General features: G+C 45.9%; 7 protein-coding genes and 1 non-coding gene across 29 annotated transcripts in view; 2 read left to right on the top strand and 6 right to left on the bottom strand.

The window, feature by feature from the left end:
- Window positions 1-1,474: 1,474 nt before the first annotated feature.
- Window positions 1,475-40,454, bottom strand: RBM23 (RNA binding motif protein 23). 14 transcript variants are annotated; one of them, XM_061590771.1, is made up of 16 exons: window positions 19,122-19,411; window positions 13,708-13,835; window positions 13,512-13,592; window positions 11,326-11,373; window positions 11,130-11,200; window positions 10,991-11,041; window positions 9,849-10,022; window positions 9,083-9,136; window positions 8,834-8,951; window positions 8,485-8,637; window positions 7,838-7,975; window positions 7,678-7,743; window positions 7,370-7,580; window positions 3,635-3,733; window positions 2,975-3,059; window positions 1,475-2,347 (listed from the first exon to the last, which is right to left on the bottom strand). In XM_061590771.1, exons 2-16 carry the CDS (start codon window positions 13,741-13,743, stop codon window positions 2,344-2,346), a joined length of 1,389 nt encoding a protein of 462 aa, XP_061446755.1. In that variant the 5' UTR covers window positions 13,744-13,835; window positions 19,122-19,411; the 3' UTR covers window positions 1,475-2,343. The 14 variants fall into 14 exon arrangements, with proteins under 14 accessions (XP_061446755.1, XP_061446753.1, XP_061446754.1 ...); XM_061590769.1 differs by lacking the exon at window positions 19,122-19,411 and adding an exon at window positions 18,601-18,779; XM_061590770.1 differs by lacking the exon at window positions 19,122-19,411 and adding an exon at window positions 18,605-18,779.
- Window positions 19,089-22,523, top strand: LOC133367072 (HAUS augmin-like complex subunit 4). The gene is made up of 2 exons (XM_061590789.1): window positions 19,089-19,666; window positions 22,284-22,523. Exons 1-2 carry the CDS (start codon window positions 19,545-19,547, stop codon window positions 22,459-22,461), a joined length of 300 nt encoding a protein of 99 aa, XP_061446773.1. The 5' UTR covers window positions 19,089-19,544; the 3' UTR covers window positions 22,462-22,523.
- TRNAR-ACG (transfer RNA arginine (anticodon ACG)) lies at window positions 24,618-24,690 on the bottom strand. The gene has a single exon. It is a non-coding gene; the product is annotated as a tRNA-Arg (tRNA).
- Window positions 25,104-48,301, top strand: PRMT5 (protein arginine methyltransferase 5). The gene is made up of 17 exons (XM_061590764.1): window positions 25,104-25,324; window positions 27,188-27,306; window positions 27,903-27,988; window positions 29,397-29,531; window positions 31,025-31,140; window positions 31,987-32,036; window positions 32,161-32,324; window positions 34,761-34,922; window positions 37,306-37,383; window positions 38,036-38,094; window positions 40,226-40,348; window positions 42,144-42,319; window positions 42,505-42,614; window positions 45,632-45,725; window positions 46,609-46,725; window positions 46,806-46,870; window positions 47,931-48,301. The coding sequence occupies exons 1-17, from the start codon at window positions 25,203-25,205 to the stop codon at window positions 48,081-48,083; spliced, it is 1,929 nt and encodes a 642-aa protein (XP_061446748.1). The 5' UTR covers window positions 25,104-25,202; the 3' UTR covers window positions 48,084-48,301.
- A 1,514-nt stretch (window positions 48,302-49,815) lies between these two features.
- LOC133367070 (protein arginine N-methyltransferase 5-like) lies at window positions 49,816-89,163 on the bottom strand. Of its 5 annotated transcripts, none has more exons than XM_061590786.1 (11): window positions 88,945-89,161; window positions 86,964-87,082; window positions 85,634-85,719; window positions 82,091-82,225; window positions 80,482-80,597; window positions 79,586-79,635; window positions 79,298-79,461; window positions 76,791-76,952; window positions 74,332-74,409; window positions 73,626-73,684; window positions 49,816-49,834 (listed from the first exon to the last, which is right to left on the bottom strand). In XM_061590786.1, coding segments are annotated over exons 1-11 (1,092 nt in total). In that variant the 5' UTR covers window positions 89,067-89,161; the 3' UTR covers window positions 49,816-49,833. The 5 variants fall into 5 exon arrangements, with proteins under 5 accessions (XP_061446770.1, XP_061446768.1, XP_061446767.1 ...); XM_061590784.1 differs by lacking the exon at window positions 49,816-49,834 and adding an exon at window positions 55,939-57,742; XM_061590783.1 differs by lacking the exon at window positions 49,816-49,834 and adding an exon at window positions 57,749-59,133.
- Window positions 89,164-91,748: 2,585 nt separating this feature from the next.
- On the bottom strand, window positions 91,749-101,924 carry LOC133366046 (HAUS augmin-like complex subunit 4). Of its 4 annotated transcripts, none has more exons than XM_061588690.1 (10): window positions 101,808-101,924; window positions 99,634-99,706; window positions 99,410-99,552; window positions 98,801-98,917; window positions 97,869-98,009; window positions 96,951-97,047; window positions 96,673-96,818; window positions 94,376-94,506; window positions 93,702-93,770; window positions 91,749-91,988 (listed from the first exon to the last, which is right to left on the bottom strand). In XM_061588690.1, exons 2-10 carry the CDS (start codon window positions 99,680-99,682, stop codon window positions 91,811-91,813), a joined length of 1,071 nt encoding a protein of 356 aa, XP_061444674.1. In that variant the 5' UTR covers window positions 99,683-99,706; window positions 101,808-101,924; the 3' UTR covers window positions 91,749-91,810. The 4 variants fall into 4 exon arrangements, with proteins under 4 accessions (XP_061444674.1, XP_061444673.1, XP_061444675.1 ...); XM_061588689.1 differs by lacking the exon at window positions 101,808-101,924 and adding an exon at window positions 101,674-101,801; XM_061588691.1 differs by lacking the exon at window positions 101,808-101,924 and adding an exon at window positions 101,593-101,681.
- Window positions 101,925-105,617: 3,693 nt separating this feature from the next.
- C11H14orf93 (chromosome 11 C14orf93 homolog) lies at window positions 105,618-116,048 on the bottom strand. 2 transcript variants are annotated; one of them, XM_061588699.1, is made up of 7 exons: window positions 115,970-116,048; window positions 112,490-113,148; window positions 111,609-111,863; window positions 111,357-111,418; window positions 109,530-109,633; window positions 109,063-109,175; window positions 105,618-107,062 (listed from the first exon to the last, which is right to left on the bottom strand). In XM_061588699.1, exons 2-7 carry the CDS (start codon window positions 113,015-113,017, stop codon window positions 106,661-106,663), a joined length of 1,464 nt encoding a protein of 487 aa, XP_061444683.1. In that variant the 5' UTR covers window positions 113,018-113,148; window positions 115,970-116,048; the 3' UTR covers window positions 105,618-106,660. The 2 variants fall into 2 exon arrangements, with proteins under 2 accessions (XP_061444683.1, XP_061444682.1); XM_061588698.1 differs by lacking the exon at window positions 115,970-116,048 and having other exon boundaries at window positions 112,490-114,265.
- A 1,282-nt stretch (window positions 116,049-117,330) lies between these two features.
- PSMB5 (proteasome 20S subunit beta 5) overlaps window positions 117,331-122,887 on the bottom strand; it is a 6,821-nt gene continuing 1,264 nt past the window's right edge. The window contains exons 2-3 of the mRNA XM_061589630.1: window positions 120,720-121,026; window positions 117,331-117,783 (exon numbers count right to left, since the gene is read on the bottom strand). Coding sequence (XP_061445614.1) covers window positions 117,485-117,783; window positions 120,720-121,026 — 606 coding nt within the window. The 3' untranslated portion in view covers window positions 117,331-117,484. The remainder of the gene's footprint in view (window positions 117,784-120,719; window positions 121,027-122,887) is intronic.

Below are 122,887 nucleotides of genomic sequence, written 5' to 3'. Positions count from 1 at the left end.
TAACCTCACCCTCTACACACCACACATTTTCTCACAAGGATGACAGAAGGGAACTGGAGTTTTGCCCCCAGCACCCACGCCAGCTGTATCGTGTCTTTCAAGCCCCAAAACAACAACGACCGAGCAAGTTAACATGGAGTCGTGCACAGGATCTAGTTTGCCTTCTGTGTCCGTGGGGCCAGAAACATCCAAGAACATCAGTGCATGCCCATCTGCATTCTCCCAAGTAGCCAATGTGTGACTTAATCCCCACCATATGCCTGTTTTTTCCAACTCTCTGAAAATTATGAAGAGGACAAGAGAAAAAGTAGGCAAGATAGATCCTGTAGCAGCTCAGGACAAACAGTGCTACCAGCAGCCATTTTCTCTTCACTAACACTCTCCTTACTAGGTAAGATAATACTGCCTGCCTAAGAAAAGCAGCAGGAAATCCTATGGGGAGGGGTAGCCCATGGTTCTAACTTTTGTCTGCCTACAGCAGGCTTAGGTGTCTGGGGCCAGGCTTAAAAGGCTCCTTTTGAGTCACTACAAGGGCGTAGGCAAGAGTGATGGTCAACTGGGATAATGAGGCCTATGGACACCCAAGCAGCCTAACCACGGATGTTGACTTGCACAGTTCAAGAGACATCCTGCCCAGAGCAGTGCGGAAAACAGTTCGTGTCTTTCTCTTTCAGTAAGTTCCGAAACTGTGAGCCATGGAAGGACTGCTGATATGCCGTCAGAAAGTAAAAATTAGGCTCCTGCAAGTCTAGAGCAGGGGAACTTAGATCAAGATCTGCAAAGTGACCAGTAAGTTCTCTGCCTCTCAGTTACTATAACAATACTAACAACAAAGTGACTTCTTCTGCCTAAATTAGGCTGCTGAAGTAAAGAAAGCTAACAAGGAGCAGACTTGTGTGTGAACGTTCTGGCACTGAAAACAAATTCAAAAGCCCAGGAGGCACCTTTACTCTTGCCTCCCAATTCCACACCAGGCTCCCTTTGGTAGCTCGTAAGAAAACAAAAGGTCTGATAAGCCTGAAAAGTCTGCCCACCCTGCTGTAGAGGGCTGCTCTTGCCTCTCTGCTTGACTCCCTTCTCTGGCCTTGCCACCCAGAGGGGAAGGATGAAATTCTGCCAAGGGCCTGGCACCAGGTTGTGAGTGGACCCATCCATCACCTCTGGTGGGAGAACTGCTTGGGGAGCCCTAAGGGGGCTTTAATTTAAGTATTTTGGTGAGCGTATATCAGACACCGGACATTCCGGAAATACAAATCTAGACTGAGAAGCACAGCATCCTTCCTCCTCCTCCTCTCCAGCCTATATAGTCTTAAGCTGATAAGACACTCCCCCCTTACACACACTTTCACCCGCTATTTTCAGTCTACCGTTGGGCATCAATTCTGCCTTTCACCCCAGGAACGAAGCCAACCTTATTCCCAGCTACCTTTTCACTATCACAGATGCTGAAAAACGCAACACACATGCACCTGGCTACATTTCGTGACTTTTATTATTCATTTATAAGCAAAAGAGAGGGAAAAAAGAAAACAAAATTAAGAGACAGATCAAAAGAAAACCAAAATACACCTCTGAAGTTTAGGAATGGGGAAAAAGTGGTGATCCAAAGGACTCTTAAGGGAAGGTGGAGCAGAAAATGGGAACACCAATAAGAGGATACAGACTCAAGAAAAAGGAGGGTTGGGGGAAAGGGAGGAACGGGACGACATCCCCACACTATATGCAACCTCAGAGAGATTGAGAGGGGATAACGAAACACTGCTTGGGAAGGGGGGTATCCCTTCAGGGCCAGGCCTCCCACCCAAATGCTGGTTCTTGACTCTCCCCCATTACCTCCCTCTCTTCTATGTACAACACACACCCATCTGCGGTAAGCCACTTCCGGAAGCCACCCAGGAAATACCCACAACACGCCATTGGAGGGGTGGGAAAAGAGGAATGGCAAATGTGACACCCCCGACATTGCAGTCCTATCTGGGCCCTGCCGGAAGGCAAAAATAAAGAGAGATGCTGCAATCCCACGTTTGTGGGGGAAATGGGTCCCTGGTCCCCCTGAGGGTTCCACGTGGGGAATAATGTACCCCATCCAATTATGATTCCAGAACCAAGGGAAAGAACACCAACACCCCCCTCCCCGCCAAACTCCTGGTGGGAAGGAAATGAGAATAAAATCAGTTCGCATTCAACTGAGAAGGTGCCCCAAGGGAAGGTGGGGTGTTCCTTCAGAGTCCATCCCTCTCTGCCGTGCATCCAATGAGGGTGGTGAGGTGGTGATGGTGAGGAGATGATCATTCCCCTCCTGGCTCCATGGGTGAGGGAGGGCAGGGGGGAAACCAGGCTGTGTTACCTGCAAAAATGCGGAGAAACAAGGGTTAGGAGGGGGCAGCACAATCCCTTTCCATTCTGCCTCCATCAGCTCTAGCTGCACCCCTTTCATACAAGCACAGGCTCTAGCCAACATAAAAAAGACGCAAGAGAGGTTCAGCATTTGTTTCGGTTTCTCAAGAGTTTTCTACTCCACAAGGTTGCACACAAAAAGGGTGGAAATCTTTTTTCACTCTCTTTCACCTCCCCTTTGCCAAGTATGTTTTCTGCTGTGCAGTCTGCAAATCTGGATGGCAAAAATTGGACAGAAATTACTTTATGTAAAAACAGAGTAAAGTTTGAGGAGAACTGTCAGAACATTGAAAGCACCATAGCATCTGGAAGAGACATAACCTTAGATGTGAGGTGGACTCACACAAGGCCTCTGGGATAAGACGGGAAGGGAGTGGGCTGGCAAGGCATTTCTGGAGCCTGGGAAAGTGTTGGGCTTGGAGGCTTGCGTTCTCGCACACCAGTTTAAAAAAGAGAGCGTCAGCCAAATGTGGCTATAGGTCTTTAGTGAGGAATGAAACGTGCTCTATTAGGTTTTCTAGCACAGAGTACAGGGCGCTTGCTCCTCTACTCCAGGCGCTGTGATCCAGCCACTCACATTGTCTGGGGAGTGAAGAGGCCCGAAAGCTGGAAGCACTGGGAGGCCAACGTCTGTGAAGCCAAGTTCAGTGCCGGGCTGAGAGCTAGGAGGGGAGAAGCACAAAGAAAACCATTAAGACTTGTTAGGAAGCCATTTGCAAGCTGAAACAATGGTAAAAGAATTGCCCTGGGATACTATGCAAACTTCTTACAGGAGACCCCAGGAAACAGGCAGGGCAAACATCTAGCCAGATTAGGGTTAGAGCAGCCTTTCCCAACCAGGGCCCCTCCAGATGTTGGACTAAAAGCTCCCCATCAGCCCCAGCCAGCACGGCCAAAACTCCTGGATGATGGGAAGTTTTAGTCCAGCAACATCTGAAGGGCAACAGGTTAGGAAAACCTGGTCCTCTAAAGAACGGCAGAATACTCTTTCTACCTGTAGTGTCTCTAGTTTAGAAGAGGTCCGGAAGCAGAGCTGGAACAGACCTCTCTTGAGACGCCAAAGTACTGCTGTCAGTCAGAGCAGATAATATTTGGGCCGGATGGAGCTAATGTGTGTCTCTTTGCTCAAGATGTTCTGACAAAAGAAACAAGGCTGGAGCTCATGTCACCAAAGTATCTCATCAGGGACACCTCCAAACAAGTCTATCCAATGCAACCCACACATTCCCTGCCTTACCTGTCAGGGCAGCCGGGTTTAGTGCTCCCAGGGGTATCGCTCCATTGAGCTGCAGGGCCGCCTGAGCCGCTGCTGTAGTCGACAATGGGATCCCAGAACCTGTGGGGGGAGAGAAGCCCCAAAGGGGACACTCAGCCACAAACACCTTCTGCATCCAACACGTATTTCCTGCACAGAAGGCATAAGTGATTTAACAACTCGTTGCCCTAGGATGTTGCCTGCACCACAAGTGTATTGAGACATGACTGAGGGCACTTTCAAAAGTTCCCCCGAGTCTAAAAAAAAGCCCAAACAGAAGTTAGAGACTGAGACGTACTCTTTTCTGTGCTTCTAGTGTAATAGGTGAAGCTGCCCCCAGTCCGTGCACCTCAACTGTGATGGCCAAACAAACTGAAGAATGCCTGACAGTTTCCCTGAAGCAAATGGAGTCTTTAAAAGGCATCGCTCTGGCAGTACGAATAAAGGTTCAAAACAACAAAGGTCCTATGTGGAAAAATAGTATTATGAAACCAATGCATTGTTTGCTCTCCTTTCCACCAGATAGCGAGTTATCTTTTGACAACTCTACACAAGCCACAAGTGTCCCCCTCTTATTCTCTCCCTCTCCCACCCTGTTGCTCTGATCTCCTTCCCACTACAAAGGCCAGGGAGGACCACGGACTGCCTTCAAGTCGATCCCGACTTATGGTGACCCTATATTCTTAGGGTTTTCATGGCAAGCGATATTCAGAGGGGCTGAGAGGCAGGGACTGGCCCCAGGTCACCCATGGCACTTCACAGACATGTGGGGATTCGAACCCTGGTCTCCCAGGTCATAGTCCAACCACTACGCCACACTGGCTCACAAGGAGGATCATACTCTCTCATTTATCCTCATAACCGTATGAGGCAGGCTCATCCGATCGCTTGCCCAAGGCAGAGAGCATCAGGGACTCTTGTCGGAAGTGAGACTCGTCTCATGCAAGACAGAGGGGTCTGAGGAAGGAGGGAAGCAGGGGCTGCTTTGGTGGCCAAAAGGGAGGCCAGAAACTGTGTTTCTGCTTCCTCCAGCATTAACTCTTCACTCCACGAAAACAGAAGCTGAAGTACATTAAAGAGAAGAGTACATTAAAGAGTACATTGCAGAGAAGCTAAATGAATTCTTTGCATCTGTCTTCACAGTGGAAGATATAGGGCAGATCCCTGAACCTGAACTAACATTTGCAGGAAGGGATTCTGAGGAACTAAGACAAATAGTGGTAACGAGAGAGGAAGTTCTAAGCTTAATGGATAATACAAAAACTGACAAATCACCGGGCCCGGATGGCATCCACCCGAGAGTTCTCAAAGAACTCAAAGGTGAAATTGCTGATCTGCTAACTAAAATATGTAACTTGTCCCTCGGGTCCTCCTCCGTGCCTGAGGACTGGAAAGTGGCAAATGTAACGCCAATCTTCAAAAAGGGATCCAGGGGGGATCCCGGAAATTACAGGCCAGTTAGCTTAACTTCTGTCCCTGGAAAACTGGTAGAAAGTATTATTAAAGCTAGATTAACTAAGCACATAGAAGAACAAGCCTTGCTGAAGCAGAGCCAGCATGGCTTCTGCAAGGGAAAGTCCTGTCTTAGTAACCTATTAGAATTCTTTGAGAGTGTCAACAAGCATATAGATAGAGGTGATCCAGTGGACATAGTGTACTTAGACTTTCAAAAAGCGTTTGACAAGGTACCTCACCAAAGGCTTCTGAGGAAGCTTAGCAGTCATGGAATAAGAGGAGAGGTCCTCTTGTGGATAAGGAATTGGTTAAGAAGCAGAAAGCAGAGAGTAGGAATCAATGGACAGTTCTCCCAATGGAGGGCTGTAGAAAGTGGAGTCCCTCAAGGATCGGTATTGGGACCTGTACTTTTCAACTTGTTCATTAATGACCTAGAATTAGGAGTGAGCAGTGAAGTGGCCAAGTTTGCTGACGACACTAAATTGTTCAGGGTTGTTAAAACAAAAAGGGATTGCGAAGAGCTCCAAAAAGACCTCTCCAAACTGAGTGAATGGGCGGAAAAATGGCAAATGCAATTCAATATAAACAAGTGTAAAATTATGCATATTGGAGCAAAAAATCTTAATTTCACATATACGCTCATGGGGTCTGAACTGGCGGTGACCGACCAGGAGAGAGACCTCGGGGTTGTGGTGGACAGCACGATGAAAATGTCGACCCAGTGTGCGGCAGCTGTGAAAAAGGCAAATTCCATGCTAGCAATAATTAGGAAAGGTATTGAAAATAAAACAGCCGATATCATAATGCCGTTGTATAATCTATGGTGCGACCGCATTTGGAATACTGTGTACAGTTCTGGTCGCCTCATCTCAGAAAGGATATTCTAGAGTTGGAAAAGGTTCAGAAGAGGGCAACCAGAATGATCAAGGGGATGGAGTGACTCCCTTACGAGGAAAGGTTGCAGCATTTGGGGCTTTTTAGTTTAGAGAAAAGGCGGGTCAGAGGAGACATGATAGAAGTGTATAAAATTATGCATGGCATTGAGAAAGTGGATAGAGAAAAGTTCTTCTCCCTCTCTCATAATACTAGAACTCGTGGACATTCAAAGAAGCTGAATGTTGGAAGATTCAGGACAGACAAAAGGAAGTACTTCTTTACTCAGCGCATAGTGAAACTATGGAATTTGCTCCCACAAGATGCAGTAATGGCCACCAGCTTGGATGGCTTTAAAAGAAGATTAGACAAATTCATGGAGGACAGGGCTATCAATGGCTACTAGCCATGATGGCTGTGCTCTGCCACCCTAGTCAGAGGCAGCATGCTTCTGAAAACCAGTTGCCGGAAGCCTCAGGAGGGGAGAGTGTTCTTGCACTCGGGTCCTGCTTGCGGGCTTCCCCCAGGCACCTGGTTGGCCACTGTGAGAACAGGATGCTGGACTAGATGGGCCACTGGCCTGATCCAGCAGGCTCTTCTTATGTTCTTATGTTCTTAAAGAGTTTTAAGTAGAAGGAACTGTTGGTGTTGACACAGACAGTGGAAGAGATACTGATTTATTCTATTCACCGCAACAGGACTAGTTCAAGAGGCAGAGGCAGCTGTAATCAGCCCATAGAACGGCAGGCAGAGATTCTCCATACCTGAACTAGAGGGGCACCTCTTTCTTTCAACATTACTCACCTTGCTCGCTACACAAATGTTAACAACACTCCAGCCTTTTACATTTTTCTTATTTCCTCATCCCTCCACCTCCATGGTTTGTGTCATCCAGCTTGATTAAGAATCCTGGGAAACTTGAAAGGTTACTCACTATTTTGTGATATCTTGGTTGGTCGGTCATAATAAGACCATTGCCCAACTATTGATTTTGGAATTTTTCCCATTTAAAAAGAGTTTAAAGATAAAAGAGCTAGATGGCCTGGGATATTTGAAGGACTGTCTTCTACTGTACAATCCCTCAAAAACCAACATCTGGAGGAGAGGTCCTACTGCGGTGGTGCTTTCCATTCTGTGAAACTTACTTCCCATCAGATCAACACCCTCAACTGTACTACCAAGACTTTTACACCGTTATCTCCAGCTATATGCATTCTATATTCTTGTCTCCATCTGATTTTTGTTATTTTTTCCAAGTGTTGTTTAAATCTTACTGCATGCCACTTTTGAGAAATGAAGAGTTAAAACGCACTTTTTAATAAATGGAAGGAATCAGTTTGTTGCTTTGATGAATGCAATGAAATCTCCAGTTTTTGTCTTTTTGCTCACCTTCTGCCAGTTTGGCCATGAGCTGCAGCTGGGAACCAGTGGTGCTGAGATTAAGGGCTGCCCGGTCAGGCTTGTCACCACCATCAGGGAAGGTGATATCGGTAGTGCCATCCAGCCGTTCAGTCACTTGCCCTACCCGCATGGGTCGGCCAGCCAGCTCAAAACCATTCAGCTGCTCCAGGGCACGCCGGGCACACTCTGCCTCTGCAAACTGAGGGGTGAAGGAGGCATGCCCTCAATATGAGCTTTAAAAGGGAACCATCAGAGGCACCCCCCTCCCCCCAAACCAGGAGAGAATAGATACATACCGTGATGAAGCCATAACCCTTGGACTGTCCAGTATCCTGGTCACGCATCAGTACAATGCTGTCAATCTGCATGCAGGACAAAAGAGCCCACAGATCAAAACTCCATGAGGTCCCCCACCAAGCTCTCCTCAACCCCTATTTCACCCCAGTTATGCCCAACCTTGCCAAAGGGCTCAAAGATCCCACGCAGCATCTCTTTGGTGATGTTACAGTGAAGGGAGCCAACATAGAGCCGCATGGGCCCCCCACTGCCTTTCTGGAGGTTGTTAGCCATGGCCGCCAGCCGGTTCTTCTCCGCCTAAAGCCAGAAACACCAGGAAGGGTGAAGGATTAAGAACAGCCACAAGCAAACTTCAATGTTTGATTTTTTTTCTTTTAAATAATCAACCGCTTTTCAAAACAATTGTGCCCACAAGGTGGCTCGTAATTTTTTTTAAAAAAAACAAGCAGCAGCATTAATGCACCCCCCTCCCACAAAAAACTCCACAGTGTAACAAACATTTAAGAAAGAAGTGGAGGAAGGCCTGCTGCAATCCAGAGGCAGATATTACCCACATGTGTGCACAAAGAAGGATATTACTAACTCTGGGCTTTAACTCCTAAGCCTTTCCTATAACTCAACCGCCAGTTCTTCAAACAGTCCTTTGCTCCACCTCCATCATCTCCTACTCCATTTCCCAACAACAACATTCTCACCTGGGCACACATACCTACCCCAATCCACATCCCTCCTCTCAGTATGTACCCACACCTTTCTTTATTCCCCCTCCCCTGCAAATCTCAATTAATTCACATCATGCCTCGCACCTGGGAGGCTTGGACAATGATGGGTACACCTAGGAGGCGCTGCCCTGTCAGCCCAATAGCCAACGGTACTGACTGGATCTCACAGAACTCCACATAGGCGATGCCCTTGGAGCGGCGAGAGTTTCGGTCAGAGATGATCCGCACATCACGCACCTGCCAGAGAAGATAAAAGATGGCAAGTGAGAGGCTGAAACTCCACAGAAGAGCAGGCCGACATGCCATTATTGAAAATGTATGTCTTGTGCTAGGTGCTGCACAGGACGCAGAAGTGGGCTCAAATTCTGCATTTGAAGGGGCAAAGGAAATAACCAGATGCCAAAGCCCAATGGGGGGAGGGAGCATCACCAACCTTGCCAACCGCAGAGAAAAAGTCTTCAAGGTCACGTGGACGAATGCGAGCAGCCAGCTGCATGCAGAAGACGGTGCGGGCATCGCGCTCCTCTGGGCTCAAGCTGCCCAAGGGCTCCCTGTGGGAGTGGGGGAGAAAGAGGGCAGACGTTGCTCAGGAGCAGCAGAGAACAAGAGCTTAGACCTGGGAGAAAGCACTACAAACAGTCTCTGGGGAAAGAGCCACCCCCTCCCCAACCAGAGCTCTCACCGGAGGGGGCTTTTCTCTCTGTACAAGGGACTCTTGCTGTGTCCAAACCGACGCCTGGACGGAAAGAAACAGGGCACAAGTAAGAGGGGCTCTGTCAACTCTGACAAAATGAATAGAGCAAGCGCTCCCAAAACACAAAAAAGCGACCTCATCTCCTTGCAACCAAAGCCAACAGAAAGCATCCCACTCCAGGTGACTGGCTACCAGGGCATGCACTTTGTACTCCAAGGTCCTTACTACCAACTGCCACACGCTGCGCAGCCACCCCCTAAATGTTGCTGCTTCTCTCTTAGGCATCTTTCGCCCAAGACACCTCCCAGGACAAAGTCAAGATAGAAAGCAGGAATCTTAGATTGATACGTTCCTGTATTGAATATCGATATAACGTATACCCATCGTCATGCTGCTTTTTATTTACTGCTTTGTACATTGCCAGGCACTTTGAGCTTCCTGTCTGAAGTTTTTAAGAAAGAGGCATATCTATTAAATGAAACCAAAAATGTTGCTGTGCTATGTGATGGGTGGAGGACGCCTCAGGTAGTCAAGTCATGGAAATGTCGCTGTGGCACGGAAGATAAGAGACCCCTAAGAATTTGTAGGTTTGTGCACAGGAGATTGAGGGGGAAGCTCGGAAGGGCCCACTGTTCTAATGTGCTTCAGCCTCCCTGGCCATTCTAGCTGCTGACCACACACATTAGTTCTGCTCTTGCCTTAAACATCTGCTCGCCCAAAGCGTTAGTGACAGAAATGCTGCCGTGTCCCTTACCCAGGGGGTGGTGGGCTACGGTAGCGCACTCTCTCGTCTCGCCGCCGCTCTCTGCTGCGAGATCTGCTGCCCCGCCGACGATCCCGGCTGCGGCTCCGATGGCGGCTTCTGCTCCGGTGACGGCGATCCCGGCTACGGCTGCGCCTGCGATGGCGCTCTCGGTCCCGACTGCGGCTAGGAAGGGTTTGAAGAATGAAAGCATTACAGGGTACAGCAGGAGTCCCCCAGGGCTGCCTTCACCGCTCCTCCCATTACAGGATTGTAAGACACTGAACTAAGCATGCGGGGGAGGGAGAAGATGCCAGGTCCCCATTCACCCTACTGGAGGAAAAACAAAGAAGGGAAGGAAAGGGCTGCCTTCATCCAACTATGCTGGAGGTCCACAACAGCAACTGTGGGACTGAGTTGCTCCACAAGTAGCCACTAACCGGTCTGCCACATCTGTTTTTTAAAAAAATTATTAAATGTTCGAAAGCAAGGGTGGGGGACCTCAGGCTCGGAGGCCAAATATAGCCCTGCAAGGCCTCTCTACCGGGCCCTCAGAACATTCCCTAAGCACACCCCTTTTCCCCAGGACACACCCCTCACTGGCCCTGCTCCACACCCTCCTTGAATGTTTCTGCCTGGCTGCAATGTGTCCTGGACCTCTGATCATGACTCTTGCTTGCCTAGATGGAGGATACAGTGGGGTGGGGTGCGTGAAGCAACATTTATTGTACATTTCTTACAATTATTGCTCCACTCACATTTGCCTCTGGCCCCACCCACCACTGGCATATGGCCTCCAGGAGGTTGCCCCAAGGGGGATGGTGGCCCTCAGGCTGCAAAACATTCCACATCCCTGTTCCACAGTAACAAAAACCAAAGAATGATACTAAAAGATCAATAAAAGCAGAGGAACACAGAGGCAACTACGACACTCATTCCCTCAAATCTTTCTGAGGCCTGGAGCAGAAGCACTCTCCCTTGCCTCTCCCTAGAAAAGGCAGCATGGAAGACAGAGGCAAAAGAGCTCCGGACAACTCCATGTATGCCAGTGGTGGCAAGTGGAGAGCAGGGGGTGTCCCTCAAGCATTGTGGCCTGCCCCAGCCTAGCCATCCAGCCACCTCCTTACGTACTGCCCAACCGTCTCCCTCCCTACCTGTGTCTGTGGTCACGGCTCCTGCTACGACTCCTGCTCTTCTTCTTTTTGCTGCGATCAAGGAGGAAAGAGATGAAAGACATACGGGAGGGAGGGACGGAGGGAAGAAAAAAACGGCAGGGGAAGCCCACCAGCTCACCTGCTGCTTTCCCCGCTGCTGCTGGGGGCGTTTTCTTTCTTTACATCTTTTCCTTGCTCCTCCTGTGGTGGCTGGAAAAAAGGTGGAAAGACAAAGACAGGAGTAGTGTGCAGCCCCCGCGCCTCCCATGCCTGTCCTGAAGCCCATCCCACTTTCCCTGCCCCCAAAGCTGCTCCCGATCGCTTTCATATGTTACCTGTGCTGTGGGGGGATCGGCTGGTGGCTTTGAGGGTCCTGGCTGGGCCTGGAGAAAATACAGGAGGGACGGGCCCAGCAGGGAAGGGTCACTGAGACACCCAAGGAGAGGAGCGCGCTCACACACTCTCCACCATTCCTCACCCCCCTCAAACCAAGAAGACACCAACCCAAAATGTGTTTCTTTCTAACTGTCTAGTCCAGAGCGGCATGTCTGAGAAAATGGGGGGAGTTATACAGTACAATCAAGCACGTTAATTATCTGAGGTATGGACAGAGGAACATTTAAATTACAGCAGCTGTATCCTCTAATTCCTTCGGAAGAAGACACTATGCTTTTAACATCTTATCTTTTTTTTTAAAAAAAAATGGAGTAAAGATGCAAGAAGGACTGCACACTTAAGCCACCCCAGCAGACTGGGAGCTAAAAGCACACAACACCTCCTCAAGATAGGCCATCCCCTTGTGAAATGACTTGTACAGGTAGAATCCATGGCTCCACGTCAGGGAGCAAGTCATTGTGAACCAAGGAGACAAGTCACTGAAAACCAGAGAGCACCCCAATGTATTAAGCTTGCAAATCTGACACGTTCCAAGTGCCTCTGCCAGGGGAAGGCTAGTGCTAGGGCTTACTACAGAGGAGCTTTCTGGACCTGCCCCACCACCACAGCCCTCGCTGAAAAAACGCTCCCCGTCGTTCTAATGCCAGAAATCGTTTCCTTTAAAAACAACAACACACTCTGCAATGCAGACTTGTCATACATGGCTTACACTGAGTTAATCAACTTTCAAAAGGGGCTTCCTCTAAGACAGAGGTGACCAAGTCTGAGCGCCTTATACCCAGTTTGAAATTGATGTAAGGTTTGTCTTCCCGAGAATCCCAACTCCTACTGTAAAGAAAAAGCAACCCTTCACCCACTGTTTAACTTGTGTGAAGTACCAGTGACAGCCACTTAACTGAGTTCTCTCCTATTCATTAGTGTAGTAGCAAATTCAGAAGTGCAGGGTCCCTTCATGTTAGTCACAGCCATGCCCCCTCCCCCTTTTTTGCTGCTGGGTTGAGTATGAGATCCTTGATCCCTTCTCCCACAACAACAGATGTCTCTAGTAGCCAATGAGCACGAAAAGGAGAAGTGTTAGCTACTGAAGAGAGTCCTCTCAGTGGCTGACTTGCCTCTTTTAATTCTGATTGGCTCCAATCAGCAGGAAATAATAAGGAAGCATCTTAGAAGACTCTTCCTTTCATGCCAATTAGCTCACAGAACAATGGAGACTTTGGGACCCTGCTGGGAGCCTCCTCCCCAAAAAGTAAAGGGTCTAAGACCCCCTCAGACCCTGGACAACTACACCCCTGCTCCTACTGCCAAAAGTCATGTTAGGTACATTTACCTGGAAAATATTCAGTTTCTTAAAAAAAAAACCAAAACCATCCTAAGCAAGATGTGTCAATTCACAATACTGTATTCCTAATTTTTTAATTAATATTGGACAGGTTCTTCTTCAACGCACAAGTGGATGAGCCAAGGCTCCATACGGATACCTTTGTAAAGTCACAACAGCAGGTGGGGCTAAGCCAATACTAAGCAAGAGCGAAAACTCCCCACTGCCAAAATTGTAGTCGTGTTTACAACCACTGATTTCAAATGGGACTTGCCTCCAAATAAGCAGAATCTAGAGCCACCTTAGACAAGTAACTGCTGGGAAAAGCACAGTGTTACACTAAAGTGCACATATTTGGCATGCTTTATGCTGCTGAAAAATTTGGGATTTTATGTGGCAAGGATGGAGAGAGAGGGAGTGGTGGTCTTAAGACTTATGGAAAAAGAACAATCAATGAATTCTAGGAAGGAGGGTGGCAAGCAACTGGCAACTCCTGATCCATGAAGCCCATTCCCAAAATCATCCTGATTTATGTCTTTAGTAGCAACTGCAGCTATAATTCTCCCTCTATGCCATTCATTTCTATGCTGCCCAAAAGTCAAGTTCTTTCTAGGGGAGTTACAGCAATAAAAACGTTAAAATACAACTACGTAGGCTAGAAATGTTGCTTTTAAAACACAAAGCTGAGGTTCTCGGGAATCTCCAGAAGGATCTGCATTATGTGCCACATTGCAATCTGGGTAGCATGGCTAAGAATCCTTTTTCACAGGGTGAGCACGCTGCTGGCTTCAAGCAGTCAACTCTTACCTCCTCTTTCTTGTATGGGGCCTCCAGCATGGCCTCTATCACAATATCAAAGTCATCCGAGGCCATGCCGTCCTCTTGGCTCTGCAAGAAGGAAGAGAGAGAAGGGGAAAGGATTAAACACAGAGCTCCCCCACAGGAAACTCCACAACACTACCTTCCCAAAGAATAAGAGAAGGGGGTGAGGGTGGGTACTCACTGGGTCCTGGGATGGATTGGGGAACGCCGGATCCATGGCTGGCCCAAATGGGGGGCTCCCCTCCACCCCGAGACACAGGAGCTGCTAGTGGAGAAGGGCTTCTAGCAGACAAAGAATTCGATCACAGCCTGGAGAAGATGGAGGCATGAGTGAAATTGAGAAGTGGGCTCTGCAGGAAGGGCGGAGGGAGGCCATGCATGTTGCTTGGATACACCACATTCTAGGGCCCAGAATAGAGCTGTATTCTAGAACCTACTGATCTGAAAACCAACTGGAGTGATCTGTGGGATTCTGGAATGTCAAGACAAACATGAAAGATCCTCTCAGGTTGCCAGCCAGTCTCCCACAAAAATGAGACCTTTACAGCAACCTGCCTCTGCCTTTTTCTATTTTAGAACAAACTCACCCCATCCAAGAAATGCCTTTACTCAGGGAACTGTAGAGGTCCATACCACCTCTACAGACCTCACATTGCAAACATGCCCCCAAAGAGTCCACAATGAAGGCACTCCACTTCTCCCATTGGATTAAGGTATGCCTCTCAGATGCACTTGCAAATAGCCACAGTTAGAAGCTGTATGCCTCTGAATACCAGTTGCTGGAAGCCACAGGAGGGGAGAGTACTTTTGTACTCGGGTCCTGTTGGCAGACTTCCCATGGGCATCTGGTTGGCCACTGTGAGAACAAGATGCTGGACTAAATAAGCCACTAGCCAGATCCAGCAGGCTGTTCTCATGTTCTTAATATTGACTGCAGTATTTTTGCTTTAGAATGAGGGGGCGGGGACATAGGGAAAGGGTAATTATGTTCTAGTTTTTTAATAAAATTAATAGACTGGGCAAAGAGGCTGAGACAACTTGGGGGGGGGGGGAAGAAAGGATACAGAAAAACTGTGACATGTATTAGCAACTTTGGAAAATGAAGCCCTGCCTTTTTACTCTAGAAAACCCTACTTGGATGTGCACTCTCATAATCTTACAAATATTCACATGCAGTTATTTCTATGAGACTGTGCATAGGATGAAGCTGTAAGTCTTTAGTAAACTGGAGAGGTGCTGTGCTTTTCTCTACAGCCACAAAGGCTTAACAGGCAATATCAGATTTCATATCAAAACAGTCAAGATTCTTGTCATAAAATTATAGCAGTACCAAGTTTTCGACTTTCCCCACAACCAAAAGACATCGTTCGTCAACCCTTTTAAACTATGGACCTCTTCTAAACTTACACTAGCTACCAGCCACCTCTTCAGTAAGTGAGCATTCAGAAACCTTGCACACATTCTCACGCACACTGACAGTATAAAGGGCCTGTGGACTGGGGCACTAATGCTACAATGACAGTAGAAGGGCCAGAAACGGGCATCCCAGACTCCCTCCTACAACCAGCCAACTCCACAGTAAGCCAGTGAACCTCCAGTAGGTTCAGACCTCCAGTAACAGCAGCCCTAAGGCTAAGAAGAACCTGCTTATTTTGGATACATGCAATATTATTTGCATATTATCGCAGACCTGACTGATAGATAGGGAGCCACATGGGAGTTTATGAGAAGCTTACTCTGGAATTCTGAAGCATACATGCGGGAAAGAACTCTTTGCATAGCTCTTCAGCAACAACACAAAGCCTACCACAACATTTCTTTCAAATTTAAGTTGTCTCAAAGCTTCTGGTCCTAGTCTGAGCAATGAGTTTTGCCACTGTTATGGAAATCTACCTCATGCCCCTGTGCTTCACACCTCTGCCCTGGAGTTTCTTGGGCTTTGTCTCCTCGGCAGAAGAACTAAAACACTAACCTTGCTCCAGAACAGTAATAATTTACTGGGATACAAAAGGAAACAACTGAGCACCCATTTTTCACCGTCCAGTGATTATTCAGGCAGAAAGACCAAGTGACAGCATCCACTAGATAATACAATGCAAGAGTTTCCCTCAACAAATGCCTGAGTTTTATTGTAGCAGCAACAGCTTTGAAAGCACACAGCCTACTGAAGAATCAGAAGCTAAAAATGGACTTCAGATGTATTCCCAATGGCCACGCATGGCCTAAAAAACTCTCCATAACTCCTACAGGCTAACAACCATAGCCTAGATTTTGGACCAGGTGGTTTTCCTTCTTGGTTTTTATCTGTCAAAATATTCTGGTAAAGCTAAAAAATGTCCCAAAAGACCATGCAAATTGAGTACATGTAGATATTTATCAAAGATATAGTTTCCCTCTGAATTTGGAATAAATCCAACCTTAGCTAAGCTATGATGGTTACAGCTGTATTCAGTTGTGACAACATACTTAGGCTTCTTGTATTACAGACAAAAGATGCAGAGGAGCAGCTCTTCCAACCACTCTCAGAAGCTTTCTGGGCTATTCTAAAGATGGCAAAATTCAGAATTGTCCAGTTCTAGTCTTCATGACACAGTATTACATTGCTATGAATATGAAGAAAGAGAGCAAGGAAAGTCCAGAACACAGGATCCAAACCACACTGGAAAAGAACACACTTGTATCCCAGGGGTTTGTGATCTTCATATTCCCTGAAAGAGGAGTAGCCGACATGGCAGCCTCCAAATACTGTTGGACTACAGCTCCCAACACTCCTGACCATAGTGACCAGGGCTGATAGGAGCTTGGAGTCCAACAACATCTGAAGGCACAATCATGTTGACTAATCAATGCTTTGATCTGGATTCCTGCATTGAGCAGGGGGTTGGACTTGACAGCCTTATAGGCCCCTTCCAACTCCTGCTCTAAAACATCAGATCAAAATAATGAAGCATTTATCAAGATTGTTATGCCCCATGTTAAAGGGTTCACTCCCCTTCCCAGAACATACTTGCTCCCATTCTCCCCAAATCCACCCTTTAACTAATGTATTATTGCCATGAAATCCAACAGTAGCTTAAAAAAAAAGATACCTGTGGCTCCAGAAACCTGCGCCCTCCAGATGTTGATGGGACACTAATTCCCATTGCCCCCAGTCAACATGGCTGGTGGTCAGAGAAGATGTGAGCTGTAGTCCAGCAATGGCCACAGGTTTCCCTCCCCGGTTCTAAAAAAGCAATTATACTATATCCATTCCATGTTAGATGCACCATTAGGGCACCTCACTTTTAAAACTACAAGTCCTCTTAACACTGAAACAAACTAAACATGAAACTCCAACTTTCTTATTTGTTTACTGGACTTTTATCAAGGAACTCACACATACATTCCAGGAGGGAGGAGGCCATGGACAAAAGTCATTTCAGAGCTTGCTCCGGCTGGACTATCCCCTCCACCACAGGGCCACCTACCATCTACTGCCCTGTGGAAAGGATTCTGGGAAGGGGAGGCAGGCAAACAGCACCAGACAGCCTGCTCAGCCTCCTCCCCTCTCCCATACGGCAACATACCATCGACTGCAATGGGGGAAGGATCCTTATGGCCTTTTATGTGCTGAGATTGCTTATTAGGGTTGGGTTTGTTTGTTTTAAAAAATACAGTTTAATGTTTCTTGTAAGATGCCTTGGAAGAATTTGTATCATGAAAGGAGAGTTTAACTAACTGTAATAAATAAATCTTATCCCAGATAAGGGGAAGCCTCCAGATGATGTTGTAGTTATCACCACTGGTCATACTGGCTGGGGCTGATGGGAGTTCTATTCCTACCTTTGATAATCCCTCAGTTTGACTTTTGCAAATGTAATCCAGAATCTTCCTTCCAGACTTCCATATATCCAAATCTAAACACGGATGAACATGGTTCAAACTGTTCCAAAGCCTTTCCCTAAATAAGATCCCCAGAGAACTCCACTCAACCACCAATACCCATCTCTTCTACAACTCCCTGCCTGTCCCATATTATCTGTTCAACTTTCAACTACCACCCCCTCCCCACAGATAAGTGATCTATCAAGCCTTCAACTCTACTGCCATCTGACAGAAAAAAGAAAAGTTGTCTGTAACGTTGAGTTGATGGAATGAGCAAAAAGGGGATCCCAAATCAGTTTGTTACCTGCAAGCACCCAACAGGAAGAATGGCTTGTGCTTTAGGACTGCAATCCTAAGCACGCTCCCCTGTAGCCAATTGAAGCTTACTTCCGAGTAAAGACGCACAGGACAATGCTCTAACTGAGCCCTGCAGGGTATGATCTTGTCTTTGCAGCATCAGGGCCTTACAGCCTCGTACTTTGCAACTATTTACTTACTTACTTACTTATAAATTTTCTACCCCACTAGATTTATATCCCGCTTTTCCACTAGAATCTGCAAAGTGGCTCACAACCTTTATTGGAAGTACAGTGGATACACCACAACGGACACCAGAGGCAGGACACCTCTCCGCTCCCAAGTCGCCTTAAAGCTTTCTGTGGCCTCCTCGAGTCCCAACTCGCTCTTAGGAATAGAATAAGCTTTACCACCACCCTCACACCCTGCCTGTAAAGAGGAAATGAGCCCCACTATCACTACCACGACCACCACGCACCCCGCCATGTTCAACAACCCGACTTACGCCTCAAAGGCACCATCTTGTTACCTGCCTTGAAACCATCAATGAGACCCGCTCCCATCAGGAGGAGACCCTATCACGCCTACCTGGAGTCTTACCCACCTCCCCTCGGCCGCAATGCGGGAGGGCATAGCTTGGAGAGGAGAGGAGAAAGAAAATAGGGAACGTACGAAGCAGGCTCCCAACAGGAAGACCACGCCCCCTCTGCCCAAAGCCCCGCCCTCTCGCCTCTCCGTATCTGCTATTCTTCGAACCGAGGTCTTCTTCTCTCTTGTAGAATCGTGGGAGCCCTAAAAACCCCTCCCGCTGATGTCACCGCCGCGGCCGTGACGTCACAGCCGTCGCCGCTTCTGCCCGTTCAGTGGCTCCGGCCCTCCCCCACCTTCACAGGCCTGTCTCGAAGTCACTCACCCACCTCCCCCTCCCCTTTGGCCGTTAGACCCCAGCGGTCTTTTTGGCCTGGGCCGGCTCCAAATCTTTCGCTCTCTCCTCAGATGCGGCCGCAACAGCAGCGGTAGCGATGCTAAAATGGCGGCGGACACTTGTCCCTCCACAGCCTTCCCCCTCCCTTCTCCTTCTCCTCGCGGAGGTCGTACAGCGCACGCGCGTGGGCTTAAACGCTATTGATTGGCTAAGAGAGAAGTCGATAATGACTCAGAACGTGTGAGGAAAGGTTTTGCTTTTCCCCGCCTCCAAGTAGAACCAATGGTTGTAAGACGGTGGTGGGCCAAAGGCGAAAACTACTCACAGATGATTGGACAAGCCGATGGAGGAACTTAAAAGACGAAGCTTGATTGGATAACAACGCGGAAAAAATAAAGTGTATTGTTCGCCACAACGATTATTGGCTAACATTATAAACGAGGGGCACGGCAATGCGCCTCAAGCTACCTTTTAATTTTACGAACACACAAGAAAGCACGGCCAATTACCTGAGCTGATTGGATGAGGCCTTCAGCTTGCAAGCGAATGCCTGATTGGTCGCTCAGTACTTGTTTATTGTCGTGAAGAGGCCTCTTTCCAGGCAGAAGTCGAAGGTCACTAAACTCCTCCGAAAAACGGGGGAGGAGGGGTGGCTGGCATGCGCTGTGCAGTTGCCATGACAACAGCAGCCGGGCCCACACCACTTCTTTGGGCTTATTGGCTGTGACAGAAACCAATCATCACCCCCTCACCGGCAACACCAGCCTCCACCTGGCTGAAAGCGAAGGCCAGCCTGTCTTGAGCCAAGATGGCTTCCACTCAGACCAACACCGCCCTTTGGACTCTGATTGGCCTGAGCGACGACGTGGGCGTGGCTGTCCGGCTCTAGCCTCTCTGTGTGGCGGGCCATAGCTGCTACTACAGCGGCGGTGATGGCGGTAGCGGCGTCTGCGGTTGGGCCGGGGGCAACTGCAGTGGCGCGTGTCTCTTGCGGGAGGGACTTGAGCTGTGTCCCGGAAGTGGCTGGCACGCTTGGTGCGGTCGCCAGGCAGGGGTGAGAGAAACCACGTGGTCCTCTGATGGCCGTTGACCGCCTTAGCCATGCCACGGTGACCCGTCACCCGTAACCATGCTGGGATGAGGGCGGCTGGGTTGCTTTTTAAAACTCAGATATTAATTATGATTGCGGTGATCTCTGACCCCAGGAGAGGTCATGCCACCACCCGACCCTTGACCTCATCTGAGGTCGCTGCTAAGGAAATAAAGACAGTATCCCTATATTTTCCGATGGCCTTGTCGTTATTTTTCTAGCAGTGTGGAAACTTCACAAGTGATGCTTTCCCCAACATAGAGATACAATGATGGGGAAAATGTGTCTCTTATATAGAGCAGGTGTGGGCAACTTTTGGCCTTCTAGGTGTTGCTGAACTGCAACTCCATCCCTAGCTACAGATCATGCTTGCTAGGTCTGATGGGAGTTGTAGTTCAGCAAATATCTGGAGAGCCAAAGATTTCCCCCCTCCCCTGTGATGTAGAGGAACTTTTTCCCAAAAGCGTGGTGGCAGCTCTGCTAGATTTCTACCCTTAACTCTCCCTCATAAAAACTGAACAACAGTGACCCTTTGCAGAAAAGCTTAGCTGTAGTTTTCTCCACTCCCTGGGCTTGGGAAGTAGCTTGAGATCAGCTGAGGCTGTACTTTAACCTGCACATGTGCTTGCCAAACACACACACACCCCATCCCTCTGATAGGCTGCCATGTGTTTTAGGCTTTGGCTGGGAACAGAAGTATCCTGGGAACTGTAGTTTACCCCTCACAGAGTTACAATTCCCAGCACACTAAAACGACAGTTCGCAGCCTTCTTTGGGGGGAAGCAACGTGCTTGAAGTGTATGGTATGCACACAGCCATCAAATTGCACAAGTGGGACCTGCAACAAAATGTTGCAGGCTGCAGTGGTGCTGTTTGTGATTTCAGCTGCTCCATTCCATTTCCCCCCTTCCCCCAGCTTTCCGTTCTGTCTGTCTCTGGCCTTCTACTTTGCATTCAGTTTACTCTCACCATTGGTTTGTGAAGCCGTGTGCACATGACGTTAACCACAATCCACATTTATTTGGTAGTTTCTTGAGAAATACTGCATTTTCGCCCAAACCAGCTTTGATCCGATTTGACAACATAAATTATGTGAAGGCACTTACCCCCTTCTCCACTGACTGGTATGGACAGACAGCGGGCAACTTGGAAACACATCCAACTGTACTGATATAAACAATAATGTGGAAAAGCTGTTTGAAATACAGCTTTTTTAAAAAACAACCTTGCTGTGTTTTCATCCAGTAATGTGTACACAGCTTCTGTCTCCTGCCCTTCCAGGTCAGTCAGCACTTTGAGCTTGCTCAGGATTTTTTTCTAAAAGACTTCATACTTCTGCAAACCTTGGGGTCCCCCCCACCTGCTGATACTTCCTCTTATGTGTGGGTGGTGACATTTTGGCTGTATAAGCAATGGCACTTGCAGCCTTAAGATTTATTTAGTTATTCATTAATTCATTCCTTTATATCCCACCTTTCCTTCAGAGAGCTCAAGGTGGGGTTTGTGACTCTCCCCCTCACCATTTTACCCTCACAACTATCCTGTGAGAGAGGCTGGGCTGACAGATAGTGACTGGCCCAAGATCACCCAGTGAACTTCATGTGACTGAGTGGGGATTTGAATCCTGGTCTCCCAGATCCAATGCTTTAACCACTATGCCACATCAGAAACGTGAGGAATGATCTTTGTTCTTGAGGCTTGGCGGGTACATGGAGATGACTGTGAAGAAGCTCCTTTCAGCTGCTATTTTGTTGTCATTGTTATGTGCCTTCAAGTCGATTACGACTTATGGCAACCCTATGAATCAGTGACCTCCAAGAGCATCTGTCATAAACTACCGGTTCAGATCTTGTAAGTTCAGGTCTGTGGCTTCCTTTATGGAATGAATCCATCTCTTGTTTGGCCTTCCTCTTTTTCTACTCCCTTCTGTTTTTCCCAGCATTATTGTCTTTTCTAGTGAATCATGTCTTCTCATGATGTGTCCAAAGTATAACCTCAGTTTCATCATTTTAGCTTCTAGTGACAGTTCTGGATTAATTTGTTCTAACACCCAATTATTTGTCCTTTTCACAGTCCATAATAATAATAATATAATTTTCACAGTCCATGGTATCCGCAAAGCTCTCCTCCAACACCACATTTCAAATGAGTTTATTTTTCTCTTATCTGCTTTTTTGACTGTCCAACCTTCACATCCATACATAGAGATCAGGAATACCATGGTCTGAATGATCCTGACTTCAGTGTTCAGTGATACATCTTTGCATTTGAGGACCTTTTCTAGTTTTCTCACAGCTGCCCTCCCTAGCCCTAGACTTCTTCTGATTTCTTGACTATTGTCTCCATTTTGGTTTATGAGCAATAGGTCAAGGGGAAAGAAATACCTGCTATGACTTTAGTATTCTTGGGTTGAAAAAGAGAGTGTGTTGAAAATAAATGGGTAAATGCCCCTTTTGCAATTTGAGAAAATCACACAGGGTAGAGATGGCTAGTGGAAATGGATAGAGGTAACAGGATAGAAAAAGCTGTCTTATACCAAAGCTTGTCCAGTATCTGGTCATTCATTCATTTCCTTTTCTAGGGATACTCTGCAGGCAGCAGTGAGCCAAGAAGAGCAACAGCTGGCTACTTCTTGCAAGATCCTCTCCAACTATGAGACACTGGGCCCTGAGTTTGAAGAACTAGTCAAGGAGTATGCCCGACTGCAGGCCATCATTGAGAATAGACGCTGGGTCCTAACTGAATTCAACAAAGACTGAGATTGCCGTGGACCTGTTTGAGTACTGAATAGACAAATAAAATTTGAAGGCAAACTAGTTAACCTCCTGTGTCTATCTTGTATTCTTTCTACTGGATAGAGATCTGGGTCCTGCCATCTTTTGCTCTATTGTGCTGAGTCAAACTCTTTTCTTGCCTACCCTGTGAATAGACTGCTGGATTTCCCACAGTATCCACTGCTATCCCATTACAACATTCTCATTTCCTAGGACAGACGCTTGCACACACAGAACTCTTAATTATTAAAAAAAAATGAAATGACTGCCTTCAAGTCCATCCCAACTTATGGCGACCCTATGAGTAGGGTTTTCATGGTAAGCGGTTTTCCGAGGGGGTTTACCACTGCCTTCCTCTGAGGCTGAGAGGCAGTGACTGGCCCAAGGTCACCCAGTAGGCTTCATGGCTGTGTGGAGATTCAAACCCTGGTCTCCCAGGTCATAGTCCAACACCTCAACCACTTGGGTCAAGTCGTCAAACCTGTTGCTAATTAGAGCAAATAAGTGGTACTGAGAGTTGTGATCATCGGGAAGACTTTCCTGGCTTGCTCTTTTACCTGAAAGAAAACAACCTGGAATCCATTTCCCAATGCTCTCTTATTTGGTGAAATATGCAGATCAGTGAAATGATTGCTTCTGTGGGTTGGCATCAGCTTATTTACCTGCAGGTTTATCTGCAGCACCTCTTCCTGGACAGAATCTGGAACATGGTATTAACTGTGTTGTTAATGTGCTGTCAAGTTGATTACGACTTATGGCGACCCTATGAATCAGTGAGCTCTAAGAGCATCTGTCATGAACCACCCTTCTGTTTTTCCCAGCATTATTGTCTTTTCTAGTGAATCATGTCTTCTCATGTGTCCAAAATATGATAACCTCAGTTTCATAGTATTAACTGTAAGGGGCCAGAAAAGACTCTGTATCCAAAGTATATTGTGTTGCTGTTTGGATTGTTGCTTTGGGAGCCAGTTGGCAGCAAAAACTGGTATAAGTCTTTCAATTGAACTGTGAATAAACATTATGGAACGATCCGTCTGATGAGGTGTGCCTGGTGCCAACACTGTTATCTTTTCAGCGCCAGGTCAAGACTTTCTTTTTCTCCCAGGCATTTTAGCATGTGTTTTTAAATTGCTTTTTAAAAATGTATTTGTAAATGTGTATATTTGTTTTTAATGTTTTTAATTGTTGTAAACCGCCTGGAGAGGTTTGGCTATGGGGCGGTATACAAATGCAATAAATAAATAAATAAATATCCAATATAGATACTGGCTTCCAGACCCACAGCATGTTAGATTTCTTGCGATATTCTGTGTGTTACTAAACAGCCGTACAGTAAGAAACTCTCCACGTACATCCCCCTTGCCCATTTTTGTGCAAACATTTAGCATGCACAAATTAAAAATAGACAGCTGTTGTATAATGGGATTGAAAGATGAAGACACTTGCTGTATCTTGAGATATATCATGGGTAACAAATTCACTGTGTAATGGTTGCTATTTATCAATTTTTTTTGTTAAATAAAATATTGAAGATTCTTTATTGCTTATTGGAGAGCCTAACTCTGATGCATTTTTTAAAATATCCCTCTGAGGAGAGAAGGAATGTTTTTTCAAAGATAATATGCTCAACTACTGCATTATTTAGGAAAAATAAATAAGGGCATTCTGCCAGCACCCGTACTTAACTGAATTCTTGTTTCATAAAAGAAAACCAGCTTAATCCCAGTGGTTGCTAAAGGTTTCTTAGGTTTGCAATCAAATATTCATTGCCTGGGAATTTGAGATTCAAATCTGATCTTGTAAGAAAATATTCAAATATTGACATTCAGTGTGAAAAAAAATGGGACTGTACTGGTTGTGTTTAAATGTTCAGTTTAATTGGTTAATATGTGAATCTTTAAAAACATACACTTAATTTTTTTTTAATGTGGACTATAAGTTAGAGTTGCTGCCTTTATCTGGCTGCTCTGTGTGCTGGGTCAGGAGAAGATTGTTTATCTTTATGTAGATTACCCTGAGGTATGAGTTGGCTTCTAGCTGTAAATAACTAGAGTACCCAAAACACAACGTTCTTCCCTAATTCTAATTTCTCACTCAAACTACTAGGGTTTGGGGGCAATAATTGAAAAAAAAGTCGTTTTCGAGCCAGCCAGGAGTCGAACCTAGAATCTTCTGATCCGTAGTCAGACGCGTTATCCATTGCGCCACTGGCCCTGGGACGTTTAGTAAGATTTACAGCGTCTTCCCTATAGGGAAGTCTGCACTGAGCGCGTAAGCACGCCGAACAATAAATGTCAGTGTTGTGATGACTGCTGGGAAATATAGTTCTTAGAGAAACAGATGACTTTCTCCCAGTCGTTTAACAGAGCAATGCATTCTGGTCTCTAGTACAAATAGGAACCAAACTGCGGAGGGAGCGCTGAGTGGAGGGACACAAATTCCGTTAAAAAATTCTGCTTCCAGGAGCATGATGGGAAACTGATTTCCCCCCCCCATATGCTTCCTCACAAAAATAGAAAGCCACTTCCCCGCCCTCAACACGGGTTTTGATTGGTTCTGATTTGACCAAGCTGGCTCCTACTCTGATGCGTGCTGGGAAAAGCCTCCCATGATTGGCTACTTTTTCTGAGGGCGGACTCTGATTGGCCTGAGCGACGACGTGGGCGTGGCTGTCCGGCTCTAGCCTCTCTGTGTGGCGGGCCATAGCTGCTACTACAGCGGCGGTGATGGCGGTAGCGGCGTCTGCGGTTGGGCCGGGGGCAACTGCAGTGGCGCGTGTCTCTTGCGGGAGGGACTTGAGCTGCGTCCCGGAAGTGGCTGGCACGCTTGGTGCGGTCGCCAGGCAGGGGTGAGAGAAACCACGTGGTCCTCTGATGGCCGTTGACCGCCTTAGGCATGCCATGGTGACCCCTGACCTCTCACGTGTGGGTCACCCGTAACCATGCTGGGATGAGGGCGGCTGGGTTGCTTTTTAAAACTCAGATATTAATTATGATTGCGGTGATCTCTGACCCCAGGAGAGGTCATGCCACCACCCGACCCTTGACCTCATCTGAGGTCGCTGCTAAGGAAATAAAGACAGTATCCCTATATTTTCCGATGCCCTTGTCGTTATTTTTCTAGCAGTGTGGAAACTTCACAAGTGATGCTTTCCCCAACATAGAGATACAATGATGGGGAAAATGTGTCCCTTATATGGAGCAGGTGTGGGCAACGTTGGGCCTTCTAGGTGTTGCTGAACTGCAACTCCATCCCTAGCTACAGATCATGCTTGCTAGGTCTGATGGGAGTTGTAGTTCAGCAAATATCTGGAGAGCCAAAGATTCACCCCCTCCCCTGTGATGTAGAGGAACTTTTTCCCAAAAGCGTGGTGGCAGCTCTGCTAGATTTCTACCCTTAACTCTCCCTCACAAAAACTGAACAACAGTGACCCTTTGCAGAAAAGCTTAGCTGTAGTTTTCTCCACTCCCTGGGCTTGGGAAGTAGCTTGAGATCAGCTGAGGCTGTACTTTAACCTGCACATGTGCTTGCCCCCACACACACACCCCGATAGGCTGCCATGAACAGAAGGCTTCATATCCAAAGTCGGTGGGATTTTGAAAGTGGAATTCTTGCCCAATCTCTAAAGTGGGTTCTTGCCTTTTGCTGTGATTTTTTCCTCCCGCTTATGTGCATTTATCTATGACTCTTTAATCTAGGTGAATTGGCTACTGGTCCAAAGGATTCAGTCCTTTGCTCAAAAAGAAAATGCGTTTTAAGTTGCTGGAAGGCAAGATGTTTTAATGTGACCATAGCTCTGGCACCGTGCTCTCTTCCCAAAATGGTGCACCAGCAGGGGTTGCTGTGTTCAGACACCATGTTCTAGTTTTGTAATTACAGCTTTCGTGGTATGCATTGTGGGTAGGTCTTAAAACTCACATTCAGTCTTCATATACTGTAAGAGGTTTTCTCCATCAAATCCCTGAAGCCAAAGAATCCTTGCGGGGGGAACTCAGGCTGTAATGTGACATAGTATCAATGGCACAAGCCCACACCAATACAGTTTTCTGGCAGTAGTCATTTGTGGCATATTAGAAGAGAAAATAATCTAAGTCTTCCAATATGTGAGAGCTTCCCAGGGTCTATCTCAAATGATAATGCTGTAGAAAAATCTCAAGAATTCATTGGAGACAGGCTTGATTATCACTGCTATGAAGATAACACCATGCTAGAAAAAGAAAAAGGAACGGAAGCCTGTATAATTGGTGGTTCTGTCTTTTGATTTTAATCTGTTAGTGATCATTTTTAATCCATTAATGAATAACGATTTTTTAAGAAAAGACTACTGGTAGCTTATCTTTTTTTTAAAGCATTTGTTATCCTGCCTTTCAATTAAAAGAAATGTCTGAGGTGCTTACATTTAAATTGGCACATTAAAACAACAAAAACATACAAATAATCAATAAAAGAGAGAAGAGACAGCAGGTAACATAGACATATCCTGTGGCCAAGTGCCTGCTGGGAAATAAATGGCCTTGCACACCAATAGGAGGCCATCAGAGAGTGTGTGTTGGGGTGCGCTTCCCTTGTCAAAGTCCAGGGGCAGCCATAGAGAAGGTCCTTTTCTGCATCCTAGCCAAACCCATCTCAGATGCTGGTGGGATGCAGTGTTGTGTGTCGTCTGCCAGCACCAGGTTCTTAACCTGTCCATTTCCTCCCTCCCCACCCATAGGTTTGATTTCCTCTGCATGCCCATTTTCCACCCTCGATACAAGAGGGAGTTTTTCCAGGAGCCAGCTAAAAACCGACCGGGACCCCAGACACGCTCTGATCTGTTGCTCTCAGGAAGAGGTGAGAACTTGGGAAGCCATATTGCTTTCATTGGCCTCCCTGTCCATGTAGGAAATGCCAAGAAGTAATGGATTTATGTGCTCCTAAAAATGTAATGTTATTCCCCTGCGCCCCCCCCCCCCCCCGGGTTTTCAAGGGCTTGGTGTGGGTAAGAACAGGAGTTTTTTTATTTTAACAAAATTCATTTATGGCTTATTCAACAGAAGACCTTTAAACAGTTTACAAAGTGTAAAAGAAAAGAAAAACATTACAGTAAGAAAAAAATAGCCAAATGAAGTATGTCTTTCTAACCTTAACCAGTTAGAAAGCCAGATCAAACAAATGATTTCCACTACAAATACCGGAATGTATTCAGTTCTGGATCTGGACAAAAATCGTTGATGGGATACTTTAGCGGTGGTGGGGAAGTAACTCACTGTTACCTGTTACTGTTTGGCACATGGGTGGTGCACTAAAAAGAAAGAAAGAAAAAATATGCTTCCGTTTGGTTTTAAAGGGCATCGCTTATTCTCAGTGTGGCTCTTGGCTCTGAACAACTGTCTGTTCTTCTCCAAATGAAATGTTTCTGATCCTCTTAATGTCTTGCTTCTTTCTAGACTGGAACACCCTGATTGTGGGCAAGTTGTCCCCATGGATCCGGGCAGACTCCAACGTGGAGAAGGTTCGCAGGAATTCTGAGGCGGTGAGTGAGCTTGGCAGAAGGCGGGTTAGAAAGCGTTTCTCTTCTAGCACATAAATGTTTCTGTGTGGTGCTGGGGAGGGGAAGAAATTGGTCACTGAGACTTAAGAAAATCCACTGCTGGGTTAGGCTCAAAAGTCCATCTCGGCCATCATTTCAGAAGTGGCCAGCAAAAAACACAAGGCGGTATGATGACTGTCTGTTAAAATCTCTTCAAATTCTGTTTTATTGTCGACGTACTAAACAAAAATTTCAACAGAGATGATGTTCTGTGTGTCCCTGAAGTTGGAGGTGTATTGCCTTTAAATGTGAAGGTCCATTCCTATTGTAGCTAATTGCCTCTGATATATAAGTTAGTAGAGGATGAGTCTTTTTTTTTCACCAGCTGCTTACACCAATGCCCAGGGCTTCTTTTGTGATGATACTCACCAGGATGGAGTGCCAACACCTCATTTTGTGCTGGCATTCATAGCACTTTTATGAAGGTATGATTACCGGCACCTCATATTTTTTTTTAAGCGAGAAAACAAAAAGCACTGCCAATATCTACCATAACATCTGTGGCAATTAATTTCATAAGTTAATTGCAGTGCATGAAAACCCAGAATATTGGTTGATGTCACCCAGCATTGTCCGCTCCGATTGGCAGAGGCTCCCTAAGGTCTCGGGCAGAGAGATATATTTTCCAGTCTAGCTACCTGAGATCCTTCATTGGAGATTCTGGGGACTGAACCTAGGACTTTCTACATGCGAAACAAGCCCTAGAGCACTAATTCTGCCCTGGGCTGCTACTGGGAGGAAGGGCAGGATATAAAACTAATAAATAAATACATAAACTCAGGGTAGCCGATGTGGTGCATCTCTAGATGATGGTCTTCATCATCGTGCCATGTAAGCATGGCCAGTGGTGGGACCTGTAGAGTTTGATTGACTAGAACTTTTCACAGTATTTCTGTACAACTTGGGACTAGGATATCTGAAAGATCGTCTCACCCTGACATACCCAGTCGATGACGGCACTCTGCAGGTGAGGGCCTCTTGCAGATATCATATCATCAGGAGGTCCATTCAACACAACATAGGAAGCAGACCTTTAGTGTGGTGACACCTACCCTTTGGAATTCCCTCCCCTTAAATATTAGACAGGCACCATCTCTGTTGTCTTTTCAGCACCTGCTGAAGACTTTCTTCTTTCAACAAGCCTTTTAAGTAGAAACCTTATCCTAGTCTGCATCTGTATTGGAATTGTGTTTTTTTTTTGTATTGGAATTGTTTTTTTAAAAGGTTATTTTGTTTATAAGATATTTTTATCACTTATTGTTTGTCACCCTGGCCTCCTTTTAGGAGGAAGTGGGATATAAATGTAATAAATAAATAAATGTTAAAGATGGCTGTCTGTGCTTCTCTGCAGGCCATGTTGCAGGAGCTGAATTTTGGGGCATACTTGGGGCTCCCAGCATTCCTTATACCCCTGAAGCAGGCAGACAATCCCAACTTGGCACGTGTTCTGTGCAACCACATCAATACTGGGCATCACACTTCTATGGTACGTGCAACAAACCCTGCTTGTGCCAAGCGTCGCAGCTTCACAGTACATCCATGAAATCCTTGCCCTCCGTTTCAGCAGACACTGCATCTCTCTATGCTTACTTACTGTGTTCCAAGCCGTTCTTGTGCAGGGGCAGTCTGCATCGCTGGGTTCCTCAACCAGAGGTGGGCATGTGCTGACGGGGCAGGAAGTGCTGTGGAAATGAGCTAGGCCACGTGCTCACCCCCTCAGTTTGCTACTTGAATCATTTCTTCTTTACCTCCAAAATAGCAGGCAGACTCCGTGATGTATTCAAAACTACTCCATTGTCATTTCACATAAGTGTTCTTGGATTTTGCACCTGTGTTGTGTGGCATTATTTCTTTAGGCGAGGCAGCTCTCAGTCCCCTGTATACAGTGGGACGAAACCCTCTGGAACAGGGAGGAGGAACCTTTTTCAGCCTGAGGGCCGCATGCCCTTCTGGGCAACTTTCCAAGGGCCACATGCAAGTGGTGGGCGGAGCAACAAATATAAATATTACCTTGTGCAGTGGGCTAGTTTCTGTCTACATCCCCCCCTCCATCCAGACCAGCCTTTCCCAACGAGTGGGCCACCAGATGTTGTTGGACCACAATTCCCATCTTTCCTGACCATTGGCAATGCTGGCTGAGGCTGATGGGAGTTGTGGTCCAACAACATCTGGAGGCACACTGGTTGGGAAAGGCTGATCCAGACAATAAAGAGGGATTATCAGAATTCTAGTCGGGCAAAGATAGTTGGGATCTGAACATGAGACGATCACTGCTGCATCAGGCCAGTGGCTCATCTAGTCCAGCATCCTATTCTCACAGTGACCAACCAGATGCCCATTATGGGAAGCCTGCAAGCAGGACCTGAGCACAAGAGTCCTCTCCCTTCTGCGGTTCCCAGCAACTGGTATTCAGAAGCAGTGCCTCTGACTGTGGAGGCAGATCATAGCCATCAGGGGTAGCAGCTATTTAAGCAGGGCCAGTGAGGGGTATGGAGAGTTCCGAGGGCCACAATTGGTCCCCAGGCCTGAGGTTCCCCACCTAGAATATTAAGGAAGGAACACCTGATCCCAGTGCATTGCTACTGAGGAAAGAAAATGGAAATGGACTGCCTTCAAGTCGATCCCGACTTATGACGACCCTATGAATAGGGTTTTCATGGTTAACGGTATTCAGAGGTGGTTTACCATTGCCTTCTTCTGAGGCTGAGAGACAGTGGCTGGCCCAAGGTCACCCAGTGAGCTTCATGGCTGTGTGGGGATTTGAACCCTGGTCTCCCAAGTCATAGTCCAACACCTTAACCACTACACCACACTGGCTCTGCTACTGAGACACCAGCATAAACATCCTAAATGGTCTTTCATAACTGTGTCCAGTTCCATTTTGTAGCCGCTGCTGGGGCCAGCCTGTGGGGTATCCCCAGAACTTTGCCTCATGCATGCACTCCTTTTTTTCTCTGTCTCTCTCCTCCGCTCCCCCAGTTCTGGATGCGGGTCCCACTGCTAGCTCCTGAGGACTTGCGGGATGATGTGATTGAAAACGAGGCTGTGCAGGAGCTAGAGGAGGAGTGTGCGGGCGAGGAGAAGACCTGGCACTGGTGAGTGAGGAACTGGCTATCAAGAGGAACCTGGGGAAACGCTTGAAAGGGAGGATCAGTTGGCTAGTGGAGCAGCTTGCCCAGGTTTCTCCAATTGACTGCTAACTACAGAGAACAGGAAGCACTCCCAAAGATGAGGCGGACTGACTGATTTAATTTCATTTATGAATTTCTTCCTAAGCAATTTAACAATAAGAACATCAACAACAAAAACATTGTTTCATGTATAAAAACATAAATGTGTATGTATAAATGAAAAACAAAACACCATTGCACAGAGGTAGTTTTTTTTTTTGCTGTATCCCACCCGTGGGCTAAGGCAGGAGTAAGAGGAGCTCCATAACCCCATATTCATTTATCCCAAACTGAGAAAAAGAACCAAGAGCCTTCAGTCTTTGCTAGATGGTTGTGGACTCTCTTTAAAGCAAGGAGCAAGCATTCATATTTGCTCTTGGAACTCTGATTATCCTGCTGAAGAACTAGATGTGTATGTCTGTGTGTTTTAAATCATTGTTTCTGGTATCACCTGCTGAAGCAAGCATCTACTTGAACTGTGTCTTTTGGTAACTGAGAAAAACAACTTTTTGAAACCGGCTATATGAATTGTCGTTGTCATTGCTTGTGACAAAGGGAGGTTGTCCTTCTGTGTTTTCTTTGACTTCCCTCTTTTGAGCTACATCAGCCGTTCTGACTCACCTCTTGGCCATATCAGCCAATCCACTAACGCGCAAGCAAATCCTGAGGGAGAGAGAGAGGAAGGAAGGGGAAGAGGGTGATGTGGGTTAGAGGAAGGGATGGGAGATGCCAGCCTTCCAGTGGGCCCAAATGAGTTTCTTGTTTTTCCAGGTGGCACAACTTCCGGACTTTGTGTGACTACAACAAACGTGTTGCAGTGGGTAAGTGCTGCTGGCCTGAGGCTGGGAGCCCCACAGCAGGAGGCCTGCACCCCATGGCAGCCTCATGGTATGGAGAGGGGCATCTGTTCTCTCCCTTTGACATCTTTTTGTTCCTTCTTCTCAGCCCTGGAGGTTGGCCCTGACCTCCCATCCAATCATGTCATTGACCGTTGGCTGGGGGAGCCAATCAAAGCAGCCATACTACCCACTAATATCTTCCTGACCAATAAGAAAGGCTTCCCTGTTCTCTCCAAGATGCACCAGCGCCTGGTCTTCCGCCTGCTTAAGGTCAGCCTCCCCCTTTCTACTTCCCGTTTGCCTGTTCCCCACCTTTAGGTGGTTCTGTCCAATCAAGCCAACTTGGCTACCTACCTATTCCCACACTAGGACACTGAATTAATAATCTGTTTGAAGGCTATCTGTTTAAATTCTTCACCACCTTTCCCAGAACACCTCTGGCTGTTACAAAGAGCGCAACTCCTTCATAAGAACATGAGAAGAGCCTTCTGGATCAGGCCAGTGGTGCATCTAGTTTAGCGTCCTGTTCTCACAGTGGCAAACCAGATGCCTCAGTGAGAAGCCCACAAGCAGGACCTGGGTGCAACAGCATGCTGCCTCCAACTGTGGAGGCAGAACATAGCCATGATGGCTAGTAGCCATTGATAGCTTTTGATAGCCTTATCCTCCATCCTCCCTCTCTAAGATGCAATTCTCTGTGACAAGCAATTTCCAGTGTCTGGAGAGAGCCTCACCTTTTGCGAGGGCTTGCAAAGAATGGTGGGAAAACAGCAATGGAGAATTCTAAGCAATGGCCCCACATGGCTTTGCTCAATTAAATCCTCCTGTAAAGAAACTGTATGAATCGAACAAATGCCTGGCAGGTAACTTCTGAGGGACTTGTCTGTGAGGTTGAGGTGAGGGGGTTCGTCTGAGAGATCTCGTTAAGCTGAAGTACGTGGAATTGAAGCAATAGTGTATTCTCTGCCTGTTTACGCCTGTCTCCATCCCTCCCCGTCCTTGGGTCCACTGTTAGATCAGGAGAGGCAGCATCCAGCATGTGGGCCTAATCCAGCCTGCCAGGCCTTCCTGTTTGGCCTGCAAGGTCATTTCGGCCAAGCCACGCCCACTTGCCCTACATCTGGTGTCATAAATGATGTCAGCTGTGGGGCAGGTAAAGGCAAGGCTTGGCCGATTTGCGGTGCCTGCAAAGCCCCATTGCACGGTGCTTCCCCGAAACTCCCCACGACCAGCTGGCTGTTGGGTGCCTGGTGTTGCGCTGCAGCCAACTCAGAAGGGACAGGAAGGGGGGAGGCATGAGTTTCAGGCGCCTCCGCAGCCAGAAGAAGCAGAGTTGGGGATTGTTGTGTCTGAGCAGGATCGTGCGGGAGGGGGGCAGCCTGCTCTCCAGCCAGTTCCCACGAGTAATGCCCTTTCCGAGGAGCCGAGCGCACCGCCCCCAGTTGATGCAGAGGACTTGTGGGGGGAAGCTTCAGAGACAATGCCAGCTCCTCCCTTGCCAAGCAGTTCCCAGGAGGATTCCAGTGTGGCCCTGACCTCGAGCCCCTTGCTCGGGAGCAGGTGTCTTCAGATGAGCCGTTGGATGCGCGCGCCCTGTCTCCTCGTTCCCGTCGCCGCGAGGAACGGACAGGGCAAAGACAGGAATTACGAAGGAGTCAGAGATTACGTTCGAAAACATTTCCTATATAAGCCTGCCGCCCCCAGTGGGGAGTCGTTGAGTCAACTTCCTTCACACGCTGCAGAGCATGTCTAGAGTATAGTTAGGGACTCTAGTGAGTTAGCGTAGGGTTTCCTATGAAGCGCAATGCCTTTGATGTATCCATTACTCTAATAAAACGAGATTTACTTGCACACACACTCCAGCCTCATTCTTTCGGCTCTGGACGGGACACTTGGGAACCATTGCGCAAAGGGCTTTGCCAGCCCTGGCCTTGGGGTTTCTGAAGCTTTTGCAAAACACTCCCATAGTGAAGGTGTCGGACTTGCAAGTATAGAAGGAAAGAGAGAGAACCAACCCACAGCTTTGTTGAGGGAGATGTTTCTGCCACTCCAGGCACCTGCACCACACTGTATCTTCATTGGAAGTTTTGCAATAGCTGTTTTTTAATAATGTTAGTTGTTATTTAATTTTGTAAATTCTATTGTTTTATGGATGTATTCCTGTATTTGTGTTTTTCTTGTAAGCCGCCTTGAGGGCCTTTTGGCCATCAGGCGGGGTATAAATTAATTAACTAATTAATAGTGCCTGACAACCCAGGGACTCTTGACAGGTGTCAGTCACCCGATGCCGTTATGATATCAGATGATTGGCTGGGGGGTTGTCCTGCCCGCCTGCCACGATTGGCTCGTAGGAGCGGGGAGAGAGAAGGAACCGGCCCACTGGGCCAAAAAGATTCCCCATCTCTGTTTTAGATTGTAAGCCCCGTGGGAATAGGGACCTGCCAAACCTGTGCTTTGCGAAGCATCCTGTTCCTCAGGTGTGGGGAACCGTTGGCCCTCTAGGTGTTGCTGAACTACAGTTCCCATCCGCTCTTGCAAGCATGGCCAGGAGCCGAATCCAGCAGGATCTGGAGGGCGACCAGTTCCCCACACCTGAGGTACATAGATAGCGCCAACAGATAATCATTTGGTGTATGGGTCGCAGGTGGGTGATCTCCTCCATATGGGCTGACCCTGTCTGTCGCCATTCCTCCTCTCTCTTCCCAGCTTGAGGTTCAGTTCATCATCACAGGCGCCCACCACCATCCAGAGAAGGAGTTCTGCTCCTACTTGCAGTACCTGGAGTATCTCAGCCAGAACCGCCCACCTCCTTCTGCCTATGAGCTCTTTGCCAAGGGCTATGAAGACTATCTCCAGTCCCCACTACAGGTGAGCCTTCTCTCCCTTACAGCCTTGGGAAGATCTGGGTTCAAGGCCCTCTTCAGCTATGGACATACAGCAGTGGCCTAGGGCAAGTCGCTTCATCTCAGGCTTCATTGCCCTGTCTCTGAAATGGGAACAGCCTTTGATGGGGTGTAAGTGTGAGATCAAGCGAGGCAAATAGGACTGCTGTGTGTTTTGTTCCCAGAGAAGCTGAATTCTGTGATCCAGATGTGATGTGCACATTGTGGAAATGTCCATATGTTCTCCTTTTGCATAACTTACTTTGCATCTGTTTGCCGTAGGGGAGGGGCGAGGATGAAGAGTGTTGAAGCCTCACCTCCTGATTTGTAAGGCCTGTTCAATGCTTGTTTCTAAGAGCGAAGATTTGGCAGAATCTGTCTTCATGTTTTCAGTCCCAGGGACTAGAAACATGTACGTGCAGGTGTCTACACACATGCAAGCACACATTTTTAAAATAATAGTTGAGATTCTTGAGATGTTAAGTGACTAGAAAAGCACAAAATAGGTATGATGTTGAATGTAAATCATGATTGTAACTGAGATTTCTCTGCTGCTGTCTTGTCGCCTGGTGAAAGGAGGGGGCACCACAGGGCCTGCCTGTGACATGGGAGCCAGGACACATTGAGAAATACCAGGAGCTCCGAGGCCCTAGATTGGTGCAGGTGGTGGAGGCCATGGGCCAATGAAGAGTCTTGGAGAAGAAGTCAGGCGGTCCCAGAAGGAGGCTGTTGTGGCCCAGAAAATCTGGGTGCGGCACCCCAGGGAAAACGGAGTGGGAGAGTCTTGCTGGGCCCACCTCTGCTTTATGCCAGAGAAATTTGGGGCCTCTCTAAAAGAAGAGGGAACCCTTTATGACCTTTATGTTGCGTAGAAAATTAAACAAATCACTTAGCTGCTGCATTACCTGCCTACCTGTCTATCTACCCTCCTAATTTATAAGTTGCATCTTTGCTGTGTCTGCTTGTGTCTTTTGGAGAGGAACCCTTTTCTTAGGGAAGGTATAGAGGAGGTGTGGGGAACCCTTGGCCCTCCGGATATTGCTGGAGTATAATTCTCATGATTCCAGGCCATTGGCCACGCTTGCTGGGGCTGATGAGGGTTGTAGTTGAGCAACATCTGGAGGCCAGAGGTTCCCCTCACCTGATATAGTCTGATGCACCCCCCCACCCCCTCAGTGCACACTGTTATTTGTTAATTATCAAACCTATGCCCTGCCTTTTAGAAAGGTGTTTTCCAGGACAACTTACAAATATCAGTAAAATGCAGTGCATTAAAAAAAATGATATTAAAGCTATGTAATAACTAAAGACAGCATAAAAATCACCCTGATAATTTTTTAAAAAAAGATTTTTATTTGGCAATAAAAAAGTTACAACAGAAAGATAGTTCAACAACATCTGGAGGCACCATGTCGGCTATGCCTGGGTTTGAGAGAGGTGTCGGGTGAACCTCCCTGGGGAAAGCATTCTACTATTGAGGCGCCAGCACTGTGAAGGCCCTGTCTTACAGCTTTGCCTTTCACCTCACTTTAGATGGCAATAGCATCTGGAAGAGGGCCTCTGCAGATCTTGCTTATGCCTATAGACAGAACAGGGAATTTACTTCCTCCCTTGCTGCTGCTCCTTATTTAAGACCTTGGCAACAGCTTGGACCTGGTTGCCCACTTGGGGGCTGACCAGTCGGCAGTGACGAGGCCTTTTCAGTGGCGGTTCCGTGTTTGTGGAATGCCCTCCCTAGTGAGGTGCATCTGTCTCCTTCATTGCTGACTTAAAGGAGAAATTTAGAAACACTCCTTTTTACCCAGGCATTTGATGGCTGAAAGACACTGTTCCTGGCAGCCCTGGGAATGTGTTTAACTGGTTTTAGATTATTTTAAAAAATGTTTTATCATTGCAGTGTTGGCTGCCCCGGGCTCCTACTGAGGGAGTGGGATATAAATCAGATAAATAAAAATAACGGAAAAAAATTTTTTTGAGTGAAATTAATTGAAATACAGAGACAGAGGCTTGCAGCAGCATCTTAATATATGTTGTGTTATGTTAATGTTTATTTATACCCCGCCTTTCAGCCAAAGGCCCTCAAGGCGGCTTACAAAAAGTAAACACAAATATAAAATACATCAATAAGGCAATACATCAATAAAGTGATACATTGTACAAAAAAATTAAGTAAATAGCAGATAACATTAATTAAGAGAAAATATCCAGGAAAGGCTTTCCTTGGTGCAATAGGGTGGGCATCTTTCCATCTGCTCACCCCCCTTGCCCCCAGTGTTGCAGCCTCGTTCCTTTACGTGCATCCAACCCTCCTGTTGGCCCTGCGTCCATCCTTGGTGTGAATCCAGCTTCTTGATCCTTTCTCCGTATAGCCTTTGATGGACAACTTGGAATCCCAGACCTACGAGGTGTTTGAGAAGGACCCTATCAAATACTCCCAGTACCAACAGGTGAGCGTGTCATGGGAAAAGAGGGCGGGGACGTGCTGAGATGAAGGAGGCAGTTTGCTTCTGACTACCAGTTGCTGGCAATTGCTGGAGGGGAGAGTGCTCTTGCGCTTAGGTCCTGCTTGCAGGTTTCCCACTGACGCATCTGGTTGGCCGACGTGAGAACAAGATGTTGGACGAGGTGGGCCACTGGCCTGATCCACCAGCCGGACTGTTCTTATGTTCTGATGAGGAGCGATGAAAGAGGGGCAAGCTGTGTCCACGTGGGTGGCAGGGAGGGGAGGGGTTTGTGGGAAGAAGCACAGGCTAAGTGCGTGTGCTTGGATGGAATGTAGGAGGAAGGCTGGAGCACTACAAGGCTGGCACATGGCAGGATTTGGGAAGGAGGAGAGGCTAGAGGAGGGGTAGCCGCTGTGGCGCCTTCCAGGGGTCGTTGGATTCCAACTGTCCAGTGGCCGGGCATGATGGAAGGTGTAGTCCACCAGCGTCTCGAGGGCACCATGTTGGTTGCCCCAGGCTAGAGAAAGGTGGCCGTACAAGGAAACATGCTTGTGAAGTAGAGGTTGGCATGGGACTATTTTCGACTAATGCTATCTGGGGAAGGCAAAGCTGACTTGCACAGACGCGCTCCAACCTGTCATTTCCCTCCCGTTAGGCGATATACAAGTGCCTGCTAGACCGTGTGCCTGATGAGGAGAAAGAAACGAACGTCCAGTGAGTAAGAATCCAGGCAGTGAGCCAGATTGGCCACATTTGACAGTTGTTTTTGCAAAGGATGCTGGGAAACAGGATTAGAGGATTTGGGAGCCAGCGGTTTGTTGCTACATTATAGGAACATCGGATGCTGCCTTGGAGCAGGTCAGACCATGAGCTCAGCATTGGCTCTATGCTAGCTGGTAGGAGTCAGCTCCCCAGGGTTCCAGACGTTCTCGATCCTACCTGGAGATTCTGCAGACTGAACATGCAGAGCATACACTCTGCTGCTGAGCTGCATCCCTTCCCCCAATTATTTATTTACTTCTTACATTTCTACTCTGCCTTTCTTTCATCATAGTGCGGAAGGAAAACCTTTCCAGTCGATTTATTGTGCTCCAAAGGACAAAACTTATTGACGAGAGATAGCAAAGACCAATGCATTGAGAGAGAGGTCGCCAAGACCAGCTCTGAGCAAAAATCATCAATGCATAGCTTTATAAAGTGATTATACGTCGTACATCGGTCATCAATCAAAGATACACCTTTCCCCATATTTAGCGTTATCCTAGCCCCCCTTGGGTTTTCACTCAGCACGTTTCGGCCTTGCCCATTCATGTGTCAAAGTGGAAAACACCTGCAACCTTAGAATGCATTCCTGACTTCTAGGACACATTTTCAACTTCATAACATCTGACTGTGAACTAACGTCAGCTTCCCTATTTTACCTTTGCTATTTTAGTTTCATTTTTAGGCAGAGCATAGTTCCTCATAAAAGGTGCTTGAATATAATCATTTTAAAGCAAGCAGGCCTATACTATTGGCCTGTTTAAGGCATACGGGCAGCCATATCTGAGATGGGGGTCTCTAGGGTCAGAAATCTCTCCACCATAGAAACCTAAACATGTGCTTCTCAGGTGGTCTCCCATCCCGGCACTGTCCAGACCCAGACCTGCTTAGCTTCAGCAAGGTGGTGGCCTTGTGTGCCTTCGGACCATAGCCTGGGACCTTGGTAGCAAAGCACTTAAGTTCTGTACAACTTGTGCTACCACCTTAGCGGGAATGAACCTCCTGTCCCATGTGCCTTTGACGTACAAGAGGCTGCAAAGTTGTAAACGGCAGGCTCCCTGATTCTTTTTATTCATGTTGAACTCCCAGATCTTCTGATCTGCACTGTCTCTTTCAAGCTCCCCCCGGGGAAATGGCCATAAATTTACAGCCAGTTCTTCCAAGAGTAGTTTGACATCAAACTGCTGCAGGACACACCCAGCAAAACACCGCGTTTGATAAAGTTTGCTGGTGTGCGTGTGTGTGTGTTATTTCCCCCCCTGCCTAATCACATACTCCGGCTATGTCTTGTAATCACTAAAAATAAATAACAGGGATGAAGAGCTCAGGAGCAGAGTTTGTGTTTCTCTACTCTTCTTCCTTTAATTCTTCTCCCATCAGGAAGCCACCATTCAGGAGCACTAAGCTTACCTCCTATGCACGCTTTAATTGGAGTAAACTCCATTGGACACACTGAGATTACTCCTGAGTAAAGAGGTACAGGGTTGTATCCAGTGTAGCGCAAAGTTAAAATAACATAGCAGTATCCTTGTTCTGCTAGCGAAATATTTCATGCCAACGGAACGTTGCTGCGCAAGAAAATGCATAAGCAGGTTGCTGATAACTTTGTCATGCAATGCAGGGCACAATCTGTTGCGCATTGAGTTTCCGCTAGCGCAGCGGTTGTGTTGGATTCCCTGTTGTGCAACAGTAAAATTCACCTCTCTTGCTAGCGCAAGACCCCTTGCACTAGCAGACAGGGAATGTTAAGACTTAATTGCATGTGTTGGTTAAATTGAAGTACCGTGTAGCCTCGCAGGAATTGGCTTACAAACTTGAAGAAACCTCCCTTGTAAATGAAGCACAGAGAGAGGCTTCCCTCGCAATACATAGATGGGCCTTAAGGTAATTGTGAGTACTGATGTGTGTTCTGAGTCTGCGTCAACAGCTCTTTCCAGCTGGGTTGCGAGATGCAGCAGAGGCTCACCTCCCTCACAGCAGGCTCTTGCTCATCTACGGAATAAACTTTTTAGTTGCCTGTTATTTTCATTCCCCTCAGTGTCTTCCTCCTTTCTTCCTTTTTCTCCCTTCGCCAAACCCTCAGGGTGGTGATGGTGCTGGGGGCAGGGCGGGGGCCCCTTGTGAACGCCTCCCTGCGAGCCGCGCGACAGGCCGACCGCCACATCAAGATTTATGCTGTGGAGAAAAACCCCAATGCTGTGGTGACGTAAGTACTTCCCGAACACACACACACCTTTTTCCTCACTCTGAGGGGGAAATGAGAAGAAGGAATGGGCCTTGAACACACATTACATTTGCAGGACTGAGCTGGGTCCTGAACACATATGTCTTGGGTGCCGAAGGCCAGAGTAAAGAGGTGCATCTTATTTCAGTGTAGCGAAATTAGGTATTTGAGCGTCTGAGTGAGCTTTGTGTATTTGAATCTTTACTAAAGATTACACCTTCCCTGCAAATTAGTCAGACAGAGACTTTAAGCTTTAAAATAAGAAATAGCTATTTTATTCTGGAAGTACATACTTGATAGGAAAGAGTTCTACATCTAACTAACTAGCTAAGTTGGAGATGCAAACACTAAGCCTAGTGTTTGCCCTCATGCTGGGAGGAGAGGGACAGACAAAGAGAAGATGTCTGCTCTCCCTCTCAAGAGATAGAAGAAAAAAGGAAGGAGGAAGGAGATGTGGTCAACATCCTAAGCATATCAGTCTATCAGGAAGGGAGAGACAGCAGGAGATCAAAGGATAGGCATTAGCCTAGCAATCAGGTCTCCTCTCTAGCTACCCTTTTTAACCCCATGCAGTCCCAACCCACCAGTTCAAGCTGAACCACATATTCCAACACGTCTTTAGAAAACTGTATAGCGAATGCGCCACATTCACTTCTGTAGGGAGGGAATTCCACAACTTAGGGGCTGCCACAGAGAACTCTGTCGGGCCGTCTTCCCCCTGAGGGTTGCAGAACTACCAAGAAGGCCCTCTCTATATAGTCTATATAGAAGAGACTATATAAGTAGTCTATGTAGAATAGACTATAAAACCCCTCCCTTTGTCTTGTGGCAATGAGGAGGAAGGTGGTGCAACTGTGGTGTTGCTGGAGCACAGAGCCTTTCTCTTTCAACAAGCCTTTTAAGTAGAGACCTTTTCCCAGGCTGCATCTGTGCTGGAATTGTGTTTGTAAGACTTTTTTTAAGTTATTGGGTTTTTTTAAAGATGTTTTTAAGATGTTTTGTTCTAATACATTTTTGAATATATTTTGTTTTCATGTGTTTTAAAATGTTTTGTTTTTAAGATGCTCTAGAGCACTTTTTGTGTTTTTGTTTTCTACCCTGGGCTCCTTCTGGGAGGAAGGCTGGGATATTAGATATAAATAGAGGGAACAAGCTCTGGGAGGGAAGGAAAAGACTGGAAATGATTACTCCTTCCTTCCTGACATATCCCAAGTCCCGAGTCTTCCTAATGTTCTTATGAAATGGAAATGGGACTGCCTTCAAGTCGATCCCGACTTATGGCTACCCAATGAATAGGGTTTTCATGGTAAGCCATATTCAGAGGGGGTTTCCCATCGCCTCCCTCTGAGGCTAGTCCTGCCCAGCTGGCGAGGGCCTGCTCAGCTGGCCACAGCTGCACAAGCCAGCCCCTTCCTTGTCCGCAACTGCCAGGTGGGGGGCAACTGGGCTCCTTGGGACTATCCAGCTTGCCCACGGCTGCACAGGTGGCAGGGCACATAACCCGAGCTATTCACTGTGAGGATGATCTTTAGCTGGCCCTTGACACCCAGGAGACACGAGCGGGGATTTGAACTCACGGACTCTGGACTCCCAGCCAGGCTCTCCTCCCCACTGGGCTATACCATCTGTAATGTTCTTATAGGACTGCAGTATTGCCATCACCTGCTCCACACGCCAAGGTGTTTTAAACCCTTGGCGAGGAGCCTGACACATGACAGATGAAACCCTGCCCTGGTTTCAGGCTGCTTGGCTGCTTCTTTCCTTCTCCTTCCTGCAGCCTGGAGAGCTGGCAGTACGAAGAGTGGGGCTCCCAGGTGACAGTGGTCTCCTGCGACATGCGGGAGTGGGAGGCTCCAGAGAAGGCTGACCTCATGGTGTCGGAGTTGCTGGGGTCCTTTGCTGACAATGAACTGTCCCCGGAGTGTCTGGATGGGGCAGAGCACTGTCTGAAAGGTGAGTGGGCAAAACAGAAGAGAGCCCACGGACAGGGGAGAGAAGAGGAATTAAAACACAGGAAGCATAATGTGGCCCTTTTTGAGTGGGGAGTGAGCGTTGCTTTGAACGTTTGCTTTCTAGATGGGTCACAGTACCAGGCCGTTCTAGCCAGTTGATGACTTTTCACTTCTCCCTCTACACAGAAGGGGGAGTAAGCATCCCCTGTGACTATACCTCCTTCCTGGGCCCCATCTCATCCTCGAAGCTCTACAACGAAGTGCGCGTCTGTCGTGAGAAAGACCGTGACCCTGAGGTGAGCCTTCCCTCTGTCTGCGGTTCCCTCCCCGCCTCTGTAGCTGCTCCGTACGAGAAAGAACTCAAAATTCCTGTACTGAGAAACAGCAGAATCCTGTGATCTCTATAAATAACACAGACTGAAAATGGAGCTGTTTCTAACCACAGACAGTGCATTAAAGTGCTGGAAGTGTAAGAGTAAAAACATACACACACACACACACGGTTCATTATCAAATATATACACAAATCTATTTGGAGGGATCTGAGTCCAGACATCTGAATTCAGCTAAAGCAACAAAGAGTCTTGTGGCACCTGAAAGGTGGGGACATTCATTATGGCATAAGCTTTCATAAAGTCAACTCTTGTCGAGAAAAGCTGATGGCAGGGGTAGCTAATGTGGTGCCCTCTAGATGTTGTTGAACTCCAGCTTCTATCAGCCCCAGCCAGCATGGCCAGTGAGTAGGGATCATGGGAGCTGGAGTCCAATAACATCTGGAGGCACTTTGTTGGTTGCCTCTGACTAATGGCATAATAAATGCATTAGTCTTTCAGGTGGCACAAGACTCTTTGTTTGAATAATTTTATTTCAGTCAACCGACCACAATACAATATAAAAATGTTAACATAAAACTACTTGGTGACAGAGCTATGGCAGACATCAAAACAATATGATAAAATTAATTGCATTTCCCAATCTTGCAGGGTCTGGTCACAATGGCCAAGTTCAGAAATTTGGCCACTTGAACGGTAATTGCCTTGTCAGAGCCCTCTAGTAAAACAGGCAGAAGAGACTCAAGGGAGCGGCCTGGAAGGGACTGCATAATGGGGCATAAGAGATCTTTTCTGGCCCCTTCATAATACCTACAATTAACAAAACATGTATAACAGACTCCACTTCGGCGTTATCACAAGGGCAGCGTCTATTATTCCTTGAAGTTTTATCGTATCTACCCTCCAAGAGTTTAGAAGGTAGGGCGTTGAATCGTGCCAAAGAAAATGCCCTTCTGTACTTAGGTACAGATAGCCAACTTAGATAGAGCATCCCGTCTTTACAAAGGAAACCTGTTAGACCCAGTGATCGAGGGGAACGGGCCCGAAGCAGCTACAAGAAGCTCTTGGATGTCAATGTCCACTAGCCGCTGTTTAACAATCGCCTTGGCCCTACCAAGCTCCATAGACAGCAAGTCAGAAGGAGAAAGGCCAACTGAAACAACTTTATCCACCACCACCTTGGTCCAATATGGCTTAAAAGGGTCTCTCATTACCTGAGATGTAAGTGAGCTTTGAGTGAGCATAAGACAGCAGCGTAGCCAGAATTGAATGACATAGATCCAAGCTAAGCATTTTAAAGAGTTAAGGCCAGCCTCCAAATTAAGGGTAGCTCCAGAAACACATCTTGGGACACCAAAAATAGATCTAAGAAAGGAGGATTGAATTCCTTCAAGTGATCCTTTAAAGTAAGGATACCAAATTGGTGCCCCATAGAGTATCATCGGGACTATTTTAGTTCTTAAAACACATACTGCTGCCGGCAAAAATTTCCCGCCCTTTGTGAAAAAGAAGCGGGTCATTGCGCCCAAGTTTTTCTCAGCTTTGGCCTTAACATATTTGCCTTGGATTCTCCAGCTGACTGTTTCAGGGAACCAGATACCCAGGTATTTGTAGGAGTCAACCTGTTCGATTCTGTCGTTCCCCATGAACCAAGGGTACCTGACCTTTCTCCTGGAAAATACTATTACTTTAGATTTAGAATAGTTAATTGTAAGGTAATTATCTTTACAATAAGACTCTTTGTTACAGCTGAATTTACTGGTCTCATATCCTTTCATATACTACGTATTTGTGGAGGGAAGAGAGCTACCCACTTTTGCTACTAGACTGTACTTCATGTTCTTGAACGGATAGATGGGCTTGTGTTCAAGGTGCAGAGCTGGCCAGGCAGGAATCTCCCCCAAATTGTTTTTTTTCCAAAAAGTGTTTTTAAATTTGTACATTTGTATATTTGTTTTTAATGTTTTTAATGTTGTAAACCGCCCAGAGAGCTTTGGCTATGGGGCGGTATACAAATGTAATTAATAATAATAATAATAATTTTAGGGTTTTTTTATCCTGACCTTAAATCATATTTATTAATTGTTTTTGCTGCAACATAGCTACCCTCTTAAGTTCCGCTAAGATCAAACGGATACTCTGGAACAGTGGTGGCGAACACTTTTTGGTAACATTAAAAGTTGTTGTTTTCATTTGTTACCCTCCCTTCATCCTGAGATTTCCAGGGCAGGCTACAGCAATTTAAAACACATCCTTAAAAACAATTTAAAAAGAACTTGCAATCACAAACATCACAGAAAGAGGGTGGGTCTTAAATATATGCAGCTCATATGTCAAAGGCCAGGATAAAGATGCGAGTCTTCAACATTTGCCAAAAATTGTATAGTGAAGTTGCCAGATGGACCCCTAGCTGATCCTCCGAGGGCTGCACACTAACAGTGATCATGACCGCTCTAGCTACAGTATATAGATTTTACTTGATAGATGCAGATTTTCTTCCCGTTTAATCAGAATATACCTATTTTATTTGAAACATTTTAGTTTGCCATTTTTATGTCTATAAATAAGCCAAGAAAATGTGCATATATTTTGCACTATTCTCTTTCTGTGGATCATAGGAAGGGGCAAAAATATGTGTATGACAGTTGTAGAGATGTGAAGACATGAAAGCATGCAGACTTACGTTCTTGAGGCCTGGAAAAAAAACCACCAAAAAATTGGGAGGGAAACCATTTCCTCCCTCTCAATTTCTTCAGTTTTTTTTCTCTGCCCTACTCTGTTTTAGTACAACTCACCATCCAAATAACTGAAGATAATAACTGAAGGAAAATATAATAACTATATTATAATAAATATAATAACTGAAAGAAATAACTGAAAATGTTTAATATGACAAGCAGTCGGTGCCTCTGTATGCAATATGGGTTTTAAAATGGTGTCTTAATTGTGTTTTGTTTTCTTCCTGTCTTTCTCCTCCCCAGGCTCAGTTTGAAATGCCTTACGTTGTTCGGCTTCACAACTTCCACCAGTTAGCACCCCCGCAGGCTTGCTTTGCTTTCAGACACCCCAACCCGGGTAAGGAGAAGGGATGCGGCTGAACTCACAGCCCATTCATTGTTGAGGAGGGTGGGGTTTGTACTAGCCACACCTCCAGTCCTGCGGATGGGGAGGAGACTGCTAATCATGCCTTCTAAATAAACAGCAACACTTCCACAGAACCTAGGTTGACACTAGTGATGGGCTCCATTTCTGCAATAATCAGAGTTGCCATCAAATTATTATTTCTGATTTCTCTATCTTTGCAGAGAGAATTTTGAAGTAGCAACTCTCTGCATCTGGTTTCTGATTCATTCTTCTTTTTCCCCAGTTCATTTTTTTAAAATTAACTTTGAAATCATCAGTAGAGTGAGATATACTTTTATGGATCTACTTTCTGTGTGAGCTCTTCAAATGTGTATTGCCTTTCGCTGTTGTCAATGAAGTGTTGATTGTAACTGACAGACAGAAAGCAGCAGGGGAGAATAAGATGTTGATTGTTAGCAGCAGGGGGGAAGACACTGACTTGACTATCTGCCTTAATCCACTCTGCAATGCACTTGAAAAGGAATGTAAACAGGCAATAATTTCAGAGTTCAGAATAAAGATCAATACCAATGGAGACGTCTGAATAAATAGCAATTATAATATCGATAATTCTCTGCAAAGCAAAAAAGTATCAGAGGAGATTGGAAAAATGAAAAGATATTGGAGGAAAAAGGAATTGGATTGTTAACGACCACCAGGGTGCCACACTTAAAAACAAAATGTAAAAAAGGAGAGGATTCCATCCCTAGTTGATACACAGGAAGTGGTAGAGAACAGCCACTTCTGCAGACCCCTTAAGAAAGTAGGGTTGCCATCCTTGCAGGGGCATGACTTTGGCTGACCACACCCTATCATTTTGTCTCTTCTCTTATAGACCCTGTCAAAGACAACAACCGCTACCAGATGCTAGAGTTCCAGGTAGATGTAAACACAGTGCTTCATGGTTTTGCTGGCTACTTTGAGACCACGCTCTATGGAGACATCACTCTCAGTAAGTTGAGGGGATGAGGAGCAGGCAGTATTGTCTTGATGTTGCAAAACGTGCCACTTTCAATGTGTTCCTCCTCCTAGGTATTCGGCCTGAGACTCACTCGCCTGGCATGTTTTCATGGTTCCCAATTTTCTTCCCCCTCAAGGTAAGTGCTTCCTTAAATTCTTCCTGGTAGGACAGCTCTGGCCTGCAAGGTGGACATTCCCCATCCCTGCTCTAAGGCGACAATGTTTCTGTCTCCTTATCTCTGCTTTTGCCATGTTGCTTGCCTTCAACTCTCTTCCTTTGCCCTCTTGTGTGTCTTTTCTTCTCCTTTTGATCTCTTCCGTTTTTTTTCCTTTTGACATTTGGTGGTGGTGGTGGTGGAGATTGGTTTTTTTTCTGAACTGGCTTTCACATCTATAACAACATTTGTTTACAAAAATAATAAAGAGAGAAAAACAAGTGGCTCTTGCAAGGGATTGAGCTGGGCTGGGACTCTTTCTAGCCCATCCTCCTGATGTTTTAGGGCTGGGGCTGTGAACACAAGGCTACAGTTAGTAGTTGGGGTAGAATAGGAAGTATTGCTGTCCAGGTTGTCGCTCTTGTGGGGCAGTGTAATACGAATTGAGGGAAGACAGGCTTTTGACTTCTCTGTTAGATGTGGGACAGAACAAAAAAAGCAGTTATAGATTGTAATAATTTTTTCTTCCAAAAATTAAAGGGTTTGGGAAGGAGGGAGAAATTACTTTTGGGGGTAGAGTTAGTCCTTGCAGAAAGGTTTTGTCAGGGAGAAAAGCAGTGCCCATTGGGACTGGGAGGACGGAAGGCACAGAGGCCAACAGTAGGTGGAGCCAGAACCAATGATAGGTGGAGCTAACTAATTCTAGCTTTGTCCCGGTTCGCCTCCCTGCTAAGCGCTACAAGGGGCAACACTGAGGAAGCTGACAGGCAGTGCCAACCTCTGAACTGATTGTAAGGAGGTTGGCAAGTGGGGGCTGGCTGAGGACAGACTCAACTTGGTGGGACATTTGCTCAATTCTTTCTAATGCACCAGGCTTCACTGGAGAAAAAGGAAGGTGCTTCGTCTGTACTGGGCTTCCCACTGTTAACAGAAAAGGGATTTGCAGACACACATCCCTGAGCAGTGGCATAACGTTCTGTCGAGGTGGTGTTTTCCTGATTAGTAATAGACTCTTGGCTATTAACACTCTTATTGTCCGCAGCAACCCATGAACGTGCAGGCAGGCGAGCGCATCCGGGTGGTCTTCTGGCGTTGCAGCAACTCAAAGAAAGTCTGGTATGAATGGGCTGTAATCGCTCCCATGTGCTCTGTCATCCACAACCCCACAGGACGTTCCTATACCATTGGACTGTGAGATGAGTGGTCCAATCCCTTTAATCGAGTTCTTCTTGCATCCATACCTGAGACACAAGAAATCCTCTTTCCACTCAGAGTAGCATCAGAGACTGCATATGGTCTCAAACCTTGGCTGTGGGTGTTGGGGCACGGAGAGCTGTTTTTGTGTGGATTCCAACTCTTGCACTGATCATGGTTTTCTGGTCTGTGAAATTTCAATAAAGTCATTGAAATGTGTATTTGGAGCTGTGCAAGGAATGACACACACACACACTCTCTCCGGTAATTCCTGTACCTTAGTTGGCTTTGAAGAAAGGATTCTCTAGAAGAAATTCTCTAGAATTTGAAGATAGCCTTGTCCATGGCTGCTGTGACAGCTAAGTAGAACTTCCATGTTCAGAGGCAGTATAGCTCCGAGTATCAGGTGCTGGGGGATAACAGTGTGAGACCCTGAGCTTCCCTGAGGCACCTGTCACAGTGTTGTACTACATAGATCCTCTGGTCTCATTTAGCAGAACAGCTAATGTGTTTTATTAAAAAGTTTTCTAAGCAGTAGGTTTTTCATCTGAATGGTTTGGTTTGTTCTTGCTCCGTGGGATGGTGAACCCACAAGTGTCAAATCACAAACTAGTTTAAGATGGCATCTTCATAGAAGGTGACTAAAAGCAATTTATATGCATTATTGTTGGTGGTAGTGTTACTGGATTTGTTAAACCCCTTTCACCATAAGGCTATACAAAAACACAGTATAATTGAAGGTAGGACATGGTAACGAATGAAAACTAGATGGTAAAATATGACATCAGATTGTGGGTTTTTAAATTTTTACTTAATTGGCTTAAAAGTAAAGTGAAAGGCTGTTGCGTGAAGAGGTCAGTGGCTGGGGGGGTGACAGTCACAGTAAGCGGTGTTGGCCTGAGTGGAAGCCATCTTGGCTCAAGACAGGCTGGCCTTCACTTTCAGCCAGGTGGAGGCTGGTGTTGCCGGTGAGGGGGTGATGATTGGCTTCTGTCACAGCCAATAAGCCCAAGGAAGTGGTGTGGGCCCAGCTGCTGTTGTCATGGCAACTGCACAGCACATGCCAGCCAACCCCCTCCCCCGTTTTTCAGAGGAGTTTAGTGACCTTCGACTTCTGCCTGGGAAGAGGCCTCTTCACGACAATAAACAAGTACTGAGCGACCAATCAGGCGTTCGCTTGCAAGCTGAAGGCCTCGTCCAATCAGCTCAGGTAATTGGCCGTGCTTTCTTGTGTGTTCGTAAAATTAAAAGGTAGCTTGAGGCGCATTACCGTGCCCCTCGTTTATGTTAGCCAATAATCGTCATGGCGAACAATACACTTTATTTTTTCCGCGTTTTTATCCAATCAAGCTTTGTCTTTTAAGTTCCTCCATCGGCTTGTCCAATCATCTGTGAGTAGTTTTCGCCTTTGGCCCACCACCGTCTTACAACCATTGGTTCTACTTGGAGGCGGGGAAAAGCAAAACCTTTCCTCACACGTTCTGAGTCATTATCGAATGAGCGTCAAGATCACAGATGGAAATCCCACCTTCCTGCCACAGCCTGGCTAATCGTTATCCCGATTGTCGGACATCCTCCCCTCCTCGATACGTCTCTCTTCCTCCCTCTTCTCTCTTAGCCAATCAATAGCGTTAAAGCCCACGCGCGTGCGCTGTACGACCTCCGCGAGAAGGAGAAGGGAGGGGGAAGGCTGTGGAGGGACAAGTGTCCGCCGCCATCTTAGCATCGCTACCGCTGCTGTTGCGGCCGCATCTGAGGAGAGAGTGAAAGATTTGGAGCCGGCCCAGGCCAAAAAGACCACTGGGGTCTAACAGCCAAAGGGGAGGGGGAGGTGGGTGAGTGACTTCGAGACAGGCCTGTGAAGGTGGGGGAGGGCCGGAGCCACTGAACGGGCAGAAGCGGCGACGGCTGTGATGTCACGGCCGCGGCGGTGACATCAGCGGGAGGGGTTTTTAGGGCTCCCACGATTCTACAAGAGAGAAGGAGACCTCGGTTCGAAGAATAGCAGATACGGAGAGGTGAGAGGGTGGGGCTTTGGGCAGAGGGGGCGTGGTCTTCCTGTTGGGAGCCTGCTTTGTACCTTCCCTATTTTCTTTCTCCTCTCCTCTCCAAGCTATCCCCTCCTGCATTGCGGCTGAGGAGAGGTGGGTAAGACTCCAAGTAGGCGTGATAGGGTCTCCTCCTGATGGGAGCGGGTCTCATTGATGGTTTCAAGGCAGGTAACAAGATGGTGCCTTTGAGGCGTAAGTCGGGTTGTTGAACATGGCGGGATGCGTGGTGGTCGTGGTAGTGATAGTGGGGCTCATTTCCTCTTTACAGGCAGAGTGTGAGGGTGGTGGTAAAGCTTAATCTATTCCTAAGAGCGAGTTGGGACTCGAGGTCACAGAAAGCTTTAAGGCGACTTGGGAGCGGAGAGGTGTCCTGCCTCTGGTGTCCATTGTGGTGTATTGTGATGTTCCTGTATTAGTGTAAATAGGGTAAGTGCTGGTTGTATTGGAGATACATGGTAAGTAGAATGAAAGAGGAAGGGGGAGTGAATGGGCAGTAGAATGCTGGATGATTGGCTGAATGTTTAAAATGGCTGACAGTATAAAAGGAAGTATGACAGGTAAATCTGGGTGGATGTGGGGTGGATGTGAAGTGGATGTAGTGTGGATGTGAGGTGGACGTTGGTGGGTTTTAGAGAGTTGTTTGTCAGGAGAGCGTGGAGAAGGAGGGGGTGGAGTTCGGATTAGTATTAGATAAAACCATATCCTTATGTGCCTTATGAAGAAATCTTGTTAATCTTGTTCTCTGTGTTACTTAATAAATACTTAATTTGGTTTACCAGAGGCCTGATCCTTGGCTGGGGTTTCACAGACCAGAAGGGAGGGTGAGGTAAATAACCAAGGCTGAAGAGTGGCAAATGGTGGCAGCAGGTGAAGGGAAGAATATAACACCACAAGTATTCAGAGCAAACCAGAATTATAAGCAGTCTGAGTAAATCAAAGGGATTGGGACAGTTTAAGCACGCAGTCACAGAGGTAACCTAATTGAGGGAGACTCAGGCAGAGTCTCTAGGAATACTGGTTATAGGACGTGACTGGTGGTGCTGCCTAGCAGGGGGATCTGTTGAGATCTATGCTAGAGCGGAGAGGGAAACCATAAAAAAGGACAGTCCGGACTGGTGGAGTCCCTGGTGGTGCCTAGAGACAGGCAGTAACCACGAGCAGGTAGGAACCTGACAGGGAGAGCCAGGGAAGGGCGTCACATGTGGTAGCACAGCGGTGGGATACGAACAACAGAGAATCCAGACACGAATACTAGAGAATCCCTAACAGTGGTGTGGCAAACAGAAATAGCAAAACAAGATTATTTGTGAGAGTGACTGGCAAAGAGCATGTGGCAAAGAGTGAGTGAACTCAAACACCATGGCTGAATATATAAAAATGAAAAGAGAGGAGCTGGTGGAGAAGTGCATAACATTCAATTTACCTCACGAGGGTAAAGGGGTAGATGAATTGAGGGTAGCACTTATAGGATTTGCAACTGCCCAGCAAAAACAACCTGTCAGGGAAGAGACCCCAGAAGGATACTCAAGCAATCCCGCTTATATAGAGTACTTGAGGGAGAAGTTAAGATGGGAGCATGAGTTGGAAACTGAGAGATTGAGGATGGAAGGTGCAGAGAAGGAAAAACAGAGGGAGTTGGAATTTGAGAGAATGAGAGTGAATGCAGAATTACAGGTAGAAAAGTTAAAATTTGAAAGAGAGAAGTTTCATTCTGATGAGACAAGGAAAGACAGAGATGGAGCAAAAATAAAAATTACTCCAAAGGACTTTGCTGTCTATGAGCCTGGTCAAGATCCTCAAATTTATCTCACAACCTTTGAAAAGGCAGCTCCATTGTGGGGGCTACCTGAAGATAAATACATGCAGTATTTATCAAACCTGATTAAAGGGGAATTGGCAGAGGTATACCAATATTTCCCCTCAGACAAGCCCATCACCTATGCTGAGTTTGAAGAGGCAGTCTACAAAAGATTTAGACTGGGACCTGACTATTTTAGAAAGCTTTTCAGAAACTGTCAGATCCAAGCAGGGAGGTCTTTTGTGGAACTGGGAGCAAAATTGATGGATATATTTGGAAAGTGGATGAGTAGTGCCAAAGCTCAGTCAGTGGAAGAGGTGAAAAGCCTCATGATACTGGATCAATTATACCATCAGTTACCACCAGAAATAAGGCTCCTGGTCAAAGACCGTTCCCCTACATCTGTGCAGGAGGCTGCCGAGATGGCGGATCACTTTGCCTCCAATAGAACTGGCTGGGTGGGGAAAACATCAAGAGATTTTAAACCCAGACCATATAATGCTGGCAGAAGGGATGTGGTGCCACAGCGAGTGAGTCCTCCAATAAAATCTGAAGGGCACAGGACACCCCAGAGTGGATCTGTGTACCCTAAAAGTGAGGAGAAATTATGCTACAAATGTGGTAGACCGGGGCACCTACGTTTTCAATGTGAGGTTGCCAACCCCATTAGTAATCCTGCTCAGACAAGGGCAGTGAAAACAGAGCCCAAGGCTTTAGAAACAGCGAAAAAGGTTCAGTTTTGCCAGATAAACTGACAAGTAACAGACCTTGATTCAAGTCTGAGAGAGGAAGTGAGTGTACAAGGGGCAAATTATTGGGCATTGCTTGACACTGGTGCCGCTCAGACGTTACTGAGGCCAGATTTAATAAAATCTGAAGAAATATTACCTCAGGAAACGGTGAATATCCAAGGAGGGGTCAACCAGAAAGCTTGCCTGTGGCCATGGTGAAAATGGCGTGGAGAGGCCGAGAGGGCAGATATAAAGTAGGCATTAATGCCCAGCAACAAGAACCAGTAATACTGGGAAGAGATGTTATGGGAGCCCAAGGGAAAATATATGTGGTGACCAGATAGCAACTTGGCAGAGAAAAAGAAGCCATGTTAAGGGGGGCTGAAGCAAACAGGGTGGAAACTGTTAGCGAACCTCAGGTCGCCATACCAACCACTAGCAGGCCTGCTGAAGGAGACAAACTATCAGCTGGTCTCTGGGGAAGAGACAGAGCATTTCAGAGAAGAACTGAATAAGGATACCAGTTTGAATCAAATAAAGGAACAAGCCCTGACCCAACAGATTCATTTCACTGACAAACTGAGGAATCAAGTTGTGTGTGAGAATGGAATTTTATATAGACTGTGGATGCCTGCTGAGAGAAAGGATGAATGTGAACCAGTGAAGCAATTGATAGTACCTAGCAAATACAGAACCAGATTGCTAGAGGTAGCCCACGATGTCCCATGTGTAGGACATCTGGGAATAAAAAAGACCAAGAGGAGATTGGCTGCACACTATTATTGGCCAAACATCTCCAAAGATGTAAAACAACATTGTCTATCTTGTGGTATATGCCAAAAGGTGGGAAAAAGTGAAGTCAAGACCAAGGCACCCTTAAAGCCCCTTCCTATAATTGGACAACCCTTTTATAGAGTGGGAATAGATTTGGTGGGCCCTTTTTCCAAACCCACAAGGCATGGCAAGAAATATCTAGTGGTGGTGGTGGATTTTGCCACCAGGTACCCAGACGCAGAAGCACTAAGATCTGTAGAAGCCCCTGTAGTGGCAGAGGCTTTATTAAAAATCCTTATGAGGCTGGCTTTCCCTCATGAAGTGCTGACGGATCAAGGCAGTGTATTCATGGGAGAAGTGATGCAATGTATGTGGAAATGTTGTGGTCTAAAACATCTAAAGACCACTACTTACCATCCCGCCACTAATGGGCTAACAGAGAGATTCAATGGAGTTTTGAAGAGCATGATAAGAAGCTATGTACAAGATCACCCACAAGACTGGGATGAACGTTTGGGATGCTTCTTATTTGCATACAGAGAAGTCCCTCAAGAGTCAACAGGCTTCTCACCCTTTGAACTCATGTTCACTAGAAAAGTGAGGGGACCTTTGGAACTATTAAAAAATTCATGGGAAGGAACCCTGGGAGAGTACAAAACATCTGTAGATTTTGTATTGGAATTCCGCAATAAATTAACATCAATGATGGAGGTGGTGAAAAAGAATTTGGGTCAAGCACAGCAGAAGCAAAGTTACTGGTATGACAGAACAGCCAGGGAACGTGTGTATGATGTGGGAGATATGGTTATGGCGTTCATACCCAGGAAACATGACAAATTACAGGCTAACTGGGAAGGACCATATACCATCAGAGAAAGGCTTGACACAGTGACGTATGTAATCACCATAGACCAATTAAACAAAAGCAAAGTGGTTCATGTAAATATGTTAAAGCCTTACCATACCAGGGATGCAAAGGTGTTGCAAGTTACCTTATTCCCTGAGGGAAGTGGGCCTGAACTTCCAGATTTGGTACAGGAAAGCAAAGACAAAGGAGGGGTAGATCAAGTGGAATGGTCAGAGGAGGTGGAGGAGGAAGTAAAGGAAGAGATTCTGAGAGTTTTGAAAAACTATAGGAATCTCTTTAGCAACAAACCTGGCCGAACCAGTATAGTTATACATTCCATTGATACTGGAGATCATGCCCCAATCAGATCTGTTCCGTACCGTGTGAATGGGAAAGTTTTGAATGAGATCAAAAAGGAGGTGGAAGATATGCTGGAATTAGGAGTGATCAGGGAATCCATCAGTCCCTGGGCCTCAAGTATTGTCCTGGTTCCGAAAAAAGATGGAACGACAAGGTTTTGCATTGATTATCGGCTAATCAATAAAATTACTGTCCCAGATGCGTATCCTATGCCTAGGGTAGACGCAATGTTAGAGTTATTGGGGGCAGCAACCATTATCTCTACACTAGATCTCTGTAAAGGATTTTGGCAAATGGAACTAGACGAGCAATCCAGAGCCAAAACTGCCTTCAGTACACCAGATGGGTTATATGAGTTTGTGACCTTACCCATGGGACTAAGGAACTCACCAAGTTCATTTCAGAGGCTAATCAATACTGTGTTGCGAGGCATGTCAGATTTTGCAGTGGCCTATATCGATGACGTGGCCATTTTTAGCAAGTCGGTGCCTGAGCATGTCCAACACCTGACAACAGTATTGGAGGCCTTAAGAAAAGCAGGCCTCACAATAAAAGCTAAGAAATGCCAGTTTGGACTAAAGGAAGTAATCTATTTAGGACATAAGGTGGGGAGTGGGAAAATCACCCCCTTATGGAGCAAGGTGGAGGCAATACAAGCGTGGCCGATCCCCTTAACCAAAAAACAAGTAAGGGCATTTCTGGGTGTGGCTGGATTTTATAGGAAGTTTGTGAGAAATTTTGGGGAAATAGCAACCCCCTTGCATGAATTAACAAAGAAGAAGTGTTCTGAGCGTGTGGTATGGACGGATGAATATCAGAAGGCTTTTGATCTACTGAAGCAAGCCTTGTGCCAAGGACCCATATTAATAGCACCAGACTATGAGAAACCATTCATTGTGGCTACAGATGCGTCGGACCTCGCGCTGGGAGTCGTCTTGCTACAGGAGAGAGAAGGCACCAGACATCCAGTGGCGTACCTGAGTCGCAAGCTGACGCCGAGGGAGAAAAACTATTCGTCGGTCCAGAAGGAGTGCCTAGCGGTCGTGTGGGGACTGAACAAGTTGCGCCCATACGTGTGGGGACGAAGATTCACAGTGACTACGGATCATCGGGCCTTGTTATGGTTGCAGACTATGAAAAACCATAACACTATGCTGCAGAGGTGGTCCTGGGCCCTACAGGACTATCAGGTGGACTTCCAGTTCATAAAAGGCAAGGACAATGTACTGGCCCATGGACTTTCCGGGCAAGTGGCTGGGACTGCAGTGACGTGACCAGACAGAGGAACAAAGAAAGACATTTTCCCCATAGAGACTTTTATTTGTTAACGCGACGTATAAATCCTGGAACAGGAATAATACTCTGCTGTTGTTTAAGGGGGGGGAAATGTGATGTTCCTATATTAATGTATACATGGTAAGTGGAGTGAAAGAGGAGGGGGAGTGAATGGGCAGTAGAATGCGAGATGATTGGCTGAGTGTTTAAAATGGCTGAATGTATAAAAGGAAGAGTGAGAGTGGAATCGGGGGGGAGAAGAGAAAGAGTGGATTGCTTGGTGGGGTTTGAGAGAGTTGTTTGCCAGGAGAGAGTGGAGAAGGAGGTGGAGTTCGGATTAGTATTGAGTAAAACCATATGCTTATGTGCCTTAAGAAGAAATCTTGTTAATCTTGTTAGCTTTGTTATCTGTAATAAATACTTAATTTGGTTTACCAAAGGCCTGATCCTTGGCTGGGGTTTCACAGACCAGAAGGGAGGGTAAGGTAATGACCAAGGCTGAAGGGGAACTGTAACAAATGGTGGCAGAGCAGATAGGTAAACCATAAGAGAGTGCGGTCCGGACTGGTGGAGTCCCTGGTGGTGCCAAGAGACAGGCAGTAACCACGAGCAGGTAGGAACCTGACAGGGAGAGCCAGAGAAGGAAGCATCACAGAAGGATGTGAGCAAATCCATCTTGTCTCACCCCTTTCTCGCCATACATAAGCATGGCTATGGTGGTTTTTCTTGAGTACAGGTTTCATTGTAATATGAGAACCACTGGTGCCCAAGAGCCACACACAATGGTTCCATTACCCTCCTCCTGTTCCTCATAATTGGCCCAGTGGTGTTACTAAGACTCTATCTACCTTTGGCTCGATGTAGGACCCATTCACATTGGCTGCTACCAATGAATGTTTCTCCCATGAACTTTAAACAAAGTTCACCTCTCGTCCATCCGGACAAGGCTACATACTGGGTAGTATCAAGACTTTTCAGAGACTCATCACGTTTGAGCCATTCATCTGAAACAAGACCAGTTGCATTCAGAGGTATTCCTATCAGTGGGATACCTTCCTTTTCATAAGTTGGGGTGTGCATACAGATCCAGCAAGTACTCTTGTTCATTCCTCTAGCAAGACTGACCATTAACCTCAGGTATGTATTTCTACTCCAATCAGGATGCCCTGTAAAAAGAAGGCTATACAATATTAAGGAAGCAAGCCTAACTCCCGCAGGAGCCATATTAGAATTGTGATTATAAGAAATACCAAGGAAACAGCAATAAAGGCAAACTTTTCTCTAGCAGTGCAAGTCACTGGCCTCCCCACCTCGATATGGGAAGGTCCAAAAGAGTCCAGTGGGCTATGTGCTACTTCGATAAGCTCAAAGTCTATCTGAGGAGCGGATCTACCGAAGGGGTTGCACCTCATTGGCTCCAAAACGGATAGATGCTATTTGTCTTGTCTTCTCAGACACTCTTCAGTTTCGTAGTCCTAACTTCTCCCAGGTAGATAAGATGTCACTCACGAAGTCCTCTGGCAGCGCGGGGGCCTCTCCTCAAATGGTAGGGATGGTGGTCCTCAGGAAGGGACTCCTTTCCCTTGGTCTTTCCTCCTGGTGTCCCGTCAGAATCCTGCTGGCCTTTCTCACTCTCGCCTGGCGGCTGGGCCTTTCGACAATGGGATGCATGTATCCAAGCTGTCTTCTCAGCGATGCGCACCGCGGTAAAGGTCGTCAGGAGTCTCTGAAAAGGACCCGACCATCGAGGCTGAAGGCAATCCAATCGCCAGGTTGGAATCGATGAGCAGGCACGTCTAGCGGGACAGGAGCGGCTTCCTGGACCTGGGAGGAAAGAGTTCTCAACATTTTTGCAAGATTAGTGCAGTAGACCAGGAGTTCCTCCTGGCCTTCCAACAAAGGTTGTATTTGAGCTGGTCTGGGAGCCACCCCCACTCTCATAGGGTGGCCAAAGAGAATTTCATGTGGTGTAAGCCCATGTTTTCTGTTTGGTGCATTTTGCATCCCCATGAGAACTAATGGGAGTGCATCTGGCCAAGATAGGTCAGTTTCAGCACACATTTTTGCTAGTCTCATTTTCAAAGACTGGTTGCAGCGTTCAACAAAAGCAGATGATTGGGGATGGTATGGAATGTGTAATTTATACTGGATGCCTAAGGCTTGGCAAAGCTGTACTACTTTAGCTGTAAAGTGAGTACCTTGATCAGAATCCAATTGGACAGGTAAGCCAAATCGGGGGATGATGTGTTTAAGCAGTGCCTTGGAGACAGCTACGGCATCTGCGTGTCGTGATGGAAATGCTTCTACCCAACCAGAAAAATGACAGATGGTGACCAATACATATCTGTAGTTCTGGCATTTTGGCATTTCTATGAAGTCCAATTGAACATGCTGAAATGGTCCATAGGCCCAAGGAGTGGTGCCAGTAAGAGGACGTTCTGGTTTGCCAGCATTGTGTTTTAAACATACTGAACAAGTGGATGCCACTTGGGCCAGAACAGGTGTAATCTTAGGAGCAAACCAGACAGTTGAAATTTGCAATAGCATCCCCCCTTTGCTCAGGTGAGAAGAGTGATGAGTCGCCTGAGCAAGAGGAAAAAGAAGCGCTTGTGGGGCTACAAAGCGACCTGAGACATCCCTCCAGACAGAGTCAGGATGTAAGCGACAGCCAAAGCAGACCCAAAGATCTTTTTCATGCTCTGGGGCAGCTTCCTGAAGCAAAGCAAGTTCTGGTAGCTCAGAAACAGATGAGGGGAGGAGAATCATCTGAGAAGGAAGGTGGGGAGAAGAAGGTGTACTAAGAGCAGCAGCCTTAGCAGCAGCATCCTCCATGCGGTTGCCACGGCTAACAGGATCAGTAGCAGTGGTGCGGGCAGAGCAGTGCATGAAAGCAATAGAATTAGGAAGTTGAAGAGCAGACAGTAAAGCAGAAATAAGAGCTGAATGGGAAATTTGTGTGCCAGCCGAAGTCAAGAATCCTCTGTGTGACCAAATTTGACCCACGAAATGACAGGTTTTGAAAGCATAAGAAGAGTCTGTATAAATATTAGCAGAGCAACTGGATGCCAAAATACAGGCTCTCTGTAGAGCCACAAGCTCTGCAGCTTGGGCAGACCGAAGAGTAGGTAGAGAAAAGGCTTCTAGGACTTCATGTGGAGAGCACACAGCATAGCCAATTCTTAGGACTCCTGTGTCATCTCTGAAGCAGGAGCCATCTGTAAAAAGAATAAGATCAGGGTTATCTAGAGGAATGTCACGAAGGTCAGGGCGAGGGGTGGAGAGATGTTCAACAACCTGCAAACAATCATGGGGAGGAATTGAATGAGGTTCTCCATCAGAGGGAAGGGGCAACAGAGAAGCAGGGTTGAGAGGAGGACAGCGTTCAAAGATCAGATTAGGAGGGGTTAATAGAGTAGTTTCATAAGAAGTTTGACGTTGAGAAGAAAGGAACCGAGTTTTTTGATGGAGCAGTAGGGAATGGACAGAATGGGGAACCTGCAGGGTTAGGGGATGGCATTGGACCAAGTCATCAGATTTCCAAAGTAAAACAACTGCAGCAACGAGAGCTCGGAGACAAGGTGGGAAGCCTTTTGCCACAGGATCAAGTTCAGTACTGTAATAAGCAATAGGGTGTAATTTAGACGCAAAAGGTTGACAGACTACTCCAGAAGCAAAGCCCTCACGTTCATGGCAGTAGAGGGAGAAGGGTTTGTCATAGTCTGGGCGGCCCAAACCAGGAGCTTGAGCCAATGCTTTCTTCAGGTTAGTGAAAGCCTGTTCACAGTCTGCAGTCCAGGCAAGGGGGTCTTGAAGTTCTCCTGCTGTAAGAGTAGTCAGAGGTTTAGTAAGGGTAGAGCAGTTAGGTATCCAGTGTCTACAATAATTAGCAGCTCCTAAAAACCCACGAAGTTGGCGTTTGGTCTGTGGCCTGGGAATATTCAAAACAGATGAGATGCGATCCTGAGCAAGTTGATACTGGCCTTGGGAGATGCGATGTCCCAGATAGACAACCTCAGGTTGACAGAATTGTAGTTTAGCTTGTGAAATTTTGTGTCCCTTGTTTGCCAGTTGCTGGAGAAGATAAAGAGAGCCATTAAGGCAGTCCTGGTGCGTTTGCGATGCTATTATCAAGTCATCCATATAATACACCAGCACAGAGTTGGAGGGGAAGTTGAGGGTGTCTAAATCCTTTTTTTAATGCTTGAGCAAAGTAACATGGACTATCTCGGAACCCTTGAGGCAATCTGGACCAGCAAAGTTGAGAATTTTCCCAGGAAAAGGCGAACAGGAACCAGGAGTCAGGGTGCAGGGGTATAGAGAAGAAAGCAGAACAGAGATCTACAACTGTAAAGGTTGTAGCAGTGGCAGGGATATAAGTTAGGATAGTTGCAGGGTTTGGGACAACAGGGTGAATAGGAATGACAAAAGAATTAATAATTCTCAAATCTTGCACAAAATGGAAAATGGGTCTTCCCTGAGCGTCAAAGCGCCCCTCCTTTCTTACAGGGAGGATTGGAGTGTTACAAGGCGAGGTTGTTGGGACCAGAATACCTTGGGATTTGAAAGATTCAATAACTGGTCGAATACCATCAATAGCTTCTGAAGAAAGGGGGTACTGCTTTACTGAAGGGGTCTGTTTTTGGGGTACTGAATCACCACTGGCTCAGCAGACCAGACCATTCCCACGTCATTAGCATCTGTAGCCCAAAGAGAAAGGGGTAAGGTTAAAAGAACAGACTCATCCTTATCCAACACAGTAGGATTGGATGTCTCAGCTGGTGAGGTTAGGACGGCAACTAAAGAATGTACGTTGGATGCAGGGACGTCCAAGTACACCCCATCAGGTGTGCAGTAAATAGTAGCCCTAAGTTTGCAAAGGAGATCTCGTCCCAACAAATTCGCTGGAGAGCTGGAAGACAGAAGAAAAACATGGTCAGCAAGGAGAGGTCCCAAAGCTACAGCAGTGGGAGCAGACAACTGATAAGTATCAGATTTGCCAGAAATTCCAATAGCAGAAACTGTTTCACCGGAGACAGGAAGAGTGTAGTCAGCAGTACGCACAGTAGATAGAGAAGCACCTGTATCAATGAGAAAAGGAAGGGTTTTACCAGCAACAGTTAAATTAATAAGAGCATCAGAAGTAACAGGGGAAACTGAAAGACATTGAAGAGAATCAACACCTTGCCCTGAGCTTAGTCATTGCTGTTGAATTTCCTGAGTTTGGAATGGTTTTGCATCAATATTTGGAAATCTTGGTGTTAGGGCGCCACCTGCTGTTGGACGAAGGGAACACTCGTTTTTCCAGTGGCCTCTTTGATGACAGTACGCTCACACATCACGTGGGAGGGGTGAAGGGGGCATTTCCTGACCTCTTCCCCAACCCCGCCCAGTGGAAGGAGGTCGGTTGTAACTTCCTCGTTGAGCCATTTGCTCTCTGCCACGGCTGGGATGCTGATACTCAGAAAGCTGGAGAGCCAAGAGGGATTTTTTCTTTTTACTTTGATCAGCCTGCTGCTGATCGAAAATCTGGGTAGCGGCTTTAACTACAGCAGTTGCAGGCATCCCTGCCCATCCCAGCATAACAGTCTCAAGATGTTTGCGCACAGAGGATTGGAGCCCGTTTACAAAGGTTCCAACTACCAAGCCATTTAAGTCTGCATTTGTCATATTGACTCCTCCATGGCGCCTAAGGATCAGGCACAAGCAGGTGTAGTAATCACCCGGATTTTCTTTCTCGCCGTTTACAGAGCTCCACCTGGTTCCAGTCTAATTTTATCAGCTGTACTTCCAGGCATGCCTTAGCCAAGCGAGTGCATAAGTTGGCTAAGTGAGTTCTCTCAGCTTGGGTAGAATGCCCTGGATCTTCAGATGGCCATGCAAGCTCCGCATTGCCTTCCCCTACTCCTGTTTTTGCTATTAAAGCAGATTTTTGTTCTGGGGACAGGAGTCCAGAAAGTAATTGGTTCATGTCAGCCCAAGTTGGATTATAAACGCTTATGATTTGTTCTAGTTTTTCTTTAAACTCATTGGGAGCCTCTCTGAGTTTTGGAAAGGTATTAGACCAGTACATAAGATCTGCAATTGTCCAGGGAACATGCGCAAAGGTCACTTGCCTTCCCGCAGATGAGGGGGGGTATTGACGAAGTGGATATATGCCGGCCGGCTGGATTTTGGCGAAGCACCCAGGAAAATTTTCTGGATTAAAATGAATAGAGGTAGGTCCTGCATTACCTCCGTCTTTCCCCTTAATTTGACAAATGGGGCGGGCGCGCTTGTCTAGGGAAGTTGCTACAACTGTAAACGTTGAGTTTAATTCTGGCGCAAGCCCTTTTTGTAAGTCTTGCATCGACAAGTGGGAAAACTTTTCTTTAAATGTTAATTCCTCAGGAGACAATGGCCATTCTTCTCTAGTAAGTTCAGGTGGGGGGGGGGGCGTTTTTGGCATTACCAGCAGGTTCTCTGTAATACGTTTGGGTGTTTCAGAGCCTAAAAAGGTACCAGCTTGTGCTAAAGGGAGTGGTGCCTGCCCCGGCAGTGAAATGGCTGCTGCCTGAGCTTGAAGCTGAGTTATTTCAGCTGTTGGGACCCACATGTCCAAAACATCTTCTGGTACATCGTTGTAGGGCGGCAAAGGGGCGTTGGCTAGCAAGCTCGGGTACAGAGGCAGCAAGGGGCGTTGGCATGCATTTTTTTCTTGTTCCTTTTCTTTCTCAATTTTCCTTTTTTCCTCCAGTTGTGGTTTTAACTTTTTGTTAGAATCTTGAAGACTTGTTACTATGGATTTCTGTTTCCTGCGTTCTGCCTCCTCTTTCCAGAGGACCCAGAAATCCATATGCCTAGGCTTTGTTTTCTCTAGTTTTTCCCCTAAATAGGTGAGCTTGTGCATGTCAAAAGTGCCATTTTGCGGGAATTGAAGCTCAGGCCGGTCGGAGGTGCACTCACTCCACCAGTGAGTCAGCTTCACCAGCTTTTGAGCAGTTTTTGGACCCAAACGGGTTCCATAATTTCGGCATATATACCCCATAGGGGGTTTTTCATCAGGACAAGACACACCTCCACCCATGTTTTGTCCGGAGCTGAAACTGATCAAGGGGTGGAGAAGAGCAGTTTAGAAAAGCCAGGCATCCCCAGCAAACAGAGAGAAAAAGTTAGAACAGTATCAGTTTCATTCATGGCTCATTAGGACGTCCTCCAAGCCTATCCTAACACCCAAACCAGAGACTGTGGGACTGTTGTTTACCCTTTGTCGTGAGTGTGGATGTAACCAGGGAGGGAAACCTTAACGCAGGGGCTTCGATAAACTATGGGAAATTCTTACCGCCCGTCCAGGAGTCCCAGGGGTTGGAGGTGGGAGCTAAGCAGGAGGATTTGATCAAAACGATGTCCTCTTACCTCTCAAGATGCGCGCAAACCGCCGCTCCGACCTTCTCCCCTCGGGTTGACCCAGACAGGAGATGGTACGGTTGGACTTACGGTGAACGGTGTTTCTTCATGGATGCCATGAGGTCTCCACGTGGGTTATAGTCCCCAATCAGCTCAAGACAGGAACCTGTCATAATTTTTTCTTGGCTCCTCCCCTTCTTACTGAGGTGATGCCAGTTCTCTTTCTTGACCAGCTCGGAACTTCACTTCAGTGTAACATAGAAAGAACAAATCAGAAGATATAACAACAGAATAAGAGCAGATAACACAGATTGCAGATGGATTTCCCAGCCCCTCATAGGGAGGGTCGTGGAGACCTCATGGCATCCATGAAGAAACACCGTTCACCGTAAGTCCAACCGTACCTTCTTTCATGGATGCCAGTGAGGTCTCCACGTGGGACGTACCAAAGCTCGGCCATAGGGTGGGTCTATTGAGGAAGAACCTGCTGGAGAACCCTACGACCGAATGCGGCCTCCGCAGATGCGTATAAGTCCATTTTGTAGTGTTGGGTAAACGACGAAGGTGAAGCCCAAGTTGCTGCCCTGCAGATCTCCTCCAATGGGGCATTAGCTGAAAAGGCAGCTGTTGTGGCTGCCGCTCTAGTGGAATGCGCCGTGATTCCCTGTGGCACGGGTTTACTGAGTGATCTGTAGGCTAAGGAAATACATGCCTTTAGCCATCTAGCTATAGTTGATTTTGACACCTTGTGGCCTAGAGTCGGAGGATGGAATGATACCAGCAGAGATTCCGATCTATGGAATTGAGCTGTCCTACCTTCAATGCCCTCCTCGCATCGACGGAGTGCCATGCCCTTTCCATGGGGTGTTTAGGATTTGGGCAGAACGTGGGCAGCACGATTTCCTGTTGCAGGTGAAACTGAGACCTGACCTTTGGTATGAAGCTAGGGTCGATCCTCAGTACAACTCTATTGTTATGGAAAATGCAGAGGTGTTTTTGCACTGATAGAGCCTGAATCTCTGATATCCTGCATGCTGACGTGATTGCTATGAGGAACGTGACTTTGAAGGTGAGTATTCGCAAAAGAACTGTCTGCAGGGGTTCGAATGGAGATTTCTGTAGTGCAGTCAACACTGTATGGAGGTGCCATGAAGGAAATCTGTGCACTACCGGAGGGCTGATAACGGTTGCTCCTCTTAGAAATCTCTTGAGAAGCGAATATGACGCTGGAGAGACCCCTTTGTCTAAAGATAGAACGGATGCAAGCGCCGATAGCTGACGTTTGAGGGTGTTAGGACGTAGACCCTGGTGGAGGCCGTCCTGGAGGAACTGCAGGATATGTGGTGCAGATGCCATCATAGGATTGGTGTCGTGCGCTGTACACCAACGCAGGAAAGCTGCCCAAGTGGATTGGTATATCCTGAGCGTAGATGGCCTACGTGACGCCAGGATAGTTGCTGTCGATCAGGTGAAATATTTAATGCTAACAGCCTGCTCCGTTCAACCTCCAGGCGACTAGCTGAAGCCAGGCTGGGTCTGGGTGGAGGACCGGTCCCTGATGTAACAGGTCGTGTCGATTTGGAAGTGGAAGGGGGGTTTTGACAGACAGCTGGACTAGGTCTGCAAACCACGGTCTTCTCGGCCAGTATGGGGCTATTAGGACCACCTGTGCCTCTTCCTCCTGATCTTGTTGAGGACTCTGGTGAGGAGAGGAGTTGGTGGAAACGCATACAGTAGGAGCTGTGGCCAACTCGCCGTCAGTGCGTCTATCTGTTCCGCCCCACGTGTGTGGAATCTTGCAAAATATCAAGGGATCTGATAGTTTGTGTCCGAGGCAAAGAGGTTCACCTCTAATTTTCTGAAGTGTTGTTGAACCATCAGGAAGACGCTTTTGTTGAGTGCCCGTTCCCCTGGGAATATCTGACATCTGCTGAGCCAATCCACCCGATCGTTCATTGCTCCCTGCAGGTATTCCACCGATACAGATGTAAGGCGCTGCTCTGCCCAGGACAGCATGGCTATTGCTTCTCCGCTGAGAAGCTTGGATCGGGTCCCTCCTTGTCTCATTATGTATGATCTGGTCGAGGTGTTGTCTGTTTTGATCAATACATTGGGGTAGTGAAGACTGGGAAAGAAATGCTTCAGCGCCAGGTGAGCTGCTCTCAGTTCCAGCCAGTTGATGGGCCTGGCTGTCTCTGGTGGACTCCAACGTCCTTGTACAAAGAGATCCATATAATGAGCCCCCCAGCCCCAGAGGCTGGCATCTGAAGTAATTATTGCACGAGGCGGGTCCTGTATCGGGATCCCCCTGGACAAATTCGAGTCCCGATGCCACCAGGTGAGAGACTGACGCACTTTGTGTGGTAAGGCAATCACACGGTGTCGCCTCGAGGCGATGTCTCTCTGGAACTTGATCAGAAGATGTTGAAGAGGACATGAATGAAGTCTGGCCCATGGTGTAACTGCTATAGATGATGCCATCATCACGAGCAGTTTTGCCAGGCGCATCAAGTCTGATTTCGTTTGGTCGCGTATGGAGCGTACTAGGTCTGTGATGGCCCGGATTCGTTGTGGCGCCAGCGTTATAGTTTGAGCAAGGGTGTCTATCACCGTGCCCAGGTGTATAAGTGATTGCGTGGGGTAGAGGTGACTCTTTTGAACATTCACTAAAAAACCGTGGTTTTGTAGGAAACTGAGTGTAAGATTTAAGTCTTTGTTTGCCTGGGTAAACGACTGACACCTGAGAAGTAGGTCGTCCAGATAAGGGGAGAGGTGCACCCCTTTCAGACGTAGGCCTGAGAGTGCTGCTGCCAGCACCTTGGTGAAGATCCTGGGTGCCGTGGCAAGTCCGAATGGCAGGGCTTTGTACTGAAAGTGTTTCTTGTCGTATGTGAACCTGAGCAACCTTCTGTGCGTGGGGTGAATTGGAATGTGCAGGTAGGCCTCCTTGAGGTCTATGGATGCCAAATAATCCTGGGGTTGGAGTGCCTCTCTGATTGAAGCTATAGTTTCCATGCGGAAAGTCTTGCGTTTCAGGAACCGGTTGACAAACCTGAGGTCGAGCACCCCCCTGAATGAACTGTCCTTTTTTGCCACCAAAAAGAAGAGGGAGTACACTCCTGAGAACCGTTTGTCCATGGGGACGGGTTCTATAGCTGAGATTTGTAGAAGGTGCTCTATTTCTGCTAGGAATGTTCCGTGTTTTTGTAGTGATGTCGGTCTGTGTGAGAAGAAACGTGGGGGTGGATACTGATGTAACTCCAGTCTGTACCCGTCTTTGATAATGCTCAGGACCCATTTGTCTTTTGTTGTTGTCTGCCATTGGTTTAGGAAGTAATTGAGTCGACCTCCGACAGGTATAGAGTCAGAAACGTTGTTGTGGTTGACGCCGCTGCCTAGTCTGGTAGGACTGCTGTCTATTCTGGTGGAATCTCTGTGGAGGCTTCTGGTTTTGCCAGGGAAAACGGGAGCCTCTAAAATCCCTCAGTCTGTTGCTGAAGAAGGGCCTTGAGCCACGAAAGGAACGCGTCTGGAAAGTGGGAGTATAGCGTCGGAATGGCTTTCTTTCCTCTTTCCCCTGTGAGGGCATAACTTTCTTTTTATCCTTATTGTCCACCAATACCTCCGCCAGATTGTCTTCCCCAAATAATTTCCCACTTGTATATTTAGCCGTGGCTAGATTAAATCTGGATGCATTGTCCGCATCCCAGTGTGAAAGCCATACTAGGCGTCTGGCTACCACTGCCGTGGCCATAGCCCTGGCTGCAAATTGTGAGGAATCCATGGTAGCGTCTGCTACGAAGGCCATGCAGCGAGAGAGTTTTAAAATGGACTTTCGTAACTTGGAGACCTCCAGCTCCTGACTTTGGGCTAGGTCCTCAATCCACAGCAGTGATGCCCTACAGAACACTGAAGCTGCCACAGAGGCTCTTATGGACATAGCCGTCGCTTCATGTACCCGCTTAAGTGCTAGATCTGACTTGCGCTGTATGGGATCTTTGAGATGAGCATCCCCATCCCGTGGCAAGATCGAATGTGACAGGAGCGCAGTAATAGGCCCATCCACGTCTGGGGCCCGCAACTGTTCCATAACACTAGGTTCTAAGGTATATAGTCTATTAGCCCAGTTAGTCCCTCTTTTGGGGTATAGCGGTAGCTCCCACTCCTGTTGAATATTAGCCAACAGCATAGGTGGGCACGGAATGCCCTTAGGCCCGGTCTTAACAGTAGGCAGTACCATAGCTGGCCTGGAGGAGGTAGGTTGTTCCTCAGAAGGAGCAGTCAGCTCCAGGGAAGCAATCACCTTTTTTAATAATGATTCAAAATGAACTTCCAAAAATAGTCTGACCGAGTTTTGAGCCTCTGTTTCTGAGGCATCGGTCCATTCTCCGTCATCCATGGACCCTGTAGATCCGATTTCTGATAGGGCATCCTGGTGGTCCCGCTCATAATACCCCGTACCCATAGCCACCAAAGTCCGGTCAGGGGAAAGCTGTCTGGCAACCTGGCATGGTCTCTTACATGGTGGGGGGGGGCGGCTACTGCCGTAGGCTGTGGGCATTGTGGAGTATTGGGGGGTATCACAGTAAATGGTGGGACCTCCTCTAATAGTGCCTGCTTAAGTTGCCAAATTACGTCAGGCGAAAACAACTGTGCCAGCGTCATTGAAGGGGTTATTAAAGGAGCTGGCATAGGCTGAGGAGAGAGCTGTGGTGGAGAGACGGGGGGGCCATACCGCCCATGGGCTTCCGTCGTTCCCTCATCCTCCGATCTGCTGTCGTCCGGCTGCTCCAGTAGATGGCGCTGGACTGCAGGCTCTATCGAACACGTCTCTTGAGTGCCACTCAAGATGGCCGCTGCTGCCTTTTCGGCGGGAAAAATCATTAGGGAGCTGGAAGAGGCAGTAGGCGGTGGTGAAAGGCTCACTTCGCACAGTAGGCCTCCGCCCCGATTGTCCAAATCAAAGGGGCGATTAGAGCTGTGCCGCGATGTAGCGGCGAAATTCATGTTCTGACGTGAGGCTTCTTGCCTATGCTCCCTGGCCGGACGTTGCGCGTCCGCTGGAGCTGTCGCCGTCATGCCCAATATCTGCAGGGAACTGACCGCAGCAGGAGCTGGGTGCTGCCCTGATTTTTTGTGTCCCTTCTTGTTCTGGGATTGTGGGACAGACAGCGGCCGGGAACTGACTGCAGCAGGAGCTGAGTGCTGCCCTGACCCCTTATGGCCTTGCAGGGATCCGACCACAGTAGCCACTGTGTGCTGCCTTGTTCCTCTAAGGGTTTTTGTCCTGGCAGTCTGAGAAGACGGCAGTGCTTCCATATCTCAGCCAGGAGAGAAAGAATAGGTACGAAAAGAGGAAGAGAAAGATAATATATATATTATATATATATTTGTTTGTTTGTTTGTTTGAACTAATTAACCAAATATATAACAGAATAAGAAGTATAGAAAAGAACGAAGGAAAATAGAGGAGCCGTAGGCTGATAATCTACGGAAGTGAGAGAAAAACAGCCAAAGGTTGTTGCCCGAGCTGAGACAGGAACAGAACTGGCATCACCTCAGTAAGAAGGGGAGGAGCCAAGAAAAAATTATGACAGGTTCCTGTCTCGAGCTGATTGGGGACTATAATCCACGTGGAGACCTCACTGGCATCCATGAAAGAACCTCAAATCCCACCTTCATCGCCAAGATTGTCGTGGAATTTACGGCTGAGTTCTTTTTGAGGAGATTTAATAATGAAGCCAAAGCCTGTTTTAAGGTTGTTTATTTAGCTAAGCGCTTAGCCAGAGTAGAGTACAGGACTCAACTCTCTTCCCCAAAATGGTGGTTAGTTACAATTATATACCTCTTCTTCCGTCACAATCATGGCAACAGTTACATTGCTTTTTTTCTCTATGTTACAATGCTACAATGATGCTCTACCCCCCTGTACCATCCATCCTCCCTCCGTTCCTGCAATATCAGTGTCCTTGGCATATTTTCACTACAACAGCACTTTTCTCTATTGTCTACGTGACTCCCTGTCGAGAGAATGGCAGTCAGACTTGTTCAGTATTGATCAAAATCCACCTCACTATGCTCCAATGTTTTACAAGGATGTTACCAACTGCATTACAAAGGAATGCCCATGTTTCATTTCCAAGGCTATAGGCCTTGACACGTATATGCTTTGAAATGTAAAGATGTACCCTGAGTGTTTTCTTAAGCTTTAATGATCTTGCTTGTAACTGAATCTCACTGGCTCTTATCTGCTTTTGTTCTCCTGACTCTGAGCGCTTATATCCAAGGTTGTAGAAACTATGCGAACCCCTTGCTTGGAGGAAGGCAACATGTCCTGGCTTTGTTAGTCTAAAGCACCCCTCTTTGTTATCTTTGATATTACTGTGTCTAGTAGTGGTTTTCTAGTATGGATGACGTCTGTGTTCCCCATTTTTGTAACCACTGGGAAATCTATATAATCTACTGTCTTTCAATAAATGGGGTTCCGACTTCTCAAAGGCATCTAGCTGACTGGTCTTGGGACCCCTCTGCAAAGGTAATATCGTGTCTGTATTTCCTGGCCTCTGGCAATAGATAATTGCTCTCAACTCCGCACCTTCCTGGGTGTATGTGGGCTGAGTAGACAGTGACAGCTTGCGTGTTGGGTTTGGACCTAACAATTGGGGGCTCGTCCGGGATACTCCTGTGCGCTCCGTGGGCTACCGGGGACCCCCCCCTCCTTTCGACAACAGGCGCCACGAGAGCACTTCTCTCGGTTGTCGTGGGTGGTGGAGTGTTGGTGGCACACGGGTAACGTAGCAGTTGAGTGATCATTGCCAGACGTTATGGGGCAACAAGGGAGCGTACCGGTAAAGGATGGCCCCTTGGGTGTTATGTGCAAATTGTGGGAAGAGAAAAAGTTGCTGGTTTTGAAAGGCATGAAAAAGAAAAGGATGATAGAGCTCTGCGTGGATGTGTGGCCACGCATAACTGCAGTTTCGGTACCGGGTGAATGGTGGCCGAGGGGTGGTTCCTTTGAACTCGCTCCATTGAGAGGAGTAAGGAGGCAGGTTGAGGTTAACCACCCGGATCAAATGAATTTCTGGCTCTTGTGGGAAACCGGAGCGCAGAAATAGAAGGGGTTCACTGTAATGACAGTAAGATCTTTGACCAGTGAGGATCCTCCTCCCAGTTATTTTGCTGATGAAGAATCAGACAGAGGAATGATTTCTAGTCGTTCCATTATACCTTCCGCCCCGGCTCCACCCCAATCTCCCAGGGGTGGAACTCCTCAGCCAAGGCTGAAGGGTTTGCCTTCTTCCGAGTCAGACGATTCGGACGAAAAAGAAAAGGAGGGGGAAACCTCAGAGGGAGTGGTCACGCGCATGCAAAGGAAGTATGAGGAAAAAAGGAGATTGGAAAGGGAAAGAGAATTAGATTCTAGGAGATTGGAAAGAGAAAAAGAATTGGAGTCACTTTTAACAAAGGAATTGCCTTTGATTGTGCACGACCAACCATATGTGGATGCTACGGGACAGGTCCAACATACAGAATTGGTCGAGTACAAAACTTGGTTGGGACTTAAAAGAATGGAGTAGACTAGCAGGAACTTTTGGAGAACAACCTAGAAGGATATTAGAATTACTGGGCAGACTGAGAGCCACAATCCGACATACGCGGATGTGGAGCATCTGCTCAGGAGAGTTTTGACTGGAGAAGAACGTAGCCGGCTGTGGGCGCTGGAAACCGCATGGGCGGCTGAGTCTTTGATGCATACGGCTTGGACTGTAAGAGCACAAGTGGCAGCAGCTCGGAGTGCGGGGGACTGGACGCAGCCCCACCACACTCAGCTGCAAGCCGATAGGGAAAGGATTTTGGGACATCTGAGACAAATGTCACAGAAACCCCCCAACCAAGCAAAATTTATGGCTCTAAAACAAGAAGCTAGCGAATCTCCAAGACAATTTTGGACGCGCCTGTTAGAAGGAGCGCACAGCTTCACTAATTTGGATCCAGAGAACACGCAGGATCATCCAACCTTGATCTCTGCTTTCGTACATCAGGCACAACCATCTGTGCGAGATTATTTTCTCAACTACAGACCAGGTTGGGGGGGAGAAGCTGTGACAGTGATCTTAGAGGTAGCGGATTTCATTTGGGATAAGGAGAAAGAGAAAAGTAAGAAAAGAGAGAAGAGGATTTTCAGATGCTGGCAATGGCCATTAGGGGTCAGCCGCCAGGCAGAGGTTTTCGGGGTAGAGGAAGAGGGTTTCCGAGAGGACCCCGAGCTGGAGATCAGAGAGGAAGGGGGCAACAGCGTCAGGCATGGCAGGGGGACAGGGCCTGCTTCCAATGTGGGGATTTTTCTCATTTCAAAAGGGATTGCCCGTGGAGAACAGTGAACTCTGATCAAACTCAGCAATTTTCTAATTTTTCATCTTCAGACTTTACAGGTGCCTCCAGAGACTTTCCCCCACCCCCACCACCGGTCCAACAGTGGCAGCAGCAGACAGCGCAGCAGCAAATGCCCGCTGTTTGGGAGCAGTACAATCACTCACAAGCTGTTTCCCAATTACTAAGCGTGGAGGGGGGGAATTCACCCGCTTCGGGTTTAATGAATTTAATGTCAATAGCTGGTCTTTTTCTTTCTCTATCTTCCCCTACTATGGAACCGCGACTCTCTCTAAAAATACAGGGCGTTGAAATGTCATTTCTAATTGATACAGGAGCCACCTACTCCCTGGTTAACAAGGCGCCAATGGAGTGGCTAAGTACTGAAACACGGTTGACCATGGGAGTGGATGGAAATCCTACTACAATGTGTCTCACTTCTCCTTTGACTGTTACTTACGAAAATCGGACTTTTAACCATTTTTTTTATATTTTCCCTCTTGTCCTGTTCCTTTAATGGGACGTGATATGTTATGTAAACTTGAGGCCACTTAACTTGCACTCCGAAAGGGGTGAGGTTATTAATGAATTTGCTGGGGTTGCCTGAAATTAACAGAGCAGAGAAGGGAAGGAAATATCAGCTACCAGACGATCTTGCTGAACTTCCGAGGGAACTTTGGGGCACGGAAGAAACCGATGTAGGATTACTGCGGTCAGCCCATCCGGTAAGAATTCAAGTTAAACCCTTCCTTCCCCCACCTAGAGTTGCACAATATCCTTTGTCGTTGGAAGCCAGAGAAGGCATAAGGCCAATAATAGAAGGATTTATAGCAAAAGGTGTTATTCGGCCTCAAAGGACTCCTTGTAATACACCTATTTTACCAATCAAGAAACCTCCAAAGAAGCCAGGAGATCCTATTCGCTGGAGATTCTGCCAAGATTTAAGGGCAGTTAACAGGTATGTAGTACAAATGCATACAATTGTCCCGGATCCCGCGATCATTATCAGCCAGATACCATGGAATGCAAAATGGTTTAGTTATTGATTTAAAGAATGCTTTCTTTAGTATTCCTTTGCACCCAGACTCTCAGTTTTTGTTCGGATTCGAATGGGACCAAAAATCCTTCGTTTGGACCCGAATCCCAATGGGCTACTGCGATTCACCCGGAATCTTCAGTCAGTGTTTAAGAGAAGATCTTGAGGGGTTCACCCCTGAAAGGGGCTCAACATTAGTGTTGTATGTGGATGATATTCTGATTGCAAATGAACAGCAGGAGGCGCTGCGAGAAGATGGTAAGACCTTTTTGCTTTATTTATATTCAAGTGGACATAAAATTGACCCGAAGAAAATACAGTGGCTATCGTCAAAAGTTAAATATTTAGGTTTTATTTTAACTCCGGACGGACGACAAATGGATCCAGGGCGAGTAGCCACAATTCAGGATTGCCCATTGCCTCAGACAAAGCGCCAGCTCAGAGAGTTTCTGGGGCTTATTGGATTTTGTAGACCCTGGCTGCCCTCGTGTGGGGAGTTGAGCAAACCGCTACACATGCTAACCGCAAATAAAGCTCCAGATCCTATAAAATGGGACCAGGACACTGAAAGGGCTTTTCTTTTACTTAAACAGAGCGTTGCCACATCGATGTCTCTCAAGCCCCCAAACTATAACAAACCCTTTCATCTGTTTGTACATGAGAGGGCGGGGGTGGCCAGTGGAGTTTTGACACAGATATATGGCCCTAGCCATTTCCCGGTGGCCTTTTATTCACAGCAAATAGACAATGTTGCACGAGGCACACCCACTTGCACACGCACGTTAACAGCAGCAGCCTTACTCTTAAGTAAAGTAAAGGGACTCACGCTCGGACATTTCACTACTGTTTGGACTTTGCATGCACTCTCAGCCCTGTCAAATGTGGCCAATCTGGCTCACTGCCTGGATTCTTACTCACTAGACGTTCGTTTCTTTCTCCTCATCAGGCACACGGTCTAGCAGGCACTTGTATATCGCCTAACGGGAGGGAAATGACAGGTTGGAGCGCGTCTGTGCAAGTCAGCTTTGCCTTCCCCAGATAGCATTAGTCGAAAATAGTCCCACGCCAACCTCCACTTCACAAGCATGTTTCCTTGTACGGCCACCTTTCTCTAGCCTGGGGCAACCAACATGGTGCCCTCGAGACGCTGGTGGACTACACCTCCCATCATGCCCGGCCACTGGACAGTTGGAATCCAACGACCCCTGGAAGGCGCCACAGCGGCTACCCCTCCTCTAGCCTCTCCTCCTTCCCAAATCCTGCCATGTGCCAGCCTTGTAGTGCTCCAGCCTTCCTCCTACATTCCATCCAAGCACACGCACTTAGCCTGTGCTTCTTCCCACAAACCCCTCCCTGCCACCCACGTGGACACGGCTTGCCCCTCTTTCATCGCTCCTCATCAGAACATAAGAACAGCCCAGCTGGTGGATCAGGCCAGTGGCCCACCTCGTCCAACATCTTGTTCTCACGTCGGCCAACCAAATGCATCAGTGGGAAACCTGCAAGCAGGACCTAAGCGCAACAGCACTCTCCCCTCCTGCAATTGCCAGCAACTGGTAGTCAGAAGCAAACTGCCTCCTTCATCTCAGCACGTCCCCGCCCTCTTTTCCCATGACACGCTCACCTGTTGGTACTGGGAGTATTTGATAGGGTCCTTCTCAAACACCTCGTAGGTCTGGGATTCCAAGTTGTCCATCAAAGGCTATAGGGAGAAAGGATCAAGAAGCTGGATTCACACCAAGGATGGACGCAGGGCCAACAGGAGGGTTGGATGCACGTAAAGGAACGAGGCTGCAACACTGGGGGCAAGGGGGGTGGGCAGATGGAAAGATGCCCACCCTATTGCACCAAGGAAAGCCTTTCCTGGATATTTTCTCTTAATTAATGTTATCTGCTATTTACTTAATTTTTTTGTACAATGTATCACTTTATTGATGTATTGCCTTATTGATGTATTTTATATTTGTGTTTACTTTTTGTAAGCCGCCTTGAGGGCCTTTGGCCGAAAGGCGGGGTATAAATAAACATTAACATAACACAACATATATTAAGATGCTGCTGCAAGCCTCTGTCTCTGTATTTCAATTGATTTCACTCAAAAAAATTTTTTTCCGTTATTTTTATTTATCTGATTTATATCCCACTCCCTCAGTAGGAGCCCGGGGCAGCCAACACTGCAATGATAAAACATTTTTTAAAATAATCTAAAACCAGTTAAACACATTCCCAGGGCTGCCAGGAACAGTGTCTTTCAGCCATCAAATGCCTGGGTAAAAAGGAGTGTTTCTAAATTTCTCCTTTAAGTCAGCAATGAAGGAGACAGATGCACCTCACTAGGGAGGGCATTCCACAAACACGGAACCGCCACTGAAAAGGCCTCGTCACTGCCGACTGGTCAGCCCCCAAGTGGGCAACCAGGTCCAAGCTGTTGCCAAGGTCTTAAATAAGGAGCAGCAGCAAGGGAGGAAGTAAATTCCCTGTTCTGTCTATAGGCATAAGCAAGATCTGCAGAGGCCCTCTTCCAGATGCTATTGCCATCTAAAGTGAGGTGAAAGGCAAAGCTGTAAGACAGGGCCTTCACAGTGCTGGCGCCTCAATAGTAGAATGCTTTCCCCAGGGAGGTTCACCCGACACCTCTCTCAAACCCAGACATAGCCGACATGGTGCCTCCAGATGTTGTTGAACTATCTTTCTGTTGTAACTTTTTTATTGCCAAATAAAAATCTTTTTTTAAAAAATTATCAGGGTGATTTTTATGCTGTCTTTAGTTATTACATAGCTTTAATATCATTTTTTTTAATGCACTGCATTTTACTGATATTTGTAAGTTGTCCTGGAAAACACCTTTCTAAAAGGCAGGGCATAGGTTTGATAATTAACAAATAACAGTGTGCACTGAGGGGGTGGGGGGGGTGCATCAGACTATATCAGGTGAGGGGAACCTCTGGCCTCCAGATGTTGCTCAACTACAACCCTCATCAGCCCCAGCAAGCGTGGCCAATGGCCTGGAATCATGAGAATTATACTCCAGCAATATCCGGAGGGCCAAGGGTTCCCCACACCTCCTCTATACCTTCCCTAAGAAAAGGGTTCCTCTCCAAAAGACACAAGCAGACACAGCAAAGATGCAACTTATAAATTAGGAGGGTAGATAGACAGGTAGGCAGGTAATGCAGCAGCTAAATGATTTGTTTAATTTTCTACACAACATAAAGGTCATAAAGGGTTCCCTCTTCTTTTAGAGAGGCCCCAAATTTCTCTGGCATAAAGCAGAGGTGGGCCCAGCAAGACTCTCCCACTCCGTTTTCCCTGGGGTACCGCACCCAGATTTTCTGGGCCACAACAGCCTCCTTCTGGGACCGCCTGACTTCTTCTCCAAGACTCTTCATTGGCCCATGGCCTCCACCACCTGCACCAATCTAGGGCCTCGGAGCTCCTGGTATTTCTCAATGTGTCCTGGCTCCCATGTCACAGGCAGGCCCTGTGGTGCCCCCTCCTTTCACCAGGCGACGAGGCAGCAGCAGAGAAATCTCATTTACAATCATGATTTACATTCAACATCATACCTATTTTGTGCTTTTCTAGTCACTTAACATCTCAAGAATCTCAACTATTTTAAAAATGTGTGCTTGCATGTGTGTAGACACCTGCACGTACATGTTTCTAGTCCCTGGGACTGAAAACATGAAGACAGATTCTGCCAAATCTTCGCTCTTAGAAACAAGCATTGAACAGGCCTTACAAATCAGGAGGTGAGGCTTCAACACTCTTCATCCTTGCCCCTCCCCTACGGCAAACAGATGCAAAGTAAGTTATGCAAAAGGAGAACATATGGACATTTCCACAATGTGCACATCACATCTGGATCACAGAATTCAGCTTCTCTGGGAACAAAACACACAGCAGTCCTATTTGCCTCGCTTGATCTCACACTTACACCCCATCAAAGGCTGTTCCCATTTCAGAGACAGGGCAATGAAGCCTGAGATGAAGCAACTTGCCCTAGGCCACTGCTATATGTCCATAGCTGAAGAGGGCCTTGAACCCAGATTTTCCCAAGGCTGTAAGGGAGAGAAGGCTCACCTGTAGTGGGGACTGGAGATAGTCTTCATAGCCCTTGGCAAAGAGCTCATAGGCAGAAGGAGGTGGGCGGTTCTGGCTGAGATACTCCAGGTACTGCAAGTAGGAGCAGAACTCCTTCTCTGGATGGTGGTGGGCGCCTGTGATGATGAACTGAACCTCAAGCTGGGAAGAGAGAGGAGGAATGGCGACAGACAGGGTCAGCCCATATGGAGGAGATCACCCACCTGCGACCCATACACCAAATGATTATCTGTTGGCGCTATCTATGTACCTCAGGTGTGGGGAACTGGTCGCCCTCCAGATCCTGCTGGATTCGGCTCCTGGCCATGCTTGCAAGAGCGGATGGGAACTGTAGTTCAGCAACACCTAGAGAGCCAACGGTTCCCCACACCTGAGGAACAGGATGCTTCACAAAGCACAGGTTTGGCAGGTCCCTATTCCCACGGGGCTTACAACCTAAAACAGAGATGGGGAATCTTTTTGGCCCAGTGGGCCGGTTCCTTCTCTCTCCCCGCTCCTACGAGCCAATCTTGACAGGCGGGCAGGACAACCCACCAGCCAATCATCTGATATCATAATGGCATCGGGTGACTGACACCTGTCAAGAGTCCCTGGGTTGTCAGGCACTATTAATTAGTTAATTAATTTATACCCCGCCTGATGGCCAAAAGGCCCTCAAGGCGGCTTACAAGAAAAACACAAATACAGGAATACATCCATAAAACAATAGAATTTACAAAATTAAATAACAACATTATTAAAAAACAGCTATTGCAAAACTTCCAATGAAGATACAGTGTGGTGCAGGTGCCTGGAGTGGCAGAAACATCTCCCTCAACAAAGCTGTGGGTTGGTTCTCTCTCTTTCCTTCTATACTTGCAAGTCCGACACCTTCACTATGGGAGTGTTTTGCAAAAGCTTCAGAAACCCCAAGGCCAGGGCTGGCAAAGCCCTTTGCGCAATGGTTCCCAAGTGTCCCGTCCAGAGCCGAAAGAATGAGGCTGGAGTGTGTGTGCAAGTAAATCTCGTTTTATTAGAGTAATGGATACATCAAAGGCATTGCGCTTCATAGGAAACCCTACGCTAACTCACTAGAGTCCCTAACTATACTCTAGACATGCTCTGCAGCGTGTGAAGGAAGTTGACTCAACGACTCCCCACTGGGGGCGGCAGGCTTATATAGGAAATGTTTTCGAACGTAATCTCTGACTCCTTCGTAATTCCTGTCTTTGCCCTGTCCGTTCCTCGCGGCGACGGGAACGAGGAGACAGGGCGCGCGCATCCAACGGCTCATCTGAAGACACCTGCTCCCGAGCAAGGGGCTCGAGGTCAGGGCCACACTGGAATCCTCCTGGGAACTGCTTGGCAAGGGAGGAGCTGGCATTGTCTCTGAAGCTTCCCCCCACAAGTCCTCTGCATCAACTGGGGGCGGTGCGCTCGGCTCCTCGGAAAGGGCATTACTCGTGGGAACTGGCTGGAGAGCAGGCTGCCCCCCTCCCGCACGATCCTGCTCAGACACAACAATCCCCAACTCTGCTTCTTCTGGCTGCGGAGGCGCCTGAAACTCATGCCTCCCCCCTTCCTGTCCCTTCTGAGTTGGCTTGCAGCGCAACACCAGGCACCCAACAGCCAGCTGGTCGTGGGGTGTTTCGGGGAAGCACCGTGCAATGGGGCTTTGCAGGCACCGCAAATCGGCCAAGCCTTGCCTTTACCTGCCCCACAGCTGACATTTATGACACCAGATGTAGGGCAAGTGGGCGTGGCTTGGCCGAAATGACCTTGCAGGCCAAACAGGAAGGCCTGGCAGGCTGGATTAGGCCCACATGCTGGATGCTGCCTCTCCTGATCTAACAGTGGACCCAAGGACGGGGAGGGATGGAGACAGGCGTAAACAGGCAGAGAATACACTATTGCTTCAATTCCACGTACTTCAGCTTAACGAGATCTCTCAGACGAACCCCCTCACCTCAACCTCACAGACAACAAGTCCCTCAGAAGTTACCTGCCAGGCATTTGTTCGATTCATACAGTTTCTTTACAGGAGGATTTAATTGAGCAAAGCCATGTGGGGCCATTGCTTAGAATTCTCCATTGCTGTTTTCCCACCATTCTTTGCAAGCCCTCGCAAAAGGTGAGGCTCTCTCCAGACACTGGAAATTGCTTGTCACAGAGAATTGCATCTTAGAGAGGGAGGATGGAGGATAAGGCTATCAAAAGCTATCAATGGCTACTAGCCATCATGGCTATGTTCTGCCTCCACAGTTGGAGGCAGCATGCTGTTGCACACATGTCCTGCTTGTGGGCTTATTATGAAGGAGTTGCGCTCTTTGTAACAGCCAGAGGTGTTCTGGGAAAGGTGGTGAAGAATTTAAACAGATAACCTTCAAACAGATTATTAATTCAGTGTCCTAGTGTGGGAATAGGTAGGTAGCCAAGTTGGCTTGACTGGACAGAACCACCTAAAGGTGGGGAACAGGCAAATGGGAAGTAGAAAGGGGGAGGCTGACCTTAAGCAGGCGGAAGACCAGGCGCTGGTGCATCTTGGAGAGAACAGGGAAGCCTTTCTTATTGGTCAGGAAGATATTAGTGGGTAGTATGGCTGCTTTGATTGGCTCCCCCAGCCAACGGTCAATGACATGATTGGATGGGAGGTCAGGGCCAACCTCCAGGGCTGAGAAGAAGGAACAAAAAGATGTCAAAGGGAGAGAACAGATGCCCCTCTCCATACCATGAGGCTGCCATGGGGCGCAGGCCTCCTGCTGTGGGGCTCCCAGCCTCAGGCCAGCAGCACTTACCCACTGCAACACGTTTGTTGTAGTCACACAAAGTCCGGAAGTTGTGCCACCTGGAAAAACAAGAAACTCATTTGGGCCCACTGGAAGGCTGGCATCTCCCACCCCTTCCTCTAACCCACATCGCCCTCTTCCCCTTCCTTCCTCTCTCTCTCCCTCAGGACTTGCTTGCGCGTTAGTGGATTGGCTGATATGGCCAAGAGGTGAGTCAGAACGGCTGATGTAGCTCAAAAGAGGGAAGTCAAAGAAAACACAGAAGGGCAACCTCCCTTTGTCACAAGCAATGACAACGACAATTCATATAGCCGGTTTCAAAAAGTTGTTTTTCTCAGTTACCAAAAGACACAGTTCAAGTAGATGCCTGCTTCAGCAGGTGATACCAGAAACAATGATTTAAAACACACAGACATACACATCTAGTTCTTCAGCAGGATAATCAGAGTTCCAAGAGCAAATATGAATTCTTGCTCCTTGCTTGAAAGAGAGTCCACAACCATCTAGCAAAGACTGAAGGCTCTTGGTTCTTTTTCTCAGTTTGGGCTAAATGAATATGGGGTTATGGAGCTCCTCTTACTCCTGCCTTAGCCCACGGGTGGGATACAGCAAGAAAAAAAACTACCTCTGTGCAATGGAGTTTTGTTTTTCATTTATACATACACATTTATGTTTTTATACATGAAACAATGTTTTTGTTGTTGATGTTCTTATTGTTAAATTGCTTAGGAAGAAATTCATAAATGAAATTAAATCAGTCAGTCCGCCTCATCTTTGGGAGTGCTTCCTGTTCTCTGTAGTTAGCAGTCAATTGGAGAAACCTGGGCAAGCTGCTCCACTAGCCAACTGATCCTCCCTTTCAAGCGTTTCCCCAGGTTCCTCTTGATAGCCAGTTCCTCACTCACCAGTGCCAGGTCTTCTCCTCGCCCGCACACTCCTCCTCTAGCTCCTGCACAGCCTCGTTTTCAATCACATCATCCCGCAAGTCCTCAGGAGCTAGCAGTGGGACCCGCATCCAGAACTGGGGGAGCGGAGGAGAGAGACAGAGAAAAAAAGGAGTGCATGCATGAGGCAAAGTTCTGGGGATACCCCACAGGCTGGCCCCAGCAGCGGCTACAAAATGGAACTGGACACAGTTATGAAAGACCATTTAGGATGTTTATGCTGGTGTCTCACTAGCAGAGCCAGTGTGGTGTAGTGGTTAAGGTGTTGGACTATGACTTGGGAGACCAGGGTTCAAATCCCCACACAGCCATGAAGCTCACTGGGTGACCTTGGGCCAGCCACTGTCTCTCAGCCTCAGAAGAAGGCAATGGTAAACCACCTCTGAATACCGTTAACCATGAAAACCCTATTCATAGGGTCGTCATAAGTCGGGATCGACTTGAAGGCAGTCCATTTCCATTTTCTTTCCTCAGTAGCAATGCACTGGGATCAGGTGTTCCTTCCTTAATATTCTAGGTGGGGAACCTCAGGCCTGGGGACCAATTGTGGCCCTCGGAACTCTCCATACCCCTCACTGGCCCTGCTTAAATGGCTGCTACCCCTGATGGCTATGATCTGCCTCCACAGTCAGAGGCACTGCTTCTGAATACCAGTTGCTGGGAACCGCAGAAGGGAGAGGACTCTTGTGCTCAGGTCCTGCTTGCAGGCTTCCCATAATGGGCATCTGGTTGGTCACTGTGAGAATAGGATGCTGGACTAGATGAGCCACTGGCCTGATGCAGCAGTGATCGTCTCATGTTCAGATCCCAACTATCTTTGCCCGACTAGAATTCTGATAATCCCTCTTTATTGTCTGGATCAGCCTTTCCCAACCAGTGTGCCTCCAGATGTTGTTGGACCACAACTCCCATCAGCCTCAGCCAGCATTGCCAATGGTCAGGAAAGATGGGAATTGTGGTCCAACAACATCTGGTGGCCCACTCGTTGGGAAAGGCTGGTCTGGATGGAGGGGGGGATGTAGACAGAAACTAGCCCACTGCACAAGGTAATATTTATATTTGTTGCTCCGCCCACCACTTGCATGTGGCCCTTGGAAAGTTGCCCAGAAGGGCATGCGGCCCTCAGGCTGAAAAAGGTTCCTCCTCCCTGTTCCAGAGGGTTTCGTCCCACTGTATACAGGGGACTGAGAGCTGCCTCGCCTAAAGAAATAATGCCACACAACACAGGTGCAAAATCCAAGAACACTTATGTGAAATGACAATGGAGTAGTTTTGAATACATCACGGAGTCTGCCTGCTATTTTGGAGGTAAAGAAGAAATGATTCAAGTAGCAAACTGAGGGGGTGAGCACGTGGCCTAGCTCATTTCCACAGCACTTCCTGCCCCGTCAGCACATGCCCACCTCTGGTTGAGGAACCCAGCGATGCAGACTGCCCCTGCACAAGAACGGCTTGGAACACAGTAAGTAAGCATAGAGAGATGCAGTGTCTGCTGAAACGGAGGGCAAGGATTTCATGGATGTACTGTGAAGCTGCGACGCTTGGCACAAGCAGGGTTTGTTGCACGTACCATAGAAGTGTGATGCCCAGTATTGATGTGGTTGCACAGAACACGTGCCAAGTTGGGATTGTCTGCCTGCTTCAGGGGTATAAGGAATGCTGGGAGCCCCAAGTATGCCCCAAAATTCAGCTCCTGCAACATGGCCTGCAGAGAAGCACAGACAGCCATCTTTAACATTTATTTATTTATTACATTTATATCCCACTTCCTCCTAAAAGGAGGCCAGGGTGACAAACAATAAGTGATAAAAATATCTTATAAACAAAATAACCTTTTAAAAAAACAATTCCAATACAAAAAAAAAACACAATTCCAATACAGATGCAGACTAGGATAAGGTTTCTACTTAAAAGGCTTGTTGAAAGAAGAAAGTCTTCAGCAGGTGCTGAAAAGACAACAGAGATGGTGCCTGTCTAATATTTAAGGGGAGGGAATTCCAAAGGGTAGGTGTCACCACACTAAAGGTCTGCTTCCTATGTTGTGTTGAATGGACCTCCTGATGATATGATATCTGCAAGAGGCCCTCACCTGCAGAGTGCCGTCATCGACTGGGTATGTCAGGGTGAGACGATCTTTCAGATATCCTAGTCCCAAGTTGTACAGAAATACTGTGAAAAGTTCTAGTCAATCAAACTCTACAGGTCCCACCACTGGCCATGCTTACATGGCACGATGATGAAGACCATCATCTAGAGATGCACCACATCGGCTACCCTGAGTTTATGTATTTATTTATTAGTTTTATATCCTGCCCTTCCTCCCAGTAGCAGCCCAGGGCAGAATTAGTGCTCTAGGGCTTGTTTCGCATGTAGAAAGTCCTAGGTTCAGTCCCCAGAATCTCCAATGAAGGATCTCAGGTAGCTAGACTGGAAAATATATCTCTCTGCCCGAGACCTTAGGGAGCCTCTGCCAATCGGAGCGGACAATGCTGGGTGACATCAACCAATATTCTGGGTTTTCATGCACTGCAATTAACTTATGAAATTAATTGCCACAGATGTTATGGTAGATATTGGCAGTGCTTTTTGTTTTCTCGCTTAAAAAAAAATATGAGGTGCCGGTAATCATACCTTCATAAAAGTGCTATGAATGCCAGCACAAAATGAGGTGTTGGCACTCCATCCTGGTGAGTATCATCACAAAAGAAGCCCTGGGCATTGGTGTAAGCAGCTGGTGAAAAAAAAAGACTCATCCTCTACTAACTTATATATCAGAGGCAATTAGCTACAATAGGAATGGACCTTCACATTTAAAGGCAATACACCTCCAACTTCAGGGACACACAGAACATCATCTCTGTTGAAATTTTTGTTTAGTACGTCGACAATAAAACAGAATTTGAAGAGATTTTAACAGACAGTCATCATACCGCCTTGTGTTTTTTGCTGGCCACTTCTGAAATGATGGCCGAGATGGACTTTTGAGCCTAACCCAGCAGTGGATTTTCTTAAGTCTCAGTGACCAATTTCTTCCCCTCCCCAGCACCACACAGAAACATTTATGCAAATGCATAAAAGAAATGCACATTGCTAAGAACATAAAAACCAACAACAAAAAATTCTATAAATACATTCAAAGCAGGAGACCATCTAGGGAGACAATTGGACCCTTGGATGATAAGGGAGTCAAAGGTGTACTAAAGAACGATAAGGAGATTGCAGAGAAGCTAAATAAATTCTTTGCATCTGTCTCCACAGTGGAAGATATAGGGCAGATCCCTGAACCTGAACTAACATTTGCAGGAAGGGATTCTGAGGAACTAAGACAAATAGTGGTAACGAGAGAGGAAGTTCTAAGCTTAATGGACAATATAAAAACTGACAAATCACCGGGCCCGGATGGCATCCACCCGAGAGTTCTCAAAGAACTCAAAGGTGAAATTGCTGATCTGCTAACTAAAATATGTAACTTGTCCCTCGGGTCCTCCTCCGTGCCTGAGGACTGGAAAGTGGCAAATGTAACGCCAATCTTCAAAAAGGGATCCAGAGGGGATCCCGGAAATTACAGGCCAGTTAGCTTAACTTCTATCCCTGGAAAACTGGTAGAAAGTATTATTAAAGCTAGATTAACTAAGCACATAGAAGAACAAGCCTTGCTGAAGCAGAGCCAGCATGGCTTCTGCAAGGGAAAGTCCTGTCTCAGTAACCTATTAGAATTCTTTGAGAGTGTCAACAAGCATATAGATAGAGGTGATCCAGTGGACATAGTGTACTTAGACTTTCAAAAAGCGTTTGACAAGGTACCTCACCAAAGGCTTCTGAGGAAGCTTAGCAGTCACGGAATAAGATGAGAGGTCCTCTTGTGGATAAGGAATTGGTTAAGAAGCAGAAAGCAGAGAGTAGGAATCAACGGACAGTTCTCCCAATGGAGGGCTGTAGAAAGTGGAGTCCCTCAAGGATTGGTATTGGGACCTGTACTTTTCAACTTGTTCATTAATGACCTAGAATTAGGAGTGAGCAGTGAAGTGGCCAAGTTTGCTGACGACACTAAATTGTTCAGGGTTGTAAAAACAAAAAGGGATTGCGAAGAGCTCCAAAAAGACCTCTCCAAACTGAGTGAATGGGCGGAAAAATGGCAAATGCAATTCAATATAAACAAGTGTAAAATTATGCATATTGGAGCAAAAAATCTTAATTTCACATATACGCTCATGGGGTCTGAACTGGCGGTGACCGACCAGGAGAGAGACCTCGGGGTTGTAGTGGACAGCACAATGAAAATGTCGACCCAGTGTGCGGCAGCTGTGAAAAAGGCAAATTCCATGCTAGCAATAATTAGGAAAGGTATTGAAAATAAAACAGCCGATATCATAATGCCATTGTATAAATCTATGGTGCGGCCGCATTTGGAATACTGTGTACAGTTCTGGTCGCCTCATCTCAAAAAGGATATTCTAGAGTTGGAAAAGGTTCAGAAGAGGGCAACCAGAATGATCAAGGGGATGGAGCAACTCCCTTACGGGGAAAGGTTGCAGCATTTGGGGCTTTTTAGTTTAGAGAAAAGGCGGGTCAGAGGAGACATGATAGAAGTGTATAAAATTATGCATGGCATTGAGAAAGTGGATAGAGAAAAGTTCTTCTCCCTCTCTCATAATACTAGAACTCGTGGACATTCAAAGAAGCTGAATGTTGGAAGATTCAGGACAGACAAAAGGAAGTACTTCTTTACTCAGCGCATAGTTAAACTATGGCATTTGCTCCCACAAGATGCAGTGATGGCCACCAGCTTGGATGGCTTTAAAAGAAGATTAGACAAATTCATGGAGGACAGGGCTATCAATGGCTACTAGCCATGATGGCTGTGCTCTGCCACCCTAGTCAGAGGCAGCATGCTTCTGAAAACCAGTTGCCGGAAGCCTCAGGAGGGGAGAGTGTTCTTGCACTCGGGTCCTGCTTGCGGGCTTCCCCCAGGCACCTGGTTGGCCACTGTGAGAACAGGATGCTGGACTAGATGGGCCACTGGCCTGATCCAGCAGGCTCTTCTTATGTTCTTATGTTCTTATGTGCTAGAAGAGAAACGCTTTCAAACCCGCCTTCTGCCAAGCTCACTCACCACCTCAGAATTCCTGAGAACCTTTTCCACGTTGGAGTCTGCCCGGATCCATGGGGACAACTTGCCCACAATCAGGGTGTTCCAGTCTAGAAAGAAGCAAGACATTAAGAGGATCAGAAGCATTTCATTTGGAGAAGAACAGACAGTTGTTCAGAGCCAAGAGCCACACTGAGAATAAGCGATGCCCTTTAAAACCAAACGGAAGCATATTTTTTCTTTCTTTCTTTCTTTTTAGTGCACCACCCATGTGCCAAACAGTAACAAGTAACAGTGAGTTACTTCCCCACCACCGCTAAAGTATCCCATCAACGATTTTTGTCCAGATCCAGAACTGAATACATTCCGGTATTTGTAGTGGAAATCATTTGTTTGATCTGGCTTTCTAACTGGTTAAGGTTAGAAAGACATACTTCATTTGGCTATTTTTTTCTTACTGTAATGTTTTTCTTTTCTTTTACACTTTGTAAACTGTTTAAAGGTCTTCTGTTGAATAAGCCATAAATGAATTTTGTTAAAATAAAAAAAACTCCTGTTCTTACCCACACCAAGCCCTTGAAAACCAGGGGGGGGGGCGCAGGGGAATTTATTTATTTATTAAATTTATATACCGCCCGACTAGCAATAGCTCTCTGGGCGGTGAACATAAAATAGCATAAAAATACAATGAATAACAAAATAATACTAAAATACAATCATCAATCCAATACAATAAACATTTTAAAAAGTAAATCAGTGTAACTTAAAATGCTTCAGAGAATAGGAAGGTTTTGACCTGGCGCCGGAAGGAGAGCAGAGTCGGCGCCAGGCGTACTTCCTCGGGGAGACTGTTTCATAGTTCGGGGGCCACCACTGAGAAGGTCCTAGATCTTGTCATCACCCTCCGGGCCTCCCTGTGAGTTGGAACCCGGAGGAGGGCCTTCGTAGCAGAACATAGTGCACGGGCCGGTTCATATCGGAAGAGGCATTCCGCAAGGTATCGTGGTCCTGCACCGTATAAGGCTTTATAGGTTAATACCAACACTTTGAATCTAGCCCAGAAACATATTGGCAACCAGTGCAAGCTGGCCAGAACAGGTGTTATATGCTCGGACCGCTTGGTCCTTGTCAGCAATCTGGCCGCCGCATTTTGCACTAGTTGTAGCTTCCGAACTGTCTTCAAAGGTAGCCCTACGTAAAGCGCATTACAGTAATCCAAACGTGAGGTTACCAGAGCATGTACCACTGATGTAATAACATTACATTTTTAGGAGCACATAAATCCATTACTTCTTGGCATTTCCTACATGGACAGGGAGGCCAATGAAAGCAATATGGCTTCCCAAGTTCTCACCTCTTCCTGAGAGCAACAGATCAGAGCGTGTCTGGGGTCCCGGTCGGTTTTTAGCTCGCTCCTGGAAAAACTCCCTCTTGTATCGAGGGTGGAAAATGGGCATGCAGAGGAAATCAAACCTATGGGTGGGGAGGGAGGAAATGGACAGGTTAAGAACCTGGTGCTGGCAGACGACACACAACACTGCATCCCACCAGCATCTGAGATGGGTTTGGCTAGGATGCAGAAAAGGACCTTCTCTATGGCTGCCCCTGGACTTTGACAAGGGAAGCGCACCCCAACACACACTCTCTGATGGCCTCCTATTGGTGTGCAAGGCCATTTATTTCCCAGCAGGCACTTGGCCACAGGATATGTCTATGTTACCTGCTGTCTCTTCTCTCTTTTATTGATTATTTGTATGTTTTTGTTGTTTTAATGTGCCAATTTAAATGTAAGCACCTCAGACATTTCTTTTAATTGAAAGGCAGGATAACAAATGCTTTAAAAAAAAGATAAGCTACCAGTAGTCTTTTCTTAAAAAATCATTATTCATTAATGGATTAAAAATGATCACTAACAGATTAAAATCAAAAGACAGAACCACCAATTATACAGGCTTCCGTTCCTTTTTCTTTTTCTAGCATGGTGTTATCTTCATAGCAGTGATAATCAAGCCTGTCTCCAATGAATTCTTGAGATTTTTCTACAGCATTATCATTTGAGATAGACCCTGGGAAGCTCTCACATATTGGAAGACTTAGATTATTTTCTCTTCTAATATGCCACAAATGACTACTGCCAGAAAACTGTATTGGTGTGGGCTTGTGCCATTGATACTATGTCACATTACAGCCTGAGTTCCCCCCGCAAGGATTCTTTGGCTTCAGGGATTTGATGGAGAAAACCTCTTGCAGTATATGAAGACTGAATGTGAGTTTTAAGACCTACCCACAATGCATACCACGAAAGCTGTAATTACAAAACTAGAACATGGTGTCTGAACACAGCAACCCCTGCTGGTGCACCATTTTGGGAAGAGAGCACGGTGCCAGAGCTATGGTCACATTAAAACATCTTGCCTTCCAGCAACTTAAAACGCATTTTCTTTTTGAGCAAAGGACTGAATCCTTTGGACCAGTAACCAATTCACCTAGATTAAAGAGTCATAGATAAATGCACATAAGCGGGAGGAAAAAATCACAGCAAAAGGCAAGAACCCACTTTAGAGATTGGGCAAGAATTCCACTTTCAAAATCCCACCGACTTTGGATATGAAGCCTTCTGTTCATGGCAGCCTATCGGGGTGTGGGGGGGGGGCAAGCACATGTGCAGGTTAAAGTACAGCCTCAGCTGATCTCAAGCTACTTCCTAAGCCCAGGGAGTGGAGAAAACTACAGCTAAGCTTTTCTGCAAAGGGTCACTGTTGTTCAGTTTTTGTGAGGGAGAGTTAAGGGTAAAAATCTAGCAGAGCTGCCACCACGCTTTTGGGGAAAAGTTCCTCTACATCACAGGGGAGGGGGGGAATCTTTGGCTCTCCAGATATTTGCTGAACTACAACTCCCATCAGACCTAGCAAGCATGATCTGTAGCTAGGGATGGAGTTGCAGTTCAGCAACACCTAGAAGGCCCAAGGTTGCCCACACCTGCTCTATATAAGGGACACATTTTCCCCATCATTGTATCTCTATGTTGGGGAAAGCATCACTTCTGAAGTTTCCACACTGCTAGGAAAATAACGACAAGGCCATCGGAGAATATAGGGATACTGTCTTTATTTCCTTAGCAGCGACCTCAGATGAGGTCAAGGGTCGGGTGGTGGCATGACCTCTCCTGGGGTCAGAGATCACCGCAATCATAATTAATATCTGAGTTTTAAAAAGCAACCCAGCCGCCCTCATCCCAGCATGGTTACGGGTGACCCACACGTGAGAGGTCAGGGGTCACCATGGCATGCCTAAGGCGGTCAACGGCCATCAGAGGACCACGTGGTTTCTCTCACCCCTGCCTGGCGACCGCACCAAGCGTGCCAGCCACTTCCGGGACGCAGCTCAAGTCCCTCCCGCAAGAGACACGCGCCACTGCAGTTGCCCCCGGCCCAACCGCAGACGCCGCTACCGCCATCACCGCCGCTGTAGTAGCAGCTATGGCCCGCCACACAGAGAGGCTAGAGCCGGACAGCCACGCCCACGTCGTCGCTCAGGCCAATCAGAGTCCGCCCTCAGAAAAAATAGCCAATCATGGGAGGCTTTTCCCAGCACGCATCAGAGTAGGAGCCAGCTTGGTCAAATCAGAACCAATCAAAACCCGTGTTGAGGGCGGGGAAGTGGCTTTCTATTTTTGTGAGGAAGCATATGGGGGGGGGAAATCAGTTTCCCATCATGCTCCTGGAAGCAGAATTTTTTAACGGAATTTGTGTCCCTCCAACTCAGCGCTCCCTCCGCAGTTTGGTTCCTATTTGTACTAGAGACCAGAATGCATTGCTCTATTAAACGACTGGGAGAAAGTCATCTGTTTCTCTAAGAACTATATTTCCCAGCAGTCATCACAGCACGGACATTTATTGTTCGGCGTGCTTACGCGCTCAGTGCAGACTTCCCTATAGGAAAGACGCTGTAAATCTTATTAAGCGTTCAAGGGCCGGTGGCGTAATGAATAACGCGTCTGAGTACGGATCAGAAGGTTCTAGGTTTGACTCCTGGCTGGCTCGAAAACGACTTTTTTTTTCCAATTATTGCCCCCAAACCCTAGTAGTTTGAGTGAGAAATTAGAATTAGGGAAGAACGTTGTGTTTTGGGTACTCTAGTTATTTACAGCTAGAAGCCAACTCATACCTCAGGGTAATCTACATAAAGATAAACAATCTTCTCCTGACCCAGCACACAGAGCAGCCAGATAAAGGCAGCAACTCTAACTTATAGTCCACATTAAAAAAAAATTAAGTGTATGTTTTTAAAGATTCGCATATTAACCAATTAAACTGAACATTTAAACACAACCAGTACAGTCCCATTTTTTTTCACACTGAATGTCAACATTTGAATATTTTCTTACAAGATCAGATTTGAATCTCAGATTCCCAGGCAATGAATATTTGATTGCAAACCTAAGAAACCTTTAGCAACCACTGGGATTAAGCTGGTTTTCTTTTATGAAACAAGAATTCAGTTAAGTACGGGTGCTGGCAGAATGCCCTTATTTATTTTTCCTAAATAATGCAGTAGTTGAGCATATTATCTTTGAAAAAACATTCCTTCTCTCCTCAGAGGGATATTTTAAAAAATGCATCAGAGTTAGGCTCTCCAATAAGCAATAAAGAATCTTCAATATTTTATTTAACAAAAAAAATTGATAAATAGCAACCATTACACAGTGAATTTGTTACCCATGATATATCTCAAGATACAGCAAGTGTCTTCATCTTTCAATCCCATTATACAACAGCTGTCTATTTTTAATTTGTGCATGCTAAATGTTTGCACAAAAATGGGCAAGGGGGATGTACGTGGAGAGTTTCTTACTGTACGGCTGTTTAGTAACACACAGAATATCGCAAGAAATCTAACATGCTGTGGGTCTGGAAGCCAGTATCTATATTGGATATTTATTTATTTATTTATTGCATTTGTATACCGCCCCATAGCCAAACCTCTCCAGGCGGTTTACAACAATTAAAAACATTAAAAACAAATATACACATTTACAAATACATTTTTAAAAAGCAATTTAAAAACACATGCTAAAATGCCTGGGAGAAAAAGAAAGTCTTGACCTGGCGCTGAAAAGATAACAGTGTTGGCACCAGGCACACCTCATCAGACGGATCGTTCCATAATGTTTATTCACAGTTCAATTGAAAGACTTATACCAGTTTTTGCTGCCAACTGGCTCCCAAAGCAACAATCCAAACAGCAACACAATATACTTTGGATACAGAGTCTTTTCTGGCCCCTTACAGTTAATACTATGAAACTGAGGTTATCATATTTTGGACACATGAGAAGACATGATTCACTAGAAAAGACAATAATGCTGGGAAAAACAGAAGGGTGGTTCATGACAGATGCTCTTAGAGCTCACTGATTCATAGGGTCGCCATAAGTCGTAATCAACTTGACAGCACATTAACAACACAGTTAATACCATGTTCCAGATTCTGTCCAGGAAGAGGTGCTGCAGATAAACCTGCAGGTAAATAAGCTGATGCCAACCCACAGAAGCAATCATTTCACTGATCTGCATATTTCACCAAATAAGAGAGCATTGGGAAATGGATTCCAGGTTGTTTTCTTTCAGGTAAAAGAGCAAGCCAGGAAAGTCTTCCCGATGATCACAACTCTCAGTACCACTTATTTGCTCTAATTAGCAACAGGTTTGACGACTTGACTCAAGTGGTTGAGGTGTTGGACTATGACCTGGGAGACCAGGGTTCGAATCTCCACACAGCCATGAAGCCTACTGGGTGACCTTGGGCCAGTCACTGCCTCTCAGCCTCAGAGGAAGGCAGTGGTAAACCCCCTCGGAAAACCGCTTACCATGAAAACCCTACTCATAGGGTCGCCATAAGTTGGGATGGACTTGAAGGCAGTCATTTCATTTTTTTTTAATAATTAAGAGTTCTGTGTGTGCAAGCGTCTGTCCTAGGAAATGAGAATGTTGTAATGGGATAGCAGTGGATACTGTGGGAAATCCAGCAGTCTATTCACAGGGTAGGCAAGAAAAGAGTTTGACTCAGCACAATAGAGCAAAAGATGGCAGGACCCAGATCTCTATCCAGTAGAAAGAATACAAGATAGACACAGGAGGTTAACTAGTTTGCCTTCAAATTTTATTTGTCTATTCAGTACTCAAACAGGTCCACGGCAATCTCAGTCTTTGTTGAATTCAGTTAGGACCCAGCGTCTATTCTCAATGATGGCCTGCAGCCGGGCATACTCCTTGACTAGTTCTTCAAACTCAGGGCCCAGTGTCTCATAGTTGGAGAGGATCTTGCAAGAAGTAGCCAGCTGTTGCTCTTCTTGGCTCACTGCTGCCTGCAGAGTATCCCTAGAAAAGGAAATGAATGAATGACCAGATGCTGGAGAAGCTTTGGTATAAGACAGCTTTTTCTATCCTGTTACCTCTATCCATTTCCACTAGCCATCTCTACCCTGTGTGATTTTCTCAAATTGCAAAAGGGGCATTTACCCATTTATTTTCAACACACTCTCTTTTTCAACCCAAGAATACTAAAGTCATAGCAGGTATTTCTTTCCCCTTGACCTATTGCTCATAAACCAAAATGGAGACAATAGTCAAGAAATCAGAAGAAGTCTAGGGCTACGGAGGGCAGCTGTGAGAAAACTAGAAAAGGTCCTCAAATGCAAAGATGTATCACTGAACACTGAAGTCAGGATCATTCAGACCATGGTATTCCCGATCTCTATGTATGGATGTGAAGGTTGGACAGTCAAAAAAGCAGATAAGAGAAAAATAAACTCATTTGAAATGTGGTGTTGGAGGAGAGCTTTGCGGATACCATGGACTGTGAAAATTATATTATTATTATTATTATTATTATGGACTGTGAAAAGGACAAATAATTGGGTGTTAGAACAAATTAATCCAGAACTGTCACTAGAAGCTAAAATGATGAAACTGAGGTTATCAAACTTTGGACACATCATGAGAAGACATGATTCACTAGAAAAGACAATAATGCTGGGAAAAACAGAAGGGAGTAGAAAAAGAGGAAGGCCAAACAAGAGATGGATTGATTCCATAAAGGAAGCCACAGATCTGAACTTACAAGATCTGAACAGGGTGGTTCATGACAGATGCTCTTGGAGGTCACTGATTGGTTGTTTTTTAAAAAAGCTGTATTTCAAACAGCTTTTCCACATTATTGTTTATATCAGTACAGTTGGATGTGTTTCCAAGTTGCCCGCTGTCTGTCCATACCAGTCAGTGGAGAAGGGGGTAAGTGCCTTCACATAATTTATGTTTTCAAATCGATCAAAGCTGGTTTGGGCGAAAATGCAGTATTTCTCAAGAAACTACCAAATAAATGTGGATTGTGGCTAATGTCATGTGCACACGGCTTCACAAACCAATGGTGAGAGTAAACTGAATGCTAAGTAGAAGGCCAGAGACGGACAGAACAGAAAGCTGGGGGAAGGGGGAAATGGAATGGAGCAGCTGAAATCACGAACAGCACCACTGCAGCCTGCAACATTTTGTTGCAGGTCCCACTTGATGGCTGTGTGCATACCATACACTTCAAGCACGTTGCTTCCCCCCAAAGAAGGCTGGGAACTGTCGTTTTAGTGTGCTGGGAATTGTAACTCTGTGAGGGGTAAACTACAGTTCCCAGGATACTTTGGGGGAAGCCATATACTTTAAATGTGTACACAACCCATAAAGGGGGCTGGACAGAGACCATGAACAAGAAAATATGGCTTAGAGGCGAGGTGTACAGGGCCCCAGAATTTACAGGGCTTTCATGTTCCTTTAACTTGATCAAAGCATTACTCTCTCGTGTGGCTGTTAAGTCAGCAGAAGCTCTGCAACCTGATTTTCCTGACTTAGGGTACCTCAGAGATTTAAAAAAATAAATAAATGGGAGTTGCTTGCCAACAAAACGGCATTTGCTGGTAATCATCTTCTAGTGGCTATCTGTATTCTCACCTGCCACAACAGTGGGACCCCTGGGAGTCTCCCTGTTCAGCTTTATTGCTATAAATAAAGACTGGCTGCCCTGACACAGACACACTCATTTACCTCATCGTCCGATGCACATCCACTTTCTCAGGTGTGTAGGTTTCCAGAAGGATGTTCAGCTCCTCAAGCCTATGACAGACAGTTATTTGGAGGAACAGGATTAACAGACACTAGGTTTATGTTCCTATCTGACCTACAACATACAGCTTCTGGCCTGCCCTTCACTGGCAGATGATCGCAAAACTCCAGAAGGTTCTAACTAAACTGTTGTAACCAACTAAATTCTACTCAGAGAAGATCCATTTAAATTAATGAATCCAAGTCAGCCATGTCCATTAATTTCAAGAGGATCTGCTGTGAGTAGGACTAACACTGGATACAACCTAAAGTATCTTCTGGATTCTAGTTCTCCCTCATGTAGAGACAACCTCTGACTCTCTACCCTTAGGAACATAGGAAGCTGCCTTATACCAAGTCAGACCTCTGGTCCATCCAACTCCGTACTGTCTACACTGACTAGAAGTGGCTCTCCAGTGTTTCTCAGGGGTCTCTACCAGCCTTACCTGGAGATGCCAGGATTGAACCTGCGAGCACTGAGCTGCAGCCCTTCCCTCCCCTTGCTTAGACATAAATCCTAACAGTCACTAAGAAGTATGTGGAGTGAACAATCTTCATTTCATCCCCATACTTGCAAGCAAGCTCTGACAAGGCATGAGCAGAGAATAAGACCTCACCGTATCTTGAGGAACATGGCACTGCACTTGATCTCCAGGTATTGGGTGTTGAGACGGTCGAGTTCCGACTGGGCACCAAGACGATGTTCACGGGCCAAGCGTTTCAGTATAGCTAAGCAGCGTAACAAGACCTGTAGTATGTGAGGGAGTAAAAATTTTATCATTTATTCAACTTATTAGTCACTTCCTACGTGGAGTTTCTATGTGACTTAAACTTGAAAAAACATAAAAGCATAACATAAAAACCAAAGAAATATATATATAACAATAAAAACCATGAGAACAAAAATGAGAGCATAGGACAGAAGTGAGATACACATATCAGCCTCCAAAGGTTCTTCATAAATTTCCAGCCTTTGTGCTTGTGGCAAACATGTGTAAATCTGGGCAGGAAAAGTTTAAATGTCAGAGAGAGGAAAATCCCAGGAAAAAAACTGATGTCGAGGGAGGGGGACAGGGGAAGAAACACATCCTTCAGTGGTCTGGAGGAATCTTTCAGCCATCTTATGGGAAGAGATGCTACAATGGGACATGAGGAAAGAGATATACAGGGATCAAGCTCTTCAGGGCTTTTAAAAGGATAAAGAAGGAACTCACTTGCACTCTACAACAAACCAATGCAGATGCTGAATCACTGGCTTGTGTTTTTCATATTATTTCCTCCCCCTCTTGGTCTCACGTTTCCAGAATCTATGTGTCTCCTTCACCACACCCTCCATTATTATACACCAGGGGAAATGGGTTCAAAAATCAGCAATAAAAAAATGACAGGTTAAATTATTTTTTAGATCAAGTTTCCCATTGATACTTCATATATTTCCCTTAATAATTAGACAGGCGGCATCTCTGTTATCGTTTCGGTGCCTATTGAAGACCTTCCTCTTTCAACAAGCCTTTTAAGTTGAGACCTTATCCCAGGCTGTGTCTGTGTTGGAACTGCTTTTTAATATGTTTTTAAACCTTTTTTTTAAAAAAGATGTTTTTAAAGCTTTTTTGAAAAAATGTTTTTAAAGATGTTTTGCTTTAATGTATTTTAAAGTCTGTTTTTATAATGTATTAAAGTGTTTTTGATGCTTCTGTTTGCCGTCCTGGGCTCCTGCTGGGAGGAAGGGTGGGATATAAATCAAATAATAAATAAATAAATACTAAACAATGATAAAAGTCTGATCGCTACACCATATTCATTCACAACTAATACAAGTTTATTTACACTGCTTCATCCTCACATCTCGGCTTTGCATTTCTTTGTAACATTGTATACTTTTTGCTTCTTTTCCTATTTACCCATACAGGGAATGTCTGTAAAATATTCCCATACTGAGTTTCTCTCATGACCAGGAACCATTACCATTTGTGAAGTCTGAGTATATAAAAACCTGAGCACTGGACATTTTTATTGTTTCTTCTTTCCAATTTTGCTCTGTTCTGTTTCCTTCTGCCTTGGCCTAGCTGCATCCTCACAGAAGCACACAACATAGGAAACATAAGTAATGCCCAATGACATACATAAGTTAAGGTCTGGGCAAACTAGACCAAATTATTTTCATCAGGTGAAAATGAAATGGCTGTGTTTGGGAGGCAGAGTGTGAATATTCAAATGTGAGTGATGATGAAACAATGCATCTTAGCTTTAGTATACTAGATTTTATTTTATTTATTCTTTTTAAATCTGTTTATATATAACTATATAATTCAATCTGTTTATTTGTTTATATGTAATTCTTCTGCTTTTCTGTATTTAACTTGTATTCGTATGGCTAGTCATTGACGGTAAACAAAAAAGTGCAGATAAAATTCAATGTATCTTGATTCAGTTCAGCAATCTACTGCAGGGCTAGCAATGTGCTTATATCCAAGTTATTTAATATTTACCTAGTTGTTATCCAAGGGAAAGGTAGGATTTTGCACTTAAAAAAAATAAGTTTGAGGATCTGAGCCATGGGAGAACACCAACCGAGGCTCCCTCCAAAGATCTCAGTGGCTGAGCTGGAATACAAGGGTTCAGGCAGTCCTTAAAATATCCTGGACTGAAGTTGTTAAGGGCCTGGTAAATTTACATAAGAAACTTGAACCTAGCCTGGTAAAAGTGAAGCATCGGAGTTATGTGGTGGTGGAAGTCTGTCCCTATTTATTTTTATCCACCCTGTTACACCCTCCCCCATTGCCCTGATTGGTTTTTAAAGTCACTTGAATTGTGGAAGCCAACGTGAAAATATGCACTTTACTTATTTGCACAATTTTCTTAGCAAAGCATATGTATGTTGCCCACTGGCCACATTTTCTCCTGCAGCTGTTACCTGAGGATAGGCAGTTTTCTGCTGCTCCAGTAACCCCACAAGCTCTTGGTGCCGAGCGTGGGCTTCTTGCAGGCGCTGCTTCTCTGCAGCCAGACTTTCAGCCAAGGTCCCCAACATAGCTGTCCGTGCAATCTCACCGGCACCATCTGGACGAGGAAAAAATCAATGTGCGCCCCCAGCCCCACTGACTCCACACTGCACCCTTAACTCCACCCTAACTATAATGCCCCAACCTGCAGGGGCTCTCCTTAGGCCTAGGGGAAAGAAGGGCAGCTTACCACTCTCAGGACGGTAATAACTGAGCACAGACAAGCATTTGGACTTAAGACGTTTCTCCAGCTCCATGGGAAGGCTTTTTCGCATTTGTTCTACCTCCTGTGGCAAAGTACAGAAACAGGGGCTGTATCAGTGCTATGAAACGAAACACGCTTAACGGTACTGGGGGTTTTACGAGTGCTTTCAGCCAGTTTGGGACACACTGAATCAGTACATCAAACACTCACAAGCCACATTGGGACAGTTGTGCTGCTGACTGCAGGGGAGGGGAGGAGAGAGAGGCAGGGGGCCCTAAAGGGGAAGACCCATAGCTCAGTGGCAGAGCATCTGCTTTGCATGAAGAAAGTCCCTGGTTCAATCTCCACATCGGGCTGGGAGAGAACCCTGCCTAAAACCCCGGAGTGCCACTGCCAGAGGTCTGACTCAGTATAAAGCAGCTTCCTGTGTTCCTAAAGGAACACTTCCTCATGTAAGTGTCCCGACCAGGAAGTACTTCTTCCTTGAAGTATAAGCTTGCTTTGATGATAAAAGCATGGACTGCTGGGGGAATTGCCACTTGGAAGCACCTTTAATTTAAAAAAGGCACTAAAAACTTCATTCAAGCTCCCTTGCCCCTCCCAGAACTAAGATTCCCAGGGTTCCTTGAGAGGAAACATGACAAACTGAGCAATGCTATTCCTTATCAAGACATACACTTTGGAGGTCAGATCGATCCTGCAGGTAATCCAAATAAATTCCATCCATATCATGCACATTAAAGAGTATCCTGAACAGAGTAAAAAACTCAGTCAGGGAATAATGCACCATACACCTGCAGGAAATTAAAAGTCTAATAATGGAATCTAAATAGAAAGGATTGTGTCTGTATGCTTGGGCCCCTCAACAATCCTACTGATGGGGAAGGCATATGCCCTTCTTACTTGGTTAGGGGGAAGAAGCTCCAATACATCGGAGGACTCCAAACCCAAGAGAGATGGCTGTGTGCCTTGCAGAGAAGGGCCAAGATCAAGCATTCGTTTCAGCTCAGCTACCACAACCTGCTGCTCCAGGACTTCAAGGAACTGAGGTGCCAGAGTAAAAGAGAAATTAAGGAAAGAGAGATAAGCCTCCACATTAAATTTCTCATTCACCTCACTAGCCCTTTGCCTCACAAGGCTTTTCTCTTACTTTTATGAAGCTCTACATGCCCCCATGAATGAGTCCCCATTTCATTATTTCAATGCTCAGTGTTTCAGTTTATCATCCCATATTTCTTTCCCCAACCAACATTGGCAAGGAATTGGTCTGCTCTTCTAAACAGCCAGAATCTGCATAGACAGAACTATATCACTGTATTATAAGAACTGTAACTTTAAGAATATATGTTTGAGCTTAGTCTCCCCCATCTCTCTCCCATTCCTTTTTCCTCACGTGTCAGGGTTTTTTTTAAAAGATTGTAAGCCGGAGGGCAGGGATCATCTTAGTACTCCTTTTTGGCTAAAGGACAGGGCATAAATGCCTTAAATCAGGTGTGGGGAACTTTTAGCCCTCCAGATATTACTGAAGTACAATTCTCATCATCCTTGGCCATTGGTCATGCTTGCTAGGGAAGATGATAGTTCAACAACATCTGGACGGCTAAAGGTTCCCCACTCTTGCCTTAAATAGTCAAACAAGCCAAGATCTCACTTGTTATCTCTGAGTCTTGTTAGAGCTCTCCACTTTAAAGTTCTCTACAAGCACATCACCCATTTTTTTTACAATGCTTATTATTGCCAAATATTTTAGCCACTCTTTCTCAAGTTCTGCCAGCTCCAAATTCCTACAGACACCCTCCATTTCCTCAAATACATTGTTTCCCTTTCAGCATTACTTTTCTGTCCCGTGGGGCCAGGCCAGTTCCCAAATCCCGTAGTGCCTCCTGCAGAAGCCGGTGTACCACTTCCCACTTTAGCCAGTTTGCGCGACATAATCGCAATTCCTTCCTTGCCTACAAAAAAAATGTGAAAAAAGGGGGGAAACAGAAGTGAGGGTACCTGCATAATAATATAATAAATACACAGTTACAGTTACCCACTGCTATGTACACCTTGCGCTAGGCAACAGGGGAGGGAAACAGGACCAGTTCTCCTCGAGGGAAAGTCGCATTTTGCAACCTGAATGCACATATATTGATCTTGGCCAATTTATTCAATTTCTGCTAGCTATATAGGGAAGAGCAAATAGATAAGTCATGAGATGGGACATTGCAAGTCTTGCCAGATGATTTCCCCATTCTAGCTTCCAAGAGGCTGCAGCTTAATGCCTACCACTTGCAAGACTCATATCTGCAGCCATAATACCCAGTAATTTGCTCCCTTCACACTAATAATGAGAGGATGAATTTTCAGACTGATGCCTTTTATGTTCATTACCACATTCCCATGCTAGCACAGTATGGTCATGAAGTGCAGAGTAGCCTTGATGATAGTCCTTGCCCTACCTCCTCCATTTGTTGTGCCAAGTTGATGCTGAGCCCACTAGAATCCATATGGTTAGTCAGGCCCATAAGGAGGTTAACCAAGCCAGGATAGGCAGCCAGATCCTCATCATTTAGTGAGCAGGGGGGCAGGCAGCTCCCGCAACCTATGGGAACAGGAAATGAAGGACAGGAAAGTTCCTCTGTCTGCACCTTAATTTTGCCTCAAACAACCCCAGTGAAGTTACCTTGCTGCTGCAGCAACTGAGCACCAACAATCCTTGAGGCAGACGCCATCAGCTCTGCACCAGGGAAAACCAGCTGGAAAAGAAAAGGTGAGATGACAGCGGTTAGCAACAGCAGCAATCCTAAAATAGACAGATCTCTCAGGCAATAGATTGCTACAATACAGAAAAAGCCAATATCATCATGTGGAGGTGGATAGGAAGCCAGCAACATCCAAACCTTGGAACACAGGTGGCCACTGGCATATCAATGCTTGCTAAAGAAGGAATCTAGACTTCTGCCAGCCAGATGAATGGATGAACAGATGCCAACTGAAAGGATGGTTAAGAGTTCAGCTCAAGCCAATCTTAGAGGATGTCTGTTGGAGATGTGCTCCATGCATGTCAAACCCAAGTGGTTGAGGTGCACACAGACACTGCTATGGGGGCATTTATGCCAAGCTTCCTGCACAAGGATACATAATCCGGAACCTCCTCATGTCCAGACACACATCTGTTCCAATTGCAGGGAAGTCACCCTAATGCCCAAAGGAGGATGCACTCATATACCAGTGTGTAGTGGTTAGTGTCAGATTGTGACCTGGGAGACCAGGGTTCTAATCCCCACGTGGCCATAAAGTTCACTGGGTGACCCTGTCTCTCCGCCTAACCTACCTCACAGACTTGTTGTGAGGATAAAATCAGAAAGGGGAGAACCATGTTTGTATGCCACCTTGAGGTCCTTGGAGGAAAGGTGAGATATAAATGTAAAAATAAATAAATAAACACGGCACTTACACAAAACTGAGGAAGATCTCTTTGTTCATACTAATCTACAAGAAGATTTCTTAAATGTCCTCACTGCAGAGGTCATATCAGCCTAAGAAGCAGCCTTTCCCAACCAGTGTGCCTCCAGATGTTGTTGGACCACAACTCCCATCAGCCTCAGCCAGCATTGCCAATGGCTGAGGCTGATGGGAGTTGTGATCCAACAACATCTGGAGGCACACCGGTTGGGAAAGGCTGCTTTAAAGCAACCCTCAGCAAATCAGTTCCTTGGTTTTTCTCTTGCCAATCCCACAGCAAGGACAAGGAAGATGACATTTTCAATATCCTGCCTCAATAGGCAGGGCAGCTTGAGGGAGACATCAGCCAAGCATACCATCCTGAGGGCAGACTCCTCATCCCATTCCCCCAGAATGCAACAGGGCATGCGTCAAGCTAAACACCCCACCTGAACATCCTTTGTACACATCCACGATCCTAGGACCTTCACATGACACTGCAGCCCCTGTACTTTAGGCAACTGGTCTAAGATAATGGATCGGATTCAGGACCCACAACCAGGTTGCAGCCTAATTCAAGGTGGTTGCAACACCACCACTACCACCACACCCTATTCCCCTTGAGAGTTTTTTGAAATATTACAGTTTATAAATGCTTTAAATAAGATAAACAATACAGATATATGGTTAAAATAAAATTAAGAAATGGGTCCTAAATGCACAACTGGGCTAAAGATAGGACCCAGATCTGAAAAGGCTAAAGGTTGCCGCCCTGGGCTCCTTCTGGGAGGAAGGGTGGGATATAAATTTAATAAATAACAGCAACAACAACAATACTGTTTTAGGCATTCTCTCAAAGGTGGATTATTAGCTCTGGTGGGAGAACCTCCACACCCTCAAGATCTGCAAAATCAACAAGTGCAGTTTCCCACTGAAATGAAGGGACAGTGAGAGAGGAAGTTTCACCAGTTAAGTGCCTGCCTGATGTACAAAAGTCAAAAACCACATGCACCTTTCCAGATTTTTTTTTAAGTGGTGATCCTACTCAAAAACACACCAGCCCACTCACCCCCCAGGAGTCCCCCATTATCTCCTGAAAAAAAGAAAAACATAGTATGCCTCAAACACTGAGGCACGCCAACCCCACAGCACCCAAGTAGGTGAGTGGGGGGGGCAGTGTGGAAGGAAAAATGCCCACCCTGAGGTAACTCAATTCCGAGCTCGTCTCCCTTTAAGAAAAAGAGGGAGGGGCACCAGTGACGTCACGAGGAGCGGTCACCTTTTCCCGCCTTTTCTTCCTGCCCCGAAGGTTCGGTTTGCACGCTTCCGAAATACAAGTTCCAACCGTCTCCCCGCTTGCCCAGCAAACCACCCAAAGTAAAAGTGTTGAGAGAAGCTCCTAGAGCCACCTACTTGGGGGCGCGGCCCAAAGATAGGAAGCCAATGAGAAGCAGTGAGGAGAAAAGGTAGTCGGGGCCTTAAGGAGGGTTTTCAGGGGAAGGAGGGAGATGACTGCAGGGGCGGGACTTCATTCGCTTCCCTACATCGTAATTGGTCGGCGTCTTTCGCGCCGCGCTCTTAATGTTCAAATCTTAAGGATGGTTTGGACTACAATTCCCATCAGCAACGTGCTGGTGGGGGCTGATGGGAATTGTAGTCTAAACCATCCAGAGGGCCCCAGCTTGGCGAAGGATGTCTGTGCCGGCCCGGGGGGAGGGGCGTACACTTAGTAACTATTTCGCAGTTGCAGTTTTTGTGCCTTACGCAATCCCCAACGTGCTTTCTTCAAACATCAGAAGTCCTCTACAGCATGACTGAATTAATTGGGGAGCATGAAAATACCACAGGATGACACACTCACAACAAAGGGCTGGGGGAATATTATCTGGTCAAAGCTGTGCTTTCGATGGGCCTTGAAGACTTGGCTCTTCAACCAGACTGGGGAGGGGGTTTAGGTTGTTAGATTGTAGTTCTAGGGGTGGTTTTAATTTTTCTGCTTATGTTTTTTATGGAATGTATTTGTATTTTATTGTACATCGCCCAGAATGGCTGGATAACCCCTGCCAGATGGGCGTCTAGCAAATTTAATAAATAAATAAATAAAAGCTGAGACACGAGACCAAGATGCATCCAGACTCAGAGGAAGGCAATGGTAAACCACCTCTGAATACTTCTTACCAGGAAAACCCTATGAACAGAGTATCCAAAATGCAACCTATTGGAGGTCGCTGATTCATAGGGTTGCTGTAAGTTGTAATCGACTTGAAGGCATATACCAACAGCAATCTTGTCATCTCCCAGGGCTGTGTAAGTGAAGGAAACTATACCAGACGAATTTCCCTTTTACAACCACTATTAAAATACAGAAGCCCCATGTGCAGCTCAAATTCTTCCTCTGGCACAGACTATTTTAATTTATTACATTTATATCCTACCCTCCAAGGACCTCAGTTGTTATGTGCCTTCGACTACGACTTATTTATGGCAACCCTATGAATCAGCGTCCTCCAATAGCATCTATCATGAACCACTCTGTTCAGATCTTGTAAGTTCAGGTCTGTGGCTTCCTTTATGGACCTCAGGTCAGTTAGACTGAGTGACTGGCCCAAGCTCATCCACTGAGGACTTAAGGGTAGTCACTGCCTCAGACTCAGCTTACCCTATTTGTAAAATTGTGTTCTATTAACCTACTGCATACTAAAGGAGCAGAGATGAAGGATTTATCACAGGATTTTAAGCTGTTTATTATTACAAGTTTTTAAAAGGGCTCTTGTGAAACACTATGAGCTTCAGCTTAGTAAGGAAGAGATTACAAAATTGTACAGCACTGTGTACACTAGGAAGCTGTTAATAAAAAATGTGTGCATAACTGAAATAGGGGATAGTGGGAAGAGTCCGCTTTTTGTCTTGCAAAAGTGTGTCTTGCAAAAAAAAATCCCCGACTTGATTTGGCCAGTATTGCTGCCACCCAGATGACTAGCCAACCTAGGCTCCCTTATAGTTTGTCCCCAGCACTTGCTATTTAGACGTAAACTATCTCTGTACTTCCTTTGAATAATAGCTTTTGCTAGACATCTCTCTACAGATTTCAATTCTCATTTATCTAGGGAGCTGAGATTCTATCTGGAGCATGAACATATAACCAGGGGACAGCAGATAGCCACATTCAATTCATCAAGAGTTTTAAAAGCGTGCTCTTCTTTATGTATGCCTAAGATTTTGAACATAAAATGTTGCCTTGTACCAGGGCAGACCTTTTTGTCCGTGTAACCCAGAATTGTCTACTCTAATATCTCCATGCCAAGGTTTCTGGCAGTGTCATTTCCTGTCATACCAACCGTATCTTTTTATTATTTATTTATTATTACATTTATATCCCCTTTCCTCCAAAGAGCTCAAGGTGGTGTGCAAACAGTTCTCCCCCTCCCGATGTTATCCTCACAACAACCCTGTGAGGTAGGTTCAGCAGAGAGACAGTGACTGGCCCCAAAGTCACCCAGTGAGCTTCATGGCCGAGTGGGGAATTGAACCCTGGTCTCCCAGGTCCCCCGCTTTAGGATGCACACCTTAAGGTGGTGAGGGGGATTGAGAGTGTTGAAGAAGCTGAGAGCAATGCCATCAGGAGTCTATACCAAGAGGCTAGACTCCTAGCAGGGGCACCCAAGGTGGAATAGTCAAAAGGCATACCATGGACTGTGAAAAAGACAAATAATTGGGTGTTAGAACAAATTAAACCAGAACTGTCACTAGAAGCTAAAGCTAAAATTATGAAACTGAGGTTATCATACTTTGGACACAATGAAAAGACATGATTCACTAGAAAAGACCGTAATGCTGGGAAAAACAGAAGGGAGTAGAAAAAGAGGAAGGCCACACAAGAGATGGATTGATTCCATAAAGGAAGCCACAGACCTGAACTTACAAGATCTGAACAGGGTGGTTCACGACAGATGCTCTTGGAGGTCACTGATTCATAGGGTTGCCATAAGTCATAGTCAACTTGAAGGCACATAACAACTCCTCTCAGGTCCCATTCTGACATTCTAACCACTACACCACTCCGACGTTCCTTTAACGGGATATGCCAGAGACTGGACATCAGACATTCTGCTTGCAAAAGAAAAAAAAAGTGTTCTATCGCTGAACTATTGTCCCATCCTTTCAACACATTCTCTTATGGTTAGAATGGAGCTTCTGATCCTTGTTCATGACTGTAAATAAAGAAAGGGTTGTGGGCTACAGGGAGCAGAGTGTTGAATAAAGGAACAGAGGGCAACAGCAACCACTCTTTTTTTCTAGCTCAAACCAAGATAGATAACAGGTATCTGCCCAACTAGAGAGGGAAAAGGACCATCCATCTTTTTGTAGTATCTAAAAAAGCCACTAGAGGACAGTGATGGCTCAAAGAATATCCATTTTTTTGCTTTTGATACAGTAGTCATAAGTGTGGTACTGTGTCCCTCTTCTTTGGAGTGTTTTGCATCCCCAATGTCTGCACACTTGACAGCACCCTATAAAACAAGTTTCTCATATGTCCATCCATGTACGATAGGTCAGTGGTAAGACTAATTTTAAACAAAGCCTTTTTAAAACCTGGAACTAGTCAACAACATTTAAATTGGTAAAAACAACCAAGACTTGTAGCACCTTAGAAGATTTATACACTTATTTTGGCATAAAGCTTTTTGTGGACTAGAGTCCATCAGTACCATGAAGAGTTCAAGACCATTGTTTTTGCTGCAACAGCATACCATAGCTACCCCTCCGGAAATTTTTAATTAATGTACATTTATGGGAATGAACATCTGCAAGACAGCTGGTATTTTCTCTCTGGTGAAAGCCAGGATTACATTTTTCACCTGTGTTATGGAACCAGGAGTTTGGCAAGAGAGCAATTTCTGGAACCTAGCAAAGGAAAAGTCAACAACCTAAGAATAAAACCCAGGAGTGTTATCTCTTAGCTCTTATTCTCTTTCCTACACAAGATCTTTAAACTTCTTGCAAGTAGGAGGGTGGACAGGAACCACAAGTCCCACATTCCAGGATAATGGCCCCAATCAGCAAACACCAGGGACAACCCAGCATCCAGAAGGCAGAGACAAGAGAGTATGTGTGTGGGGGGGGGGAAGGTTCCTGTTGCAAGGGTTATTTCTCCTCCTCCCACCTCCTCCCAGGTGGCTCAAATTTAAATCCCCTAAAAAGTCATGGTTAAATGCCTTCTCTTTTCAGCCCCTTCATTTAAAAAAGGTAAAGGTAAAGTTGTGCCTGCACTTGTAGTGCGAGTCGTTTCCGACTCTTAGGGTGACGTCTTGCGACGTTTACTCGGCAGACCGTATATATGGGGTGGGATTGCCAGTTCCTTCCCCGGCCTTTCTTTACCCCCCAGCATATGCCGGGTACTCATTTTACCGACCACGGATGGATGGAAGGCTGAGTGGACCTCAACCCCTTTTACTGGAGATTTGACTTCCTCCTTCCATTGGAATCGAACTCTGGCCATGCGCAGAACTTCGGCTGCGTTACCGCCGCTTACCACTCTGCGCCCTAAAAGTCAAGCTGGTCATCCTTTTGTTTCCCTCCTGAAGGAATAGAGAACACACCATTTCCCACCTGCCTAATGTTCACACAGATACTGGTGAGGATGATCAACTTGGTTCTACAAGTATCATTTTATGTTACTAATTTAAAAGCATTCCTGTAAACGAAGAGTCAGTGTTCTCCCTACTCCTGTATTTCAAAGAACAGGGCCACTACGCAAAAAGGCAATCCCCATCATTTCAGCAACCTTCTCAGATTTTTTTGTTGTTGTTACTAGGATCTGAAAGGTAAAAGTACTTTTAGAGTGGAAAAGGTTTTCCAAGTCTCTTATCCAATCAATCCTCAATGTAGTCAATTTTTAAGGCAATTCCTACTTTTGTTTCAAGTGTGCCTTTATTAAAGTATCAGAAAAGAGACAATCCCTTTTGTAATATTGTAGTCTTCACGTTCACACTGTCAACCTGTTGAGCACTGACCAAATAGCCATATTAACTGTGAACGGTCCTTTTTTTCAGAGATGTCCATCCTTATCACCATTTCTTCTCCATCATGACCTTAAAGTCATGGCTTATTATGGAGTGAAAGATATGTCTTAGCCCACAAAAGCAGTGTGAGCCACAGCAGACAATTTGTCTTCCCTCCTCATCTTCAGGAAGCCATTTGAGTTCAGCTGTCCTGTATTCTTTCTTTTCATTATTTTGGTCGCCATATTAAATAAGAATCAGCCATCACTCATCCTTTTCCACTTTGATCTCAACAAAAGAGCTGAGGTCAGGACAAAAGCCTTTGTGGCTGGGTGGCCGAGGTGGTGTGCCAGCCCTGGCTTCTTCCTCTTGAAAATGGGGATTGTAGAGGTGCAAGGGCAGAAGCTGAGCTTCAGCAGAGGGCAGGCGATCTGAGGGTGGCCCATAAATCCGATTAGCTTTGGTGCCATGCTTTGAGTTAGCATCAAGACGGTAACAGAGCTGAGTGAGGGGAGTAGCACGGAATCGTGGGGGACGTGCCACCCACACACCTGGCTCACTTAGGCTGTCTTCCTCATCGGACATGAGCTCCTCAGTTACACCTTGCCACAAACGTTGCTCTTCAGGGCCTAGCAGACGTGCCACCCCTGAACGGTTTGCAAAAAGCTAATGGTGAGACAAAGGAGAGTCTAATTAGTAATTTGAATGATCATCTTTGCCTCCACCCCCGCAATTACACTCCCCAATCTCTACTCACTGGTTTGTCTTTCTGAGACTTCTCCCCCCACCCCCCAATCATACTTTTTGCTATTTTGTCCCCACCTAGTGTTGGAGGACTCCAAAACCATGCCCTACCTCTGGCCCACAACACAAACCCTGTGGATTGGTTGCAGTCACCTCACTTAAGTATTTGCTTGCTGCCTGGTCTCTTTTTAAAACTGGGACTTGTCCTGGGCAACGTGTCTGCAAATCACAGCTTTCTCCTACTTAGTATTTGACCAACTACTTTGGGAATCATCTCTGCAGCAGAAAGCAAACCCATGCTCCACAGCTGGCAGTTTAGAATGCAAACATCTCTTGGCAGCTAAGGGGACGTTTGCCCCCCACCTGAGACCCTGCTCCAGTGGGTGAAGGAGAATTCCTTCTGCTACAGGGAGGTCTCAAGAGAGTGAAGCTTTGGTTTGAGGCAGGCTTCATTTTTCTTTCTTTTTAAAGGAAGAGTAGAATTTGCTTTGATAAATGAGATTGGAAAACAAGTGGGATGCAGACATAATGATCCAGTTCCCTGGTTTTGTGTTCTTAGAAAAAGAAGTATTTCCCCATGTTTTAGACTGCAGTCTTACACGCACACACAAGAATAAGCCATATTGGATTCAGTGGGACTTACTTCTGAGTAAATATGCTTAGGAATGGACAATTAGGTAGGAAGCTAATTAAATGTAATAGTATTTGTTTAATAACTGATTAAATAATTTATTTTTAATTGAGTGAATCCTCTCCTGTGCCCACCCCCTTTCCCCCCTTACAGCCTAATCTTATGCATATTTACTCAGAAGAAAGTTGCATGGGACTGCAGCCTTTTTTAAAGAAAGGTCATTTCAGCTGCTATCCTAACCTCACTTCCATGAAATTATGCCCCATTGGATTCAATCAGACTAACTTCTGAGCAGGCATGGTTAGGATCGGGTTGTAAAAAGGGAATGAAATTGTGTTGTCTGAGTAAATATTGTTAAGGCTGGGGTCCAAGACCAGTTAGAACTCAAATGTTATGAAATTCACAGCTGAGGGATAAACGTGCATGTATTAACTAGGACTTCTGAATTATTTAACATCTAAACTGCATTTAAACTGCTTGATGAAACCGATGGAATGTATTCACGGTAGTTTGAACACTAATTTATTTCAGGTAATTTCAACCACAAATGATTGACTGAAGATGTGTAGCAAATCTCACTAGCATAGCCTCTTGTAAGCTGATTTATAGAAACAGGGTTGGAAGGGACTGCAAAGATCATCTAGTCTAATACCACAACTGATGTAGGAAATACTTTATTATGCTATCCCTGACAGATAGCCATCTGGCCTCTGCTTAAAAACCGCTAACAAAGGAGAGTCCACTACCTTGCTAGGCAGGTCTGTTACACAAGCAACCCATCCAATTCAGCAACTCTCTAACAAAGGGCAACAAAGATAGTGAGAGGGCCTGGAGACTAGTCCCATGAGGAAAGGCTGGAAGTTGCGATGTTTAGCTTGGAGCACAGCCGATTAAGAGATGATATGACAGCCATCTTCAAATATTTGAAGGGCTGTCACATAGATGATGGAGAAAATTTCTGTTGCTCCAGGGGATAGGACCTGAACCTACAGGTTCAAATTACAAGGAAGGGGATTCCTATTAAATATTAAGAACTTCCTTACTGCACTGAATCTATTCCTTCGTCAGTCAAATACATTGTTGTTTCTTTATGTTTCTCAAGAGAATATAAATGCACTTCAGCATAATTTTTTTTGTGTTTGTTTTATTTGTTTACAAATATCCTGGAATAAAGTTGATGGAAGAACATATTTGTGTTAAAATGTGGCAAGAATGCTTTTTGGCAGGTAATATAGTGTTGAGATAATATACATGGAGAAGTGCTCCTCAGAGTAGTTGATTTGTCCCTTACCCGATAGCGTCTGCTGCGAAGTTTCTTTTCCTCTTTCTCCTTGAGTCCTTTGAAGGGGTTGAGAGAGTTGCGATACTCACGTCGTTTGGTCAGAAAATAGGCCACACAGGCACCTAACAGAACAAAAGTGGACAGGGGGAATCACAAACACAAAAAGCAGGAATCAGAGGGCACAGGTAAATGACCAAAGAATATTACATGTGCATGTCTGTGTATATAAACAGCTAACATTTCAAATTTCAACAGTAGGTTCCAGAGTAAATGCTAAGAGAGACAATTATTTTCAGAGCCAGAGAAGCATTTCCAAAAAAATATTTTTCATATCCCACCAAGTGCAATTGTGTCTTTATTTTTTTAAAAAAGGATTGTAGTTAGGGAAACAGATAAATGCTTCTGCTGTGGGTATGTTCTGGTAATAAAATCCAGATATGAAACAAGTGAAGAACATTTATCCCTCCCCACCTTACCTTTTAATTCTTTGTCAGTATAATTGTGGTGATTTGATACCAATTCATGCTTCAGTTTTTCCAGCAAGAATTTCACTACAGAGATATTCCATGAAGATTTAATGCTATAAGAGGGCGGGGTGTGTGGAAAGAAGGTAGAAAATATAAACACTAAAACAGAACAGCCCCAGCACCTAGCATGTCCTAATACATGCCACATTCCCTCCATCAACATTTCTAATGTTATACCATGAAGTGAAGGAAGGCTACACCAAGTTTCCAAACTTTAGAAAACAGAATAAATGTTCAGTCCAATCCTAAACATGCTTACCTACCAGTAAGTCCCACTGCCTTAAATGAGGCTGACTAACCAGTTTGTTTAGGATTGTATCTTCAATGTCGTGTGCATACTCTCTTGGTAGTAAGCCCCAGTGACCTCAGTTGGCCTTACTTCTAAGTAAGCATGCATAGGATTGTGATGTTCTATATTTACAGCTACTCATGCTAATTATAATTTCCACTTTATTTATTTATTTATTTAATTTTATTTATAGCCCGCCCATCCTCAAGAAGAAGCCCAGGGCAGCAAACAAAAACACTAAAAGCACTTTAAAAACCTTAAAAACAAAAACTTTAAAATATATTGAACAAAACATGTTTAAAAATGTATTAAATCAAAACATTTAAAAAACAACTTTAAAAACATATTTAAAAGCAATTCCAGCACAGACGCAGATTGGGACAAAGCCTCTACTTAAAAGGCTTGTTGAAAGAGGAAGGTCTTTAGTAGGCATCAAAAAGATAACAGAGATGGCACCTGTTTAATATTGAAGGGGAGGGAATTCCAAAGGGTAGGTACCACTACACTAAAGATCCACTTCCTATGTTGTGCAGAACAGACCTCCTGATAAGATGGTGTCTGCAGGAAGCCCTCACCTGCACAGTGCAGTGATAGACAAGAGTATATAAGGGGTAAGATGATCTTTCAGGTATCCTGGCCTCAAGCTGCACAGGATTTTGTACACCAAAACTAAAACTTTGAACTTGGCCCAGTAGCTAACTTTATCCACAATAATGTATTAAAAGAGATTGAGGAGGGGTGGGAATCTACACTTCTATCACTCCTTAAGCAGCCTGTGAGTGATTAGAGCAGTTAAGGGGTAAGTAATCTAGGGCCTTTACTCTTCCAGCTCCACCAGCCTCAGCTGCCCAAAGGGCTCCCTCCCTCAAACAACCACCCTTTAACCCTTTCTCTCCCTCCATGCCTCAAATTGCCTTACAGAACACCTACATAGCACTACTTGCTCCTTCAGGTCTCTCTTCCATATTTTTTGGGATGCCTTCAGCACAACCTTCTATTCCCGATATCATAACCCTAACTAAGCCTAAGTACGAATAACTGAAATAAGCACATTATCCCCCTATTTATCCGTGGCTGTCTTTTTCTTCCCCTTCCTGTTGTCTCCTCTGTATTGCATTATATATTACAAGCCCCTCAAGGCAGGGGCCAGTCCATACTGTGCAGATAGATGGCACTATATAAACACCAGTAGTAACAATAAACAAATGAACTTTGTTGCCTTAATAAGTTATAATAATGGCAAAGGTTGGATATTCATGATATTGGGGTTAATTTCAATAGGAACATTGTTTGCCAGATCAATAAAGGTAATATGTGCCTTTATTAGTAGTGCAGAAAAGACATTTTGTTCCACGCATCTTCTCCTCCCACTGCAGCACAATCAGGAGACAGACAACACCTATTGAAGTTCTGATCCTATGCACTTACTGAAAGCATAGGAGCCCTACTCCTTATCTTATCAGGCAATCCCAACTTCCAGAGCTCACCTCTCAGAGCCATCAAACCTCCTCTCATTGGTGATGTGGTTGTGGACATTATGGACCAGTTTCTGGGAGAGAAAACAGAAAGAGGTAAGAGACAAAAGATGCAGTCCCTCTGCAAACCCCAATCTATTAAAGCAGTATGGCCCTGAAAGTTAATTAAAATAAGCTTTGCAGTGCCTAAGCTGCTGGGCCTATGCCAAGTCCCTTGCAAGACACAAGCTCCTTTCTATGAGAAAGCTAAGTAAGGCAACTAACCGAGAGCACCAGGTCCCTCTTACGCCTTGCATTCTTCTGTCCCATGCTTCGGCTTCTACAGGGAAGACTTGCAAAGCCCAAAGAGAAATGTGGCTCCCCACGCATGTTGTCCTCCAGAGTGATGCTGTTGGGAGATACCTCTGGGCAGGAGAGAGAAGGATCATCCAGAGGCTGAGGCATCGGAGGGGCAGGAGAAGGAGGTGTGGCATAGACCCGCTGCATGGAGACATCTACTGCAGGGGATTCTTCTGCTCCCTAAGAACACGACAAAGACTTGTACAAGTTACAGTGATATCCCTCAGTCCTAACAGCAGCTATCCCTCCTATTCTAGCTCCTGTGTTATCCCTCCTCCCAATTCTACCTCAAGCTGGAGCCACCTTATTCATGGGCCTTACATTAATTTCTGCTCTACTATTCCTTAAAGTTGATCTAACCTTCCTTTGGGCATTTTTACACACACACAAAATGTATTGTTCTGTAAGGCTCGAAGGCACTTTTTATAATGGCATATATGAAAACATTTGGATACTAATGTAGTAGAATTTCCGCCAATTACAACTTCGTCAGTGCCCCTTCATCACCATGTGCTTCCATACCTATGTGTGTGTGTGTGTGTGTGTTTGTGTGTGTCACACACACATATATATAAATAACACATACACTTTTAGCTCTTACCAGTGCCCCTCAACCCTAGGCCACAATAGCAGAGCTTGGCATGACTCCCAGAATGCATCTCTCCTGAGCAGGTCGTTGGCAGGGAAGGCGAGAGATGCTATAAAATATTCATGAGGCCATCTGTGCTTGACTGGAGGGACATGGGGACTGTGTGTATTTTGTGGGGTGGGAGGACAAAGAGGCTCTTAATCTTCAACTTACGTACCCCGCCAAGCCCCCCAGGCCCCTGCTGCATGGGCGAGAAACCCAAGTGTCCAGGTGGCCCTGCTGCTGCTCCCAGCTGCCTCAGCTCTTCAATGACCACCTGGACACCATTTCTGAAGCCTTCGGCCTCTTGTTCCTCCTCATCTTCCTCTTCATTATCTTCTTGCCGCTCCTTTGGACCACCCAGGGGGCTGGTTTTGAGGGCAGGGGCTACCCCTCGCCGCAGTGCTCCCACTTCCTCTTCCAGGCGCCTCAGGGTTTCATTGTTGGCCTTGGCCAGGCTCAGCGCCACCTCAGCAAGGCTAACGGCCTTTTCGACACGTTGGTAGATGATGTGGAGGAGCTGGTCCGAGGACTGTACTGCTAACCCGGTTCCTGTAACAGTGATTGGGGTGCTTGATGGGGACGGCGGCGGTGGTGGTGTTGTTGTTGTCGTCTGAGCACCTGGCTCCTGCTTGCAGGTGCAACAGCAGCATTTTGCCTCTTTGGCATTAGGAGGGGAGAACAAAATGGTGGCACTGAATGACATGGCAGCACAGGAATTTGTGAGGGCTTCCAGGAGTTTCTCAGCTAGTTCTCTTAGGGAAGGAAAGGTGTGCTTTAGATCAGACCTTGAGCATGTTGCGGTGGAGGTAAGCCCACAGCAGTGCTAAGACTTGGCTTCAGCAAACAGGTTATTAAGGAAAATTTTAAAGAGTATTAGCATGACTAGGAAGCAGACACCCACATTAGAGTATTATTTGTGATTACCTAAATTACCTGAATTTAGGCTCTTGTCTCTGTATACAAAACTACAATATCTAAAACCAACAGAACAAGGGCAAATCACTTCATACTTGCATTGTCTGATGCGTCTAAATTTATGCTCAATGTGATCAACATCAAGACAGGTTCGGTTTGGCACTGACTTGGCTCTGCTTGTGCATTTTAATGTATTTTAACTCACCGCTGACCTCTTATAAATCTTATTCTAAAAGCTGCCACCTCTTTCTATATATCTTGCAGAAGAACCTTCCAATAAACTCAAGAGCAGACCTAGCAGCTCAGGTTTGGCAAAGTTCATTTTAATTTATTTACAGAGGAACTGATATCCTGCAAAAAACAAAGCCTGTTTTCGAGTAGCTCAGGCTTTGCAACATTTGCTTGTTTTTGCTCATTCTGAGTTTGCACAGGAAATGAAACCTTACAGTAAGTGTGTTTTTCTTTGAACCACCGTAACCCGTTCTTGTACAGCTTTTCTTCTATCACTTGCAAATTGCCCTTAATGAATCCGCGTTTTACGGCTCTCCATAACTGGAGGGGAGGAAGATCTCAGGTGGCCACGGGTGAAATGGGAGGGTTGAGCTCTCCATGCCCTCCCCTAGGCCGCATCCCTTCTCCAGTTTCAAACGCAAAAGTCATTTCAAAGTTTCTGCAAAGCATCTTCTTGATTTGCATATTTAAATTACGCGCGAGAACGATGGCTGGGATTCGTCCTTGTTTTGTTCTGGGGCCCAACGGTTTAGAATTCTACGGTTCCCAGCATTCCATCCCGCGTGTGCAGCGCGGTAGAGTATGAAGCGAGAGCGCCTCAGTCGTGTACAAACAGGACGGCCCTCCGACTGCTCCACCGCTCTTCGATTGGCTAGTGCGGAAGAGCAAAAGGGAGCTGATTGGTTGAAAATTGTGGGGCTAGGGAGGGGAGGGGAGGGGAAAGTAACAGAGGCGGAGGAGAAGGGGCTCTTTGAGGAGGTCTGTGAGGCTAGACGCTTTTCAAGGCCACTTCCCGAGCCCTAGGTGGCTAAGGGCTTGTCTTTTCGCGACCCTCACAAAAGGCAAGAATTACCGGCTAGGTTAAACTCAGTACTTCCCAAAGCCACAAGGATATACCAAATATCTAGTATTACAAAACATACTGACATATGTATTAAATAAATGATCACTTGGTCACCATCACATTTCCAAAACAGTTGCCTTGACTGGAGGTTATGTCAAGATGCTTCAAAATGGCCGATCAGGTCCAAGGTCATGTCAAGGCTCCCACACCCCAATGGCTGCCTTAGCACAAGCCTTTAAGAGCACTGACAATGTTTTTTCTCCAACCTTGACTTAAATCAGAACCTTTCACGTTTAGATCTTTTGTTTTCAGACAGCAGTTTTTTCCAGCATTTCTATTTCATCCTGCTTTGACATGTATTGTTTGGTTTTGTCTTTTACGTTGTTTTAATTTGTCTACTTTTTACTTTGTACAACACCCAGAAAGCACTAGCATCTAATACATTTTCCATCAGCCATCTCTCAGCTGGTATCCCTGACTCCCGTAACTGTCTGTCCCCAATGGGCTCTTGTGTCAATCACAGTTTTAAAATTACATGGTCTTCCATTCTTAATTTACCCTCACAGTCAAACAGAATGTTCATTTATCACCATTTTTTTAAACTGCAAGCCTCACAGCACCTGCTTCCCAAACACCTGACACAACCCTACTATACAGAATAGTACAGATCCTCCTGTTCATTAGCCGGCACGTTCCCATGGTTATGTCTGGGCTAGTACACCATAGGTCATGCACACCTAGAACACCCTTTTATGCCAGGTTAATTTAAGCCCAAAATGACAACCACAACCAGCTTCTGTATTCCTAGTCATCAATGCACATTGGAACATTGGATCATGGGGAAACCAGCCTTTCACTGCTTTATAGCAATCCCGATGGTCTAGACAAAAGAATGATTAATGCATGTTAACAGATTTGTCACTTCAAACAATACTGAATAAACCCTTGTGCTGTTCTAATCACCCTCTTGTAGAAACAAAAGATGAAATTGAGACAAGAGAAGGTATATTTGATTAAACGTCCGATGCAAACACATGCATTATTCCTCTGCAAACTTGATCATGTAAACACACACCCTTGTGTGCCTAATTGGTATACTCACAGCCTCGCCTCTCTCCACTTATTTTTCTATATGATCATCTTGAAACGCCAGTTACCTTGATAGCATCACATACAGATCACGTTATTTTATACAGGATTAAGTATTATTGACCACTACTAATTAGAATTCCCACTTCATCCTCCATAAAATGAAGGAAATTATTTTTTCCATTCTTTGGCAATTCAAGTGCATTGAGGGGTAACTAATCTATGATATCTAAATAAGTGTCACCCAGATTCCTGTACACTTATCCATTATTTGCAATATATATACCCCGCTATCTCCCTCTCTGCAGTGTCTTCATTATATCCATGTACAAAAAACTGCATAGCCATTCTGTTCCTGCATGTACATACATTTTCTGCTAAGCATATCCCCGCTGCCCTGCTTCTTCCCTCCCACATTCTGTCACATACACTTCTCTCTCCCCCTTGACGTATATTTCCCTGGCAAGGCCAAACAAACAAGGGATTGGGGTGCTTCCCTTTTCAATCCCTTCCCATATTTCTCTCCCCACCCCTCAATTCCATCCACACTCCCACACGTCCCTGGGAAAAGGATACTGGAAGGTCGTGCAGCTCTTTGTATTCCTGTGTGTGCAAAGGGGGAGGATGTGCACCCTGCTGCCAAGCGCCACACCCCCCATGCTCCCCCCTTCTGCCCTGATTGGCCAATCTCCTGTACGCACACAAACACACACCAAAGCTGCACACGCATTCCTGAGCAGGGCCCCAGCAGGGGACACCTAGACTAGCTGGGCACTGCCAATTTTTCCTCTCCGGGACATGTACAATCACGCTGCCTTTTATTCCTCTTGTTGCTGCTCTATTTACACTATCCTTTGATCCTTGTCACCCTTTATTTCAACATTCATGCTATCTTGTTTCTCAGTGCGCTTCATGTTCCTATTAGTCCTTCATATTCTTCTTCTGTACTTCACCCTAAACTGTTTCTAATGTATTTCTATCACCTTGGCTCAGGTATACACACATATACCAGCCTCTCTCTCTCTCTCACACACACACACACACACCTTTCACCTCTTTTATCATTGTCCTTCCCGGTTCATCCTTCTAGCGGTCTTTCATTCCTTCCTCAACCATCACAGCTATAGCAAAAAGAAAAAAGAAAATTCCCTTTGTCCATACCTCATCCTTTTGCTCCTTACTGTAACCCCTGTTGTGTTCCTTTCTACCCCCTAACTGAACATGGGGGAGATTTGGAAAAGGAATTTCCCAGAAAGGTTTTATTTTGTTTTTTCCTCTCTCCTCCTCAACTATGTCTCCATCTTGGCCTGTTTTGTTCCATCTATCCCTGCTACCCTGCAGCTGGCAATAACCTTTTCCATTCACATTAAGTTCTACACACTCCACACACAGCCTTCATGTCAGTTGGGTGGGAACCAGAGAAAGCAACAGTGCATAAGGTATTTGGGATGGTTATGCTCAGTGAGGCCAGAATGGGTTAATGCTAGCACGTACTTCTTATAAATCCACGATAAGCACAGATTGGGGCAGGGGTCGAATCGCTGTGAAAGGCAAGGGATTGGTGTTATCAGACTGTGTGAAGATGGAGAACACAGTAATACAAGTCAAGCAACAGTGGAAATCATTAGGGAAGGGAACAAATCATTTAGCAATCATTTGAGTTCCTCCTTCCCTTGCCATCAGACACGTTTGCTTCGGTGCCTGTGGGAACAGCCGACCTTCTGTTTTTTGCCTAGAAATGAAACTTTCAAGAGACATTCATCTCCCAGCTCCTGTACCCAACTACTAACACCCACACAGCCAGCCAGCATGTTTGCCCCTTCAGGGCATCCCTCCTTTGGGAAGGTTCCAGAGACAACAACACAGTCTGATACGACTGGAGTAGTCAAGATTTCTCTTGCCTCTCGTTTTTCAAGACAGAAAGAAACAAAACCCAGTTTGGACAGTAAAAGTTTTAATCCAGAACAAGCAAAAAAGGTTTACTACATGAAACAAGCATGAGACAAGAATCTGAATGCCATCCTACCTCCAGCCAACAACCCCCGTATAGACCCAAAATCAATGTCTCCCTTTCCCCCAAAGTCCATCAACTTAAGCCACTGTTCCTGTGGCTTTGCCTTGGAACAATTCACGCAGTTTGGACACGTCATCACTGGAGACGCGGATCCAGCCATTCTGGCGTACATGGTAGAGGTTGACCGTGCCTCCAGAGTAGGCGTCACGGTATGTAGCTTGGTAGATTGCACGACGGGCCAGATCATAGGCTTCTTCAACTGACAGATTATGCGAGTAGCCACTGTCCATCACTCCATAGGCATAGACAGAACCGGAGCCCACCGAGAAAACCGTACCTGAGATGCGGTTCCCTTCACTGTCCACATAATAAAGGCCTGAAAAGCAAGACAGGAGTTTGGGTTATTAGGGCTTTTAGGTTATTAAGGCTTTTAACACATTCTTTACAATTACTGTATCAGTACCCAGGGCTGTGGAGTCGGTACGCCAGACCTTCGACTCCGACTCCTCTATTTTTCTACTGTCCGACTCCGACTCCTTCATAAATGGCAAATGTATATTAACTAGTAATAACAAATTTACTGTAGTAAAATGGTAGCACAAGGCATTTCATCACCACCACGTGAATCCAGAGCTTGGCAAAGTTACTTTTTTGAACTACAACTCCCATAAGCCCAATCCTTGTAACACACAGCTCCATGAAATGGGGAGCCTGTGGCCCTCCATATGTTGCTGGACTCCCAGCTCCCATCAGCTCTAGCCAGCGTGGCCTATGGTCAGGGATTATAGGAGTTGAAGCCCAACATCTGGAGGGGGGAGAGGTCCTCAGGAGAACTTGGATTTTAAGAGGTCGAGGGGAGGGGCAAAGAGAGCCTTTGGGGAATGTATTTGGGGACATCCTGATGATGTGGGCTCTGATTTAGAGAATAGTGGAGGGGGTGCATTGAGAACAGAGCTTTGGTAAGGAGAAGTACAGACATGATCTAGAACACAGAACAAGATCCTCATGCCTTGTAAACCACTAAGAGGTTTTCTTACAATCAAGTGGTATATAAATTTTGTTAAATAAATTTAAAATGCCTATGTCAGAGGAATAAAGGGAAAGAACAAAAATGCAAAAGGTTTATATCCTAGTCCTAAACACTTATACCTGGATGCAAAGTCTCACTGATTTAAGTGAAGCTGATTTATATATTTAAGACTGCAGCCTTTGTGCATATCTCAGCCCCAAGCATAAATAGATGCATTGGGTATTCCCCCTAGAAATAAAGGATACAACAAATAAACACACAAATGAGAAAGTTTTATCGAAGGACCTACCAACATTACAAACACTGAAGAAATTAAACTTTTGCACTGTCTATATAATTCTCTGGTATTTCTCTCAGAGATCCAACCTGGCCCAATACTCTGCTATGCAAATATTAGAAGTGGACAAAACCAGTTAAATTGGCTCTTGGATCACCACATTATGCTGTTGCATTAGCGCAACTAAATGCTCAAGGTGCTTCCAGAGGAAAGGCCTTGTGGGCACCAACAATGTATGTGGAGATTGTGGGGATCCCACTGCTGATTACAGAAAGCCCAGACCACTTAGTTCACTCCTTCCCTACCTGGTGCCCTCCAGATGTTTTGGACCACAGTTCCCATCAGTCCCATCCAGCACTGCTGGACGGTGCAAGCTGTGGTCTATAAAACATCTGGAAGGCACCAAGCTGGGGAACACTTAGTAGAATCAATGCACACGGCATAGCGATTAGCTGTACCAAAGCTACAATAGTTGTACCCAGCCTTCATGGTATCTAGCATCTTCTGCTTGGCAGTATCATTTCCTTAGCTTCTGGAAGCATCCTTACACAACCAGGTACTCTGCAGGTACCTGATGCAGCAACCTTGCAGAAGCTAAGCAGATCTGTGTCTGGTCAATGCCTGCATGGGAGACCCCTTGGGAGCCTTATCGACATCACTTTTGAGTGTCATGATGGAAGCAGAATATAAAGCCTTAGATTAAAATATATAATAACCTCACCATGGGCAATTAAGCTTGTAGAGTGGAGCAGCGTTGGAAAAAAAGCAAGTTGTAGGTTCAACTACTAGAAGAGAGACACTGTCAGTCACTTCTGCAGCGACTTATGCAAGTGTCTGCCAGGTATTTTAATCAAGCTAGCAGGGCAGTATATTTCCCGTGCTACTGGCTCCACCTCCCTACAGAGTTGGACACTTAGGTATAGAAAGTAGTAATATGCTTAGTTCTCCGACAAAGTAGAAAAAAACAGAACTGAGTCAAAGAAAGCAGGAGCCAAAATATGACCAGAGATATAAAGCAGAATTCAGGAGCTGTGGGTGCACTTTCCCCAATGTCAACATGTGATGTCACAAAACAGAATCCCATTCTGAGAACAAAACTTGGAAAATCCGGGGGGGGGGGGATTTTAATTCGCCCAAAAGCAATGCAATATAAAGGTTGGGAAGAATCTATCAAGCCCTTTCTCCCAGAGCACCAGGGTGCCAAGTAAAAAAGATACGTGAAACTGGGAAGTTCACACAATGGCTTATCATCACCTGTACAGCAGTTCCAACAGTACATATTTACATGACTGCAGCTGGTGCAGAACTTAGCAGTCAGGTTGGAGCATAACACCAATTCAGGTTTAACCGCACTGGCTATCAATTAGTTTCCAGGATTTTATTTATTTATTATTTGATTTATATCCCTCCCTTCCTCCCAGCAGGATCAATTCAAAGTGCTATTTTTGACTTATAAAGCCTCATGCAGCTCAGGACCTCAATATCTCAAGGACCACCTCTCCTTACATGAACCAACCCGGTGCATATTCCGTCTGAAGGAGGTGCAGAGGGTGGTGACACAAGAAAAGGCCTTTTCTGTGGTGGATGTTTGTGGAATGCTTTCCTCAAGGAAGCATACCTGGCACCATTGCTGTTTTTTAGATACCACACAAAAACATTCTTATTTACCCAGCCTTATCAGTTTCCACTGGAAGGCTAGTTAGATGTTAGATGAGGTTTTTTTTGCTTACTGCTGTTTTTAGTTGATTTTAATGTATGTTTTAAAAAATTACTGTCAAAGTCACTTCGAAGCAGTTAAGTACAAAAATGTGACAAATATACTAAATAATAATGTGAATACAGGCCAGGATTCTAGGGCCATGAGGAGAAGCTAGGGGACATATGGGCACATCAAAGAAAGCAGTGCATTGAGGGAAGCTTAAATCTGGTTAGTTTCATGAGATATGGCATTGGACAGGGGAGATATGCCTTCTGAAAGCCCCTAAGAAACATGTGGTGTCCTCACCTGGCCCTCGCTTGTCCCAGCCACAGATCATGGTACCCAGAGAAAGCCCCATGCCCTTGTACTGATACACCATATTTGCCAAGAGTTTGGAGGCAGCAGCCACTGAAATCCGCTCCTTGTTGCGGAGTTCATAGATGCGGCACTGCCGTGCCAGCAGCCGCTCCCAGAAGCTACAATCAGCTGCACCACCAGCTATCGTGCCCAGCAGATAAGGGTTAATCTCGATGACCTTCTTCACTGTCTGTGAAGCAATGTAGGAACCCGCTGTTGCCCGAGAATCCACTGCCACAATCACACCATGCTGAAACTGGAGGAGGAAGGAACCAGAAAGAGACATCAAGATCATGAATTGGCCACAAAAGATGTTCACATTCTGGACGGATGGCAATCCAGAGTATGCCCCCCTCCTGGAAGATACTGTACGAACAGAAGAGTGCTCATCACACCTTATTCCATGGCCCAAGTGATGAGATGCCAACCTAAGGCAGTGTTTATATGCCAGCCCAATATGGAAAATGTCGAAGTAGTCTGCCTCTATCTCAGACTGAACTACCAGCCCAAAACTATATTATTTTATTTTATTTATTTATCATCATCATCATCATCATCATTTTATTTGTATGCCGCCTTTCCACATAAAATTGTGCTCAAGGCGGCTTACAACAAGGTGAACAAAAATACATGTCAAAAACAATTGCAAAAACAATTTCCTAATAACAAAAAATAATAAAACAGTGACATAAATATAATAACCAAAAACAACTTTTCAACATTATGAACATAATAAAACAATTATTTAAAAACAAAAAAGTAACCATTAACACCCCAAACCCCTAAAGAAAACCATTTACTGTATCTCCTACAAAACTTCATTATTCAGAGGGGAGGCTTGTTTAAATTTATTTAATTCAATTTTTATACCGCCCATAGCAAAGCTCTCTGGGCGGTGTACAACCAATGAAGATATATGATTACATTTCAATTTTTAAAAAACACCTAATCCTCGAAACATATACGCTCATGGGGTCTGAACTGGCGGTGACCGACCAGGAGAGAGACCTCGGGGTTGTAGTGGACAGCACGATGAAAATGTCGACCCAGTGTGCGGCAGCTGTGAAAAAGGCAAAATCCATGCTAGTGATAATTAGGAAAGGTATTGAAAATAAAACAGCCGATATCATAATGCCGTTGTATAAATCTATGGTGCGGCCGCATTTGGAATACTGTGTACAGTTCTGGTCGCCTCATCTCAAAAAGGATATTATCGAGTTGGAAAAGGTTCAGAAGAGGGCAACCAGAATGATCAAGGGGATGGAGCAACTCCCTTACAAGGAAAGGTTGCAGCATTTGGGGCTTTTTAGTTTAGAGAAAAGGCGGGTCAGAGGAGACATGATAGAAGTGTATAAAATTATGCATGGCATTGAGAAAGTGGATAGAGAAAAGTTCTTCTCCCTCTCTCATAATACTAGAACTCGTGGACATTCAAAGAAGCTGAATGTGGGAAGATTCAGGACAGACAAAAGGAAGTACTTCTTTACTTAGCGCATAGTTAAACTATGGAATTTGCTCCCACAAGATGCAGTAATGGCCACCAGCTTGGATGGCTTTAAAAGAAGATTAGACAAATTCATGGAGGACAGGGCTATCAATGGCTACTAGCCATGATGGCTGTGCTCTGCCACCCTAGTCAGAGGCAGCATGCTTCTGAAAACCAGTTGCCGGAAGCCTCAGGAGGGGAGAGTGTTCTTGCACTCGGGTCCTGCTTGCGGGCTTCCCCCAGGCACCTGGTTGGCCACTGTGAGAACAGGATGCTGGACTAGATGGGCCACTGGCCTGATCCAGCAGGCTCTTCTTATGTTCTTATGAAACAACAGTTAGACAAACAGACAAAACATATAACTAACATAAACATTAAATACAAATACTAAAATACTAAGATATTAAAAATATTAAAATGCCTGGGCAAAGAGGAAGGTTTTCACCTGGCGCCGAAAAGATAGTAAAGTAGGCGCCAGGCGTACCCTGTCAGAAAGGGTGTTCCATAGTTCGGGGGCCACTACCAAGAAGGCCCTCTTTCTTGTAGTCGACTTCCGGGCGTCTTTCTGAGTAGGCACCCGGAGGAGGGCCTTCGATGTTGAGCGTATATCAGGGTTTATGATGTCAATGTC

The sequence above is a fragment of the Rhineura floridana genome, chromosome 11 (assembly GCF_030035675.1).
Source record: "Rhineura floridana isolate rRhiFlo1 chromosome 11, rRhiFlo1.hap2, whole genome shotgun sequence".
NCBI lineage: Eukaryota > Metazoa > Chordata > Lepidosauria > Squamata > Rhineuridae > Rhineura > Rhineura floridana.
This window is presented reverse-complemented; position numbering and strand designations above follow the sequence as displayed.

Bases quoted from the DNA above. Each gene is read 5' to 3' on its own strand.
- PRMT5 (XM_061590764.1), top strand. From the start codon at position 25,203: ATGGCGGTAGCGGCGTCTGCGGTTGGGCCGGGGGCAACTGCAGTGGCG. The intron at 27,989-29,396 runs GTGAGTGAGCTT...GCTTCTCTGCAG, and splicing joins TTCGCAGGAATTCTGAGGCG to GCCATGTTGCAGGAGCTGAA. The intron at 37,384-38,035 runs GTGAGCGTGTCA...CCCTCCCGTTAG, and splicing joins AATACTCCCAGTACCAACAG to GCGATATACAAGTGCCTGCT.
- LOC133367072 (XM_061590789.1), top strand. From the start codon at position 19,545: ATGGCGGTAGCGGCGTCTGCGGTTGGGCCGGGGGCAACTGCAGTGGCG. The intron at 19,667-22,283 runs GTGAGAGAAACC...TTCCTTTTCTAG, and splicing joins GGTGCGGTCGCCAGGCAGGG to GGATACTCTGCAGGCAGCAG.
- LOC133367070 (XM_061590782.1), bottom strand. From the start codon at position 89,066: ATGGCGGTAGCGGCGTCTGCGGTTGGGCCGGGGGCAACTGCAGTGGCG. The intron at 79,462-79,585 runs GTAAGTGCTGCT...CCTTCTTCTCAG, and splicing joins CAACAAACGTGTTGCAGTGG to CCCTGGAGGTTGGCCCTGAC. The intron at 59,990-73,625 runs GTGAGTAAGAAT...TATCTTCTCCAG, and splicing joins GAGAAAGAAACGAACGTCTA to CAACTGGCAAACAAGGGACA.
- C11H14orf93 (XM_061588699.1), bottom strand. From the start codon at position 113,017: ATGTCATTCAGTGCCACCATTTTGTTCTCCCCTCCTAATGCCAAAGAG. The intron at 111,864-112,489 runs GTACGTAAGTTG...TCGTGTTCTTAG, and splicing joins GGCCTGGGGGGCTTGGCGGG to GGAGCAGAAGAATCCCCTGC. The intron at 109,634-111,356 runs GTGAGCTCTGGA...GCCCTCTTATAG, and splicing joins AGGTTTGATGGCTCTGAGAG to CATTAAATCTTCATGGAATA.
- RBM23 (XM_061590768.1), bottom strand. From the start codon at position 18,320: ATGCCCTCCCGCATTGCGGCCGAGGGGAGGTGGGTAAGACTCCAG. The intron at 8,638-8,833 runs GTTGGTGATGCT...CTTCTCTGGCAG, and splicing joins TTTTCTCTGCGGTTGGCAAG to GTGCGTGATGTGCGGATCAT. The intron at 7,976-8,484 runs GTGCGAGGCATG...TTCTGGCTTTAG, and splicing joins TCATTGTCCAAGCCTCCCAG to GCGGAGAAGAACCGGCTGGC.
- LOC133366046 (XM_061588688.1), bottom strand. From the start codon at position 100,864: ATGTGTACAAAGGATGTTCAG. The intron at 96,819-96,950 runs GTAAGCTGCCCT...TTCCTCGTCCAG, and splicing joins TTATTACCGTCCTGAGAGTG to ATGGTGCCGGTGAGATTGCA. The intron at 94,507-96,672 runs GTAACAGCTGCA...CACATACTACAG, and splicing joins AGAAAACTGCCTATCCTCAG to GTCTTGTTACGCTGCTTAGC.